The sequence below is a fragment of the Papio anubis genome, chromosome 20 (assembly GCF_008728515.1).
Source record: "Papio anubis isolate 15944 chromosome 20, Panubis1.0, whole genome shotgun sequence".
NCBI classification, from domain to species: domain Eukaryota; kingdom Metazoa; phylum Chordata; class Mammalia; order Primates; family Cercopithecidae; genus Papio; species Papio anubis.
Window position 1 is genome coordinate 12,485,222 of NC_044995.1, and position 143,334 is coordinate 12,628,555.

General features: G+C 47.8%; 3 protein-coding genes and 1 long non-coding RNA gene across 21 annotated transcripts; 1 reads left to right on the plus strand and 3 right to left on the minus strand.

Annotated features, from left to right (window-relative positions):
* Positions 1-3,163: 3,163 nt before the first annotated feature.
* Positions 3,164-16,396, minus strand: ZSCAN18 (zinc finger and SCAN domain containing 18). Its single transcript, XM_031659346.1, is given in 10 exon segments — positions 3,164-4,405; positions 4,652-4,691; positions 4,738-4,830; positions 4,833-4,925; positions 5,719-5,811; positions 6,444-6,546; positions 6,858-6,946; positions 8,231-8,380; positions 9,084-9,599; positions 15,792-16,396. Coding segments are annotated over 10 exon segments (1,695 nt in total). The 5' UTR covers positions 15,889-16,396; the 3' UTR covers positions 3,164-3,984.
* Positions 16,397-26,347: 9,951 nt separating this feature from the next.
* Positions 26,348-40,217, minus strand: LOC110740406. The gene is made up of 2 exons (XR_641131.3): positions 38,751-40,217; positions 26,348-28,028 (listed from the first exon to the last, which is right to left on the minus strand). It is a non-coding gene; the product is annotated as an uncharacterized LOC110740406 (long non-coding RNA).
* A 213-nt stretch (positions 40,218-40,430) lies between these two features.
* Positions 40,431-77,220, minus strand: ZNF329 (zinc finger protein 329). 11 transcript variants are annotated; one of them, XM_009195511.4, is made up of 4 exons: positions 76,717-76,897; positions 75,639-75,731; positions 66,828-66,932; positions 48,637-50,758 (listed from the first exon to the last, which is right to left on the minus strand). In XM_009195511.4, the coding sequence occupies exon 4, from the start codon at positions 50,748-50,750 to the stop codon at positions 49,125-49,127; it is 1,626 nt and encodes a 541-aa protein (XP_009193775.2). In that variant the 5' UTR covers positions 50,751-50,758; positions 66,828-66,932; positions 75,639-75,731; positions 76,717-76,897; the 3' UTR covers positions 48,637-49,124. The 11 variants fall into 11 exon arrangements, 9 of the variants coding, with proteins under 9 accessions (XP_009193775.2, XP_009193776.2, XP_009193774.2 ...); XR_641127.3 differs by lacking the exons at positions 48,637-50,758; positions 75,639-75,731 and adding an exon at positions 40,431-40,873; XM_009195512.4 differs by lacking the exons at positions 75,639-75,731; positions 76,717-76,897 and adding an exon at positions 77,017-77,220.
* Positions 77,221-101,917: 24,697 nt separating this feature from the next.
* On the plus strand, positions 101,918-134,366 carry ZNF274 (zinc finger protein 274). Of its 8 annotated transcripts, XM_021931510.1 has the most exons (9): positions 102,334-102,364; positions 102,843-102,920; positions 104,307-104,433; positions 105,551-105,646; positions 117,812-117,918; positions 127,520-128,002; positions 130,757-130,872; positions 132,369-132,495; positions 132,968-134,366. In XM_021931510.1, the coding sequence occupies exons 6-9, from the start codon at positions 127,579-127,581 to the stop codon at positions 133,948-133,950; spliced, it is 1,650 nt and encodes a 549-aa protein (XP_021787202.1). In that variant the 5' UTR covers positions 102,334-102,364; positions 102,843-102,920; positions 104,307-104,433; positions 105,551-105,646; positions 117,812-117,918; positions 127,520-127,578; the 3' UTR covers positions 133,951-134,366. The 8 variants fall into 8 exon arrangements, with proteins under 8 accessions (XP_021787200.1, XP_003916297.1, XP_021787201.1 ...); XM_003916248.3 differs by lacking the exon at positions 117,812-117,918 and having other exon boundaries at positions 101,989-102,364; XM_003916249.5 differs by lacking the exons at positions 102,334-102,364; positions 117,812-117,918 and adding an exon at positions 102,389-102,518.
* Positions 134,367-143,334: the final 8,968 nt, after the last annotated feature.

Consider the following 143,334-nt stretch of genomic DNA (forward strand, 5'->3'; position numbering starts at 1 on the left):
ATGTATTCCCACCTTTCCAGGTTTCCATCTCTCATTTGCTTTTCCTACTTATTGAGAACACAGCTACCTTCCAACACCCTGTATAAACCCACCCTGAACTCTACCCCTCTTCACTGCCAGCCTGCCTGGGGCTTTCCCTTGCCCCCGAGAGTCTGTGTCCTTTTGCACACGTCCCATCCCTGCCAACTCCACTGGACAGACCTGAGCCACCCTCTCCTGCCTCACCCCACCTGTCTTTCTTGCTGGTCCATGTTGCTGCGCTTTTGTATGGGAGCTGAGACCCACTGCCCCAAATGCCTGAACCAGCCCAGTTGCCCCTGAGGTTAACAAGTGGAAATATCTAGCTTAATAAAACATCCATTTGTGCTCCTTACATCCTGGGCAGGGTGGTAGTGGTAGGGGAACAGCAAACAAACCCCAAAATCTCAATCGGTTCGCTTTTGGTAGTGGTTTGGGAAAAGAAATTCTGAAACTATATTAGAGTTATTTTAAGATTCATCGAATTAGTAAAATGCCAAATTTTGGGGTGTCAGGGTTCTCAATGTTAAAGAAAACACATACAAATATGGGCTGGAGGGAGTCACGGATTGAGTTGGAGGTCTTACTGGATACGTACGTGCATGTGCACAGACACACCTTTGTGTGGGACCTATGTGCAGTCATATATTTCATAGCTCAGCAGGAGACACCTCAACTGGCTCCCTATCCTGGTCTCTAATGCCGTTACCCACTAAAAGGAACCAGTTCTTCAAAGACATGGCCAATTTCAGGGCTGAGGAAGGGTAGAAAGGAGATGGGCTTAGAACATCCTACTACACCAAAAAGCAAATAAGCACTTAAAAAAAGGGGGGGGGAGGGGCATGTCACGAGGATACAGGAGTCAACTGAAGGGAGTCTCACTGGCCTCATCTAGGGCAACTTGAGCACCAAAATAAGATCAGCAGCTAGTTATAAACCACTGAATAAACAGAAATTCTCGAGTCCATTCCAATACTAAAGACAAATTCTTGGGAAGAAGAAGAGTGCTGGCTGGCAGTAGGATGCTGAGGGCCAGCTGGTCAGCATGGAGGGAGGGCTGGTGTTGGAAAATCACCACCCTGGTAATGATGGATTCAGGCAAGAATGAGAATGAAAGCCAAATTTAGGGGGAAGTTTTGATGAGGAGCAGGATATTTGCATCATCTTTAATCTTTTTGTGACAACTGAAGATCATCAATATTTGCATGATCTTAAAAGTCTCTTCCCACCGATTCTTATTCGTTGAAAGGAGAAAAAGTTAACTATATTCTTTTTTTTGAGACAGGGTCTTGCTCTGTCACCCAGGCTGGAGTGCAGTGGCTCGATCTCAGTTCACTGCAACCTCGACCTCCTAGGTTCAAGCCATCCTCCCACCTCAGCCTCCCAAGTAGCTGGGACTGCAGGTGTGCACAACTACGCCCAGCTTCAGCCTTGCAGGTGCTGAGATTACAGGTGTAAGCCTCTGCATCTGGCCCCAGTTAGCTATACAGTGGGAAAACTGCACTCTAACCAGGTGAGCAAAGAGAACATCACTGACAGGAGGAATGTGGACACCGTGCACCCTGGATGGGGTGGTGGAAGGTGCACACAAGCAGGCCATAGGTAAGCAGGGTCAAATGTTAATAGGTGGGTCTGGGTGAGGGTATGTGAATGATCTGTGCACTATTTTAATTATTGTGCCTTTTTAAAATATGTAATTATTTCCAAATAAAAAACTTAAAACAAAAAAAGGCATAGACATCTGGCTGTGCACTAAATGAGACAGGAGATGGGAAACTGAAGATGGAGGGTGAGGCCCTATAATAACAAATGACAATCACCCACAGCCTGAGAGCTCAGTGGGACACATCTCAGGGGATGCTCCCTGTGGCAGTGCAAGAAGGTTAGCTCACAGGTTCAGCTGAGAAATGAGAGGCTACATTTTAGCCTTTTTCTTTTTTTTCTTTTTTTTTTTTTTTAAATGAGATGGATTCTCGCTCTGTCCCCCAGGCAGGAGTGCAGTGGTGCGATCTTAGCTCACTGCAACCTCCGCCTCCCTGGTTCAAGCGATTCTCCTGCCTCAGCCTCCTGAGTAGCTGGGATTACAGGTGCCTGCCACCATGCCCAGCTCATTTTTTGTATTTTTAGTAGAGACGGAGTTTCACCATGTTGGCCAGGCTGCTTTTGAACTCCTGACCTCAGGTGATCCACCCGCCTCCGCCTCTCAAAGTGCTGGGATTAGAGGTGTTAGCCACCATGCCCGGCCCATTTTAGCCTTTTTCTTACCAGAGCCACACTCAGCTTGGAGTTTAGTTAGGATGGATAGGCTAAGAGGAAACTAAACTTAGTAACTGTTGCAGAGACAGGCACTCCAGGTGACAGTTCCCAGGCCCTTCCAAGTGACTGGGGCCATTTCTGTCTGGCCATTTCTCTGGAATCATTTCTCTCCAAGGATATGTGAGTAGAAGTGATGTGTGTCATCTCCCAGGTGAACAGGTGTGGGCTTTCCCACATGATCCAAGAGTACAGTGAAGAGTGGAGCTACAACAGAGATGGGGCCTGGATCCTTCAATCACTGTATGGAGCAGAGTGCAAACCAATACATAAGCAAAGCAACACCAACACAGGACAATCAACTGTGAGTAAATTTTTTTTTTTTTCTGAGAGAGTCTCACACTGTCACCTAGGCTAGAGTGCAGTGGCACGATCTCAGCTTACTGCAACCTCTGCCTCCCAGGTTCAAGCGATTCTCCTGCCTCAGCCTCCCGAGCAGCTGGGATTACAGGCATGCACCACCATGCCTGGCTAATTTTTTTGTATTTTTAGTAGAGACGGGGTTTCACCATGTTGGCCAGGCTGGTCTCAATCTCCTGACCTCATGATCCACCTGCCTCGGCCTCCCAAAGTGCTGGGATTACAGGTGTGAGCCACCACGCTCAGCCCATGAATAAATATTATGTTAAGCCTCTGTGATTTGGGGGTCATTACAACAGACTGCCTGCTCAAACACAGTGACAGAAAAAGAGGCACCAGTTTCTGTATCTACAGGGAGCAGTTAAGTTTATGAGCAGGGAGCAATTAAGTTTATGCGCAGGCAATGGGAATAATGCTGTAATCTGAGAATAAATGCAATCAATCAAAAGATCATCTTATGTAACCCAAGGAGTTTAGTCTTCTTTGCTCAGACAGACAGATCTTTATTGGCGTTTTCAACTTATTTTGATCACAACTTCCCAGCAAGAAATACATCTCTTACATTGCAACCAGTTCTCACATTTAGATGTATGGGTGAAAAGTTTCACAAAACAGTATTTGCCTTTACTACATGATGCATTCTGGCCTACTTTATTCTGATTCATTGCTGTGTAATGCTGGTGGCCACTTGCTAATTGATTTCCCATTTTAACTAATGGGCTGGGACCCACGGTCTGAAAACCCTGCCTTAGGCTGCAAGCATTTCTATGATCTCTGCGAGCTACTCCATACAGGTAAAGACACGTGAGGTAAACTAGGAAACAACTTCTGCTTTTGCAGATTAGAAGTGAAGTTGACATCACGCAAGTACGAAAAGGCTAAACAATTGACAAAATTTCCACTTGAGCAACCCTGGGGAGCACAAACAGGAGGAATCGGGGCAAGGGCGACTTGAAGAAAGCACTGGCAGATCACGCACTTTAAGGCAACTCTACACTGCACAATGTCAAATAACCTAGCGTGGGGCGGCACTAAATGGCTGCAGGAAAGCGGAGTCTTCTTCCACATCCGGCGGCTCCCCTCGGATGTGAGCGCTGGCCCAGGGTGTGTTTACAGAGGTGAGGGCTTCCCGTGGACCCTTCTCGTTGGGAGCGCTTAGCCTCGGGGGCGGATTCGGGGCACAGGCAGATGACGTCCAGACACCACAGGAAGCCGCCACCAGGGGCGTGGAAGGGCCCGATGCCTCTGGGATTCACGGCCGGCAGGGCGGCCCCTCCGGGACAGCACAGCGGCTCACCTCTGCGCCTCTGGGGGTGCGGGGAGAGCCTCGCCCTCCGCGCTCTCCGGGGGCCCGCCCGCCCTAGCCCCTGCCTGGGCTTCGCGGGTGGACGGTTGGGGGCCCCGGGCGATCCCCAGCGCGTAGCCTTTCTCCTTCTCGTGGGTCTTCTGGTGCTCGGCTAGGGCCAGGCTGAAGTGGAAGGTCTTCCAGCAGCCTTGACAGGCGTAGCGCTTCCGGCCGCCATGGCTGCTGTGGTGCTCCATGAGGTGCGAAAGCCACGCGAAGGCCTCCCCGCACTCGCCGCAGGCGTAGGGCTTCCCGCGGGACAAGCCCAGCTCGTCAGCCCCGGGGCCCTGCCCGGCCGCGAGCCCTGTGCTGTGGCCGGCGCCAGAGACACCCTCGAGGCTCTGCCCATCACCGGAGACACCCTCGAGGCTCTGCCCATCACCGGAGACACCCTCGAGGCTCTGCCCGTCGCCGGAGGCGCCCTCGAGGCTCTGCCCGTCGCCGGAGGCGCCCTCGAGGCTCTGCCCGTCGCCGGAGACGCCCTCGAGGCTCTGCCCGTCGCCGGAGACGCCCTCGAGGCTCTGCTCATCGCCATCCTCGAGACGCCTCGAGGCTCTGCCCGTCAGCCGAGACGCCCTCGAGAAGCCTCCTGCTCATCGCCATCCTCAGGTGCGCCTTCTGGTTCCCAGCCGCTACCAGGTTCTGTCCGGGCAGGCTGTTGATGACGCCTATGAAGCCTGGAGGCAGAGCCAGACCTGGGCAGTCCTGGGGGTCCTGGGGGTCCTGCGGGTCCTGCGGGTCCGGGGCCTTCCCAGGCTGCTCTTCCTCCCCCTCAGTGGTGCCCGACGGGGATCGGGTGGCATGCCCCTGGGCCTCCAAGAGGCAGCTCAGGCACCACCAAGGGCGGCCTCCTCGCAGGCGCACCCAGCGGTCTCCTGCCGCCTCCCGCCTTCTGGAACAAGGTCAGAGCCCTAGCGTGAGCGCCCCGCCCAGGGCCAGGGAGCGGAGGACCCAGCCGAGCCTCAGTTGCCGGAACAGGACACGGGGCTCCGGGCTCTGGATCCCCGCGGGGCTCACGGCTGTTTGGAAGCAGCGCTGTCCCTCCCAGGCTGCCCTACAGCACGCGCCCCACGCCTGCTGCGGCAGATGTGGGACCTGGAGGCCTCCAACAATGGAGGCCACCGACAGGACAGGAAGGACAGCCCCACTGAGCCCGGGCTCTGGAAACCGCGGCTTTGGAGGTCTCCACCCCTCCACTAGCTTGGCCAGGAGATGCACGATGCAAGCAGAGCCTGCTCAGAGCGCACCCTCCTGGAGGGAGGGGCCCAGCTGCCAGCGAAGAGAGCGGTGTCAATAGCTACGGCCAAACCCCCAGCGACAAGCTCCCTGGCGACAGGCACCCTGGGCCCACCACCCCAAGTCCGCCTGTAGGTGTTCTCGTTGGTGTGCTGGCACAGAACCTCCAATGTGGCAGAACGGCCACCCCCTGGGACCCATACACAGATCCTGGCAACTAACACCACTGCGTTTCCACTGACCAAGTCTTGGAGTGATCTGTCATGCAGCAAGAGACCATGGATGTAACTGGATTCCTGCCTCACTCCGACATGGTGGTGGGAAAATGGTGAAGCAGTCGATGCTGAGGTCTTTGCTGGGGCTGACGGCACTGGGAGGGGACCCCTCAGCCTCTGAAGAAAAAGCAAACCCCACCCGGTCCTAACACCAATTCAACCCAACCTCACCTGGGAGGCCGCTTCCTTGTGAATCTCTTTCCACCAGCCGGAGTTCCTCAGTGTCCAGCCTGGAGGCAGCGTCAGGCTGGGAAAGCTGATACCCTGAGTGGGAATAAAAACCAAAGAAATAAAAGAGGCATCAACACAGAGTAGCTGATGGGTGTCGTGTGTTGTGGACCAGCCAGGGCAGGCTGCAGCCCACCTCCTCTTCTCTGCACTGGGATCCCCACCAAGGCCACCTCCCTGTCAGGCCCCTGGACAGTGGAGCAAAGAAGAAGGAAACGCTGGAAGGGCGACAGGGCAGGCGGAGGCAGAACTCAGGGAAAGCAAAGTTAAAGACATTAAGACAAAAAATGCTCAGGAGTCTGAGTGGGGGGACCTCCCTAAAAGGAGGGTTTCTGGGGCAAGAATGTCTACAAAAGAGGAGACCCCTGACCAGGCCATGCAGGTGAGGCCCTGTCTCTGGGCAAGGAGGGTGGCAATTTGGGGCCAGGAGGCCTTTCCAAATTCCGAGACTTCAGTCCTACAGGCAGGGCCTGGGCAGAACTCAGATGTTTAGATCAGAAAGGGTGGGAGCTTTGGCAAATAAATTCAAGCTTAAACACGTGCAAGTTCAAATCCATGTAAGACATTACAGTGTCCCAGCCAAAGCCCCTGGGGTCTCAGTTTCCTGCACCAACCCCTGCGGGAGGGGTTGGGGAGTGAGGTGTGAGCCCGAGGCAGGTGAGTCTCACCCCACAGGAGCAGCTTCCGGTAGCTCTTCAGGTTCTCCTCGGCAGGGTCCAGGTGGCCCCACTCCTCCATGTGCTGAGGCTCCTCTGGAAAGGACTTCAGCTTCTGAAATAGCCGTACAGCTGTGGCTGCGATCTTTCACCTGCCCTAGAGAAGGGAGGACCCGCCGCAGCCCCACAGCCACAGGAGCCGGCTAGGAGTCAGCCCCGGTCAGGGGCTCCAACCCAGGTGCACTGCAGGAGGCAGCCCCCTTCACACCACAAAGATTCCGCCCTCACGCTCCCACCAGGTTGGGTTCTGGGCCTCCGCGCTGTGGACATTTGGGGCCACAGCCCTCTGCTGAGCACTGGTGATGGGGAGGGGAATGCCTCTAAGCTGAGGCCAAGCCCCTCACCCTGGGACTCATGCCCACCCACCTGCTCGGTGTTGGCAGGGCTGGCCTCTTCGGTCCTTGCTTCTCTGACCCTCCTCTGTTCCAGAAACAGGGAGTCTGGAGAAAGCCAGGCTGGGGAGAGGGGGAGGCAGAGCTGAGGTAACGAGCTCCCTGTGGCTAGGTTCCCCCAAGGGTCAAGGAGTCCCCACTGCCTCCCACACAGGCCCCAGTGTGCTTATATGACAGCAGCACCCAAGGCTCAATGGACACTACATCTGTCCCTGATTTACAAAGCAGGGCGGTGGCCACAGGGCTTGGGTGGCCCCAGAGATGCCCATTCAAGTCCAGTAGATTCGTGGAAATCTTTTTTTTTTTTTTTTGGTTTGTTTGTTTTTTAAAGACAGGGTCTTGCTCTGTCACCCAGGCTGGAGTGCAGTGGCACGATCTCGGCTCACTGCAACCTCCACCTCCTGGACTCAAGCGATCCTTGCACCTCAGCCTCCCAAGTAGGTGGGACTATAAGTGCACACCCGGCTAATTTTTGTATTTTTTGTAGAGATGGGGTCTCCCTATGTTGCCCAGACTGGTCTCGAATGCCTGGGCTCAAGTGATCTGCCTGCCTTGCCCTCCCAAAGTGCTGCGATTACAGGCATGAGGCACCGTGCCTGGCCTTCGTGGAAATCCTAAAAAGCAACACCACATAGTGCTGGGCTGTATCCAGGCCAGTGGGCGCCTCCCATGCTAGTAATGAACAGCCACAAAACTTCTGGAAAACCACATGGAAGTTTCTATTTTATGTGAAATGTCGAACTCACACACCATTTGCCCAGCGGTCCTGAGGAGCCCACCCACAGTGCCCAGAGCCTCACATATGGGGCACACAAGTCAGGAGGTGTCATGGCAGCTTCACTCCAAGGGGCAGAGAGTCCACCTCTAGGATGGAGATGGGCTAAGCACGTGATGCTGGGCAACTAAAGAACCAGACCCAACCACAGCCTGGAGGACCCACCCCATCTGAACAGCAAGCACTCAGACACAGCACACCATACACAGGGAGCCCGACCCCAGGCCCTGAATGTGCATGTGTGATGTGCAGGGAGACATGAGGGACGTGCATCAGGACACTTGAGACCCTTTATTTTCAGAGAGTGCATGGTGGGGGGTTGGGAGATTCTTTTCTTTATGTATTGATGCTTTTTCACTATTTGTGGCAAGTATGGATTATCTGCATAATCTCTGAAGACTAATTTAATAAACAATGTCTAACATCCAGAGGAACTACAGGAGGATGTCCCAATGATAGCGTGGACCATGGGGCCCCTGACTCCCTGGCTGCTCTCCTGCCCTCTCCCAACCACAGGCCTCTGCCCACCACCTAAGGCCCAGCAGAGGCTGCCAGGCTGGCTGGGCACTCACGTGTCTCAGAAGGTGCTGGGATCTCCCCAGCTCCGGGGGCCTGGCTGGGGCTCTCGAACTCGCCTGGTAGCAGCAGAGGGTCCATGTGCCTCTCGTACACTCCATCACTAAGAATTGAGGATGAGCCCGCAGGGGAGCCCAGCAGCATCCCTGTCAACAATAGAGGGACCTGTGACCCCAAGAGGTCAGGACACGCGCCAAGAACAATCACACAGTTAAACCACAGGGACCTGCAGGTTCCAGGGCCCCATCACGACCCATCCTGCACCCTCATCCTTGGACCAGGAGACCTCCGGCCTGCAAAGCACCCAGAATATTTACTGTGAAGAGGCTGGGCTGGGTGCGGTGGCTCACAACTGTAATCCCAGCACTTTGGGAGGCCGAGGTGGGCAGATCACAAGGTCAGGAGATCGATACCATCCTGGCCAACATGGTGAAACCCCATCTTTACTAAAAATACAAACATTAGCTGGGCATCGTGGTGGGCACCTGTAATCCCAGCTACTTGAGAGGCTGAGGCAGGAGAATTGCTTGAACCCAGGAGGTAGAGGTTGCAGTGAGCTGAGATTGCGCCACTGCACTCCAGCCTGGTGACAGAGCAAGACTCTGCCTCAAAAAAAAAAAAAAAAAAAAGAGGCTGGTCCCTTTCCCTCATTCTTCTGGCTTCCTTACATCCAGAAGGCAGATGTGAAGGCAGGAGCCCAAGCAACTGTCCTGGCCCCTGAGAACCAAGGAGCTGCCTCACCAGCGTGGGAAACTTAATTATCTCAGGCAAGCCACAGCTGGCACTAGGGCCTTCCAGGACCCCCTCCCCATCTCCTCTGAGCCATGCTTCTCCTCTGGGGCAGCCCACCTGGCTCGTCCAGGACATCAGCGAGGCCCTCCACCAGGGAGGCTGCCTTCTTGCAGCTCTCAGGGTACTGTGCCACCACCCAGGGCCGGACCTTATCAGGCAGAATGCCCAGGAACTGCTCCAGCACCAGCAGCTCCAGCATCTGCTCCTTAGAGCGCGCCTCAGGCATCAGCCACTGGCGGCACAGCTCATGCAGGCGGGCCAGGGTCTGGTGGGGCCCGGCAGCCTCCTGGTAGACAAATTCTCGGAAACGCAGGCGGGAGAACTCCAGGTCAGCAGGGGTCCTCTCAGGGATGGTCTCGGGTTCTTCCTGCTGGGCTCCGGCTGCTGACCCTGGCGTGGGCAGATCCAGGGGGGTTGGGGAGCTCCTGGGGGAGGCAAACGCCTTCTCCAAAGGCAGCATCTTTCCAAAACGGCACTGGAAAATGCGACACTGTCTAACCGGGGACAAGGTGGCTCCAAAGCAGAGGTGCCAGGGATTGCCAGGGGGCTCAGATGGTGCCAGAACCCACAGACCTGCAGAGGACACGGACAAGACAATGGCCTTGCATAAGGCCAGGGCACAGCCACCCCAGCTGCCAGAGAACAAAGACACCATACCCAGAGTTCATGCAGATTTCCAAGAAACTTGCTTGTTAGGCATCAGAACCTCAGTGTTGTACTTGTGTAGATAAAAAGTAGCATCTAAGTGGAGGGTAACTCATTCTGTGCATTACCAGAACTTTTTTTTTTCTTTGAGACTGAGTCTCCCTCTGTCACCCAAGCTGGAGTGCAGTGGTACAATCTCGGCTCAATGCAACCTCCACCTCCTGGGTTCAAGCGATTCTCCTGCCTCAGTCTCCCCAGTAGCTGGAATTACAAGCATGCACTACCACATCCAGCTACTTTTTGTATTTTTAGTAGAGATGGGGTGTCACCATGTTGGCCAGGCTGGTCTCAAACTCCTGACCTCAAATGATCCACCCGCCTCAGCCTCCCAAAGTGCTGGAATTACAGGTGTGAGCCACTGCACCCAGCATCATTACCACAAGTTTTAAAAAATCAGTCATGAATAGGATGAAAATGAAAAATTACTTGACAATCTCTATGTAAACCTACATGTAAAAACCTTGAAATAGGCCGGGCGCAGTGGCTCATGCCCATAATCCCAGCACTCTGGAAGGCCGAGACAGGTGAACAACCTGAGGTCGGAAGTTCAAGACCAGCCTGACCAACATGGAAAAACCCCATCTGTACTAAAAATACAAAATTAGCTGGGCGTGGTGGCGCATGCCTCTAATCCCAGGTACTTGGGAGGCTGAGGCAGGAGAATTGCTTGAACCCGGGAGGCGGAGGTTGCAGTGAGCCGAGATCGTGCCATTCCACTCCAGCCTGGGCAACAAGAGCGAAGCTCCATCTCAAAAAAAAAAAAAAAACCCTTAAAATATTAGTAAACCCATCCTAACCATGCATGCTTTATGCTTCATTCTAGATTTGTGTTTATACCAGAAATGCAAGGTCTGTTTACATTTAAAAGATATATTATGTGGGCCAGGTGCAGTGGCTCACACCAGTAATCCCAGCACTTTGGGAGGCCGAGGCAGGTGGATCACTTGAGGTCAGGAGTTTGAGACCAGCCTGACCAACCTGGCGAAACCCCATCTCTACTAAAAATACAAAAATGAGCTGGGCGTGGTGGTGGGCGCCTGTATTCCCAGCTACTTGGGAGGCTGCGGCAGGAGAACTGCTTGAACCCTGAGGCAGAGGTTGCATTGAGCAGAGATTGTGCCACTGCACTCCAGCCTGGGCGACCGTGAGACTCTGTCTCAAAATAAAAAAAAAAAAAAAAAAAAAGATTAGGGGGATGTCAATTTCTAATAACATGAAGGAGCTGTGTCAAGACTGTTCCTGCAGTTAAAACCACCACAAATCTGAAATGAAATTATTTAGAAAAAAGTGTAGGGAGTGGGGGGCCCCCTCTGGAGGCCACTGAACCCCCGTTTCTGGAAATGGTGCAGAATGTAGGCCTCCACCAAAGCATCCACAGAACCAGGTAGGAGGGGCAGGAAGTACCCAGGAGCAGTGACAACGGGGGTGGGGGGTGGGGGAGACCACAATGACTGGGAGAGTTTAGGTCCTGCCAACCCGTGCCCCAACCTCAGCTGAATCCCCGCATACAGGGCGGCCCCATCATTCAAGTGGAGCCAGTATTCAGGATGAGCTCCCTTGATTTTAATTGTGCACCAACAATGAGCTCACTAAACAGAACCCAGTGGGTCAGAGCTGCCCAGGCCTCCCGTCGGCCTCAGGCTCTCATGTCACTGGCTACGGACACACAAGGGTGTGAACTGCAGCTGTCCAGCTTCTCCCAGGACCCGCCTGGGTCTGAAGGTCCACAGAGCCAGCTGGGAGGGGACTTCCCACAGCTGCAGGAAGCCCAGTTTTACAGGGAAAACCAGAGTAAACCGCACCAGGCCAGGTGCTGTGAGCCCTTCTCAGGTTGTCAGGTTCTGCTCCAACAGGATATGGGGCGCAAAGACCTCGCCGCTGTGGGGTGGGACGGGGTGTGTGATGGGACGGGGTGTGTGATTCCACAGAAATGAAACATCTAGAACAGGCAAATCTATAGAGACAAAATGTAGACCAGCTGTTGCCAGGGCCTGGGATTTGGGGAAATGAGGAGGGACTGCTAATGGGTACAGGATTTCTTCTTTGAGGGGTGAAAATGCTCAACGGTGAGTACTGTATATTCAAAACCAATGAACTGTCCACTTTAAATAGGTAAACTTCATGGTATATAAATTAATAAGCTGTTTAAAAAACTAAACAAAACAAAGAAACAGGGCTGGGCACAGTGGCTCATGCCTGTAATCCCGGCACTTTGGGAAGCTGAGGCAGGCAGATCACCTGAGGTCAGGAGTTCAAGACCAGCCTGGTCAACATGGTAAAACTCCCTCTCTACTAAAAATAAAAAAAAATTAGCCAGGTGTGGTGGTGGGCACCTGTAATTCCAGCTTCTCAGGAGGCCTGAGGCAGGAGGATCTCTTGAACCTGGGAGGTGGAGGCTATAGTGAGCTGAGATCGTGTCACTGCACTCCAGCCTGGGTGACAGAGCAAGACTCTGTCACAAAAAAAGAAAAAACCAGAAGTTTGCAGAGAAACAACTGTCAACCTCTCTGTGGCTAGCAGAGTTTAAAGGGAACTGCAGAACTCTAAGTGCTGTTGGAAGACATTCTACACAAGCTTCCGCTTAACTCAAGCAAAACAGACCCATGACATGCCATCACCACCACCACCACGATACCTCTGCCTTTTCACCACCACCACCACGATACCTCTGCCTTTTCACCACCACCACCACGATACCTCTACCTTTTCACCACCACCACCACGATACCTCTGCCTTTTCTGTCGCCCAGGCTGGAGCGCAGTGGCGCGATCTCGGTTCACTGCAAGCTCCACCTCCCGGGTTCATGACATTCTCCTGCCTCAACCTCCCGAGTAGCTAGGACTACAGGCGCCCACCACCACGCCCGGCTAATTTTTTTTTTGTTTGTTTGTATTTTTTAGTAGAGATGGGGTTTCACCGTGTTAGCCAGGATGGTCTCGATCTCCTGACCTCATGATCCACCCGTCTTGGCCTCCCAAAGTGCTGGGATTACAGACGTGAGCTACCATGCCCGGCCCCCCCCCCTTTTTTTTTTAAACACAGGGTGGAGTGCAGTGGTATGATCATAGCTTACTGCAGCTTCAACCTCCTGAGCTCAAGCAGTCCCCCCACCGCAGCCTCCCGAGTAGCTGGGACTAAAGGTGCACATTACCCACACCTGGCTGATTTTTAATTTTTTTTTTTTTGGTAGAGACAGGGATCTCACTATGTTGCTCAGGCTGGTCTGTAACTTCCGGACTCAAGGGATATGCCTGCCTGGGCCTCCCAAAGTGCTGGGATTACAGACGTGAGCCACCGCGCCCAGCCCCACCCTTTTGTTACTTCATAGGTCTGAGCTCTCAACTGGCCCCTTTGGGAGACCTTTCCTCTGCACTCCCTGCACGCCCCCACCCGACACCTGCTCACTGCTCACTGCCTCCGCCTTTTACCTCCCTACTGACCACCTCCCCGACTGGAATGCGTACCCAGGAGAGCAAGGGTTCTTCACAGGCAGGTCCCTGGGCCTGGGCAGAGCTGGCTCAGTGTGTGTGGACTGCACAAACAGTGCAGTTCTGCTGAGGGGTATGCTGCCAGTGCCTCATTTTGTTTTTGGCTGTTGTGGACCCTCATGTCCATCTCTGTGGGGTCCTTTCTGATCTATTTAAAGGACATATGGAGAAGCAGGATAGCTAGGGCACGGGGGACAACCTACTTACGGCAGCCCCCGCCGGGGTGCCCTCTCCTCACACACTCCACCCCCTGCCAGAGGACCCTCAGACCCGAGCACCTGCCTGCTCTGTGACTGAGCGCTTTCTCATGATTTAATCTCTGAAGGTGGGTAAACTGCCCACTTTCCCGTGACTTTTTCTTTACAGCTCTATGAACTAGTTAACGAGTTCCCTGTCTGGCTCCATCTTGCCACTGTCCCCATCTGTGGCTTGTCTTTTCACTCCGAGCTGTCTTTTGGTCACAGGTAATGCTCTAATGTTTCTTACTATCTAACGAGCTCTCTTTTATTTTTGGAGACAGAGTCTCGCCCTGTTGCCCAGGCTGGAGCGCTGCGGCACAGTCAGCTCATCGCAACCTCTACCTCCTGGGTTCAAGCAATTCTCCTCCCTCAGCCTCCTGAGTCACGGGGGTTAGAGGCACTCGCCACCACGCCCAGCTACTTTTTGTATTTTTAGTACAGATGGGGTTTCACCATGTTGGCCAGGTTGGTCTCTAACTGCTGACCTCAAGTGATCCACCCGCCTCGGCCTCCCAAAGTGCCAGGTTTACAGGCATGAGCCACTGCACCCAGCCTTCAACCATTTTTTAAATTGGACTTCTGAGTTCAGAAACCCACTTAAAAACGGTTTCTTTCCCTTGGGATTAGAAATACATCCTCTCTTGGCCGGGCGCGGTGGCTCAAGCCTGTAATCCCAGCACTTTGGGAGGCCGAGACGGGCGGATCACGAGGTCAGGAGATCGAGACCATCCTGGCTAACACGGTGAAACTCCGTCTCTACTAAAAACATACAAAAAACTAGCCGGGCGAGGTGGCGGGCGCCTGTAGTCCCAGCTACTTGGGAGGCTGAGGCAGGAGAATGGCGTGAACCCGGGAGGTGGAGCTTGCAGTGAGCCGAGACTGCGCCACTGCACTCCAGCCTGGGCGACAGAGCGAGACATCATCCCAAAGAAAAAAAAAAAGAAAAATACAACCTCTTATTCATCTTCCAAGAACAGAGAGTAGCAGATATAAAGGGCCAGACAGTCTCAGTTTCAACTACTCAACTCTCCCTTGTGGCAAGTAAGCAGCCAGAGCCCTGTGTGTACCCACAGGTTTGGCATGTTCTTACACACCCTCATTTACAAAAACAGGTGGCCAGAGGTGGTGGCTCACACCTGTAATTCCAGTACTTTGGGAGGCCAAGGGGGGTGGATAGCTTGAGCCCAGGAGCTCGAGAACAGCCTGGGCAACATGCCAACACCTCGTTTCTACAACAAACAGAAAAATTAGCTGGGCACGGTGGTGCATGCCTGTGGTCCCGGCTACTCTGGAGACTGAGGTTGGAGGATTACCTCAACTCAGGAGGTGAAGGCTGCAGTGAGCTGTGATCACAACACTGCACTGCAGCCTGGGTGACAGAGTGAGACCCTGTCGCAAAAAAAAAAAAAAACTAGCCAGGCGTGATGGCTCACACCTGTGGTCCCAGCTGTGTGGGAGGCTAAAGTGGGAGGACCCCTTAATCCCAGGAGTTGGAGGCTGCAGTAAGCCATAGTTTGTGCCACTGTACTCCAGTGTGAGCAACACAGCAAGACCCTGTCTCTAATAAATACAAAGAAAACAGGTCACTGCTGGCCTGCAGGTGGGTATGCTAACCCCTGTTCTGGAGCCTCTCCTGATGGGAAGCGTGATGCCAGCTTTACCCCCTGGCAATGGAGGCACAGAGCTCTACTTGGTGTATGGACAGAGGTGTGGTCCTGCGGGCATGTGATTTTGGCTTTCTTAGGACGCCAGAGGCACATTCACCTTGCAGAGAACCTGTCTCCACAAAACAAATTGTGAGCTCCATAATGTGTGTGCACAGAACCTTCCCTCATCAGGACCTCACAATCCCAGAGGGGTAGGAACCAGCAGCAGCCCCAAGGTGCAGGTGGGGAAACAGAGGCATGAGGCAGGCAAGCACTAAGGCTGGGACCCCACCTGCAAAGTGATGCTGCCACTCGTCATTCCCCCTCCAGGCCCATAAGCCCACCCTTTAAGAGGCTTCCTGCCAGCCCTCCCCTCTAGCCCTCATGGCATCCACAGTGGGCAGGTCCCAGCCAGCTCCCCCCAGTCCCTCTCCTCCTGCTCCAGCTTCCCAGCTCTGAGCATGGTGGAGGCATCAGGGTCTAGGTAGAATGAGCAAGGGTCCTTGGCCATTGGCAGGGGTGGGATGAGGTGGGGAGGATGGGACACCCTCCGGCTGGGTCACTGGCCAAGACAGCGGGGGACACACATCAGCCGCTGGGGACAGGCACGGGAGCTCCTCTCCTCTGTGCCCTTCCCCCGTGAGCCTCTCTGGGAAGCCACCTCTGCCTCCCCTCCCTCCATTCACCTGCAAAGCAGAGGCTTCCATGGAACCAGGGGTCTCCTAAAATGCCCAACTGCAAGGAAGCTGCTGCGTCCTGTGAAAACAGCCTCTCCATGTTCATCTCCCTTCCTACTGGGACCCTGATGCTCACAGCCAGGAGGATGAGGCCATCTGAGGAGCCTCCAGAAATCTCTGGCCTTGTGTCTTCTTGCCTCCTTCAGCCCCATCCCTGGTCACACTGTCAGAAGGACTCTCCTCTTAGAGATCTCACTGGGGCAGGTGCGGCAGCGAACATCTATAATCCCACAGCCTGGGGAGTCTTAGGCAGGAGGATTGCTTGAGCCCAGGAGTTGGAGGCTGCAGTGATATATGATTGGCCAGTGCACTCCAGCCTGGGCAACAGAATGAGCCCGTGTCTCAAAAACAAACAAAAAAGAGACACCACTGGGACCCTTTCCTGCCACAGCCTGCTGGAATGAGGCCACACCTTTCTGGGGTCTGGCTTGGTCACTGGGCAAACCTCCATCCCCCAAATCTTGGGACCGTCCAGGATTTGCCTCAGATAGGATTTTCCTGGAGCCCAGCCCCCCAGCCTCAGCAAATGAAGCAGTCTGCACAAATTTTTTTTTTTTTTTTGTCTCGCTCTGTCACCCTGGCTGGAGTGCAGTGGTTCGATCTCGGCTCACTGCAAGCTCTGCCTCTGGGTTCACGCCATTCTCCTGCCTCAGCCTCCTGAGTAGGTGGGACCACAGGCGCCCACCACACGGCCGGCTAATTTTTTTGTATTTTTAGTAGAGACGGGGTTTCACTGTGTTAGACAGGATAGCCTCTATCTCCTGACCTCGTGATCCGCCCGCCTCAGCCTCCCAAAGTGCTGGGATTACAGGCGCAAGCCACCGCGCCCAGCCAGTCTGCACAAGTCTTGAGCCAGTCCTGTAGGCTTTCCCGCACCCGGAGGCCTGGAATACAGAAGCTGAGGCAGAGGGAGCCATGGTGGGTGAGGGGTGCCTGAGCTGAGGGGCCCCAAGCCTGGTGGGTCTCCAGAGTCCTGTGGCAAATCCCCTTCATCCCAGGCTGAGCAGAGCTCAAGCCTGGTCTGGCCCTCCGTGGGCCCAGCCCTGGCCACCTGAGGAATATTTGTCACAGCTCTCCATCCCACCCCACTCATCGGCAGGGTCTAGCAAACCACCCCACAGCCACAGGCCTGAGGATCAGCCAGGGAAGCTCAATGCATGGGGCATGGTTCTCAATGGGTCGCCGGATACTCCCAGGGTCTGCCCTGGCTTCATCCACAGATCACTTACTCATTATAAAAGGGGGTAAAGGTGCTTTCAAAAGAATGAAAAACATGGAGTGAGGGTCGTCGTTCACATCTCAGCTGCCTTTTGTGGTCCCTGATCCACTCACCAGGACACACAGAACCAGAGGGAGGTCCTGCGCAACTGGCCCAGGATCCCCAAAAGCCCAAGGCCAGAAATACCCAGGAAGTCACAGATTCAAGCATCAGGCAGAGAAAACAGCAACTCGATTAGACGCGTGGCCCTGCTGTGACTCCAGGGCAGGAAACAATCTGCAGGACACGATGGGATGGAAGAGGTGACATGGAACCGAGGAGGTGACATGGAACCAAGTGACTGTGCCACTCAGCCTCCCCCAGGAATCAGCAAGGACACAGGTGCATACATGCGAAAGTGGAAGGAGGGCAGACAAAAATGAGGGAAGCGGGGAGGGAAGGAAGCAGGGTGAGAGGAGAAAGGAGAGGAAGGAACAGGAGCAGGGAAAGCCGGACAGTATGGAAGGGGGTGGGGGGACTGGGAAAAGGAAGGAGGAACCGGGGAGGGTGAGAGAAAGGAAATGGGGAAGGAGTGATGGGAGGGTGAGTCAGGCCCCCACCCCGACCCCCCGCGTCAGGCCTGAAGCCAGTAACCCCACTCTTGCCTCTTCCACGAGAGGGGTCTCCGAGGTGGGCGCAGACACCTAACTCAAACAGAACCCACCCCCAGGTCACTGAGGAGAGGCAAGATATCCCAAGGGTGGGGGCGACAGAGACAATGCCCATCCTAGGCTCCCCTTTGGTCCCCGCGCCCTCCACCCCTTCCCTGCTCCAGCCCCTGGGGACACAGCCTGCCCAGCTTCCCCCAACCAGGGACACCCTCACACCCTCAGCCCCCACTTCCTCCCCTCCTCTTCCCTTCAGGAGCCTCCCCCTCCCTCCTCTTCCCCACTCAGAAGCCTCCCAGTCCCCCTTTTCTCCCCCCTCAAGAGCCTTCCCCTCCCCGCTTTCTTCCCCCTCAACAGCTTCCCCCTCCCCTCTTTCTCCCCCATCAGGAGCCTCCCCTTCCCCCATCTCTCCCCCATCAGGAGCCGCCCCTTCCTAGTCTCCCACCCACAGGGTCCCCTAAGCCCCTCCCCTCCCAGAGCCTACACTGGGTGGGGGTTGCACTAGCTCCCTACCTGCCTGCAGGGCCCCTCACCGATCCCGATCTCAGCCCCACCCCCGAGGGGACCCGGTCCCTGCCGCGCACTCCACGCGAGGGCTGCCAGACCCTCGGCCTGCTGGACGCACAGCGGGGGCTCGCACCCCAACCCTGGGAACACCCTGGTCCCTTCCTCCAACGCTGCCCCCAGAGGCGTCCTCACCGTCTGCCCCGACGGGGTCGTTCCCTGACCCCCGCGCTGCGGCCCCGGGACCGACCCACCTGCTGCGCAGCTACCCCAGGCCGGTCCCAGCCGCCCGGAGCCCCAGTGCGCGATGGCGGCCGGCAAACTGCGCCTGCGCACTGGGCCTCACCGCGGACTACGATTCCCACAATGCCGCGAGACAATGAGGCGAAGGGGGGGGAGCAAGGGAGCCGTGACAGGGCTCGCGGCCAATCAGACGCGAGCGTGGTCTCCCGGCGTCCCGCCCACTCCGGCGCCTGCGTCATTTTGGGCACCATGGCAACGAGGTAAACAAGGGGGTAAATAATAGGCCCCTGACAACCAGAGACCCGAGAAACAAAGACGGTGAGAAACAGAGAAACAGAGACAAAAAGACGCGCAGACCGGGAGGGAGAGAAGCATGAAGACCCACAGACGCTCGGGGGCAGACCAAGACGCTCTGGGGTCCCAGAAGCAGAGATGTACAGAGACGGACACGGAAAGGGACAGACCAGCTCAGGCTCAGGAAAAGAGAGACCCAGAGAAGAGGAGCACTCGAGGCTTAGACAGATCTGGACAGAGATACAGAGACAGGGACTGGCAGACCCAGTACTGCGGAGACAAGAGGTGGAGACCCAGAGACACTGATGCGCTAAAATGGGTTCTGCAGTTTCAGGGAGTGGATAGAACTCAAAGATTACCCACCCCAGGATTTCAGGAGCTGCTGAAATGAGGGAAACGTGAGCGGCAGCCGGGGAGAGGGCTTTGGCAAAGTCCTATATAAATGTAGCCAACCTGGAAGGCAGGACAGGGCCAGGAGCTGCTTCCTATTTCAGTTTTCCAGATAGAGGCGCTTATGAAGATGCCATTTTGGTCGTTTTTGTATGAACTGATTTTTAAAATGTGTATCTGAACAGTTTATATATTTTATTTTAAATTTACATGCACCGTACATTTTGGTATTCAGTTCTATGAATTTTAACTCATATCCACCAACAAACTCGGGACAAAGAATAGCTCCACTTCCCCAAAATCCTCCTGCTGCCTCCTGGTAGTCACTCTCTCCCCACCCACACCCCCAGGAAATAGCCAATCTAAGTAGTCCACTGCTACATTTTTGCCTTCACAGTGTCATATAAGTGGGATCACACAGTATGTGGGCTCTTCAGATTAGCTTTTTCACTGAACGTAATTTCTCTGAGATGCACTGAAGCAGTATGTATCAACAGTTCATTCCATTTTATTGATAAGTAGTATTCTATGGTATACGGCAGTTTAAACATTCTCCCACTGAAAGATATTAGGATCGTTTTCAGTATTTTGCTATTAAAAATAATGCTGTTATGAACATTCGTGTACAGATTTTTCTGTGAACGTAGGTTTTCACTTTTCTGAGATAAAAGCCCAAGAGTGCAATTGCTAGGTCACAAAGTGAACACGTGCTTATGAGCGTTGTAAGAAGCTGCCATACTCTCGTCCAGAGTAGCTGGACCATTTTACACTCCCACCCCCAATGAATGTGCGAATCCACTTCACATTTTTATCAGCATTTGTGTTTTGCTATTTTTTATTTTGGCCATTCTGATAGGTGTGTACTGATGGATCATTGTGGTTTCAATTTGCATTTCCTTTAATTGCTAACAAGGTTGAGCACACTCTCATGATTTTTTTGGCATTTGTATACCCTCTTCATTAAAGTATCTGTTCATATCTTTTGCCTGTTTTCTAATTTATAAAAAAAAATTGTTCAGTTTTGAAAGCTTTTGTTTTTGAGACAAGGTCTCACTCTGTCACTGAGGCTAGAGTGCAGTGGTGCCATCATGAATCACTGCAGCCTTGACGTTCCAGGCTCAGGTGATCCTCACCTCAGCCTGCTAAGTAGCTGGAACTACAGGTGTGCGCTACCATGCTCAGGTAATTTTTTTTTTTTTAAGAGATGGGGTCTCACTATATTGCTAAGGCTGGTCTCAGACTCCTGGGCTCAAACAAGCCTCCCACCTTGGCCTTCCAAAGTGCTGGGATTACAGGCATGAGCCCCCATGGCCCATCTTCCCAGTTTATTTTAATGGATATAACTCAAGAACTGCCAAATGGAAGAGATGCATAGGTAAGGTCTGGGCGGGGGCACTGAAGGTGCAGTGCGTCCATGCGCCCTCTGGGTGAGCCAGCCTCCCAGCACTCGGATGTGTTCACCAAACCAGCTCTCTCCATCGTGGGGCAGAGGGTCCACACCCTTAAGGTGACTATCCCCATCCTGAAGATACGTATGGGTCCCACTGGAGTCACCTCATTAGCATAAACTCAGGTGTGGTTGAAAGGGGCTCCTTATGAATTACAAACCCTATTCCTATTACTCACAAAATTCCAAGGCTTTCGGCTCTGTGCCAGGAACCAGGGATACAGATCAAATGTAAGGGCCAGGTGCAGTGGCTCACGCCTGTAATCCCAGCACTCTGGGAGGCCGGCGGGCAGATCACGAGGTCAGGAGTTCAAGACCAGCCTGCCCAACATGGTTAAACCCTGTCTCTACTAAAAATACAAAAATTAGTCAGGCATGGTTGCGGGAGCCTGTAATTCCAGCTACTCAGGAGGCTGAGGCAGGAGAATCGCTGGAACCTGGAAGGCAGAGGTTGCAGTGAGCTGAGATCACGCCACTGCACTCCAGCCTGGGCAAAAGAGCAAAACTCCATCTAAAAAAGAAAAGAGATCAAATGTAGGTTTTATTACACCACAGATGGCCAACTGCTCTTGCACCATCTGGAAAAGGCTATCTTTCCTGCATTGAATAACTTTTGCTCCTTAAAAAATCAGTCAGGAATATCTTTGTTGGTCTATTTCTGGGTTCTCGATTCTGTTCCACTGATCTATGTGTCAGCCAACACCACACTGGGTTACCATGGCTACAGAGTAACAACATCAGGTGCAGTTATTCCTCCCACTTTTTTTGTGTTTCAAAATTATTTTAGCTATTCTGAGTCTTGTGCTTTCCCATAAACACTTCTTTTTTCTTTTTCTTTTTCTTTTTTTTTTCTTTGAGACAGAGTCTTGCTCTGTTGCCAAGGTTGGAGTGCAGTGATGCAATTTCAGCTCATTGCAAACTCTGCCTCCTGAATTCAAGCAATTCTCCTGTCTCAGACTCCTGAGTAGCTGGGATTACAGGCATGGGCTGCCACACCCAGCTAATTTTTGCATTTTTAGTAGAGACGGGGTTTCACCATGTCGGCCAGGCTGGTCTGAAACTCCTGACCTCAGGTGATTCGCCCACCTTGGCCTCCCAAAGTGCTAGGATTACAGGTGTGAGCCACCGCGCCCGGCCTTTTTTTTTTTCTCTCTTGTTTTTTGAGAGGGAGTCTCACTCCTAACCAGGCTGCATGGCCCTGCACCAATGTGTTCATGTCATTTCACATACTTTTTTTCTTTAATTAGGGTTGAGTTTCCTATATAGGCCTTCCGAGCAGCCAGAGATCACACACTTAAATGAGCACCTATTAGCTACCAGGCATATTATATTTTGTTTTATAAATAAAAGGCTCAAAATGCACACATGCATACACATAGATAGTGACCAAAAGGTATTTCAGTTTAAAAGCTACAGTAGAAGCTCCATAAGGATGGTGACTTTTCCCTGTTTAGGCAGCTTATTTAACAGGCATGGTGGCAGGCGCCTGTAATTCCAGCTACTTGGGAGGCTGAGGCAGGAGAATCGCTGGAAACTGGAAGGCGGAGCTTGCAGTGAGCTGAGATCCGGCCACTGCACTGCAGCCTGGGCAAAAGAGCAAAACTCCATCTAAAAAAGAAAAAAAGAGCGGTGGCTCAAGCCTGAAATCCCAGCACTTTGGGAGGCCGAGATGGGTGGATCACGAGGTCAGGAGATCGAGACTATCCTGGCTAACACAGTGAAACCCCGTCTCTACTAAAAAATACAAAAAAATTAGCCAGGCATGGTGGCGGGAGCCTGTAGTCCCAGCTACTCGGGAGGCTGAGCCAGGAGAATAGCGTAAACCCGGGAGGCGGAGCTTGCAGTGAGCTGAGATCCGGCCACTGCACTCCAGCCTGGGTGACAGAGCGAGACTCCGTCTCAAAAAAAACAAAACAACATATACTCTTCTGTGCTGCTTGGCTTCCCTCCACATTATGAACTTTAAAAATCTTGCAATAAAATAACAATCATGGCTGACACAGGCTGTAAGAAAGAAGGGGGATAACAATGATTATTCAGCAAGGTAGGAGAGACTACAATGGCACACAGACTCGCCATTTTGTACTGTATTGGGTATGTCAATGTTAATTGTCATCTCAGCCACAGATTTTTTCCTTGAGAGTTCTATTTCTCCTCAAATGGACTAATCTCACTAATCATTCAATTCCTCCTTCTGATATTACTCTTATTTCATTGATTCCAAGACAACAGATGGTAACATGTACATTTTATGTGCCAGTAAAAGGCTGCCTGAGGCACGGTGCCTCACACCTGTAATCCCAGCACTTTGGGAGACCGAGGTGGCCTGAGGTCAGGAGTTCAAGACCAGCCTGGCAAAACCCCGTCTCTACTAAAATACCTTAATTAGCTGGGTGTGGTGGCGTGCACCTCTAATCTCAGCTACTTGAGAGGCTGAGGCAGCAGAATTGCTTGAACCTGGCAGGCGGAGGCTACAGTGAGCCAAGATTGCACCACCGTACTCCAGCCTGGATGACACAGTGAGACTCTTAAAAAAAAAAAAAAGGCTGCCAATTAAACCACGTCACTGATTAACCTGATTTGATTTCAGATGTTAAAATATGGCAAGATATGTATCACAGAATAAAGGAAATACAGTAAGTCTTTAGGGTTCTGTGTCAGGACTAACTTCCAGGTATAGGCCTTACCTTATTTTCTTGCACTTTGCTTAATTATCCTATGCAGATGCTGCATTTTTTACAAGTTGAAGGTTTGTGGCAACCTGTGTCAATTAAGTCTATTGTCACCATTTATCAAATAGCATATGCTCTCTTTGTGTCTCTGTGTCACATTTTGGTAATTCTCAAAATACTTCAAACTATTGCATTATTATTATCTGTTATGGTGATCTGTGGTAATTTTTGTTGTAACTATTGTAATTGTCCTGGAGTGAAAGGAACCACACGTATATAAGACAATGAACTTAGCAGATAATTGTGTGTCCTGACTCCTCTACCAACGTGCTATTGCTCACTCATACACACTCTCTGTCTCTTTCTCTTTCCTCAGGCCTCCCTATTCCTTGAGACTAAACAATATTGAAATTAGGCCAGTTAATAACCCTACAATGGCCACTAAGTGTTCAAGTGAAAGGAAGAGCCAAACCTCTAACTTCAAATCAAAAGCTAGAAATGATTAAACTTAGTGAGGAAGGTGTGTCAAATGAAAGACAGGCCCAAACTTAGCCCTCTTGTGCCAAACAGCCAAATCATGATGGCAAGAGAAAAACTTGAGGGAAATGAAAAGTGTGACTCCAGTGAATATATGAATGACAAGAAACTGAAACAGCCTTGTTGCCAATAGGGAGAAAGCTTTAATAGTCTGGATAGGAGATCAAACTACTCAAAGAGAGCTAACATTCTCTTAAGCCAAAGCCTAATCCAGAGCAAGGTCCTGACTCTCTTCATTTCTGTGAAGGCTGAGAGAGGCGAGGAAGATGCAGAAGAAAAGTCTGGGCCAGCCAGGCGCGGTGGCTCATACCTGTAATCCCAACACTTTGGGAGGCAGGCGGGTGGATCACCTGAGGTCAGGAGTTCGAGACCAGCTTAGCCAACATGGTGAAACCCTGCCTATACTAAAAATACAAAAATTAGCTGGGCATGGTGGCGGATGCCTGTAGTCCCAGCTACTCAGGAGACTGAGGCAGGAGAATTGCTTCAACCTGGGAGGCGAGATGAAGGTTGCTGTGAGCTGAGATTGTGCCACTGCACTCAAGCATGGGCGACAGAGCAAGACTCTCTCAAAAAAAAAAAAAAAAAAAGTCTGGGCCGGGTGTGGTGGCTCACGCCTGTAATACCAGCACTTTGGGAGACAGAGGTCAGGAGTTCGAGAACAGCTTGGTCAACATGGCGAAACCCCATCTCTACTAAAAATACAAAAAAATTAGCCAGGCGTGGTGACGAGTGCCTGTAATCCCAGCTACTCAGGAGGCTGAGGCATGAAAATCGCTTGAACCCAGGTGGCAGAGGTTGCAGTGAGCTGAGATCACACCACTGCACTCTAGCCGGGGCAACAGAGTGAGACTCCTTATCAAAAAAAAAAGTATGTATTTTGTAAGGCTATAGCTGCCACAGATAGTAGTGATTCCTTGGACGGATCCAGGGAAAGTAAATTAAAAACCTTCTGGAAATGATTCACTATGCTAGATGCCATTAAGAACATTCTAGGCCAGGCACAATGGCTCACACCTGTAATACCAGCACTTTGTGAGGATGAGGCAAGAGGATCACTTCAGCCCGGGAGTATAAGATCAACTTGAGCAACATGGTGAGACGCTGACTCTACAAAACATAAAAAAAATTAGCCAGGCGAGGTGGTGCATGCTGGTAGCTCCAGCTATGTAGGAGGTTGAAGTGAGAGGACATCTTGGGCCTAGAGGTCGAGGCTGCAGCAAGCCATGGTTGCAGCACTGCACTCCAACCTGGGAGACAGAAAGAGATCATGTCTCCCTCTGTCGCCCAAGCTGGAGTGCAGTGGCTTGATCTCTGCTCACTGCAACCTCTGCCTCCCGGGTTCAGGCAATTCTCCTGCCTCAGCCTCCTGAGTAGCTGGGATTACAGGTGTGCGCCATCATGCCCAGCTGATTTTTTTTGTATTTTTAGTAGAGATGGAGTTTCAGCATGTTGGTCAGGCTGGTCTCGAACTCCTGACCTCGTGATCTGCCCACCTTGGCCTCCCAAGGTGCTGTGATTACAGTCATGAGCCACCGTGCCTGGCCAAGACATCTGTTCTTAAATAATAAGACTGAAAAGTCAAAATTAGTGGATCACGAGGTCAGGAGATCGCGACCATCCTGGCTAACACGGTGAAACCCCGTCTCTACTAAAAACACAAAAAAATTGGCCGGGCGCGGTGGCTCAAGCCTGTAATCCTAGCACTTTGGGAGGCCGAGACGGGCGGATCACGAGGTCAGGAGATCGAGACCATCCTGGCTAACACAGTGAAACCCCGTCTCTACTAAAAAGTACAAAAAACTAGCCGGGCGAGGTGGCGAGCGCCTGTAGTCCCAGCTACTCGGGAGGCTGAGCCAGGAGAATGGCATAAACCTGGGAGGCGGAGCTTGCAGTGAGCAGAGATCCGGCCACTGCACTCCAGCCTGGGTGACAGAGCGAGACTCCGTCTCAAAAAAAAAAAAAAAAAAAAAAAACACACACACACAAAAATTAGCCGGGTGTGGTGGCGGGCACCTGTAGTTGCAGCTACTCAGGAGGCTGAGGCAGGAGAATGGCGTGAACCTGGGAGGCGGAGCTTGCAGTGAGCCAAGATTGTGCCACTGCACTCCAGCTAGGGTGACAGAGTGAGATTCCGTCCCCCTACAAAAAAAGAAAGGAATCTTTATTCTGAGGAAGTCTCAACAGTGGGTTTAAAATATTCAGTACAGGCCGGGCACAGTGGCTCATACCTGTAATCCCATCACTTTGGGAGATCAAGGTGGGCAGATCACTTCAGGTCAGGAGTTCAAGACCAGCCTGACCAACATGGTAAAACTCTGTCTCTACTTAAAAAAATACAAAAAAATTAGTGTGATGGTGGGTACCTGTAATCCCAGCTACTTGCTCAGGAGTCTGAGGCAGGAGAATCACTTGAACCCAAGAGGCAGAGGCTGCAGGGAGCTGAGATCGCACCATTGCACTGCAGTCTGGGTGACAAGGGTGAAACTCCATCTCAAAAATAAATAAAATAAAATATTTAGTGCACCATGCTGTAAACACGTGCTGTCATCCAGGCTTTGTTCTTCCATTTATACAGGGAAAAACAGATTCGTTATTTTCAAACAACATAAACTCTTCAACATGAAGTCTCTGACAACGCGTAAGTAAAGAGAATCAGATCAGTCACTGCCACACATGCTCACTGAATCCCCATAGGTGTCAGTCCAGTGTGTCAACTCTGGTGTCCAGCAAGAGCACAGATACTTGGGAACTTTCCCACACTAGACACACTGGTACAAGGTTGCCTGAGCACATACCTTCCTGTACTCGGTCAGACAGGAGCTGTCCCTGAAGGCTTTGCCACACTGATTACACTTGTAGGGCTTCTCACCAGTATGAGTTCTCCGGTGCCAGATGAGGCCCACGATGTTCCTGAAAAGTTTGACACTGGTTACAGCCACAGACCTTCTCACCAGTATGAATCCTCTTGTGCCTTATGAGGTACATAATCCTGATGAAAGTTTTTTCACATTAACTCACGAGATTTCTTTCCAGAATGATTTTTTTATTGCAAAAGAGGTGACTGCTGTGGTTGGAGAACTTTCCACACTCCATACACATAGAGGGTTTCTTTCCAATGTGAATTCTCCCATGTTTAATAAGTTATGTGTGATCAGTGAAGGCCTTTCTCCACCCAGTGCATACACAGGGATCTCCTCACGTGTGAATTCTCAGATGGACAATAAGGTGGGAGACAACAGAAAAGGATTTTTCACATTCATTACATTCGAATAGTTTTTCCCCAGTATGACTTCTGAGATGCAAAACAAGGGAAGAGTGGCAGCTGAAGGCCTTCCCACAGCTGGGATTCCTTTCACAGGGCTTCTCTCCTATGTGGGTCTTCTCATGCTTGGTAAAGGTGGACCAGCATTGAAGGCTTTCCCACTGATTGCATTTATAGGATTTCTCTCCTGTGTGGATTTTTTGATGTACAATCAGGTTGTAATTCTTAGAGAGGGATTTTCTGCAGTCATTACAGGTATAAGGGCTCTCTTCAGTATGAGTCCTCTGGTGACTGATGAAATCAGATTTCTAACGGATAGTCCACATTCACTGCAGTCATCGTATTCATTTTCAGAGATACTTCCATTGTGTTCATAAGGACATGTGTCCTTATCAAACACCACCTCATGTCCTTCTCCTTTGTGTTGTTCCTTTCTCTGGCAATTACATGTTGTTCACTAAGGTGCCCAGAAAGGCTGAAGGAGTTACCTCCTTCGTTACATTTTGAAGGCTCATCTCCTTGTTAGATCTTCATCCAGGTGCCTAGGTTGTCCACCCTGGCTGATGGCTGCTCTACAGTCATCATTTTCCTCAAGAATTTGACCTTTAGAGCCTTTCTGACAATTATGTATGTAACTAATATGTTTAACCTTTGAATCATGTTCACCGAAACCTGTTGTTCAAGGACCTCTTTGACAAGCAGCTAGGACTGAGCAGATGACCACAATGGTCACGGTGACCACAGCCCCTCATAGATGCTCTGGGTCCTTGTGTGTGGATGCCGTTTGCCTCAAATGCACCTCTGGATTTCTATGGAGCATTTCTACCTGGTCCTCACATTCCCAGACTTCTCCTAATGCAGATAAACACGAATCATCCCCGAAGAACCTTTTCATGTTCACAAAATGGGATGGTTCTTTCCCAACAACATCCCGAGTTAATGCTTCCATTTGACTTTTGTTTCCCAGGCTGAAGAGGAAAAGGGGAAAATTTGTGAATCCTTAGAGAAGAAGCTGCTAGAGTTAGAATCGTAGTGTGTAGGCCGGGCGCGGTGGCTCAAGCCTGTAATCCCAGCACTTTGGGAGGCCGAGACGGGTGGATCACGAGGTCAGGAGATCGAGACCATCCTGGCTAACACGGTGAAACCCCGTCTCTACTAAAAAAACACACACACACAAAAACTAGCCGGGCGAGGTGGCGGGCGCCTGTAGTCCCAGCTACTCGGGAGGCTGAGGCAGGAGAATGGCGTAAACCCGGGAGGCAGAGCTTGCAGTGAGCTGAGATCTGGCCACTGCACTCCGGCCTGGGAGACAGAGTGAGACTCTGTCTCAAAAAAAAAAAAAAAAAAAAAAGAATGGTAGTGTGTAAATATCAACATCAGCCAGGCCAGTATCTACTATATCTGATGCTGTGCCCATTCTGTGACACAGCAATTCCACTTGCAAGTATACAACAAAGAGAATGTGTATGTATGCTCATAGAAACCCTTTTCATAATAGCCTGAGACTAGACACTATCCAAATGTCACCAACTGGGGAATGGTAAAATACCACACATTTGCAAAAGTGAATAAACTAAGAGTACACAAAAATATGTGCACATGTCTTAGGCATATGAAAGAGGAAGTATATTTACTGAAAGTGCACAGTATATTTACTTTGTGAAAACTTTTAGTTTTACGTTTATGTATTTTTTTAGCATGTATATCGTATTTCCACAGAAAGCTTTTACAAAATCGTATGTGCACACACACACATCCTACCAAAATAAATTAACCAGGAATATACAGATTTTCAGTTATACACTTGCATGGTAGGAAGAGAGTATGAAGATGGATGAAGGATAGTGAATAAATATCACTTTAGATATTATGATTTTTAAAAAGGGACAGGGTCTAGCTATGTTGCCCAGCCTGAACTCAATCTCCTAGGCTCCTCCCACCTCAGCCTCCTAAGTAGCTGAGACCACAGGTGCATGTTAGCACTCCCAGCTAATTTTTTTTTTTTTGAGACGGAGTCTCGCTCTGTCATCCAGGCTGTAGTGCAGTGGTGCAGTCTCGGCTCACTGGAAGCTCCACCTCCCGGGTTCATGCCATTCTCCTGCCTCAGCCTCCCGAGTAGCTGGGACTACAGGCACCTGCCACCACGCCCGGCTAATTTTTTTCTATTTTTAGTAGAGACAGGGTTTCACCATGCTAGCCAGGATGGTCTCAATCTCCTGACCTCGTGATCCGCCCGCCTTGGCCTCTCAAAGTGCTGGGACTACAGGCATGAGCCACCGCGCCCGGCCACTCCCAGCTAATTTTTTAAAAATTATTTTTTGTAGAGATAAGTCTCACTATTTTGCCCAGGTTGGTCTCAAACTCCTGGTCTCAAGTGATCCTCTGGCTTCAGCCTTCCAGAGTTCTGCGAGTATAGGCGTGAGCCACCATGCCCATCCTCTAGCTGTATTTCTGAAGTCCCTTCACTGAAGAGAACTTGATCTCCAACTGTCCCCAAGATGCTTCTTCAGTGTCTCCTGATGCTTTGCTTTTCTGTCTATCCAAACACAAATCATCTTCCACTCTCCTCTCCACTCCCATTACCATTCTCACTTCACCTGTCCCATCCACTTGCCTCCTCTGAATACAGATATGCATACTGGACTGTCTAGGCCTCCCAACCCTTAGAACTCTGCCCGTCATTACACCCTGAAGAGACCAAAGGCTGTGGCATGGCCCATGCTGCTTCTCCCTGAGTCTTCTCAATCCCAGTACACAGCCACCCCATTTTCTCAGTGGAAGGGACCAGAAACCTGCTCCATTGGGATGGACATCCTCCATTCTCCCTCTTCTCAAAAGTCACACCTATGCTGTCAGCTCTGACTTTCAAATACGCCCAGTATCCTACCAATTTACACTTCCTCTACCACTGTGGTCCAAGCTGTAACCACCTTTTTATTATAAACTGAAGCATAATTTAAACAGAATAAATTCAAAGTGGATGACTCACTGAGTCTTTAGATGCATTTTCATGAGTTTTCATATGTGTACGCAGCTGGGCAACCAGGACAATCCATGATATAAAACATTCCCATTTTTAGGCCAGGTGCGGTGGCTCACACCTGCAATCCCAGCACTTTGGGAGGCCAAGGCGGGTGGATCACAAGGTTAGGAGATTGAGACCATCCTCGTCCACACTGTGAAACCCTGTCTCTACTAAAAATACAAAATATTAGCCGGGCGTGGTGGCAAGCACCTGTAGTCCCGGTTACTCGGGAGGCTGAGGCAGAAGAGTGGTGTGAACCTGGAAGGTGGAGCTTGCAGTGAGCCAAGATCGCGCCACTGCACTCCAGCCTGGGGGACAGAGAGAGATTCCGTCCCAAAAAAAACAAAAAAAACAAAAAGAAAACCAACACAGAAAAATCTGTTGCATTTCTATACACTAACAACAAACAATCCAAAAAGAAAATTAAGAAAAAATTGCAATTATAATAGTATCTTAAGAGACAAAAAACTTATACACTGGAAACTACAAAACACTGCTCAATGAAGTTAAAGATGATACAAATAAATGAAAAGACGTCACACGTTCATAGAAGACTTACAAAGGCTCACACAAACACCTGTCCACTAAAGTTATGGTCACTTTATTCACAATGGCCAGTAACTAGAAACTATCCTGATGTCTTCCAATGAATGAATGGTTAAACAAACCTTGGTACACTCATACCATGTGCAATGATTTGAATGCATGCCCTCCAAAGTTGGGAAAAATATATACATATGTGTGTATGTATATATAAATATAGATAGATACGTAGATGTTTTGTTGTTACTGTTAGAGACTAAGTCTCCCTATGTTGCCCAGTCTGGTTTCAACTCCTGGGCTTAAGTGATGCTCCTACCTCGACCTCCCAAAGTGCTGGGATTGTGGGCATGAGCCACCACACCTGGCTCCATGTGTTGGAAAATTAAATTCCCAATGCAACAGTGTTGGGAGGTGTAGCCTTCTGGGAAGTGTTTAGGTCATGAGGGGTGTCAGAGGTCTGCTCTCATGAATGGATTAATGCAATTACAAAAAGGGCTTGCAGGAGGAGTTTGCTGTCTTTCTTCCTTCTGCCATGTGAGGACACAGCAAGCAGACCTTCACCAGACCAAATACCTGTGCCTTGATCTTGCACTTTCAGCCTCCAGAACTACAAAAAACAAATTTCTGTTCTTTGTAAATTACTCAGTCTCAGGTATTGTTATAGCAGTAAAAAATAAACTAAGATACCATAGAATACTTGTCAGTAAAAAGGAACCACTGATACAGTAACTTGGATGGACCTCAAGAAAATTCTACTGAGTAAAAAGAAGCCGATCTCAAAAATAAATATACTTCATGATTCCACTTTCCTAACATTTACCAAATAACGTAATTACAGAGATGGAGCATAGACTAATAGTCGACAGGGCCAGGCGCTTATGCCTGTAATCCCAGCACTTTGGGAGGCCAAGGTGGGTAGATCATTTGAAGACAGGAGTTCGAGACCAGCCTGGCCAACAGGTGAAACCCTGTCTCCAGTAAAAATAGAAAAAAATTAGCTGGCTGTGGTGGCACATGCCTGTAATCCCAGCTATTCGGGAGGCTGAGGCAGGAGAATCGCTTGAGGCCAGGAAGTGGAGGTTGCAGTGAGCCAAGATCACACCACTGTACTCCAGCCTGGGCGACAGAGCGAGATTCTGTCTCAAAAACAAAAACAAAAAAAACAAAAACAAAAAAGAAGCTGACAGAGTTTAGGGGCTGGGGATGGGAGTGTGAGGATGGCTACCCAAGATGAGCACAAGGGGGTCCTGTAGTGAGCTACTGTCAAGAATCTTGATTATGGTGGTTACACAAAGCTTCACAGCATAAAATTTCACACAACGACAACATACACAAACGAGTGCATATATAATTAGTGAAATCTGATAAGCTCTGTAGGTTGTTCCAATGTCAATTTCCTGGTTTTGATACAACAAATCACTGCATCCCGTATGCAAAATGTTAACACTGGGAAAGGCTAGTTGAAAGGTGTACAGTACCTCTCTCTCTGTTTCTTTGTACCCTCCTGTGAATCCTAATTATTTCAAAATAAAAAGTAAAAAACCACAACAGTGCAAAAACCTTGTCAACAGAGGAAAATGGGGAGACAAGTCTCAATCATCTTAGGAAATTTATTTGCTAAAGTTAAGGACGTGCCCAGTAGACAGGTCTATGGCTTTCTCCAAAAGTGATTTTGAGGGCTCCAAATTATTTAATTAATTTATCTATTTATTTTTTGACATGGAGTCCCGCTCTGTTGCCAGGCTGGAGGGCAGTGGTGCAATCTCGGCTCACTGCAATCTTCGTCTCCCGGGTTCAAGCAATTCTCCTGCTTCAGCCTCCGGAGTAGCTGGGATTACAGGCACCCACCACCACGCCCGGCTAATTTTTGTATTTTTAGTAGACAGGGTTTCACCATGTTGACCAGGATGGTCTCCATCTCCTGACCTCGTGATCTGCCCGCCTTGGCCTCCTGAAGTGCTGGGGTTATAGGCATGAGGTGCTGTGCCCAGTCAAGGGCTCCAAATTTAAAGGGGGGCTGGGTTATCCAAGGCAGGTGGATAACTTGACGTCAGGAATTTGAGATCAGCCTGGCCAACATGGTGAAACTCCGTCTCCACTAAGAATACAAAAAAATTAGCTGGGCATGGTGGCACATGCCTGTAATCCCAGTTACTGGGGAGGCTGAGGTAGAAATGCTTGAACCCAGGAGAGGGAGGTTGCAGTGAGCAAAGAACCAGGCCCCGGCACTCCAGCCAGCGTGCCAGGGTGATCCTCCTATAGTAAAAAAAAAAAAAAAAAAAAAGTTTAGGCCAGGCACGGTAGTTCACACCTGTAATCCCAGCACTTGAGGAGGCCGAGGGGGGCAGATCACCTGAGGTCTGGAGTTTGAGACCAGCCTGGCCAACATGGTGAAATCCCGTCTCTACTAAAAACACAAAAATTAGCCAGGCATGGTGGTGGGCACCTGTAATTCCAGCTACTTGGGAGGCTGAGGCAGGGGAATCACTTGAACCCAGGAGGCAGAGGTGTTGCAGTGAGCCGAGATCGTACCACTGCACTCCAGCCTGGGCGATGATGTGAGGCTCCGTCTCAAAAAAAAAAAAAAAAAGAATTTAAAGGGGACCAGGCTGGATATTGAGAAACACAATTTTCACTTAAGAAAAGGGTCAGGGGCCGGGTATGGTGGCTCACGCGTGTAATCCCAGCACTTTGGGAGGCCGAGGCAGGTGGATCACGAGTTTAGATCGAGACCATCCTTACTAACACGGTGAAACCCCGTCTCTACTAAAAATACAAAGAATTAGCCAGGCGTGGTGGCGGGCACCTGTAGTCCCAGCTATTCGGGAGGCTGAGGCAGGAGAATGGTGTGAACCCAGGAGGTGGAGCTTGCATGAGCAGAAATCATGCCACCGCACTCCAGCCTGGGTGACATTCTGTCTCAAAAAAAAAAAAAAAAAGAGCAGGGGAAAAATGTGGGGAATGTACATTACGGTAACATAGACAAAATGGGGTAGGGGAACAATCAGATACGTATTTCTGTCTGGCAGGCCAGGGTGACTGCACTTGTAAAGATAAGCTATCAATGTGCATTGCCATGGTTAAGTTTTAACAACAGCTCACCGGGAATTTCCTTGTGGGCAAAATATGGGGGAGGCGTGTAGCATTTCATCTTGTAGCCATCTTATTTAGGAACAGGGGAGGCAGGTTTGTTTGACCCAGTTCCCAACTTGACTTTTCTCTTTGGCTAAATGAGTTTGGAGTCCCAACATTTAATTTCTTTTCACAACTGTGGCAAGACTTGGCTCAAAAATAATACCATAATGGCTGGGTGCACTGGCTCATGACTATAATCCCAGGATTTTGGGAGACTGAGGTGGGCGGATCACTCAAGGTCAGGAGTTCGAGATCAGCCTAGGGAACACAGTGAAACCCTGTCTCTACTAAAAATACAAAATTAGCCAGGCATGGTGGCATGCACTTGTAATCCCAGCTACTCGGGAGGCTAAGGCAGAAGAATCACTTGAATCCGGGAGACAGAGTTTGCACTGAGCTAAGATCATGCCATTGCACTCCAGCCTGGGCAACAGGCTGAGACTCTGTCTCAAAAAAAAGATGATAATAATAATGCTATAATATAATTAGGAATTGGCCGGGCGCGGTGGCTCAAGCCTGTAATCCCAGCACTTTGGGAGGCCGAGACGGGCGGATCACGAGGTCGGGAGATCGAGACCATCCTGGCTAACACGGTGAAACCCCGTCTCTACTAAAAAATACAAAAAACTAGCCGGGTGAAGTGGCGGGTGCCTGTAGTCCCAGCTACTCGGGAGGCTGAGGCAGGAGAATGGCGTGAACCCAAGAGGAGGAGCTTGCAGTGAGCTGAGATCCGGCCACTGCACTCCAGCCTGGGTGACAGAGCAAGACTCCGTCTCAAAAAAAAAAAAAAAAATATATATATATATATATAATTAGGAATTGGGAAATTTTGAAAAGGATGGGTTATCACATGATAACAGGAAATTATTGCTCATTGTCTTAGATGTGATATGGTATTATGGTTATGCAAAAGAATGTCTTTATTATTAGAATATATGACCCAACATATTTATGAGTAAAGTGTCATACTTGTAATAAATATATATACATGTAGACATACACATACATAAACATATGCACACACAAAAATACATATATGCACAGATATATATACAAATATATATACTCATATATACACACAATATACACATATATAGCATACAAAAATACATATACATATATGCCCCCACACAAATATATACATAAATATGTATACACATATGCACAAATATACATTATTAATACATAATATATAATTGTGTTATATATTACAGGCATATAAAACAAATATGGCAAAATATTAATTGGTGAATCTTGGAGTGGGTGATGGGCATTCACTATACTCTTTTTTTTCAACTTTTCTGTTAGAGTATTTTAGAAACTTGTCAAAATATAAAGTAGGCAAGGGAAATATAAATGCCTCCTGGAGAGATATTCCAGGATCATCATTCATTAACACCTTGGTGAGGTGAACTTATAACAGGTTTCTCAAAAGGCATTCAAGAGATGGTTAAGTGTTCAAGAGGGGAAAATATGATGCTAGCCAGAAGCTGTTAAAAAACAACTATGGAGTTACCACCTGGGAAAATGCTAGCTTGTAAGGCCCTTTCCAGGCAATAGGTTTTGTTGCAGGATAGTAAAGGAAGGCCAGAAGTGTCAGCCTCTAAGAACTGGAGTCAGGGCAAGGCAGAGCTGTCCAAAGCACTCACAGGTTCCTGTGGCAAACCCTGGAATCAACTGGCCCTCTAGCTGCTCCCAGTGGTTGGCAGCTGATACAAATTCAATCTCGTTTAATCTCTTTGCAAGCTAAGTATGTTTCTGAGAAGACAAGTTAAGTGAAAATACGGCAAATATAATTCTATTCTGGATCCAGCAGGGAGCTTACTATTTAAATAAAACTTCAAATTCCGTTTAAATATTTTATGTTAAAGATATCACTGCAAAATTAATGCATGTTCATTGCAGAAAATCTGGAAAACATAAATAAATAAGTACAATGATAATAATCTATAATCCCACTGTTGAGCCTTGGGTGCATTTACTTCCTCTTTTCTTCACAGAGAATCATTTTGAAACAGGTGGAGTCAACCTGTATATATAACTTGGATCCTTTTTTGTTTTTCCTAGTTAACATTATATTATGGGTAGTTCCCACAACGTTAACATGTCTTTATTAGTGTAAGACATACCACAGCCTCTCTGAACAACAATTCAGAAGAACTAGGTTGAAATAAAAAATCCTAAATGCTAAGAGATGTGGTGGATCAACACTGGCATCCTTTTTACAATGACATAAATCAAAATTCAAAAGTAGTATCAGAGGATCTCACATTTAGTAAGCATGGTTTCATCAAACTTTTGTTCCAGTTAGATATGTATGCAAGTCATCATGTACATGTGTTTCTCTCAAGGCTTGTGTGAAAATTTTGAAAACCTCCAGGCTAGAGAAACCTGTACAAGGATACACATTCAACATGTCCCCTAAAGCACTGGTGGAAACGCTGAAAACCTGGAAATTTCCAAGATGTTCATCAACAGGAAAGGCAAAAAAAAAAAAAAAAAAAAAAAAACCTGTGGCATTTTCACAAGGTAGGATACTACAGAGCAATGAAAGCCGGTGTGCTGAAAGCTTCACCTAGTACAAGGTTGGGGAGAGAAGCAGGTTGCAAAGTTTCATAGCACGGAAAGCATGCCAATTTCAAACACATGCACGCAAGCACACACAAACACCCCATACTCCATATTGCCTGAGGCACTGGTATTACAAAGGAAAATGCTCTAAAAAACCAAAAAAACGGCCTGGGCACACTAGACAGATGTGCAGTGGATGCATCACACACCTCCTCTGTGATCTTAAGTCTGTGGGAAAAGGGCCAGCTTCCTGTAGTCACAGGGATGGCCCTTTTTCTTTCATTCTGCAAATGTTTACTGAACACGTCCTGTATGCCAGGCCCTGTTCTAGGCACCAATAATTCAGCAGTGGATCAGACAGATGAAGACCTCAACCTCAGAGTAGGCATTCTAATATGGGAATAGGCAAAGAACTGCAGAATCTTGTCACTATCAAATGCTCACTCTCTGCAAACTGAGGAAGCACACAGACCAGCAATCCAGTTTCTGAGTTAGAGCTCCTTTCCCAGACCGTACCAATCTCTATCCACTGCCTACAACCCAAAAACCAAGCAACCTCAGAGAATGAACTGCCCAAGGAAGAAGCTAGGGCACGGAATTTCACTCTGATGCAAGCTCTATCATCACCTACAACCCAGCAGCAAACAGTTCTTAGCCCGGCTGCCCCAGTCCTAGGGCATGTAAGGATTCTGCCTGTTACTGAGTAAGGAGAGTGTTTAGAGGACAGATATGACCTGACAGGCTTCCACTGAATCGTGAGGAGGCCAGAGGCAGGGGAGCAAGAAGATACCTGTACCAGGGAGAAGAGGTGTGGTGATGTGGCTGAATTCTGGAATTATGTTATGTTATTTATTTATTTTATTTTGAGACAGAGTCTCGCTCTGTCAGTGCTGGAGTACAGTGGCACGATCTTGGCTCACTGCAACCTCCACCTCCCAGGTTCAAGCGATCCTCCTGCCTCAGCCTCCCGAGCAGCTGGGATTATAAGTGCGTGCTTTAGGAGACATGTTGAATGTGTATCCTTGTACGGGTTTCTCTAGCCTGGAGGTTTTCAAAATTTTCACACAAGCGTTGAGAGAAACACATGTACATGATGACCTGCATACATATCTAACTGGAACAAAAGTTTGATGAAACTATGCTTACTAAATGTGAGATCCTCTGATACTACTTTTGAATTTTTATTTATGTCATTGTAAAATGCCCAGCTAACTGAATTCTGGAATTATCTTAAAGGTTAAGGCATGGCATTTTGGACAGAGACGATGTGGGGACTGGGGAAAAGAGCAATACCCAGGTGGACGAAGAGGATTGTGGGTGGAAGGAGACTAGAAAGACTGAGTTTGAGGGAGAGCAGATGCTCAGCTGAGGATACCAAAGTCTGAGAGGCCTGTCCCTGGGGGTCAGCATTCGGGCATCAGAGGTTTGTGGAGAGGCCAGCCCAGTATACAACCGCAGGGAAGCGAGGAAGGGCAAGTCAGTGGAGTCAGAACCCAGCAGGGAAGGGAGGAAGCCTGGCAGGGAATGTTCACAGTGGGTAGAAAGGGGAAGGAAGCATCCGCACCAACCCTAAAGGGGCAGAGGAGGAAGCCATCTCTTGGGGGAAGGAAAAGGAGGAAGAACAGGGTTGTCAGGGACAGTAGGATGAAAAATGGGGAAAACGTCCTAGGGAGTAAGACACGGGAAGCAGAATAGGTTGTTCAAGTCCAAATCTTGTGAGGAGAGGAGAGGGAGAAGGGAGGGGCCTGTGCAGGAAGAGACGAGGGGTCCACACCCTGGGAAGGTTAGAAAAGGCCATCTGTGCCTGCAGGGGAAAAAAAAAAAGAATACTGGGGAGTCTAGGGTTAAGGGAAGGGAGAAAAAAAAAGGGATCCGCTCCAGTGGGAGGGCAGAGGAAGATAAATGAGTCCCCGCCCCAAACGGAGAGAACCGGCGGTCTGCGCCCACCAGGAGAGGGAATTAGAGGGTCCGCGCTCCACGCGGAGAGAGGAGGAGATTCGGGGTTTGCATCCCACTGGGGAGAAGGGGATAGGGGGCCCACGCCCCATGAAGAGGAGGGAGTAGGGGGCTCGCGCCCTGCGGGGAGAGGCGTTTAGGGGTTCGCGCCCGGCGAGGAGATGCGCGTAGAACGCCCGAGCCCCAAGGGGAGAAGACACGCGGGAGGGTCCGCGCCTGACGGAGACAGTTCCTCACACCCGCCCCGCCCGGAACCACAAGCCAGCGCCCCTAACAAGTCCCTGCCCAGAGCAGGGCTGCCGCGTACCCTCCCAGACAGAAAGAGCAGCCACGCAGCCACGGCCCAGCCCCAGCCGCTCTGGAGTCCTTGACGCCACCCTCACTAGGTCTCGGCTCCGCGACCGGTGGGCGGGAATGGAGGAAACTGAGGCCCGAGAGGCCGCGAGAGAACAGAACTCACTTCCCGCGGCCGCAGCGTCCACCTCGGCGCGCTCTCGGGCTCTGCGCATGAGCGCGCAGAGTTCCCGGATGCGACACCGGACGCTGGGGGCGAAGCCTAGTGTGTCGGGGGCAGGGCCGTGTCCGCAGCTGCCTGGCAGCCAGAACCTGGGAGCGCGCGCACTGTTACCTTTCAGGGTCCTTTGCCCTTCGCCTCTGCTTGTAGGTGAGGTTTAACAGACGAAAAAACGCCCGGAGCGCCCGTGGGCTGTCCTTGAGCCGCCGCGGACGAGCACCTTGTCTCTCAGATTGACCAGCCCTACATCCCCTTGCGAGCCTGCACCACCCTGGTCGCGCGTGGTCGCAGCAGAATCTCGTTTACACGGGTCCCATTCGTAGGCTGCTGTGTCTCCTTCCTCTCACGGCGTAGGGGACTGGGGCCTGGAGTCACTTCTCTACTGGGGTGTGGAACGACCCAATGGACATTGACACCTTCATGCGGTCGTTTAACGCTCCGTGCACAATAACCATTTTACTCGGTTGTGTGATGCTGCATCGAAAATAACCCACTTACACGTTGTATAAGACTCCACGACACAATAGCCCCTCTACGCGGTTATGTAAGACTCCATGGCACAATAACCTCTTCATGCGGTTGTGTAACTCTCCATGGCACAATAACCCATTGCCATGCATAACGTTCCGTGCCAGAACAACCACTTTACGCCATTGCGTAACACTCTATGGCACAATATCCACTTTACAAGGCTGTGTAATAATCCATGGCACAATAACCCTTTCATGTGGTTGTGTAATCTTCCATGGTGCAATAACCACTTCACTTGGTTGTGTAATCCTCCAGGGCACAATAATCATTTTATGTGATCGTATAAAATGTTCCACTGTGAATACACCATTTGCTCATTTTCCTTCCTGTCAATGGATATTTGGGCTGTTTCCAGTTGGGAGTTACTACAAAGGAAACTGCTATGAACATTGTGTGTGTATCTTTTGATAAGCAGGTTTGTATTTCTGTTGGGTGAATGCCTAGGACTGCAGCTGTCTCTTCATGGGTGCACATGTTCAGGTTAGGAGATAACACTAGTTTACAGTGCCCCCTACAGTGGTGTATAAGATTCCCAGTTGCTGCACATTCTTGTCAACACTTGGTACTGTTATTTTCATTTTAGCCATTAGTGTGGTTTCTCTGATGAGTGGTAAAGTTGGGCACATTTGCATGCACTTATTGGCCATTTGGACTTTTCCTTGTTTATGAGGGGGCTGGTTCAAGTCATTTGCCAACTTTTCTATTAAGTTTCATTCTTATTGAGATGCTGAGTTCTTTATATATTTGGAGACCAGTCCTTTGTTGGCTCTACAACGGTCTTCTCCCACTCTGTCACTTGCCCTTCTTTCACTTGCATAATATTGCTTTCTGATGAACACAAGTTTTTGTTTTGTTTTGTTTTGTGTGTGTGTGTGTGGTTTTTTTTTTTTTTTTTTTTTTTTTGAGACAGAGTCTTGCTCTGTTTGCCCAGGCTGGAGTGCAGTGGTACGATCTTGGCTCACTGCAACCTCTGCCTCCCAGGTTCAAGCAATTCTCCTGCCTCAGCCTCCCAAGCAATTGGGATTATAGGTGCATGACATCATGCCCAGTTAATTTTTATATTTTTAGTAGAAATGGGTTTTGCCATGTTGGCCAGGCTGGTCTCAAACTCCTGACCTCACATGATCCATCCACCTCGGCCTCCCAAAGTGCTGGGATTACAGTTGTGAGCCACTGTGCCCGGCCCCTTTCCAGTTTTAAAGCCAGGAACAGGGAGTAGAGTCCTCACACTTCAGCTCTCTACTTGCTCCTTCCTCAGCATCTGACTCCAGCCTGTAATCTCTGCTTTTAAGGGCATGTGTGCTAGATTGGGACCATCCACATAAATCCAGGATACCTTCTTCTCTATCCTGTGTCCCACTCATTTCAGCCACACTTGCAATGGCCCAGGCTACCCCAGAATCCATCTGGAACTCACCTAGTCCACATCTCATATCCTCTTTGGTCAGGAGTTTCTATCCTCTGTGATTGAATTACAGTAGCCTCTCCTGATTGGCAGTTTCACTTCTCCACCTTTGTTACCCGAGGTCAACTGTGGTCTGAAAATTTTAAATGGAAAATCCAGGAATAAACAATTCATAAGTTTCACATTGCACAGTGTTCTGAGTAACATGATGAAATTCCAGGCTGTACCACACCATCCCGCCCAGGATGGGAACCAGGCATTTGTCCAGTGTGTCCACACTGTTTACCCGCCATCAGTCACTTTTAAGAGCCACCTTGGTTATTAGATCAACCATCATGGTATCATAGTACTTGTGTTCAAGTAACCCTTACTTTAAAAATTATTTTATAAATTAAACCTCATCATAGGTAAGTATAAGAAAAAACAGTGGCCGGGCGCGGTGGCTCAAGCCTGTAATCCCAGCACTTTGGGAGGCGAGGCGGGCGGATCGCAGTCAGGAGTCGAGACCATCCTAGCTAACCACAGTGAAACCCGGCTCTACTAAAATACAAAAACTAGCGGGGTGAGGTGGCAGAGCCTGTAGTCCCAGCTACTGGGAGGGCTGAGGCAGGAGAATAGAAGTAAACCTGGGGAGGCGGAGCTTGCAGTGAGCTGAGATCTGGCCACTGCACTCCAGCCTGGGCAACAAATGAACTCCGTCTCAAAAAAAAAAAAAAAAAAAAAAAGAAAAAACAGTATACAGTTAGCCCTCCATATGCATGGGTTTCACATTTGTATATTCAACCAACTTTGGATTGAAAGTATTTGAAAAAACACTGCATCTGTACTGAGCGTGTGCAGACTTTTTCCCTCATCATCTCCTCCTAAACAATACAGTATAAAAATTACAAAGTATTTACATTGTATTAGGGAACACAAGTAATCTAGACTATTTTTTTTTTTTTTTTTTTGGAGATGGAGTCTTACTCTGTCTCCCAGAATGGAGTGCAGTGGCGTGATCTTGGCTCACTGCAACCTCCACCTCTCGTGTTCAAGTGATTCTCCTCCCTCAGCCTCTCTAGTAGCTGGGATTACAGGTGCACGCTACCACACCCAGCTAATTTTTGTATTTTTAGTAGAGACGGGGTTTTGCCATGTTGGCCAGGCTAGTCTCGAATTCCTGACCTCAGGTGATCTGCCTGCCTTGGCCTCCCAAAGTGTTGGGATTACAGGCATGAGCCACTGTGCCTGGCCTAGACATTACTTAAAGTACACTGGAAGATGTATGTAGGTTATATGCAAATGCACACCATCTTATATCAGGGACTTGAGCATCATCTGATTTGGTGTCTGAGGGCAGTTTTGGAATCAATCTCCCACAAATATGGAGGGACAACTGTATATACGGTTTGGTGTCATACGAGGTTTTAGGCATCCACCATGGTACTGGAATGTATCCCCCTTGGATTTGGTGGGGAGGACTACTATATGTTCATTATAGCAGTGATTCCTGCTAATTTAAGAAATTTTTGTTTTTTATTATTTCATTTCATTTTGTAGAGTTAGGGTCTCTGTCTGTTGCCCAGGCTGGTCCCGAACTCCTGGACTCAAGTGATCCTCCCACCTCAGCCTTCTGAAGTGCTGGGCCACAGTGTGAGCCACAGTGCCCAGTCTAGGAATTTTTTTTCAATAAAGATCAAGAGGAATACAATTCACACAAAACCATGAGGCTCATACCAATATCATAGTTGACACCACTTCTTCAGGATGCTTACTCTCTGACCACAACTGGTCAGGGGATGAGTCCATCCCAGAATCTGAAAGGTGGAACCAAGAGGTGGAGATGCTGCTGACACTAACATTGCAATCCCTGCATATTTTACTTGAGAGCTGCAGACACCAAAGTGAAGTGCCCACCCCGGGTGTTCCTGACAGTCCACTAGGAACTTGTGTCTTATGATACACACATTTCTACAGACACACAAATCTGTAACTTATAACTATACATATGCTGGGAATGTGAGACTTCCCCCCCCAGTAATGGGGTTCATTCTTTTGAAAGTATGAACAAGGCCGGGCGCGGTGGCTCACGCCTGTAATCCCAGCACTTTGGGAGGCCAAGGCAGGCGGATCACAAGGTCAGGAGATCGAGACCATGGTGAAACCCCGTCTCTACTAAAAATAGAAAAAATTAGCCGGGCGCAGCGGCGGGCACCTGTAGCCCCAGCTACTCGGGAGGCTGAGGCAAGAGAATGGCGTGAACCCGGGAGGCGGAGCTTGCAGTGAGCCGAGATTGTGCCACTGCACTCCAGCCTGGGCGACAGAGCAAGACTCCGTCTCAAAAAAAAAAAAAAAAAAAAAAAAAAAAAAAAAAGAAAGTATGAACAAGAAACATACACACTTTAGCCTTGGCACAGCTCACACCTGGGCTGGATAACTCTGCTGTGGGGGCCATTGTGAGCCTTGCAGCCCAGCCTCCACCTGCCAGACACCACCCTTCATTATGACCACTCAGATGTCTCCATATGTCCCCTGGGGGCAAAATTGCCCCTGGATGAGAACCACTGCTCACAGTGAATAGATCCATATGTTCAAGTCTGCCCACACCATGGAATATTACACAGCACAGAGAAGGATCCACAGCTGCCTGCAGCAACATGGATGAGTCTAACCTACACAATGTTGTGCAACAGGCAGGCATCTAATTCCATTCATACAAACACATGGTGAGGCAGGCTTTATTCCGTAAGCTACTACAGAGGGGCTTGGGAGGCCAGACTCAACTCCAGCTTGGACAAGAACAAGTGAAGGCTTAAAGCCGAGAAGCAGCAGGGTGTCTGGAGGATGAAAAATTATCAAGTGCAAACCCTCAGAGATAAGGGGTGAATTCTTGCCAGACCAACTCAAGAGAAGTTTTCCTGAAGGCAGGCCAAGGGAAGAAGACATTGAAGGTGGGGGACAAGGAATTTGATCAGATATCAAGAGGAAGGGGAAGATTTTTTGCTAACATGACTTAGTAGGATTATGTATTAGTCCATTCTCACACTGCTATAAAGGACTACCTGAGACTGGGTAATTCATGAAGAAAAGAGGTTTCATTGACTCACAGTTCCACAGGCTGTACAGGAAGCATGGCAGGAAGGCCTCAAGAAACTTACAATCATGACAGAGGGTGGGGAAGGAAGCACGCCTTACTGCGGCAGAGCGAGTGGAGTGGGGAGTGCTACACACTTTTAAACAACCAGGTTTCATGAAGACTCACTCACTATCATGAGAACAGCAAAAGGGGAAATCCGCCCCCATGATCCAATCACCTCCCACCAGGTCTGTCCCCCAACACTGGAAATTACAATTTGACATGAGATTTTGGCAGAAACACAGAGCTAACCCATATCATTCTATCCCTGTCCCACCCCCAAATCTCATATTCTTCTCTTACTGCAAAATGCAATCATGCCTTCCCAAGAGTCCCCCAAAGTTTTAACTCATGCCAGCATTAACTCAAAAGTGCAAGTCCAAAGATTCATCTGAGACAAGGCAAGTCCCTTTCACCTATGAGCCTGTAAAATTAAAAGCAACTGAGTTACTTCTGAGGTACAATGGAGAGTACAGGCATTGGGTAAATTCCCCCATTCCAAAAGGGAGAAATTGGTCAAAACAAAGGGGCTACAGGTCCTATGCAAGTCTGAATACCAGCAGGGCAGTCATTAAATCTTAAAGCTCCAAAATAATCTTCTTTGACTCCATGTCTCACATCCAGGTCACACTGATGCAAGGGGTGGGCTCCCAAGGCCTTGGGCACTCCACTCCTGTGGCAATGCAGGGTACAGCCCCTGTGGCTGGTTTCACAGGCTGGCATTGAGTGCCTGTGGCTTTTCCAGGCACACGGTGCAAACTAACGGCGGACCTACCATTCTGGAGTCTGGAGGATGATGACCCTCTTCTCACAGCTCCACTAGGTAGTGCCCCAGTGGGGACTCTGTGTAGGGGTTCCAACCCCACATTTCCCCATCACACTGCCTTAAGTAGAGGTTCTCCACGAGGGCTCTACCCATGCAGCAGGCTTTTGCCTGGACGTCCAGGTGTTTCCATACATCCTCTGAAATCTAGGCAGAGGCTCCCAAACTTCAACTCTTGCCTTCTGTGCACCCACAGATCCAACACCACGTGGAAGCTGCCAAGGCTTGGGACTTGCACCCTCTGAAGCCATGAACCAAGCTGTACATTGGCCCCTTTTAGCCACAGTTAGAACTGAAGCAGCTGAGATGCAGGGTGCCAAGTCTTGAGGATGCACAGAACAGTGGGGCCCTGGACCCTGGTCCACAAAACCATTTTTCTCTCCTAGGTCTCTAGGCTTGTGATGGGAGGGGCTGCTGTGAAAGTCTCTGAAATGCCCTGCAGGCATTTTCCTCATTGTCTTGGCTATTAACATTCAGCTCTTCTTTACTTATGTACATTTCTGCAGCCTTTGATTCCTGCCGGAAAATGGGCAGCAAATTTTCAAACGTTCATGCTCTGCTTCCAGTTAATATAAGTTATAGTTTTAGGTCATTTCTTTGATTATGCAATTGAACGCAGACTTTTAGAAGCAGCCAGGTGACCTCTCCAACACTGTGCTGCTTAGAAATTTATTCTGCCAGACACTAAATAATCTCTCTAGCTCAAGTTCTGTCTCTTACAGATCTCTAGAGCAGGAGCACAATGCTGCCAGTCTTTTTGCTAAAGCACAGTGAGAGTGACCTTTACTCCAGTTACCAATAAGTTCCTCATCTCCATCCGAGACTACTGCAGCCCAGACTTCCCTGTCCACATTATTAGCATTTTGGTCACAACCATTTAAGTCTCTAGGAGGTTCCACACTTTCCCTCAACTTCCTGTCTTCTTCTGATTCCTTCAAACTGTTCCAACCTCTGCCCATTACCCAACTCCAAAGTAGCTTCAGGTATCTTTATAGCAGTGCCCCACTCCCATTACCAACTTTCTGTATTAGTCCATTCTCACACTGCTGTAAGGAACTACCTAAGACTGGGTAATTTATGAAGAAAATAGGTTTTATTGACTCACAATTCCACAGGCTGTACATGAAGCATGGCTGGGAGGCCTCAGGAAACTTACAACCAGGGCAGAAGGTGAAGAAGTAAGCATGTCTTACCATGGCAGAGCAGGAAAGAGGGTGAATGAAGAAGGAAGTGCTACACACGTTTAAACAAGCAGGTCTCATGGGAACTCACTATCATGAGAACAGCAAGGAGGAAATCTGCCCCCATGATCCATTCATCTCCTACTAGGTCCCTCCCCTAACAGTGGGAATTACAATTCGACATGAGATTTGGGTGAGGACACAGAGCCAAACCATATCAGATTCTTTTTTGAGACAGGGTCTTATTCCATTATCCAGTCCACAGTACCGCGGTGTGATCACAGCTCACTGTAGCCTCCAACTCCCAGGCTTAAGAGATTCTTCTGCCTTCTTCCTGACTCTCCCTCCTGAGAAGCTGTAACTTAAGGCACATGCCATCACACCTGGCTAATTTTTACATTATTATTTGCAGAGATGAGGGTCTTGCTATGTTGCCCAGGCTGGTCTTGAACTCCTAGGCTCAAGCAATCCTCCTGCGTCAGCCTCCCGAAGTGGTGAAATTACAAGTGTGAGCCACTGTGCCCATTCAAACATCTTCCCTGGATCCTACAAGGAAAGGGAGAAGCCCAAGGTCAGAGGGCTCAGGGGATCCTGATTTAAGTTGGGTCAAGGAGAGTCTGCAGTGCACTTTTCTGTATGTGGGCTATACTCAAATGCAACTCTCTGGAGAACACAAGTCAGCCTGGTCCCCTTTCATCCATCAGCACACCCTGGGACACAGCACCACCCCATCCTGACTCCAGAGGGTTCAACCAGGGTCCCTGCTGGTCCTCCGTGCTCACGCACGTCTCACCATGAGATCACCATATCCGAATGTGTGTGGGGGCCTTTATTTCTCCAAATGCTCTTTCAGGGCCACTCTTCCCTTCTCCACTCTATGCCTCCATTACCTGCCTACTCATTCCTCTCTCAGGACTGGCTGCCCACCCTCCCCATGACACAGCTAACAGAGGCCTACCAAGGTTGGCTGCCTCATAGGAGAGAGCAAGTGCCATGGAGGCCACAGCTGATATCGGACAAAAGAGAAGACACACGTGGAAGGAGGCATGGGTGCTTGAAGCACTGACTGGCCTGAGGGTCCAGACCTCAGAATACCAGCACCATGGAGACACCACGTCACACACACATGAACCTTGATCCAGCTAATACAATGGGCCTGGCAGACACCAGTCCTGGACTGACTCATCACTAATCTTCACTATCATCACACCTGTCCCTTCCCCCAGGAGAGGAAATTGTCTAGAGGCAAAATCCCAAGGGGATCCCCTCATGGGGCTTCAAGGCTGTGTCAGCCACACTGACTGGCTTTTACTCGGCCAGCACTGCACTGCCTCAGAAGGGCCACTCCAAAGTCATCCCAAATTTTCCTACAGGCTTCCTGTTCTCCATTCTCTGAGACTCACTCTCTCTTCTACACTGACACCCCCTTATAACCCAAGTCCCAAAGAAGGAAGTTATTCTCATGCCCTGGGCTTTGGGATGCCGATTCCAGAGACACTACTGCCCAATGCCCCTCCATCCACACTTACAGCTTCCCTATTGCCCTGATCCAGTCCTTACTACTAAAGGTCCAGAGAAACCCCAAATTAACCTCCTTTTGGCTTCACTTTTTAATTTATTACCAAATTATTATGCCAACAAGTACAACAAGTATCTGTAACAAAGAAAAAACATGATACAAAATTCCAGTCCCCAAAGAAAACCACATTTTATTTCTCATCATCCACTTTCAACCCACATCCATATGTGCACATATCTTTACATGGCTGTAATAATAGTAACTCTTTTATGTTATGCCCCTTTTTGCCATATTATAAACATTTTCAACATGGCAATAAAACCTTTATAATGGTTTACAGTGGCTGAATCAGAAGCATCCTAAATGAACAACCATGGAGGTAGTGGTGGGGTGATAACAAAAACATGACAAGTCAGTATTTTTGCTTCAACAACTAAAGCAACAAACCACATCTGTTGGAAGCAGTGCTTTCCATCTTAGCAAAAGCTTGTTTCAGTCTTTTTTTTTCTCTCTTGAGATGGAGTCTCGCTCTGTCACCCAGGCTGGAGTGTAGTGGTGCGCTTAGCTCACTGCAACCCCCGCCTCCCAGGTTCAAGCAATTCTCCTGCCTCAGCTTCCCAAGTAGCTGGGATTACAGGCACACACCACTATGCCCAGCTAATTTTCTATATTTTTGGTAGAGATGGGGTTTCACTATGCTGGCCAGGCTGGTCTTCAACTCCTAACCTCGTGATCCAGCCGCCTCCGCCTCCCAAAGTGCTGGGATCACAGGCATGAGCCACCACACCCGGCCTGCTTGTTTCAGTCTTAAGAGGAACGACTTCATTGTTCATTCACAGGTAATTTATTCACCTAGTTTACCCTCCTGCAACAAGTCCTCAGCATTATTGCAGAAGTATAATGCAGACATACATTTAAACAGGAAAATCTCACACATTCTGTGGCAGTGTACGGTACAGCACTGTGTGGACTCTCTCATTGTACACCTTTGTTGATACAGAAAACAGAGTAAGAGCCCCTGCCAAAGCCTCTCTTTCTGATTACACTTAAAAAGGTTGATTCAGGCCGGGCACTGTGTCTCACGCCTGTAATCCCAGTGCTTTGGGAGGCTGAGGTGGGCGGATCATGAGGTCAGGAGTTCAAGACCAGCCTGGCCAACGTAGTGAAACCCTGTCTCTACTAAATATACAAAAAATTAGCCAGGCATAGTGGCAGGCACCTGTAATCCTAGCCACTTGGGAGGCTGAGGCAGAACTGCTTGAACCTGGGAGGCAGAGGTTGCTGTGAGTGGAGATCATGCCACTGCACTTCATCCTGGGTGACACAGCTAGACTCCGTCTGGAAAAAAAAAAAAAAGTTGATTCAGTGTTTGCTTATGTACAAGGTGGAAACTCCCTACTACAGGGCTCTTCATTCCAATCATGTTCTGAATGCACTCACAGGCTCTCTCTGTAGGAAGTGTCACCCCCATGTTTGCACGTTTCATTCCAGTGTGTGTGCTGTCATGTCTGGTACAGACTGAATCATCCCCAAAGACTTTTCTGCATTTACTACCATCCTAAGTTGTCTCCTGAGTTCCCCAATGAGCAGACTTAACAGTGTGGCTCAGCAATGTCTCACATTCATCAATTCACTGGTTAAGCTTAAAGGATTCTTTTCTACTGACCAGAGAGGAGTCAGATGTAAGACACGCCTCCTAAACACAGGCATGAGAGCTAACTGGAAGACTCATGTGGCCCCAAACTATTATGTTTCCATGGGTTGCTCTCCCAGGTGTGCTCTTTGATGTCGAACAAGGGATGAGCTCTTTCGGAACGTTTTTCCACACTGAGGACACTGGCTGGGACCCTCCCTGCTATGGAGTCTCTGATGTACTGCCAGGTGAGAGTTCTGCTTGAAGGACTTCCCACATTCTGGACACTGATACGGGGTTTCCTTAGTGTGAATTCTCTGGTGCTTGGTCAGACAGGAGCTGTCCCTGAAGGCTTTGCCACACTGATTACACTCATAGGGCTTCTCACCAGTATGAGTCCTCTGGTGCCTAATGAGGCCAGCGATATTCCTGAAAAGTTTCTGACACTGGTTGCAGCCATAGGGCTTCTCACCAGTATGAATCCTCTGGTGCCGGATGAGGTATGCACTCTCGATGAAAGTCTTGCCACATTCTTTACATTCATAGGGCTTCTCCCCAGAATGGATCTTTTGATGCACAATGAGGTGAGAGTTTCTGTTGAAGGATTTCCCACACTCTGCACACTCAAAGGGCTTTTCTCCAGTGTGAGTCCTCTCGTGCTGGGTGAGGTACGAGCCGTCCCGGAAAGCCTTTCCACATTTGCTACACTCATAGGGCTTCTCACCGGTGTGGATTCTGAGATGCACTGTAAGGTGGGAGATGTCCGTGAAGGGTTTTCCGCACTCGTTACATCTGTATGGTTTTTCCCCTGTATGAGTTCTTTGGTGCAAAATTAAGGATGAATTTCGGTTGAAGGTTTTTCCACATTCCAGGCATTCGTAAGGTTTCTCGCCTGTGTGAATTCTCTGGTGCTGCGTCAGAGCTGACCCATCACTGAAAGCTTTCCCACACTTACTACATTTATAGGGCTTCTCTCCTGTGTGGATCCTTTGATGCACAATCAGGTTGTAGTTCTTGGAGAAGGACTTTCCACACTCATTACAAGTATAAGGCTTCTCTCCGGTGTGAGTTCGGTGATGCAAAACAAGAGAAGAGTTCCGTTTGAAGCATTTGCCACACTCAGTACATCTATACTGTTTCTCTCCAGGGAGATTTCTCTGGTTTTCATTACGTGATGAGCTAAGGGTCAAGATGTCCTCAAAATTCTTACCTTCATACAGTTTCTTGCCTCTTTTCGTTATTTTTTGATGACCAAGAGAGGTAAAATGATTAAAAGACTTAACACTTTCAGGATATTTGTAGGGCTTCTCTCTCACTGGATTTCTTCCATGAATAACTTCCATGGAATGGTTGAAGGTTTTTCCACAGGCATCACTGTCACCAGTTCTCTTAGCTGCATAACTTTTAGGACAGCTGGGTAAGGCAAGGTCACAATCCAGACCACTAACATTTGAGTCATGTGCATGGAAACCATTGGTTGCCAGAACTCTCTGAGATGGTGGAAGGTCTGAGCTTGCAATCAAATGCTCCCCAAAACCAGGATATTCACAAATTGCTTCCTGAGTCCCTGGTTTCTCCAGAGTTAAAGCTGATTGACTCAAGTGTCCCTCCTGGTTCTCACAGTCCCAACCATCACCTAAAATGGACAAGCAGGGAGCTTCCCTTGTGAATCCTTCCATTTCTACATCACAGGGTACTTCTCTCTCAGGAATATTCCGAGTTGTCATTTTCAATCTCATATCCCAAACTGCAAAAAGAAAAATGCAGACTTAGGTACATGAAGCTCTATCTGTAAGAGAAACAGACAATGATGATGGGCTAGGTGTGAAGATTTTTTACTTGTTTTCTCTTTTAAATTCAAATGTATACATGGAAGAGGTAAAATGATAGCTAAGGAATGGAAGCAAGAACACATTTCAAAAGAGCCATGTAGCATTTTCATCTTCCTAGAGAGCGGGCAGGAGGAAGGGTCCTGGGGATAAATCATCACCAAAAGGATTAGTTTGAGATGTGGGAGACCAGAGGCCAAGCATCCCTGCTCCCCCTAGAATTCCATCCCAGCAACTGCATTCTTGTCCCTGTCATACACTGCCCATCAGTACACATTTCCAAAGCTCTGACTTCACAATGAGCTTACAACAGCACTGAAGCAGCAGTTCTCACCCCAGCTCTGTGATCAGAGTTCTGCATTCATGGATAGGACAAAGCACAGGCTTGGTGACCTAAAAGTTCTGGGTCTAAGTCTTAGAACTGTCAATGACCTAGTGGGGCACAGTGGTTCACGCCTGTAATCCCAGCATTTTGGGAAGCCGAGGCAGGTGGATCATTTGAGGTCAGGAGTTCGAGACCAGCCTGACCAACATGGTGAAACACCGTCTCTACTAAAAATACAAAAAAATTAGCCAGGCATGGAGGCACATGCTTGTAGTTCCAGCTACTCTGCAGGCTGAGGCAGAAGAATTGCTTCAACCTGGTAGGCGGAGGTTGCAGTGAGCTGAGGTCGCACCACTACACTCTAGCCTGGGCGACAGAGTGAGACTCCATCTCAAAAAACAAAACAAAACAAAACAAAACAAAACAAAAACTGTCAATGACTGCCCTGCAGGGTTGTTATAAAAAATGGATCATGTCAGCCAGGTGCGGTGACTCACGCCTGTAATCCCAGCACTCTGGGAGGCTGAGGGAGGTGGATCACAAGTGAGGTGAGGTGACAGAGTGAGACTCCATCTCAAAAACAAACAAACACACAAAAACAAAAAACAACTGGATCATGTATGAAGCAGCCTCCAAGGCTAGGGGATGAAGGGCATTCTGTAAATGGCTGCATGTGTCTTCATGCATATCAATCTTCCTGTCACCATCCCTTGTCCACTCAGACTTCACAATATATATATATATTTTTTTGAGACGGAGTCTCACTCTGTCGCCCAGGCTGGAGTGCAGTGGCCGGATCTCAGCTCACTGCAAGCTCCACCTCCCGGGTTCCCGCCATTCTCCTGCCTCAGCCTCCCGAGTAGCTGGGACTACAGGCACCCGCCACCTCGCCCGGCTAGTTTTTTGTATTTTTTAGTAGAGACGGGGTTTCACCGTGTTAGCCAGGATGGTCTCGATCTCCTGACCTCGTGATCCGCCCGTCTCGGCCTCTCAAAGTGCTGGGATTACAGGCTCGAGCCACCGCGCCCGGCCCAGACTTCACAATATTAAGACAAGTGGTTGTCCATTCATTCATTCGTTCATTCATTCGGTGGGATGGGGTCTTGCTCTGTCATCCAGGCTGAAGTGTAGTGGTGTAATCTTGGTTCACTGAAGCCTCAATCACAAAAACTTCAAGCAATTATCCCACCTCGGCCTCCCAAAATGCTGCAAATACAGGCATAAGCCACTGTGCCCAGCCTTCTTTCTAAAGGTAAAATGAAAATAGACCCTTGCCTCAGAATACACACATACATATATATCTACATTCTAGGCAATTTAAATATATATACTTGTATATGTGTATATATATGTGTGTGCATGTATTTAAATTTCAGAATGATACCAGCTGCAACAGAAAGTCAAAGTTTAAATGATGCAGTATGCTGCCATAAGTGTGACAGACTTTGATCAACAATGCTTAACCAAAAAAACCATATGGTCAAGCATTGGGGGTTACGCCTGTAATCCTAGCACTCTGGGATGCTGAGGTGGGAGTTATCACTTGAGCCCACACAGAAGGCTGAGGTTGCAGTGAGCTGTAATTGTGCCACTGCATTCCAGATTGGGCAAAAGAGACCGTGTCTTAAAAACGAAAAACAAAAACCAAAAAATAAAAAACAGACAAGGAATAACAAGTCTGATATCAGCATTCAAATTTTCCGTCCAATAAAAGACACAATAAGGCTGGGCACGGTGGCTCACGCCTGTAATCCCAGCACTCTGGGAGGCCGAGGCGGGTGGATCACAAGATCAGGAGATCCAGACCATCCTGGCTAACAAGGTGAACCCCGTCTCTACTAAAAAATACAAAAAACTAGCCGGGCGTGGTGGTGGGCGCCTGTGGCCCCAGCTACTCAGGAGGCTGAGGCAGGAGAATGGCGTGAACCCAGGAGGTGGATCTTGCAATGAGCCGAGACTGCGCCACTGCACTCCAGCCTGGGCGACAGAGCAAGACTCTGTCTCAAAAAAAAAAAAAAAAAGACACAATAAGAGACAAAATGCAAGTGGCAGATAGAGAGAAAATAAGATTTAAATGCAGAAAAAATTACTGCCGAAGAGCTATAGAGGATTCTTAGAGAACAGTACAAAAAAAGAAAAAAATGGGCAAAGTAATCAAAGATGTACTACATGAAGGGAAAATAGAAATGTCGTGAAAACACTGGCGAGGCGTGGTGGCTCACACCTGTAATCCTAGCACTTTGGGAGGCCGAGGCGGGTGTATCACGAGGTCAGGAGATTGAGACCATCCTGGCTAACAAGGTGAAACCCCATCTTTACTAAAAATACAAAAATTAGCTGCTAATTTTTTGTACTTTTAGTAGAGACGGGGTTTCACCATGTTAGTAGCCAGGATGGTCTCGGATCTCCTGATCTTGTGATCTGCCCGTCTTGACCTCCCAAAGTGCTGGGATTACAGGTGTGCGCTACCACGTCCAGCCGATAGGTGGTTTTAAAGGCAAGCAGGGAGAAGACAAACCACCAGTGAATGACAAAAATTATTACAACAGATCACTTAGCAGAAAAACTGGAAAACCAAAGGTAATAGAAGGCTACTTTCAAAGTGCTGAAGGAAAAATCTATCAATCACACTATCATTCAAGAGTAAGGGTGAGATAAAGACTGTTTCAGAGGCTGGGTGTGGTGGCTCATGCCTGTAATCTCAACACTTTGGTAGGCCAAAGTGGATGGGTCACTTGAGCCCAAGAGTCTGAACCAGCCTGGGCAACATGGTGACACCCCATCTCTACAAAAGATACAAAAATTAGCCAGGTATAGTAGCATGTGCCTGTTAGTCCCAGCTACTTGGGAGGTTGAGGCAGGAGAACTGCTTGAGCTCTGGGGATTGAGGCTGCAGTAAGCTATGATTCACTCCAGCCTGGACAACAGAGTGAGACTCTGTCTCAAAAAAAAAAAAAAAAATTCAGAAAAGCAAAAGCAGAGTTCATTTCCAAGGATACTAGTCAGAGGAATTAGAAAATGTTGGTCTTCAAAAAAATCCCAAGAACAAAGGAAGGAAAAACAAAGGAATTGATGAATATGATGAATGTGGGCTGGGTGTGGTGACTCACACACCTGTAATCCCAGCACTTCAGGAGGTCAAGGTGGGGGATCACTTGAGCCCAGGCATTTACGACTAGTCTGGGCAACATAGTGAGATGTCATCTCCTTAAAAAAAAAAAAAGTTGATGAATGTATATTTAAATCAAATCCAATGCTGACCATATGAAATGCAGAAATCATGACTTAGAATTAATGGAATAGACTAATTACTGGACAACAGCGGCCAATGAGGTGGGAATGGGGCAACAAAATCAAGTGTTCCAAAGTCCTCAGGTTTTTCATGATTCATGTTGGACTTGCTCATGTCAGAAATAAAAGAATAAATGTAGTATAAAACTTCTAAGCCCACAGAGCAGTGGTTTTGAACCAGGGATGATTCTATTTCCAGAAGATACTTGGCAATGTTTGGAGATGATTTTGGTTTTCAGTCTGACTAGGGTGCAGATGTTCCCAGGGGCCAGGGATGCTACTAAATATCCTATAATGCACAGGATGGCCTTCCACAACACAAAATGATCCAGCCCCAAATGTCCACAGTACTGAAGTTGAAAAACATTGTAGAGGTCAGAATTAAAAACAAAAACAGGCCGGGCGCGGTGGCTCAAGCCTGTAATCCCAGCACTTTGGGAGGCCGAGACGGGCGGATCACGAGGTCAGGAGATCGAGACCATCCTGGCTGACACGGTGAAACCCCGTCTCTACTAAAAAAATACAAAAAACTAGCCGGGCGAGGTGGCGGGCGCCTGTAGTCCCAGCTACTCGGGAGGCTGAGGCAGGAGAATGGCATGAACCTGGGAGGCGGAGCTTGCAGTGAGCTGAGATCCGGCCACTGCACTCCAGCCTGGGCGACAGAGCGAGACTCCGTCTCAAAACAAACAAACAAACAAACAAACAAACAAACAAAAAACCCGATCAATCCAGAAAGCTGGCACGGGGTAAAAAACAGCACAAAAAGGACAGGCTAAATAGAAAGTATAAAGTAAGGTATCAGCAATTACGATAAACATAAATGGCCTTGATAGGTCAGATAAAGACTGCATTAGACTGTATTAAAAAACATGTTTGTAACAGGCATCCCTAAAGCAAAAAAACATAAAAGCCAAAAGCGAAAGGATGGAACAGGTCAATGCCAACCAAAGAAGGGTTTTATGGCTCTTTACAAATCAAAGAAAAATTTGAAGTAAGGATCACAGGGCAATGTACCAGTAACAATGTGCCTCAAAACACAGAGCAGGCCAGGTGCGGTGGCTCACGCCTGTAATCCCAGCACTTCGGTAGGCTGAGGCAGGCGGATGATCACTTGAGGTCAGAGTTCAAGATCAGCCCGGCCAACATGGTGAAACCCTGTCTCTACAAAAACACAAAAATTAGCCAGGCAAGGTGGCACATGCCTGTGATCCCAGCTACTCAGGATGTTGAGGCAAGATAATTGCTTGAACCTGGGAGGCAGAGGTTGCAGTGAGCCAAGATCGAGCCACTGAACTCCAGCCTGGGCAGCGGAGCGAGACTCCAACTCAAAACACAAACAAAAACAAACAACAACAACAAAAAATGCAGCAAAGCCAGATAGGTTTGTAGGAAGAAAATAGCAAATCAAAGCACAGTGGGAAATTTTATTTATCTGTTTTTTGAGTTTTTTTCCTGATCAAATACTTCAGATTATATTTAAATTTTTAAAAATGTTTTAATGTAATTGTTTAATTTTTATAATGGGGGTCTCAGTATGTTGCCCAGGCTAGCCTCAAACACCAGAGCACAAGTGATCCTCTTGTCTCAGCTTCATGAGTAGCTGGGACTACAGGCACATGCCACTGCAACCAGCCGTAGTGGGAGGTTTTATTTTATTTATTTAATTTTTTTTTTTTTTTGAGATGGAGTCTGGCTCTGTTGCCCAGGCTGGAGTGCAGTGGCGCGATCTCGGCTCACTACAAGCTCCGTCTCCCAGGTTCACGCCATTCTCCTGCCTCAGCCTCCCGAGTAGCTGGGACTATAGGCACCCGCCACCATGCCCAGCTAATTTTTTGTATTTTTAGTGGAGATGGGGTTTCACCGTGTTAGCCAGGATGGTCTCGATCTCCTGACCTCGTGATCCGCCCACCTCGGCCTCCCAAAGTGCTAGGATTACAGGCATAAGCCTCTGTGCCTGGCCTAATTTTTTTTTTTTTTTTTTGAGACGGAGTCTCACTCTTATCACCGAGGCTAGAGTGCAGTGGCGTGAGCTCGGCTCATTGCAACCTCTACCTTACCTCCCGGGTTCAATCAATTCTCCTGCCTCAGCCTCCCGAGGGGCTGGGATTACAGGTGCCCACCACCATGCCTGGCTAATTTTTGTATTTTTAGTAGAGATGGGTTAACATCATGTTGACCAGGCTGGTCTCAAACTCCTGGCCTCACGTGATCCACCTGCCTCGGCCCCCCAAAGTGCTGGGATTATAGGAATGAGCCACTGCACCTGGCAGGTGGGAGATTTTAATGAACCTCTTTTAGAAATGAAAACTCAGAAGAACAGAAAAGAGTTATGCAGGCCAGAATGTAGTTAGCCAATCTGATCACACAGCTGGATGAAAATCTACGTACCAATTAGAATAAAATGCTTTCTAAGCACAAGTGGAACATCTGCGAACACTGACCAGGTCAGAGAAAAAGTTCAGCAAAGTCCAGACTACAGCCTCTTGACTTCGAGGCAGCAAGTTAAAAGCCAGTAACAGAAAGAAAACCAAATACAAGAAAACAACAAGTAAAGCAAACCCCTATTTATTTGGAAAAATAAAAACTTGTTTCGCAGTAATTGACAGATCAAAGAAAAAACCTGACAGAAATCAGAAAACACCTGCAACAGGGCAGGCGCGGTGGCTCACGCCTTGTAATCTCAGCACTTTGCTGGGCAGAGGCAGGCGGATCACGAGGTCAGGAGTTCAAGATCAGCCTGGCCAATATAGTGAAACCCCATCTCTACTAAAAATACAAAAATTAGCCAGGCGTGGTGGCATGCACCTGTAGTCCCAGCTACTCGCGAGGCTGAGGCTGGAGAATCGCTTGAACCTGGGAGGCAGAGGTTGCAGTGAGCCGAGATTATGCCACTGACTCTAGTCTGGGTGACAGAGCAAGACTCCATCTCAAAAAAAAAAAAAAAAGAAAAAGAAAAAGAAAACACTTACAACTATACAATGATGAAAACAGCACATCTCAAAACATGTGGCAAATGAGAATGCAGAATGCAGCTAACAGTTCCTAGACTGAAAATGCTGGTCTTTAATGCCTGTATTTTAAAAAGAAGGCTCGGTCAGGCATGGTGGCTCACACCTATAATCCCAGAACTTTTAGAGGCTGAGGTAGGAAGATCACTTGAGGCCAGGAGTTTGAAACCAGCCTGATTATCATAGTAAGACTGTGTCTCTATGAAAGAAAAAAAAAATTAGCTGGGTGTGGTGGTGTCACTCGCCTTTAGTCCCAGGTAGTGGGGAAGCTGAGGCAGGAATATCACTTGGGTCCAGAAGTTCAGGAGTTCAAGGCTGCAGTGAGTTCGGATCGCATCAGTGCACTCCAGCCTGGGTGACAGAGTAAGATCTCTCTCCAAAAAAAAAAAAACAAAAAAACAAAAAAAGGACTAAAGATGAAGTACTGTGGGTCCTGAAGCTTCAGGTGGCAGCAAGTCAACAGTCATGGTGTTGAAATGAATGGCAATAACTCATTCTGGGATGTGGGTAACGCATGGTGCCCTCAGAATGGTCTTGTTGGCTTCACTGTATGACTGATGATCCCCCAAAAATAAACAATCTACTGCTTGTAAACTCATTGGACAAGCCATAAAGTCAAACTGAGAGACACTCCAGAACAATATGTACCTTATTCCACCACTAGAAAGATGATTCAGGAGTAAGTCCCACCTTCAACATCTTGTGAGTACAGATAATAAAAAACAGTTTAAACATGTAAAAAATGGGACTTTTTATGTATTTGTACTTTTAGGGCTCATCATTAACTTGATTATAATTGACTAAAAGAAAAGAAGACCAAAGACTAGTGACCTCACTGTTCAATTTACAACTTATGGGACAGAACTATGGACTAAACCAATGGGAGGTAGAAAGAAAGTGTTAACAAAAATCACAGCAGAGGCTGCGAGCGGCAGCTCACGCCTACAATCCCAGCACTCTGGGAGGCCGAGGCGGGTGGATCACCTGAGGTCAGGCATTCGAGACCAGCCTGATCAACAAGATGATACCCCGTCTCTACAAAAAACATAAAAATTAGCCGGGTGTGGTGGTGGGCGCCTGTAGTCCCAGCTACTCAGGAGGCTGAGACAGGAGAACCACTTGAACCCAGGAGGCGGAGGTTGCAGTGAGCCGAGATCCTAGCACTGCACTCCAGTCTGGCTGACAGAGCAAGACTCTGTCTCGGGGAGAAAAAAAAAAATTGCAGCAGAAATTATGGAAACTAAAAACAAGAAACCAGTTGAGAAAATGAAGAAAACCAAGTCTGTCATTTGAAAAGACTAATGAAAGAGGCCATTAAAAAACAGCAAGAAAAAGGCCAGACATGGTAGCTCATACCTGTAATCCCAACACTTTGGGAGGCTGAGGCAGGTGGACTGCTTGAGGTCAGGAGTTTGAGACCACCCTGGGCAACATAGCGAGACCCCATCTCTGCAAAAAATACAAAAAAAAAAAAAAAAAAAAAAAAAAGCTGGGTGTGCTGGTATGTGCTGCGGTCCCGGCTACTTGGGAAGCTACTTGGGAAGACATACAAATGGCCAATGAGCACATGAAATGATCAACATCATTAGGTATTAGGGAAATACTGATCAAAACCATAGTGAGACATCACTTTACACTCACTAGTATGTTCAATATTTAAAAACAAAAACAGTAGCAAGTATTGGCAAGGATATGAAAAAACTGGAATCTTTATTCACTGCTGGTGCAAATGTAAAACAGTGTAGCTACTTTGGAAACCAGTCTGATGATTCTCAAAAAGGAAAATATGGAGTTATCACATGATGCAGCTATTCCGCCTGCTATGGGTTCGATATGGTTTGTTTGTCCACACCAAATCTCATGCTGAAATTTAATCCCTACCGTGGTGGTGTGGGGACACGCAGCCTACCGGGAAGGGTTTGGGTCATGGAGGTGGAACCCTCATGAATGGCTTGGTGCTGTTCTCACAGTAGTGAGTTCTTGCTCCCATGAGACTGGATTGGTTCTGGGGGGAATGAATTAGTGCCCCCAACAATAGGCTGTTATAAGGCCAGGACACCCCTTGGGTTTGGCTCCCGTTAGTATGTGCCCACTTCCCCTCTGACCTTCTCTGCCATATTTTGATGTAACATAAAAGCCCTCACCAGAAACCAAGCAGAACTATGAGCTGAATAAACCTCTTTTCTTTGTAAATTACCCAGCCTCAGGTATTCCTTTATAGCAACACAAAATGGACTAAGTTTTAGTACCTACACTCTCACGTATCTACTCAAGAAAAATGCAAAAATATGTCCACAGATAAACTTGTAGATGGATGTTCATGGCAGTACTATTCATAAAAAACAAAAGAGAGGAAACAATCCAAATAAATGCCCAACAACGGATGAATGGATGAACATATAAACAAAATGTGATATATCCACACAATGGAATACAACAGCCATAAAAAAAGAATAAAGTACTAATCCCTGCTCTAACACAGATGAATCTTGAAAACATTATGCTCCATGAAAGAAGCCAGACACAAAAGACCATATATTGTAGGATCTCATTTACATGAATTGTCAAGAACAGGCAAATCTACATAGACAGAAAGTAGGCCAGTTGTTGTCAGGGGCTGGGGGAGATGTGGGGAGAACAGGGATTAACTGCCAATGGGTACAGGTTTCTTTTTGGACTGATTAAAATGTTCTGAAATTAGATGGTGGTTATGGTTGCACAACTCTATGAACACACTAAAAACCACGGAATTGTGCACTTTGAATGGGTGAATCATATGGTATATGAGTATCTCCACAAATCTGTAGTAAGTGCATAGAAGCGTTCAAGAATAGTGCTAGGAATGCTACGCACATGTGCCCTGTAGGCGGGAAAGTCTCCTTCAGCCTGACTTGCAACTCTTTCTCACCTTGGCAGTATTACCCAGAAGGGCATATGGTTGGTTATCTCCGGAGGTGTTAGGTTGTCACAAAGACTGAGGCAGGGGGAGCTGCTAGGATCTGAGGAGCCTGGGCTGAGGATACCAGACAGCATACCATGCTCAGGACCAGCCCACATGATGCCTGACCATCCTGTGGACCAAGGTTCCTGCAGGCAGCCACCTGGGGTACTTGAGAACAGAACATCACATGGGCTGTACAAGACATTAGGGGGAAGGTGCCTTCCTTTTTAGAAGGAAGCATATAGCAAATCCAGATGCTGCCCTGAATTCATGGACTCATATCCCACTCTAAATTCTCTCTTCTTGTTGAAACTTGGCTATTCCAACTACATCCCTTGCTATAGTCTGAATGTCTGTGTCCCTCCCCAGAATTCATATTGAAATCCTGACTCCCGAACGCATGGCATTAGGAGGTGGGTCTTGGGTGGTGATCATATCATGGAGGTAGGGCCCTCACTATTGGGATCAGTGCACTTAGGAGGCCCCAGAGAGCTCCCTTGCTCCTTCCATCCCATGAGGACGGTTAGAAGGCATCATCTATGAAGCAGAAAGTGAGCAAGGGCACTCACTAGACACTGAATCTTCTAGTGCCTTGATCTTAAGACTTCCCAGCTTCCAGATATGTAAAAAATAAATTTTTGTAGTGCATAAGCTACCCAGTTTATTGTATTTTGTTACAGCAGCCTGAATAGATTAAGACATTGTCAATCGATGAGGGCCTGAGTGCCATCGTGAAGTAACAGATGATCACACGTATACAGAACATCAGGACAGGCTTAAGGAAAACAGTGTAAATTAGGACATTTAATATAAAAATCTCAATTTAATTAGGATTGTTTTAAAAATATCTCTTATTATTTTTAGCCATACAATGGTAAAAAAAAAAATTATGATTGTGAATATTATTATTTGAGACAGGGTCTTGCTCTGTCACCCAGACTGGAGTGCAGCGGCACGATCACAGCTCACTGCGGCCTCACCCTCCTCAGCCCAAGCGACCCTCCCACCTCAGCCTGTCAAGCGGCTGGGACTATAAGTGTGTGCCACCATGCTCAGCTAATTTTTTATTTTTTCTTCTGTAGAAAGAGGGTCTCACTATGTTGCCCAGGCTAGTCTGGAACTGCTGGCTTCAAGCAGTTCTTCCGCTTAGGCCTCCCAAAGTACTGGGATTACAGGTGTGAGCCACCAACCACACTTGGCCAGTACAAAAATTATGTTGTAAAAAATTCATCTTGATGGTAGCTCACATATTTTGGGGGTTTCCTATTTTCTCCCTCTTCCTCTGACACTCTCCATCACACACACTCTCTGAAGCCCCCAGTATTACCGATTCTCTCCCCAATTTGTCCTCTTCCCTATTGTCATTAGTGGAAGTGATCTCCAAGGCTCCCCCGCCCCACCCCACGGCCCCCTGCCCTGCCCTTCCCTTCCCTTCCTTTTTTTTCTGAGACAGAGTTGCACTCTGTTGCAACTGCAGTGGTGTGATCACCGCTCACTACAGCCTCGACCTCTCAGACTCAGACGATCCTTCCACCTCAGCCTCCCAAGTAGCTGGGACTACAGGCATGCACAACCACACCCAGCTAATGTTTTGTTATGTTTTGTAGAGACGGGGCTTTGCCATGTTGTCCAGGCTGATCTCAAACTCCTGGTCTCAACTTAGACACCTGCCTCGGCCTCCCAAAGTGCTGGGATTACAGGCGTGAGCCGCTGTGACCGGCTATCTCCAAGAATTTCTACACATCGAATACTGTCCCAGCACACGCAGACTTCAGGAGAGAACTGTTTTGTGTGATAAGTTGCCCCAGTGCTGTTGCAGGTCAGAACACAAGGAGCGACTGACTCATTGCCTGTTGAAAAGACAGCCTGTTTGTCTTGCTGCAACCTGCTTAGTACTTAGAACCTGTTTTCACCGAGGTACTCTCTCTCTTCCTTTCCTACTTAATCCACCTGGTCTGCGTCCATTTCCCTAACATTCACTGTTTTAGCAGCATCTACTTATTCTTCACTCACTTCATCCAGTTCCACTGAAGACAGTGAATTCTGACTGTTCTATTTCTCTTATTCCAAACATAGTCTCCAACAACTAAATGCTTCCTATCTCTTCTAGGGTAGCTATGCCCAAGCATTTAAAAACAGAAACATGAATTTTTAATACAAATGTCTTTTTTTTTTTTATTGATTCTTTACACAGACTTAGGGCTTTAGAATTTTAAAAATTATATGGATATTTAATAATACCAGTAAATTCAGAGTGCACTGCAAAACAGATTATAAACAGTGCACATTACATAAAAATTAACTCAAAATGGATCAGCCTAAACATAAAAGCTAAAACTATAAAACTCTTTTTTTCTTTTCTTTTTTGTTTTTTTTGAGACAGAGTCTCACTCTGTCGCCCAGGCTGGAGTGCAGTGGTGTGATCTCGGCTCACTGCAAGCTCTGCCTCCCGGGTTCACGCCATTCTCCTGCCTCAGCCTCCCGAGTAGCTGGGACTACAGGCACCTGCCACCATGCCTGGCTAATTTTTTGTACTTTTTTTTTTAGTAGAGACAGGGTTTCACTGTGTTAGCCAGGATGGTCTCGATCTCCTGACCTCATGATCTGCCTGCCTCGGCCTCCCAAAGTGCTGGGATTACAGGCATAAGCCACCACGCCTGGCCCTTTTTTTCTTTCTTAAGAGACAGGGTCTCACTCTTTTGTCCAGCCTAGACTGCAAGGTGCAATCACGGCTCAACACAGCCTCAATCTCATGGGCTCAAGTGATCCTCCCACCTCAGCCTCCCGAGTAGCTGGGACCACAGGTGCATACCACCACACCTAATTTTGTTTTTTTTTTTTTTTGAGACAGAGTCTCACTCTGTCTCAGGTTGGAGTACAGTGTCATGATCTCAGCTCACTGCAACCTCCACCTCCTGGGCTCAAGCGATTCTCTTGCCTCAGCCTCCTAAGTGGCACACATCACCACGCCCAGCTAATTTTTGTATTTTTAGTAGACAGGGTTTCACCATGTTGGCCAGGTTGGTCCCAAACTCCTAACTTCAAGTGATCTACATGCCTCAGCCTCCCAAAGTGCTGGGATTACAGACATGAGCCACCACACCCAGCCTAAATTTTTTTTTTTTTTTGGTAGAGATGAGGTCTCACTCTATGGGCCAGGCTGGTCTTGAACTCCTAGGCTCAAGCAATCCTCCCACCTCAGCCTTCCAAAGTGCTGGGATTACAGTTGTGAGCCACCACACCTGGCTTAACACTTTTTTTTTTCTTTCTGAGAGATAGTCTCGCTGTGTTGCCCAGACTGAAGTGCAGTGGAGTGATCTCAGTTCACTGCAACCTCCTTCTCCCAGGTTCAAGCGATTCTCCTGACTCAGCCTCCCGAGTAGCTGGGATTACAGGCATGCACCACCACGCCCAGCGAATTTTTATATTTTCAGTAGAGATGGGGTTTCTGCATGTTGGTGAGGCTAGTCTTGAACTCCTGACCTAAGGTGATCAGCCTGCCTTGGCCTCCCAAAGTGCTGCGATTGTAGGCACGAGCCACCGTGCCCAGCCTGGCCTAACGCTCTTGGACGGGAGCAGTGGCTCATGCCTGTAATCCCAGTACTTTGGGTGGCTGAGACAGGTGGATCACTTGAGCTCAGGAATTCGAGACCAGCCTGGGTAACACAGTGAAACCCCATCTCTACTAAAAATACAAAAACTAGCCAGACATGGTGGCATGCACCTGTCGTCCCAGCTACTTGGAAGGCTGAGGCAGGAAGATCACTTGAGCCCAGAAGGCAGAGGCTGCAGTAAGCTGAGATCCGGCCACTGCACTCCAGCCTGGGCGACACAGCGAGACTCTGTCTCAAAAAAAAAAAAAAAAAAAAAAAAAAAGAAAAAAGAAAAAAAATTAAATTTAAATTAAAAAAAAAACAAAACAACTTTGTAGTTCAAAGAATATCACCAAGAAAGTTAAAGGCAACCCACAGAATGGGAGAAAATATTTGCAAATCACATATAGGACAAGGGACTAGTATTCAGAATATAAGTGTCACAATTCAACAATTTAAAAAAACTCAGGCCAGGCGTGGTGGCTCCCGCCTATAATCCTAGCACTTTGGGAGGCCAAGGCGGGCGGATCACGAGGTCAGATCAAGACCATCCTGACTAACACGGTGAAACCCATCTCTACTAAAAATACAAAAAATTAGCCAGGCATGGTGGCATGCACCTGTAGTCCCAGCTACTCAGGAGGCTGAGGCAGGAAAATCGCTTGAACCCGAGAGGAGGAGGTTTCAGTGAGCCGAGATTGCACCACTGCTCTCCAGCCTGGGCAACAGGGGGAGACTCTGTCTCAAAAAACAAAAACAAAAAAACCACAAAACTCATTTAATAAATGGACAAAAGGTCTGAATAGACAATATTCAATAAATAAAAATGCTCAATATCACTAACCATCAGAGAAATTAAAATCTTTTTTTTTTTTTTTTTTTTGACAGGGCCTTGCCCTGTCTCCTAGGCTGGAGTGCAGTGGCACGATCTCGGCTCACTGCAACCTCCACCTCCAGGGCTCAAGCGAGCCTCCTGTCACAGCCTCCTGAGTAGCTAGGACTACAGGTTGTGCCACCACACTTGGCTAATTTTTGTATTTTTTGATAGAGATGGGGTTTTACCATGTTGCCCAGGCTGATCTTGAACTCCTGGGCTCAAGCCAGTCCCCTGCCTTGGCCTCCCAAAGTGCTGGGATTACAGGCATGAGCCACTACATCTGGCCAAAATCTAAACCACAATAAGATACAACTTCACACCCAGTAAGATAGCTGTAATCAGTTCTACTCCTAGGTAGCTATCCCAAAAGAAATTAAAACATGTATTCTTGGCTGGGTGCAGTGGCGCATGCTTGTAATCCCAGAACTTCGGGAGGCCAAGGCGGGCAGATTGCTTGAGCCCAGGAGTTGGAGACTAGCCTGGGCAACATGGCGAACCCTCTTCCATACAAAAAATATAAAAATTAGCCAGGCATGGTGATGCACACCTGTAGTCCCAGCTACTCAGGAGGCTGAGGTGGGAGGATCGCTTGAGCCAGAAGCAAAGGCTGCAGCGAGCTGTGGTCATGCCACTGCACTCTAGCCTGTGTGACAAAGTGAGACTCCATTTCAAAAAAAAAAAAAAAAGTGGAAACAATTAAATGTCCATCAACAGATGAATGGATAAGCAAAATATGTTCTGTCTACACAATGGAATATTCTTTTTTTTTTTTTTGAGACAAAGTCTCACTCTCTCACATAGGCTGGAGTGCAGCGTGAGCTACCACGCCTGGCAACAATGGAATATTCTTCACATGCTGGCCAGGCATGGTGGCTCACTCCTGCAATCCCAGAAGTTTGGGAAGCCGAGGTGGGTGGATCATTTGAGGTCAGGAGTTCAAGACCAGCCTGACCAACATGGTGAAACTCTGTCTCTATTAAAAAAATACAAAAAAATTAGCCGGGCATAGGTTGAACAAGGTGGCTCACACCTGTAATTCCAGCACTTTGGGAGGCCGAGAAGGGTGGATCACCTGAGGTTGGGAGTTCGAGACCAGCCTGACCAACATGGAGAAACCCCATCTCTACTAAAAATACAAAATTAGCCGGGTATGGTGGCACATGCTTATAATCCCAGCTACTCAGGAGGCTGAGGCAGGAGAATCACTTGAACCAGGAGGCGGAGGTTGCAATGAGCCGAGATTGTACCACTGGACTCCAGCCTGGGCAACAAGAACAAACTTCCATCTCAAAAAAAAAAAAAAAAAAATTAGCCAGGTGTGATGGCCCTTGCCTGTAATCCCAGCTACTGGGGAGGCTGAGGCAGGAGAATTGCTTGAACCTGGGAAGCAGAGTTTGCAGTGAGCCCAGATAGCTCTATTGCACTCCAGCCCGAGTGACAGAGCAAGACTCCATCTCAAAAAAAAAGATCCATGCTACAACATGAAACATTTTCCTAAGAGTAAGAAGTCACATACAAAAGACCACATATTGTAGGCTATTTACATGAAATGTCCATAATAGGCAAATCTATCAGACAGAAAGTAGATTAGTGATTAGCTAAGGCTGGAAGGGATGGGAAAGATGGGGGAGTAACTGCTAATGGTATGGGTTTTCTTTTTCAGGGGTGATGAAAACACTCGAAGACTGACTGTGGCAATGGATATACAAGTTAGTTAATATAATAAAAAAACCACTGAATTGTACACTTAAAAGTGTAAATTGTACGCTATGTGAATTATATTTCAATAAAGCTGTTTAAAACAGTAACTATGTGTCGAGTCTGTAAGGGTCAGAATCCCTGGTCTAGACCCCATCTGCCATATTTCCGGTATTTTAGGACTTTATGAGGGAAATAACAGTCCTTGCAGGGCTGTGCTGAGTTCATGTAGACTTCCATTCCCTGGCACTCACCTCTGAAAGGCAGAGGGATCCACTCAGGCCAGGTGCGTGGATACTTGACATCGATGGCCGCTGGACATTAGCCATTTACGCCCATCCACACGGCTCCAGCCATCTCTGTGGAACACCCAGAATAATGTTTACTTTACTTGTTCACAACTTTTTAACAAAAATAAATCATTTACCAACTTGACTCCCATCCTGATAAAGTCAGTCACGTGATTACAAGTGCGATAGTCTGATTCCATTTTGGATGGTTGTTGACAGCTTTCAAGCCCCCACCCCTTTCTCTTTCTCTCTCTCATCTGGGCATGCTAACAAGAAAGTATGAATGTTTCCTCTTTGGTGCCAGCAGGAAGTTCAAACTATGCAAGCCCCAACCCCAACCCCAATATCTAATCACAAAGAAAGCCCAGCCAAGGCCGGGTGCACTGGCTTACACCTGTAATCCCAGCACTTTGGGAGGTCAAGGCAGGAGAATCACTTGAGCCTAGGAGTTCAAGGCCAGCTTGGACAATGTAGTGAAACGCCTTTAGCCAGGCGTGATGGTGCATACCTGAAGTCCCAGTTACTTGGGAGTCCAGGAGCTCAAGGCTGCAGTGAGCTGTGATTGTGCCACTGCACTCCAGCCTGAGTGAGACAGCAAGACCTTGTCTCAAAAAAGAGAAAACAAAAACTAACAAAAATTATATAGTATCGGCCGGGCGCAGGGGCTCACGCCTGTAATCCCAGCACTATGGGAGGCCGAGGCGGGTGAATCACGAGATCGGGAGATCGAGACCGTCCTGGCTAACACGGTGAAACCCTGTCTCTACTGAAAACTTCAAAAAATTAGCCGGGCGCGGTAGTGGGCGCCTGTAGTCCCAGCTGCTCGGGAGGCTGAGGCAGGAGAATGGCGTGAACCTGGGCATTGGAGCTTGCAGTGAGCTGAGATCGTGCCACTGCACTCCAGCCTGGGCGACAGAGCGAGACTCCGTCTCAAAAAAAAAAAAAAAAAAAAAAATTATGTAGTATCAACTTGAAAAAGTTTACTCAAGACCTCAAAGGGCATTTGAGTAAGTGAGGAGCTAGACCAGGTACACAGATGAAAGGGCCAGGTACTGAAACCACGACAACTCTCACTAGACCCGTCAAAGCAATGCCTTCCAAGCAAATCTCTGGAATAATTTCACTGAAGCATGACAAAATCCACATTGAAGAAGACAGCTCCTGAATATCCATGACAACTCCTTAAAAAACAAAAGGAAGAGAAGAAGAAGAGCTGCGAGTAGTTGTTTTGCCAAAAGTCAAGGCTTCTCCTTAAAGTTCCAGTAAGCAAGCAACCCAGTGAAGGGACAGGAAGGACAGAGCCCCAAACAGACTTGGAGGCATATACTAATTTAGAAGGTGGGAAAGGTGGCCTCACACATTAGCACAAGTAAGTATATCTCTTGCTGTCTTTTCGGACGGAAAAATAATTACAATTCCGAATTCACTCACACTCGCCCACATGCTTATAAGACCTACATAGTATGTGAGAAAAAATTTTTTTTGAATGATTAGAAATATAGAACTAGGCTAGGCGCAGTGGCTCACGCTTATAATCCCAGGACCTTGGGATGCCGAGGCAGGTGGATCACCTGAGGTCAGGAGTTCGAGATCAGCCTGGCCAACACAGCGAAACCCTGCCTCTACTAAAAATACAAAAATTAGCTGGGCATGGGGGCAGGTGCCTGTAATCTCAGCTACTCGGGAGGCTGAGGCAGGAGAATTGCTGGAACCCGGGAGGTGAAGCTTGCAGTGAGCCGAGATTGTGCCACTGCACTCCAGCCCGGGCAACAACAGTGAAACTCCGTCTCAAAAAAAAAAAAAAAAGAAAAAGAAAAAGAAATATAGAACTACAAGAATATCTTTGAGTTATCAGAGTAGAAAAATGTTGTTGTTGTTGTTTTGTTTGTTTTTTATCAGATGGAGTCTCGCTGTGGCCCAGGCTGGAGTGCAGCGGTGTGATGACGACTCACTGCAACCTCCGCCTCCTGGGTTCAAGTGATTCTCTTGCCTCAGCCTCCTGAGTAGCCAGGACTACATGTACCTGCCACCACATGCAGCTAATTTTATATCTATATCTGTATCTATCTACCTATCTATTTTTTTTGAGACAGAGTCTCGTTCTGTAGCTGGGCTGGAGTGCAGTGGCACGATCTCGGCTCACTGCGACCTCCGCCTCCTGGTTTCAAGCGACTCTCGTGCCTCAGCCTCCCAAGTAGTTGGGATTACAGGCATGCGCCACCACACTCAGGTAATTGTTTATTTATTTATTTATTTTTTTGAGACGGAGTCTCTCTCTGTCACCCAGGCTGCAGTGCAGTGGCCGGATCTCAGCTCACTGCAAGCTCCGCCTCCCGGGTTCACGCCATTCTCCTGCCTCAGCCTCCCGAGTAGCTGGGACTACAGGCGCCCACTACCTCGCCCGGCTAGTTTTTTGTATTTTTTAGTAGAGACAGGGTTTCACCGTATTAGCCAGGATGGTCTCGATCTCCTGACCTTATGATCCGCCCATCTCGGCCTCCCAAAGTGCTGGGATTACAGGCTTGAGGCACCGCGCCCGGCAATCGTTTATATTTTTAATAGAGATGGGGCTTCACCAAATTGGCCAGGCTGATCTCGAACTCCTGACCTCAGGAGCCATAGCGCACAGCCAAGAATTTGTTTTGTTGTTTTTTTTTAAAGAAAGAGACAGAGTCTTGCTTTGATGCCCAGGCTTCAATGCAGTAGCATGATCATGGCTCACTGCAATCTTGAACTCCTGGACTCAGCAGCTATGACCATAGGAGTATGCCATCACACCTGGCTGTATTTTACTTTTACCTTACCTTACCTTACTTTACTTTAACTTTTTACTTTATTTTAATTTTTTTGAGACTGAGTCTTGCTCTGTCGCCCAGGCTGGAGTGTTGTGGCATGATCTTGGCTCATTGCAAACCCCGCCTCCTGGAGTTTGCAGTGAGCTGATATCTGGCCACTCGCCTCCAGCCTCCGCGACATAGCTTGGATTGCATGTGCCTGCCACCACACTCGCCTAATTTTTATATTTTTAGTAGACAAGGGGTTTCACCATGTTGGCCAGGCTGGTGTTGAACTCATGACCTCAAGTCATCTGCCTGCCTCAGCTTTGCAAGGTGCTAGGATTATAGGCGTGAGCCACCGCGCCAAGCCAAAGAATTTCTTAAACAACTCATAAAAGGAACAAAACATAAAGAAAAAGATTTGAAACATCTTACTATATCAAAATGAGTAATACATCATGAACATAAAAGAACATTCAAAGTACCATCTCTAGAATGGCTTGTCAATTACAGAAGGGAAAAAGTGGAGGATCCCGGCGAGAGCACTTTAACCACATGACAGAAGTCTGATCACCACCAGCCTCACATGCTTCCTGACATGACACACCAAGAAGAACATGATGTCACTCAGATAATGCCCTGCCGAAGATGAGAGTCTGAATTTAATATTGGGAACATCAACTGAACATCAAGTGACAATCTACACAACCACCAGCTGGGTCTTTTAAAAATATATTAATTTCATGAAAAAAAAAAAGAAAGGGGAGTGCCATTCAAGGTTGAGGGAGACTAAAATAACATGACAAGTAAATGTAACACAGGATCCTGGATCAAAAGAAATACACAAAAAATCATACAAACTATATCAGCTACATACAAACTATATCAGACAAGAGTTCTCTATCGATAATAAAGTACCTGGGGCCAGGCGCAGTGGCTCATTCCTGTAATCCCAGCACTGTGGGAGGCCGAGGTAGGCAGATCATTTGAGGTCAGGAGTTGAAGACCAACCTGGCCAACGTGGCAGAACCCCATGTCTACTAAAAAGACAAATATTAGCTGGGCGTAGTGGCACAACGCCTGTAATTCCAGCTACTCGGGAGGCTGAGGCAGGAAAATCACTTGAGCCTGGGAGGTGGAGGTTGCAGTGAGCCAAGATTGCACCACCGGACTCTACCCTGGATGACGGGGTAAGATTCTATCTTTGGCCGGGCGTGGTGGTTCACGCCTGTAATCCCAGCACTTTGGAAGGCTGAGGTGGGCGGATCACGAGGTCAGGAGATCGAGACCATCCTGGCTAACACAGTGAAATCCCGTCTCTACTAAAAATAGAAAAAATTAGCTGGGCATGATGGCGGGCGCCTGTAGTTCCGGCTACTCAGGAGGCTGAGGCAGGAGAATGGTGTGAACCCAGGAGACGGGGTTTGCAATGAGCGGAGATCGTGCCATTACACTCCAGCCTGGGCGAGACTCCATCTCAAAAAAAAAAAAAAAAAAAAAGAGAACCCTATGTCAGAGGTGTTTGAACCAGAGCAAACCTCCATCTTAAATGGGGACTGGGTAAAATAAGGCTGAGACCTACTGGGCTGCATTTCCAGACAGTTAAGGCATTCTAGGACACAGGATGAGACAGGAGATTGGCAAAAGATACAGGTCATAATGACCTTGTTGATAAAACAGCTTGCAGTAAAGAAGGCGGCTAAAACCCACCAAAACCAAGACGGCGACGAGAGTGACCTCTAGTCCTGCTCCCACTAGCACCATGACAGTTTACAAATGTCATAGTAACATCAGAAGTTACCCTACATGGCCTAAAAATGGTAGGCATGAATAATCCACCCCTTGTTTAGCACAGAATCAAGAAATAACCATAAAAATGGGCAACCAGCAGTTCTTGGGGCTGCTCTATCTATAGAGTAGCCATTCTTTTATTCCTTTACTTTCTTAATAAACTTGCTTTCACTTTACTCTGTGGACTCGCCCTGAATTTTCTTTCCCAAGATATAAGAACCCTTTCTTGGGGTATAGCTCCAGTCCCCCTTTCTGGTAACACCTATGCATGTGTTTGAGGCAGGGAGAAGAGAAAGATAAAGCTGATGTGGCAAAAAGTGTTAATAATTTGAGAATCTGGATGGTTTTACAAGTGTTAAACTATTCCTGCAACTTTTATGCAACTGTGGAACTTTTCAAAATGAAAAGCTGGGTGAAGAGAGAGGGACACAAGCAGTAGAATGGAGGAAAGTCACTTGCTGTGGGAAAAGAAAAACAGACAAAAGCTGGGTATTCAAAACGTACTTTAACAAGCCCAAGTTCCAACAGCCAAATTTTTTTACTTGGCAAAAAATAAGGGACCTTTTCGGGCTGATGGTAATTTTAATAAAGGTTTAGGTTGCATTTGTCAAAACTCATCAATGGTACAGTGAAGATCTGTGCATTTCACTGAAAGTCAATTTTGGCTCAAAAAATTTTAAAAAGCACTATTGAACTCTAATTCATGGTAAGCATAGTGAGCTGTCTGAGGGAGAAGTGTTGTGATATATGCGGCTTACTTTGACATGTTTCCAAAAATAGGTGGATTAATGGATGGCTGAAAGGATGGACAGAAGGAAAGGTAAGGGATACAGTAAATTCAGCAGATATTAACGGGGTCTTTCACTGCACAAGTCTTTCAGCTTCTCTATCTAAACCAACATTTTCTGTCATAAAATATTGAGACTGGGAGAGTGCACAAAGGAAATAAGCCACTAAACCAAGGAAAAAGACAGCGAAATGGTCACTAAACAGGTGCAAAAATGCGGCCCTCACTGAGAACTGCGGTAAAACATGATTTTGCAATATCAAATGGAAAAAACACACAGGTGATCTAACACCTGCGAGACTGAAAGGGGAAGCAGCTCAGCCCCCTGGCTCACGGCCACCAATTCAGCCGGAGGCCGACCCAAGCCCACACTGCCCCTCCCACCAGCCAGTAGAAAAGCGGTAGACTCGGGGGTTACCCCAGGGACCGACCCGGACCCCAGCAGGCGCGGCAAAACTGTCTCTATGGGAGGGCGGGCTAGAGATGCGAGCACGGAACTCACGGGTGACTCTAAGGAAAGAGCGGGGGCGTCCAGACCAGCCCGGGAGCGACCTCGCCCTCAGAGGAGTGACCCCAATCGCCACAGAGCGTCCCCACCCGCCAGGACAACTACGCCCCCGGCCAGACCCTCGCCCTAGCGAGCCCGACATGCCCACTACCCACGTGAAACCCACCCGCGGACGCGCCCCTCGCCTCCCGACAAGGACCCAGCGGGCCTCCACCCGTCAAGCCGTCCCCCCGGGGGAAACGAAGGCAGCGCAGGGCTGAGATGTGTCGGCACTTACAGTTGGCGGCCGGCGGCAGCCATGTTCCGGGCGACGGCGATTGCGCTTGCGCGGCTGCCGGGACACGGATGTGCGCGTGCGCGGAGTCCCCGAGCTTCCCCAGCCCAACGCTGGAGCTGCCGCGGGTACTGGGTTATTAGCCCCGTGGACTTGCCTGGGGGCGGACGCGCAGGAGTTTACTGTCTCCTATGGCCTCCGCTGATTTTTTAACCCGATGCTATCATTATTTTGTTATAGAGCCTTCCTTTTACTTACTGCATAATTTCCTAAAATATTTCCATATCTATAACCTTTTTTTTGAGATAATGTTAAAATTCAGAATAAGTACACTCATTATTCATTGGCAATATAATTATTTACTGGGTGCGTGGCTCACGCCTGTAATCCCAGCATTTAATTTGTTAAAATGACTAGATCTAAGAAATGTAAACAAAGCCAGTAACTTTCCTCTGTAGTAACAGCCGGTTGAAAATGAAAACTACACATTGTTTTCATTCTTTCAGTGATTCTCTTAAACTTTAGCATGGGAAAATTGTAAGCCTAAATATTTAGTGGCAGGGAAGAGAGAAATTGTGGTATGAGAAAAGGAGCAATAGGGGGTGGTTAAAACAAACGGACTGGGCTCACCTAAGGTCTGGAGTTCCAGACCAGCCTGGCCAACATGGGGAAACCCCGTCTCCACCAAAAATACAAAAATTATCCAGGCGTGGTGGCAGGCGCCTGTAATCTCAGCTCCTCGCGAGGCTGAGGTAAGAGAATCGCTTGAACCCGGGAGGCAGAGGTTGCAGTGAGCGGAGATCGCACCATCACACTCCAGCCTGGGGGACAAGAGAGAGACTTCATCTCAAAAGAAAAAAAAAAGACTAACATATATACAAGATGGACAGTTCTCCAAAAACTGAGTGCAAAAAGTAAACTGTGCACTTATCGACATGATACAATTTACGTGGAAATAAAAGACACAAAATCTCTATGTTATACAGAGATTCATACATAAGTAGTAAAGTAACAATAACATGGACTAGATAGATTGCCCAACCTCAAGAAAGTAGCACCTGAGGGGAGAGAGGGGAAAGAGTTGGGGAAGAAGGAGACCTCAGTTACACCTGTGATGCTTGATATGAAAAAACAAATCAAAATCTGAAAATCTGACTATATGTTAACACAGGTAAAATCTCGATGATACATGGGTGTCATCTTTATTATTTATATATTATTCTATTACTCTCCAAACCTCTCCGCAGGTTGAAATACTTCACAATTTTGAAATGAAAATTGGAAAAAAAATTGTAATCCAGAATAGTGATTAAATTGTCACTCACAATAGTGATGCTGGGAGCAACTTGGAAATCAATTAGCAAAAGCAATAAAGGATTTTCATGAAGAAAATACAAAAACCTCATTAACAGACCTAAAGTTAAGTTCAGAACACACTGACATATTATTCCTGAATGGAAAGTATTTTTTTAAAATTTCTCCATGAAGGCCTACATATTTTTTTAAAGTATTAAAATATCAGACCGGGCACAGTGGCTCACGCCTGTAATCCTAACACTTTGGGAGGCCAGGCTGGGGGAATCACCTGAGGTCAGGAGTTCAAGATGAGCCTGGCCAACATGGTAAAACCCCATCTCTAAAAATATAAAAATTGGCTGGGCATGGTGGCTCACGCCTGCATTCCTAGCACTCGGTCTCAAAAAAAAAAAAAAGATCTTCACAAAACTACTAAACAAAATTATAGCAATTCCAATTCAAAGACTCCCCCCACCGCCCCTGCCAGCTCACAGAACAAAACAACTTAAAGATCATATGAAAAGTCCAACAGTATCTGGTTAAAAGAATAGTCAGAGGCCGGATACGGTGGCTCACGACTATAATCCCAGCACTTTGGGAGGCCGAGGTGGGTAGATCACTTAAGGTCTGGAATTCAAAACCAGCCTGGCGAACATGGTGAAACCCACCTGTACTAAAAATACAAAAATTAGCCGGGTGTGGTGACGGGCACCTGTAATCCTAGCTACTCAAGAGGCTGAGGCAGGAGAATTGCCTGAACCTGGGAGGCGGAGGTTGCAGTGAGCTGAGATCGCACCACTGCACTCCAGCCTGGGTGACAACGTGATCCTCTGTCTCCAAAAAAAAAAAAAGTCAGGCACCCTTTATTAGATACTAAAATGTACCATATTAAGCAGATGGGCTAAAACAGGCACTAAAACACACAAATATCAGAAGAATAGAAGAGTATGAAAGAAGAGATGAGTAAAAGTAATCATCTAGTAATAAAGTTAACAATAAAGCATAACATCATTAATAACAACAAGGGTGTTTTTTCTGTTCAGTGGCAAAGAGAAATCCTTAGTGCTAAGTATTGTGCTGGCACGAGTGTATATTCTTTTTTGTAGTTTTTGAGACTGGGTCTCACTCTGTCCTCCAGGCTGGAGTGCAGTGACAAGATCTCAGCTCACTGCAACCTCCACCTCCCACGTTCAAGTGATTCTCCTGCCTCAGCCTCCAGAGTAGCTGGGATTACAGGCGCACACCAACACACCCAGCTAATTTTGCTATTTTTAGTAGAGACGGGGTTTCACCTTGTTGGCCAGGCTGGTCTCGAACTCCTGACCTCAGGTGATCCACCCACCTCAGCCTCCCAAAGTGTTGGGATGACAGGCGTGAGACACTGCGCCCGGCCACAAGTGTATATTCTTCTAGGTCACAGGTAGGGTATCTTTTTCTGTAAAAAGCACAGTAATAAATATTTTCAGCTTTGCAGACCATAAGGTCTCTGCCATGACTACCCAACTCTGCCAGATAGCAGCCTAGATAATACTAAACAAACGAGTGTGACTGCATTCCAATAAAACTTTACAGAAACAGAAGGCCCACTGAGGCCATTGTTTGCCAATCCTTGTTCAGGAATTATCTGTTTGTTCTTGGGGTAGGAGATTTTCTACATCAAGATAAGCATCCCAGAAGTCATTTACAAAATGACTTTTTTTTTTTTTTTCTTAGGGATGGAGTCTTTGTTGTCTAGGATGTAGTCCAGTGACATGATCATAGCTCACTGCAGCCTTGACCTCATGGGCTCAAGCAATCCTCCCATCTCAACCTCCCCAGTTGCTGGGACTACAGGTGTACACCACCATGCCTCTAATTTTTTTAGTAGAGATGGGGTCTCACTATTTTACCCAGGCTGCTCTCAAACTCCAGGGCTCAAGTAATCCTCAGCCTCCCAAAGTGCTGGGGTTACAGGCATGAGCCACCTTGTCTGGCCAACATATGTGATCTTTTTCCGTTTTTGGTTTTTTTTTTTTTGATAGTCTAGCTCTAGAGCCCAGGCTGCAGTGCAGTGGCGTGATCTCGGCTCACTGCAGCCTCCAACCTCTGCATCCCCGGTTCAAGCGATTCTCCTGTCTCGGCCTTCCCAGTAGCAGGGATTATAGGCCCGTGCCACCACGCGTGGCTAATTTTTGTATTTTTAGTAGAGACGGAGTTTCACCATGTTGGCCAGGCTGGTCTTGAACCCCTGAGCTCAGGCAACCCGCCCGCTTGGGCCACCCAAAGTGCTGGGATTACAGGCGTGAGCCATAGTTGTTGCTTCTTTAATGGTGCACTCAAGGCATTTTGTTGCTGGCTCAACACCCCTTTCAGGCCTTCATTGACCTATGCCACACGGCACTTGCGCCCAGGAATAAAGAGCCGGATCAGCTTCTGCTCACCCCAGTCCTCTTGCCAGAAAGGCCCTCTGGCCTTTGTCCAGTTGCTGGACGCTGCCTCTTCTTTCTGGTTGGTCTCCTCCTCCAGGAGGCATTCGCGAACGCCCCAGTGGAGCCACACGGTCCATGCCTCTTCCACTTATTTCCCCAGGGCTCACATTCCACAACTACTAAATCAACACCGACAGACTCATAAGCAGCCCCTTCCTCGTCCTTTTTTCCCTCCGGAGCTCGGGAACGTCTGCCGGGGATGAGGGGGACTCGCAGACCACCCCCCGCCAGGCGGAGGTTGGGGGCCGTCACCTGGCCAGGTGTCCGGGGACCGGCTCGGGCGGCTGACACCGCAGTCCACGAGAAGCGAGGAGGATCCTTGGACTGTGGGCAGGATCGCTGGCAGGGGAGGCCCTGCCCGGAAGGCGGGATCTGGGGACGATCCCCATTCCTACCAGCCGCAGACGCGGAGCGCACAGGAGTCGCCGCAGCCCCAGCCCGTGCACCCACAGCGGAGCCGAGGCCGCGACGCCGGGCCTGTTGGCCGGAACCCGCAGCTGTGTCCCGGGCCGTCCAGGTTGCGGCTACCCCTTAGAGCCCCCGGCCCCGCACTACTCTGCGGTGGCTTGGAGACTCCGAGTCATCACGCCCCTCCGCTGCACATGCGCGCCCACTGCGGCGCAGTCGCTGCGCATGCGTATGCTTCCACCGCCTCCATCTCCCAGAAAACCCCGCGATGTGGTGCTCCACCGCTTCCTTCCTCAGGTTGCGTTAGCCGCGACGATGGCGCCCTCTAGCGGCAGCAGGTAGGCAGTGGGGGTCCTGGGCGTGGCTGTGTGCCCGTGTTCTGGGAGGATACCTGGCGCCGACCTTGAAGGGACCTGAACGTGAGAGGGAAAAACGCCCGTGATGCCAAGGCTTGGGCAGCGGACAGCCAAAATCCTGAAACCCCGAGATGCTCCCTGTGATTCACTTTCCAGAGGCCCCTCAAGGCCCCGACGCTGGCCCGGAGGGCGGTCGCTGACTATCTTGAGACTGAAGCTCACTTTAGGATCCTGGGCGTTCCTGTCAGTTTTTTTATGAATACAGGGAAAACCAGTGGCTTCCTGACAGTTTAGAAACTCCCTGAGGAGGGCCGGGCGCGGTGGCTCGCGCCTGTAATCCCAGCACTTTGGGAGGCCGAGGCGGGCGGATCGCCTGAGGTCAGGAGTTCAAGAGTAGCCTGGCCAACATGGTGAAACTACTAAAAATACAAAAAATAGTCTCTACCAAAAATACAAAAAATTAGCCGGGCGTGGTGGCGGGCAGCTGTAGTCCCAGCTACTCAGGAAGGCTGAGACAAGAGAATCGCTTGAACTCGGGAGGCGGAGGTTGCGGTGAGCCGAAATCGTGCCATTGCGCTCCAGCCTGGGCAACAAGAGTGAAACTCAGTCGCGAAAGAAAGGGAGAAAGGGAGAAAGAGAGGGAGGAAGGAAGGAAAGAAGAAAAGAGAAAGAAAGAGTCTCTGAGGAGCAAGCAATTCCCTCAGCCAAAGAGGTAAGAACTGCAAAATAAATACTGCATTTACCTTACCCCAACATTGTATTAAGAACATTTTCAAACAGGCAGAAAATTTGAAACAATTGTGTGGGCCCGGCCCAGTGGCTCACACCTGTGCTTTCTGCACTTTGGGAGGCTGGGAAGGGAGGGTCGCTTGAGCTCAGGAGTTCGAGAACAGTCTGGGCAACATAGTGAGACCTCATTTCTAAAAAAAAAAAATTTTTAAATTAACCGGGCTTTGTGGCACGCACCTGTAGTCCCAGCTACTCAGGAGACTGAGGCAGGAGAATCCCCTGAGCCCTGGGATGTTGAGGCATGATTGTACCACTGCACTCTAGCCTGGATGACAGAGTGAGACTCTGTCTCACAAGAAAAAAAAAAAAAGGAATTGTGTGAACACCCCGTATCCAGCCCCTGGGTTAGATAATTAATATTCAACAATATATGCTTGAGCCAAGTATACATTATTGCATTTATTTCGATAGTAATTAAACAGGGGATTGAGCGACTATGGGCCAGCCGTGGAGGCTCATGCTTGTAATCCCACACTTTGAGAGGGTGAGGCAGGAGAATCACTGGAGCACAGGAGATCAAGACTGCAGTGAGCTGTGATTGCACTTCAGCCTGAGTGACAGAGTGAGACCCTGTCTCACAAGAGAAAACAAACAAACAAAAAAAGAGTGACTAATGGATTCAAGCCAATTAGCATCTGCTTATTAGCACATATGCTTTCTAGTTGCATAAACTGAGTCAAAAGATTTCATTTCTCTAAAACTTTGTCATTTAACCATCAGAGCAGAGTATAACATACATTGCTGTATGAGGACTGCATTAGCTAATACCTGTGCGCTCTGCATGGTAAACCTTCAATGCAAATCCGCTGTTTAATTACTGAAGCACATTTTGGAAGAACTGCTACAAGTACAATTCCTAGAAGCTAGAAAGAATGGCATAAACATTTAAAATAGTTTTAGTCATATACTATGAAATTTCCTTTCATACGTCTTCTACCATCAGTGTGAGAAGGTCACTGCCACCCACGTTCACCTAGCAGAGACTCATGTTCTCTAAGCTTTGCATGTCTCTATTGTTTTCTGGTTTTTTGTTTTGTTTTTTTGAGATGGAGTCTTGCTCTGTCACCCAGGCTGGAATGTAGTGGCACGATCTCGGCTCACTGAAACCTTCACCTCCTGGGTTCAAGCGATTCTCCTGCCTCAGCCTCCTGAGTAGCTGGGACTACAGGCATGCACCACCACACCCAGCTATTTTTTGTATTTTTAGTGGATACAGAGTTTCGCCATATTGGCCAGGTTGGTCTCGAACTCCTGACCTCGTGATCCACCCGCCTCAGCCTCCCAAAGTGCTAGGATTACAGGCGTGCCACCATGCCTGGCCTGTTTTCTGTTTTTGTGTAACATCTTACCACAAAATTAACAGCTTAAAAACCACATTTTTTTCTGCTCTTTTTTGGAAACAGAGTCTCGCTGTGTTGCCCAGGCTGGAGTGCAGTGGCACCATCTCGGTTCACTGCAAGCTCCACCTCCCGGGAAAAACCACATGTATTTATTATCTCACCGTTCTTGTGAGTCAAGAGTCTGGGCATAGCTTAACTGGTCCCTCTGTTTAGGATCTCCAGAAGTAGCAATCTAGCTATCAGCTGGCTACATTCACATCTGTAGACTTGATTGTAGAAGAATCTACTTTCACGTTCATTCAGTTGGCTGAATCCATTTCTTTGCAGCTGTAGAGCTCACAGTAGGTTCCTTTTTTTCAGGCCACCAGCAAGAGTCGGTAACTAAGCCTTCTCATTTATTTATTTAGACAGAACCTCACCATACTTTGTCATCCAGGCTGGACTGCAGTGGCACAATCATACTTTATTACAGCCTCAACTTCCTGGGCTCAAGCATTCCTCCTGCCTCAGCATCTCAAATAGCTGGGATTACAGGCATACACACCACCATGCCTGGCTAATTTAAAAAAATTTTTTTGTTTAGCCGGGCATGGTAGTATGCACCTATAGTCCCAGTTACTCGGGAGGCTGAGGCAGGAGAATCACTTGAACCCAGGAGGTGGAGGTTGCAGTGAGCCAAGATTGCACCATTACACTCCAGCCTGGGTGACAGAATGAGATTCTGTCTCAAAAAAAAAAAAAAAAAAAAAAAGTGGAGACCAGTCCTCACTATGTTGCCCGGGCTGGTCTCAAACTTCTGGCCTTAAGTGATCCACTGGCCTCAGCCTACCAAAGTATTGGGATTACAGGTGTGAGCCACTACCATCGGCCCAGCCCTGTTTCAAAGACTTTCACCTGTTTTGGAACATCTGCAAAATCCCTCAGCTTTGCCAGATAACCTAAACTAATCATAGTGTCACAATAGGAAGTGCCACAGGTACCATCATAGAATTTTTTCTGTCACAGTATACAACCCAGAAATTGAAATGTATTGTTCATTTAAATTGCATGGTTTGTTTGTTTGTTTGAGATGGAGGCTTGCTGTGTCGCCCAGGCTGGAGTGCAGTGGCACAATCTTGGCTCACTGCAACCTCCGCCTCCCAGGTTCAAGTGATTCTCCTGTCTCAGCCTCCCTAGTAGTTGGGATTACAGGTTCACGCCACCATGCCTGGCTAATTTTTTTTTTTTTTTAAGTAGAGACAGAGTTTCTCCATACTGGCCAGGCTGGTCTCAAACTCCTGACCTCAGGTGATCTGTCTGCCTCAGCCTTGCAAAGTGCTGGAATTACAGGCTTGAGCCACCACGCCTGGCCTAACTTGCATGTTCTTCTTCTTCTTCTTTTTCTTTTTTTTTGAGACAGCGTCTCGCTCTGTCGCCCAGGCTGGAGTGCAGTGGCCGGATCTCACCTCACTGCAAGCTCCTCCTGCCAGGTTTACGCCATTCTCCTGCCTCAGCCTCCCGAGTAGCTGGGACTACAGGCGCCTGCCACCTCGCCCGGCTAGTTTTATTGTATTTTTTAGTAGAGATGGGGCTTCACCGTGTTAGCCAGGGTGGTCTCAATCTCCTGACCTCGTGATCCGCCCGTCTCGGCCTCCTAAAGTGCTGGGATTACAGGCTTGAGCTACCGCGCCCGGCCTGCATGTTCTTAATAACCAGCAAATTGGCACATGTCCTGTAAGTCTGTTCATTAGCTACCCAATTGTTGAGGAGACTGGCCATTTCATATAGTTCACCCATGTCTGTGCTGGAGTCTGTCTCACAGCTGCGCATTAAGTTTTATGTAACAGCTCCCTGGCTTCCTTTTCCTCTGGTTTTTTTCTGTCTGGCTTCTCCAGGCGTCACAGTTAAGGATAAGTAGATACTGAGATGGAGTTGGAACTGCAAAAGGTTTATTGGGGGGCATACCTCACACCTCTATTCATACCACATGAGCTAACATCCTGTTTGTTAAAGCTAGTCTCATGTGTTTCAGTCCCAAGGCAAGGAACAGGGAGAGGTTCTGTGTTAATTATCCACTGCTTTGTAAGAAATTACCCCAAAACATAGCAGCTTAGGCCGGGTGCGGTGGCTCAAGACCAGCCTGGCCAACATGATAAAACCCCATCTCTACTAAAACAAATTAGCAAAGCATGGTGGTGCTCTCCTGTAATTCCAGCTACTCGGGAGGCTAAGGCAGGAGAATCATTTGAACCCTGGAAGCAGAGGTTGCAGTGACCAAGACTGTGTCATTGCACTCCAGCCTGGGCAACAGAGTGAGACCCTGTCACAAAAACAAAACCAAAAACAGGGGCCGGGTGCGGTGGCTCACACCTGTAATCCCAGCACTTTGGGAGGCCGAGGTGGGGTGCATCACGAGGTCGTGGTGATTGAGACCACCCGCCAACACAGTGAAGCCCTGTCTCTACTTAAAAATACAAAAAATTAGCCAGGCGGGCAGTGGCGGCTTCTGTAGTTCCAGCTTACCCTGCAGACTGAGGCAGGAGAAGGGCGAACCCGGGAGGCTGGAGCTTGCAGCGAGCCAGATCATGCCCACTCCAGCCTGGGCTGGCGAGCCAGACTCCATCCCGGCAAAAGGCCGGGCGCCAGGTGGCCTGGTTTTCCAATCCCACTCCTGGGAGCCAAGGTGATTCACGAGGTCAGTGGATCGAGACCAACCCTGCCAGCCAGCGTGAAACCCTGGCCTCTACTACAAAAAATCAGGCCGGGCGGGGTGGCGGGCGCTCGTGTAGTCCCAGCTACTCGAGGCTGAGGCAGGAATGAACCTGGGAGGTGGAGCCGCAGTGGTTTCTGCATCGCCACTGCACTCCTGCTCAGTGACATAGCGTAGACTGGCCTCAAAAAAAAAAAAAAAAAAAAGATAAGCATGTGCCATAAGAAAAGAGAGTGAGGAGGACTAGTAGCATATTAACTGTTTTCCCACTCAGCCACCTGGGAGAGGACTGGGCTTTATTCTCCCCATTTTGCTCAATCACCCCTGGCATGACAGGATGGAACCAATCCATGCTGCTGACCGCCTGAATCCCAGTTACTTCCAGCTCTGAAAAATTAAGGCTTTTTAAATAGACTGAAATAAATAATTCTATTTTGTTCAATAAACAATTGTAGAAGGTAAAATTTATCTATCTCTTTTCCAGATTGTGAAACTATCATCAAAAAGTAAAGAGATAAACCAGGAAGGAAGATATTTATCTTAAAACCATATGCTTAAAGATGAAATTATGTTCTTAATCCCAGTGCTAATTTCGGGAGGGGTGAGGTGGGTAATTAATGGTTGTCAGGAGAGCTCTGAGACCAGCCTTTTAAGCCAACATAGTGAAACCCTGTTCTTTAAAAAAAAAAAAAAAATATATATATATATATATATACACACATACACACATTATATATATGTAACTTGAGCTGGCATGGTGGTGGTAAAGATAATCCCAGTTGTTGAGGGCTTGAGGCAGGAGATCCCAGGAGGCAGAGGTTGCAGGAGTTTCCTGCACTGGTGATTAGATAGCACTGCCCCAAAAACAAAACAAACAAACCAACAAATAACAACAACAACAACAACAAAAATGCCATCCTGAAAATGGAAAGATTCACAAAGAATGAACTTCATTTCTTCACATTTGGAAGAAACCAGGACTGTAAGGTCCACTTAGAGAAGCAGAAGGAAGACTAGGAGGGATGGGTGGAACAAATGATGCTTGAGCAACACTGATTCGGGAGGGAGGCTGCAAGAATAAGAAATGCGCAGCTAATGTCAAGTAGAATTCAAGCCTTCTTCCACTAAACAATATTCTGTTTTGTTTTGTTTCATTTTGTTTTGTTTTGTTTTTGAGATGGAGTCTCACTCTGTCACCCAGGCTGGAGTGCAGTGGCGCAATCTCAGCTAACTGCAAGCTCCGCCTCCTGGGTTCACGCCATTCTCCTGCCTCAGCCTCCTGAGTAGCTGGGACTACAGGCGCCCGCCACCAAGCCCGACTAATTTTTTGTATTTTTAGTAGAGACAGGGTTTCACCATGTTAGCCAGGATGGTCTCCATCTCCTGACCTCGTGATCCGCCCGCCTCGGCCTCTCAAAGTGCTGGAATTACAGGCGTGAGCCACTGCACCCAGTTTTGTTGTTTTTTGAGACAGACTCTTACTCTGTCACCCAAGCTGGAGTGCAGTGGCATGTTCTTGGCTCACTGCAACCTCCACCTCCTGGGTTCAAGCAATTCTCTGCCTCAGCCTCTCAAGTAGCTGGGATTACAGGCACCTGCCACCACGCCTGGCTAATTTTTGTATTTTTAGGAGAGATGGAAGTGTCACCATCTTGGCCAGGCTGGTCTTGAACTCCTGACCTCGTGATCCACCCGCCTTGGCCTCCCAAAGTGTTGGGATTACAGGTGTGAGCGACCGTGCCAAGCCCACTAATCAATATTCTTATCAGAAAACACCACTACATACATGATTCATTGTAAAACAAAGTTCAGATTTAATAAACCACAAATGCACAGGGAAAAACCCCTGAAAATCATGATTTTGGGAATGCTTTTGGTCAAAACACTCAACTTCTTAGACTTGCAAATAGTTCAGTGCAGAAAAGCCTTATATATGAAATATACATAGTAAATTTTTTAAGTGTAGCACAAGCCTCAGTCAATGTAAGAGAATTCAGGTTAGAGAGAGTTCAGTTGAATGTCAGGAATGTGGGAAAGTCTATTCAGAGCTCCTCTCATCTTTGGTTTGAGAGCACTCACAGAGGTGACAAGCCCTACAGATGTTCTGAATTGTGAGAAATCCCTGTTTATGGTAAATACTTTCTGACATCAGAGAAGTCATACTGGAGAGAGACCATATAAATGTAATATGTGTAGAGAAGTCTTTAAACAGAGCTCAACCCCAGTGGCGTATGAGTAAACTCTCTCAGGAAATAGACCTTACAAAGGTGTTGAGTGTTGGAGAGTCTTTATGGAGTATGTTTCAGAACTTATACAGGAGAACAATACTATAAATGTAATCGCTGTAGCAAAGGCTGTAGACACAAATTATACCTTATTCAATATGAGACAATTTATACTTGTGGGAAATTATATATTTGCCGTGAATTTAGGAAATTCTTCTAAAGAAGTGAACAGTTTTACCCTATAGGTAAGAATCTATAGAGACACCTTATGAAGGTGATCATTCAGGGAAAGGTTTTACACTTTGCTCCTCCACTACTCAAAAATCACAGAAGACACACTGGAGAGCAAAGCGATGGATATAGTCATCATGGGAAAGGCTTCAGATGCAGCCTAGCCCTTATGATGTGACATCAGAGGACTCATACTGAGGAAAACCCCATACGTGTAATTTGCGTGAAGAGCATTTGGGAGTTTTTCTCCTATTATTGAACGTAAGAGGACTCATACTGGAGAACACTATGAATGTAGTCAGTGTTGGCAAGCTTTCAACCGTGGCTTTTACCTTATTTGACACCAGGAAATTCATACAAATTAGAAAAACTCATTGAAAAAAAATCAATGTGGAAAAGCTATTGGTTGGAATTCCATTTTATTTGACATCAGGGATAAATTATAAAGGAGGCAAAAGCCGCCATCTGTTTTTTAACTCTTAAGTACCTGAATGTAACAAGACTGCAAACTTGTGGCTCCCTGCAGCCACAGATCAGCAGGGATAAGTTCTACTCTACATATGTCCCTAATTTGCCATAGAAACACCCATTTGATGGGGACTCAGGGTCTAGGACTGATAAACAATGTCTCATAGAAATGTCTGTCATATACACGGCTGGGCTCAGTGGTTCACGCCTGTAATCCCAGCATTTGGAAGGCCGAGGCGGGTGGATCACAAGGTCAGGAGATCAAGACCATCCTGGCTAACAAGGTGAAACCCCTCTCTACTAAAAATACAAAAAAAATTAGCCAGGTGTGGTGGCAGGCGCCTGTAGTCCCAGCTACTTGGGAGGCTGAGGCAGGAGAATGGTGTGAACTTGGGAGGCGTAGCCTGCAGTGAGCCAAGATCGCGCCACTGCACTCCAGCCTGGGGGACAGAACGAGACTCCATTTCAAAAGAAAAAGAAAAAGAAAAAGAAATGTCTGCCATATGCCTGTAATCCCAGCTACTTAGGAGGCTAAGGCAGAATAGCTGAACCCAGGATGTGGAGGTTGCAGTGAACCGAGATCACACCACTGCACTCCAGCCTGGGCAACAGAGCAAGACTCCATCTCAAAAAAAAAAAAAAAAAAAAAAAAAGGTTGCCATAGATAATCACGGCTGGGCACGGTGACTCACACCTGTAATCCCAGCACTTTCGGAGGGCAAGGCAGGTGGATCACTTGAGCTCAGGAGTCCAAGACTAGCCTGTGCAACATGGAGAAACCCCATCTCTAATAAAAATACAAAAATTAGCTGTGCGTGGTGGTGCATTCCTGTAGTCCCAGCTACTTGGGAAGTCATGATTGCTTGAGGAGGTCAAGGCTACAGTGAGCTGAGATGGTACCACTGCACTCCAGCCTGGCTGACTAAATGAGACCCTGTCTAAAAAATGAAAAAACCCTGTTTGAGTAGGGCATCACGAACCATCCTGCTTCAAGGGAGCCTGCGGGTCTGGCTGCAGCTTCGGCTCTGGCCTGGAGTTCCGGGCCTTCTGCTCTGCGGGGTACCAGTCTGTATGTTCCTTTTTACATAATAAAAATTGGTGTATTCTGGGGTGGCAGGATCCAGGGTTCACCTGCAGATGAGCAGGGCAGGAAAAGCTTGATGGGTTGTCGGGAATCTGGTTGTTGGCCTTAAAGGGGGAATTAATTTGGGGCCCTGTTCCTGGATTTGGTAGGCAGCCTGTGGATGTAAGGCTGAAGTGCGTTTGGCCAGAGCATGGGCTGGAGTGCTTTCACCCTGCTATACGGACAATGCCAGTCTCACTTTTCCTAACTTTTAAGAATAAAATGAATAAACTTTTATGAATAAACTTAATAAACTTTTAAGAAAAAAAAAAAAATGAAAAAAGAAGAGAAATGGTTGTCATAGGTAATCACATGTAAATGTTATCAATGGCAACAGCTTTTCTATTTTTCTACATCACATATGAATAGAAGAACCACCAACCTTGAAGAGTGGTGCAGAAATCATACACCTTTTAGCGTCATGGGTGTCATTATGTGTATGATTTTATGATAGTCCTAGATGAGGGCTAAAGGATATGCTATCAGTTTTTTTCCTGCATAATCCAAATATTATCACTCCAAACAAATCAGAGAGCTTTATACTAACTTGCCAATACTTTGCCAATGGCATTCTGCTACTTACTTAAATAGAGGCATCATAAAGAGTTGTATGTTGGCCGGGCATGGTGGCTCACACCTGTAATCCCAGCACTTTGGGAGACCGAGGCAGGAGGATCACCTGAGGTCAGGAGTTTGAGACAAACCTGGCCAACATGGTGAAACCCTGTCTCTACTAAAAATACAAAAATTAGGTGGGTGTGGTGGCACATGCCTGTAATCCTAGCTACTCTGGAGGCTGAGGCAGGAGAATCCGTTGATCCCGGGAGGCAAAGGTTGCAGTGAGCCGAGATTGTGCCATTGCACTCCAGCCTGGGTGACAAGAGCAAAACTCCGTCTAAAAAAAAAAGAAAAAGTTGTATGTATGTTCACATTTCTAAGGGCATGTCCAGTGTCTTGGCAGGGTTAAAAAGACATCGTAGCCTGGTGAAGTACCCATACTCCAAAACTAGTGCAAACTTCCCAACTTTCATTGAAAATCTCTTACAAAGGGCACAGGAGATAAGCAGCATTGGTTTCTCTTCTGAAACCCTGGACATCAGAAGATAAGTGAAGATTCCAGAAACAAGAAGACTCTGATTTCAGGATTTGATGCTCAGCAAATATGTCATTCACATATATGAGGAGAGAGTAAGCACTACAGACCTGTTAGCATTCAAAATTTGTATTCTTTCTGGAAAAATTGCCCAAGAGAACATAATAGTAATTTCTCACAATGGAAGTATGAGCCATGTCCCCAAAAGACATCTAAAAGGACATTCGTAGAAGCATTAGTCATAAGCGGCCAAAACTGGATACAGCCCAGCAGTCCATCAATAATAAAATGGACAAAGTGTGGTCCATCCATAGTGGAATTCTACTCAGCAATTTACCAAACATGAACTGCTGATACATGCAGCAACTTAGATGACTCTCAAACACATTGTGCTGACTGGAAGAAGCCAGACACAGAAAACCATAGACTATATGATTCCATTGATAGGAAGTTTGAGGCCAGAAACAAACTTATGATGATAATCAGGATAGTAGTTAACTCTGGGAGATATTAACCAGGAAGTGGTACAGGGTTTTGGAAAGATATTTTCTGTTGACCTGTATGATGGATTTTTATATATGGGTATTAAATATTTATATATTTAGACATACATAAAAAATCTCATCAAGCTGTGACAATTTGGACTTTATGCCTATATATATATGTATATATATGTTTGAAGTTTATATAGTTTACGTATATAAAGTTTATATATAAACTTTAATTTAATTAATGTTTTGAGACACAGTCTCACTCAGTTGCCCAGGCTGGAGTGCAGTCATGTGATCTCTGCTCACTCCAGCCTCTGCCTCCTGGGTTTAAGTGATTCTCCTGCCTCAACCACCTGAGGAGCTGGGATTACAGGCAAGTACCACCACACCTGGCTAGTTTTTGTATTTTTAGTGGACAGCGTTTCACCATGTTGGCCAGGCTGGTCTGGAACTCTTGACCTCAAGTGATCCTAATGCCTTGACCTCCCAAAGTGCTGGGATTACAGGTGTGAGTCGCCATGCCTGGACTAAACTTTAATTTTAAAAGTTTTAAAACAGCCGGGCGTGGTTACTCGTGCCTATAATCTCAGCACTTTGGGAGGCTGAGATGGGCGGATCACGAGGTCAGGAGATCAAGACCATCCTGGCCAACACGGTGAAACCCCGTCTCTACTAAAATATACACAAATTAACCAGGCGAGACGGCCATGCCTGTAGTCCCAGCTACTCGGAGGCTGAGGCAGGAGAATCGCTTGAATCCAGGAGGTGGAGGTTACAGTGAGCTGAGATCGTGCCACTGCACTCCAGCCTGGGAGACAGAGCGAGACTCTGTCTCAAAAATAAATAAATAAATAACAGTTTTAAAACTATATGCAAGCTGGCCGGGCGCGGTGGCTCACGCCTGTAATCCCAGCACTTTGGGAGGCCGTGGTGGGTGGATCATGAGATCAAGAGCTGGAGACCATCCTGGCCAACATGGTGAAACCTTATCTCTACTAAAACTACAAAAATGAGCTGGGCATGGTGGCAAGCGCCTGAAGTCCCAGGTACTTGGGAGGCTGAGGCAGGAGAATCACCTGAACCCAGGAGGCGGAGGTTGCAGTGAACCGATATTGCGCCACTGCACTCCAGCCTGGTGACAGAGCGAGAGTCCGTCTGGAAAGAAAGAGAGAGAGAGAGAGAGAGAGAGAGGGAGAGAGAGACCTATATCAAGCTGATGGGATGATGGGATCCAAAGGACTTATGCTGCCATTTTAAACAGTCTCAAAAAAAAAGATAAAGCAAATGAATCTGCCGCTGCTGTGCTATGAGTCAGGATGCTTGCTGGGCTGGTAGCAACTAGCCCACCTCATCAGATAATTTTTATTCACATGCCTGGAGAGTTAGACAGCCAGAATAGCTTCAGGATCAGTATGATCCAGCAGTTCAACAATGTCTTCAAATACTTAGTGTCCTTCCACCTTTCCCATCAGCGGTCTGCAATATTGATTATTCTTAAATTGGCTCCCATTGACAGCAATATGGCTCAGCTGCTGCTGCTTTTTTTTTGGAACGAAGTTTCACTCTTGTTACCCAGGCTGGAGCGCAATGGCATGATCTCGGCTCACTGCAACCTCTGCCTCCCGGGTTCAAGTGATTCTCCTGTCTCAGCCTCCTGAGTAGCTGGGATTACAGGCACCCACCACCACGCCTGGCTAATTTTTGTATTTAGTGGAGACAGGGTTTCACCACGTTGACCAGGCTGGTCTTGAACTTCTGACCTCAGGTGATCCACCCGGCTTGGCTGCCCAAAGTGCTGGGATTACAGGCGTAAGCCACTGCGCCCGGCCAATGTGGCTTGGCTTCTTTCAAGAGACTGGGCTTTGTTTTCTGTATTAGTTTCCTATCACCACTGTAACAAATCACTACAAACTCAGTGTCTTAAAACAAGAGATAAAATAAATATTAAAATAAGACAAATAGATTCTCTCATTTCTGAAGGCCAGAAGCATGAAATCCATACCTGGGCCAAAATCAAGCTGTTGGACAGGTTGCACTTCTCTTGGAGGCTCCAGGAGATAATTCATTCCTTGCTTCTTCCAGCTTATGGTGGCTGCTGGCTTTTTCCTTTTTTTTTTTTTTTTTTCTGAGACAGAGTCTTACTCTGTTGCCCAGGGTGGAGTGCAGTGGCGTGATCTTGGCTCACGGCAATCTCCACCTCCCAGGTTCAAGCAATTCTCCTGCCTCAGCCTCCCAAGTAGCTGGCATGACATGCACATGCCACCAAACCCAGGTAATTTTTGCATTTGTATTTTTAATTTAATTTTATTATTTATTTATTTTTTGAGACAGAGTCTTGCTCCATCACCCAGGCTGGAGTGCAGTAGCACAATCTCGGCTCACTGCAACCTCTGCCTCCGGGGTTCAAGCCATTCTCCTGCCTCAGCCTCCCCAGTGACTGGGGTTACAGGCGCACAACACCATGCCCAGCTAATTTTTAAATTTTTAGCAGAGACCGGGTTTCACCATATTGGCCAGGCTGGTCTCGAACTCCAGACCTCGTGATCCACCCGCCTTGGACTCCCAAAATGCTGGGATTACAAGTGTGAGGTACCACGCCTGGCCTATTTTTATTTTATTTTTATTTTTTTGAGAGGGAGTCTCACTCTGTCACCCAGGCTGGAGTGCAGTGGCATGATATCGGCTCACTGCAACCTCTGTCTCCCAGCTTCAAGCAATTCTCTGCCTCAGCCTCCCGAGTAGCTGGGATTACAGGCACCTGCCACCATGCCTGGCTAATTTTTGTATTTTTAGTAGAGATGGGGTTTCACCATGTTGGCCAGGCTGGTCTTGAACTCCTGACCTTGTGATTCACCCACCTCAGCCTCCCAAAGTGCTGGGATTACAGGCGTGGGCCACTGTGCCCAGCCAGCTTTTGTATTTTTAGTAGAGATGGGGTTTCATCATGTTGGCCAGGCTGGTCTCAGACTCCTGACTTCAGGTGATCCTCCTGCCTCGGCCACCCAAAGTGCTGGGATTACAAGCGTGAGTCACCACACCCGGCCTGCTGGCATGTTTTGACTTGTGGCTGCACAACTCTGGTGTCCGCCTCCACAGTCCCATCACCTTCTCCTTTTCTGCGTATGTGTGGTCTCATCTGTCTCTGCCTCCCTCTTGTAAAGATACATGTGATTACATGCACAATCCAGGATCATCTCCCCTCTCAAGATCTTTAAATACATATGCAGCCCCTGTCCCTATATAAGGCAACATTCATAGGTTCCCAGAATTCGGGCCTGACATCTTTGGGGGCCATTTTTCAGCCTAACACACTCTCCTAACTTTTAATCAAAGTCCTGGGCTTCACTCTCCGTTCATGTTCATTGCTTTGACACTTGTCATGGACAGGAGGGTGCCTTGCACTGACTGGCTTGGACCAGTGCTTCGATGCCCGTGGATTAATCACTGCAGCAACAGAGACAGAATGAGGTCAGTGGGCCATCCCCTGGAGCTGAGATTGACGGGCAACTTCACCCATAGCTGCCCAAAAGGGTATCTGGGGTGTTCTGAGGATGCTCTGGGGTGTATTTGAGGAAAGGGATGAGTGGAAAGGTCTCATAAATGAATCTTTTTTTTTTTTTTCTTTTTTTGAGATGGCATTTCACTCTTGTTGCCCAGGCTAAAGTGCAGTGGCACGATCTCAGCTCACCACAACCTCTGTTTCCTGGGTTCAAGCGATTCTCCTGCTCAGCCTCCCAAGGAGCTGGGATTACAGGCATGTGCCACCACGCCCGGCTAATTTTGTATTTTTAGTAGAGACGGGGTTTCTCCATGTTGGTCAGGCTGATCTCAAACTCCCGACCTCAGGTGATTCGCCTGCCTTGGCCTCCCAAAGTGCTGGGATTACAGACGTGAGCCACCGCACAGCCTCACATGAAGACTTTTCTCTCAATTTCTCAGTCTCTTTCTGTCTCTGTCTGTCTCTGTCTCTTCTCTCTCTCTCATGTTTTGAAATTCTGGATTCCCTCCTATACCCAAGGGAGAGCTCACACTTCTCCCTTACCTCAGTGGAATGCCATCTTTCCCTTCCAGCACCCCATTCAATCCTACACCAGGGTCCCCATGTCCTGGTAGCTAGCTGCTCCCTGGATATTGGGACTTCACTCAGTTCCAGATTTTTTGTTTTGTTTTGTTTTTTGTTTTTTAGACAGGGTCTCACTCTGTTGCCCAGGCTGGAGTGCAGTGGCCTGATCATAACTCACTGCAGCCTTAATCTCCCGGGTTCGAGAAATCATCCCACCTAAGCCTCCTGAGTAGCTGGGATTACAGGCACATGTCACCATGCCCAGCTAAGTTTTTAATTTTTTTGGTAGAGATGGAGTCTCACTATGTTGCCCAGGCTGGTCTTTAACTCCTGGTCTCATGTGATCCTCCTGCCTCAGCCTCCTAAAGTGCTGGGATGGCAGGCATGAGCTGTCGACCCTCAGTTCCAGATCTTTGCTGGCAGCAAGTCCAGAAACTTCCGCCCAGATCTGGTTTGTGGCCTTATAACTTAATGTGAGGAGAGGTCTCTGGGGTAGATGGGCTCCACCCAAGCTGACTTTTGTGCCAGCTACTGTGGCTGTGCCACCCACCTTCATTGCAGCACAGTCCGGCGCCTTCTATGGATGACAAAAAAACCAGCTACACTCTTTTCCAGCTTTTCTCACAGCCAGGACATGGATGCATGTGTTAATCCTGGCTAACAGGGTCAGAGCAAGTCAACAACAGAGAAGTCTTCTGAAAATTTTGTATTACTTCTTTTTTTTTTTTTTTTTTGAGAATAAGTCTAGCTCTGTTGCCCAGGCTGGAGTGCAGTGGTGTGATCTCGGCTCACTGAAACCTCCACCTCCCGGTTCAAGCGATTCTCCTGCCTCAGCCTCCCGAGTAGCTGGGACTACAGGCGCCCGCCACCACGCCCGGCTAATTTTTTGTATTTTTAGTAGAGACGGGGTTTCACCGTGTTGACCGGGCTGGTCTTGAATGCCTGACCTTGTGATCCACCTGTCTCGGCCTCCCAAAGTGCTGGGATTACAGGCATGAGCTGCTGCGCGCAGCCAAAATGTTGTATTACTTCTTTGTGGTAGGGAGAGTAATGCCCCCTTTCCTTCAGAGATGTCCACATTCCAAACCCTGGAACCTATACATATGTTACCTTCACATGGCAAAGGGGACATTGAAGATGCCACTAAGGATCTGTTTTTGTTTGTTTTAGGGACAGGGTCTCACTCTGTCATCCAGGCTGGAGTGCAGTGGTGTGATCATGGCTCACTGTAGCCTGGAACTCCTGGGCTCAAGCGATATTCCTGCCTCAGCTTCCTGAGTAGCTGGGTCCACAGGTGCATGCCACCACACCCAGCTATTTTTGTTGTTGTTGTTAAGACAGGGGTCTTGCTCTGTTGCCCAGACCAGTCTCGAACTCCTTGGCCCAAGCGGTCTTCCTGCCTCAGCCTCCCAAATTGTTGGGATTACAGGTATGAGCCACCATGCCTGGCCAGATTCTTGAGATGGGTAGATTATTTTGGATTACTTGGGGTGGGCCCTATTTAATCAAATGTCTTTGTATAACTTGAAGCAGGAATCAGAGTAGATGATGTGATAATGGAATGAGAGATTTGAAGAAGCTACACTGCTGCCTTTAAAAATGCAGGAAGCGGGCTGGGCGCGGTGGCGCAAGCCTGTAATCCCAGCACTTTGGGAGGCTGAGACAGGCGGATCACGAGGTCAGGAGATCGAGACCATCCTGGCTAACATGGTGAAACCCTGTCTCTACTAAAAAATACAAAAAACTAGCCGGGCGAGGTGGCGGCGCCTGTAGTCCCAGCTACTGGGGAGGCTGAGGCAGGAGAATGGCGTGAACCCGGGGGGCGGAGCTTGCAGTGAGCCGAGATCGTGCCACTGCACTCCAGCCTGGGCGACAGAGCGAGACTCCGTCTCAAAAAAAAAAAAAAAAAAAAAAAGCAGGAAGGGGCCATAAGCCAAGGAGTGCAGGTAGTCTCTAGAAGCTGGAAAAAGCCAAGAAATGGATTCTCTCCTAGACCCCCCAGAAGGACCACAGTCCTGCTGACATTTTAGCCTAGTAAGACCAATTTTGGACTTCTGACTTCCAGAGCTGTGAGCCAACAAATTTGTTGTTGTTTTAAGACACAAAGTTTTGGTAATTTGTTACAGTGGCAATAGAAAACAAATACACTTCCTGATGCCACCTTCTTTAGCCAAATGTTGCATGGCTACATGCTAGACTTGGAACTGCAATCACCATCTTAAGACTGCAAAGATGTGTGCCTCTGGAAAAACCAAGGCCATACACTGGGGAGGGCTGAGTTAAAGGATGGACAGTGCCTGGCTACAGCTCATACTTGAGCCCAGGGGTCAGCCCTAGAAGCCCTTACATCTGGATTTAATTACATTTTTTGTTTTGTGACTTTTATTTTTGTTTGTGCTGAGACAGGGTCTCTTGCTCTGTTGCCCAGGCTGGAGTGCAGTGGTGCGATTACAGCCTCGACTTCCTAGGCTCAGGCGAGCCTCCCACCTCAGCCTCCTGAGTACCTGGGATTACAGGTATACACCACCATGCGCAACTCGTGTTTTTGTTTGTTTTCGTAGAGATGGAATCTCACACAAACAACTGGGCAAGTATGTTGCTCAGGCTGGTCTTGAACTCCTGGGCTCAAGCGATCCTCCCATCTTGGGCTCACAGTGTTGGGCTTACAGGCATGAGCCACTGCGCCCAGCCTGGACTTAATGAAAAAAAGAACAACTTTTTTTTTGAGTCAGAGTCTTGCTTTGTCATCCAGGCTGCAGTGCAGTCGTATGATCTCAGCTCACTACAACCTCTGCCTCCTGGGTTCAATTAATTCTTATGCCTCAGCCTCCCAAGAAGCTGGGATTACAGGCATACATCACCACACCTGGCTAATTTTTGTATTTTTAGTAGAGACAGGTTTTTGCCATATCAGCCAGGCTGGTCTCAAACTCTTGACCTCAAGCAGTCCACCCACCTCAGCCTCCCAAAGTACTGGGATTACAGATGTGAGCCACTGTGTCCAGTCAGTGAAATTTAAGATAATGGTGGTGTAGTGTCACTTCTGCCAAAACTACACCTTACATGATAACCCTTTCTTGCTCTCCACCAGCTTCTGCTCTCAATTCTCGTTTGGTCATGCTGAGCCACGGTTTGGGGTCTCCTAGAAGCAGCCATCACAGGTAACCAGTTCTGCCGGCTCAGGATGGCCCCTGCTGCCCTGACTTAGAGACACTTCCTGTAAGGCAGACATCTCATGCAGAGCAGAGGCCACTACAGTCAGAAGGAAGGGCCTGGTAGCCTCAGAGGCACAGCCAAGGGGCTGCAACAATGGAAAGAAGATATTCCACAGGTCCAAGGATGTGACATGGAAGCACCCTCTGGGATGTGGTGGACTCAAGAGATCCATGCAGATGTGGGTGCTGTCTCTCTCTCTCTCTCTCTCTGTTCTTCATAGAGTGTGGCATGGGTCCTCGCTGGGTGAAAACAGGTGCCCAGAATCACACACTTCCATTCAAAATAAATTGTGTCAACCTGCTGAACCACAAAATGATTCCCTCGCCATGGCCCCTAAAGAGCTCTGTGATAAGAACTGTATGTTGGCCGGGCGCGGTGGCTCAAGCCTGTAATCCCAGCACTTTGGGAGGCCGAGACGGGCGGATCACGAGGTCAGGAGATCGAGACCGTCCTGGCGAACACGGTGAAACCCTGTCTCTACTAAAAAATACAAAACACTAGCCGGGCGAGGTGGCGGGCGCCTGTGGTCCCAGCTACTCGGGAGGCTGAGGCAGGAGAATGGCGTGAACCCGGGAGGCGGAGCTTGCAGTGAGCCGAGATCGCGCCACTGCACTCCAGCCCGGGCGACAGAGCGAGACTCCGTCTCAAAAAAAAAAAAAAAAAAAAAAAAAAGAACTGTATGCTATTGATGGATCTGAAGTCTAAATTTATTGGCAAAAGCAAAGAACACGCCTGAACCAGTCATTTCTGCAGGTGTTTCTCCTTAAGATGAGTTTGAAGCCAATTGGTTATGTGAAGAATAGCAATCAGTTCTTTCTCTCACACTGGAGGAGGAAGAAGCAGAAACGAAAGTTCAAGGGTCAAGCCTCCCAAAAGGCTCTGTTGTAATCCTATGCGCTCTTTCATCGTATCTAGTGATGAATTTGGGTAACTGACACTTTACTCTTTGGCCATCCATCCTCGAACTTGATAAGCATTTTCATTTATGTAAGTTTACTTGTAATTCTTCCAAAACTTATCTTCACATTTCCCAGCAAACTAATTTCAGACATTTTATGTTTTTATGATTCTATTGTGAAAGGAACCTCCATTTCAATATACCCGTTGCAGGTATAGATTTTGTTCATTGCTTTATGGTGTTGATTTGTCCATCTTTTTTATTCTGCCTGGCTTATTGTAATCTTGATTTTTTAATTTTTCAATTGGGTTTTTAAAGTATGTTAATGTTAATAAATGCATTTTTAGGTTTCCTTTCCCAATTATTACAGCACTTAGGTCTATTTCATATCAAATTGATTTATTTATTAAGACAAGTTCAAGCTCTGTCACCCAGGCTGGAGTGCAGTGGCATAATCAGGGCTCACTGCAGCTTCAACTTCCTTAGCTCAATATCCTCCTACTTCAGCCTCCTGTGTAGCTAAGACTATAGGAGTGTGCCAACACACCCAGCTAAGTTTTTTGCTTTTTTAATACAGACGAGGTTTTGCTATGTTGCTCAGGTTGGTCTTGAACTTCTGAGCTCAGGTGATCCTCCTGCCTTGGCATCCCAAAGTGCTGGGATTGTAAGTATGAGCCTGGTCTCATACTTTATTTGTAGTAACAAGAATATCTGGAAAATGTTCAATACTGCTGAGAGCAGATTTCTTTCATTTTCGATGTGTGTATCCTCCATGGTTGTTGAACAGAGGAGTAAATAAGAAAAAGACTCGAGAGATGGGAGCCAGTTCTCATCAGAGAAAAAAAGGTCTATTCCCAAGGCAGAGAAATATTGAGATGGGTTGTGTTCAGGACTAGCAGGAGGTGTGTGGCTGGCTTGTTCCTTGTCTACATCCTACTGGCCTAAAGAAAAGATGCCCCACACTAAGGACAGCAAGAGGGAAAGAGTGAGCCTCCTCCTCTGTGACTTCAGTGGGCAGCTTAACTAGCACCAGGAAAGACCTATACTTGCAGATTTTCTTTGTGAGAAAACGGTGTTGGTTATTTGGGTTTTTATTTATTTCCAACCAAACATGCCTTAACAGATACAGGGTGCAAAGGTGTGTACTAGATTATTCCAAACCTGCCTCACTGGTTTGTCTGGCATTCTGTGGACTTCCTGCATTCCTCTTTGAGGCAGGTCATTTTCTGGAGGTTGTTTGTGATCAGCCTCTGCTCAGAGCCCAAAGTCTTAGCCTTTCCCCCATGTGCTATGTCCAGTGTGGATTATCCTGATGGTGAGCTTACCTTTGATGTTGGGGAAAACAAGCAAAGAATGAATGAGCAGCAGTAACCAAAGAGCCTCTCTTCTGGGAGCAAAGCTATGATACTAATAATTTATAGTTCAAATGCACATTAATTTTTATAATACGTTCCCAAGCTCTCAGAAGTTCACAGAGGTGTCCTCAATGCTCACACTTCAAAGACGGAAAGACACATCTTTCTTCTTTTTAAAAACGATTTTAAAATGTGTCCCCCTTTACATGGAACGATTTGAGATGCTGTGTGTGATGAAAGAGAGACAGAGAATGATGAGTGGAAATCAAATCCTGGGTCCAGGATTCAGCTGCACAGCTGGTTTAGGACTCAGTTGACCACCACCAGCTGCCATAATGGTCCAGCTGTCATAATTGTTTGGGCCAACTTATAGCTTTACATATTTTATTCTTAGTCATATGTTGCTTAATTTGAACCAATAGAAGACCATTGATTTAAAAAAGCATATGGGGCCGGGCCAGTGGCTCATTCCTGTAATGCCAGCACTTTGGGAGGCTGAAATGGGCGGATCACCTGAGGTCAGAAGTTCGAAACCAGCCTGACCAACATGGTGAAACCCCGTCTCTACTAAAAATACAAAAATTAGCTGGACGTCATGGCATTTGCCTGTAATCCCAGCTATTATGGAGAATGACGCAGGAGAATCGCTAGAACCTGGGAGGCGGAGGCCGAGGTTGCAGTGCCATTGCACTCCAGCCTCGGCAACAAGAGCAAAACTCCATCTCAAAAAAAAAGCATATAGAAGAATATTAATATATTTAAATAACTCGGTATCTCAATAAACCTATGTCTGACTATGTGGAATATATATATATTTATTTGAGATGGAGCCCCCTGTAGTAGAGACAGGGTTTCACCATGTTGGCCAGGTCGGTCTCGAACTCCTGACCTCAGGTGATCCACCCACCTCAGCCTCCCAAAGTGATGGGATTACAGGTGTGAGCCACCGCACCTGGCCCTATGTGGACTATATTAAGAGAGAAAAAGTAAAAATTAAACTTTGCAATTGAATGAAATAACTACTATTTCTTTTTTTTTTTTTTTTTTTTTTTTTTTTTGAGGCGGAGTCTCGCTCTGTCGCCCAGGCTGGAGTGCAGTGGCGCGATCTCGGCTCACTGCAAGCTCCGCCTCCCGGGTTTACGCCATTCTCCTGCCTCAGCCTCCCGAGTAGCTGGGACTACAGGCGCCGCCACCACGCCCGGCTAATTTTTTGTATTTTTAGTAGAGACGGGGTTTCACTGTGTTAGCCAGGATGGTCTCGATCTCCTGACCTCGTGATCCGCCCGTCTCGGCCTCCCAAAGTGCTGGGATTACAGGCTTGAGCCACCGCGCCCGGCCAATAACTACTATTTCTAAAACACACATTTTCACTTATGATCCATAATGCCTTCTATGCAATTCAAAATTCGATATTTTCTAACAGAAAATTTCTCCCTGTTATGAGTCTGCAAAATTTATATGAACAAGGCTATTTATATTTTGTCTCTCTGCTACCTAGTGTAAATATTCTTGTATTTTGCTACAGATATACTCATGTGTTTGATGGTCAGATGCTACCCCAAACCTCTTAGGGATTTATATACTGTATGGTGTAAATACATTACCATCCTACTAAAATCCAAATGATTGTGAATTACAAAATACATCTGGCCCAGAAGGTTCTGAACAAGCAATCAAGGCACTGTCTAAATCCAACAATGATGAATAACATTTTTTCAACATTTTACATGTTTAATAGTTAACATTTCTTCAGAAGTCTTTTTTTTTTTTTTACAAATTACAATAAATTAAACAGCATATTTAATTTGCTGAACAGGAAAAGAGTATGCAATTATTAAAAGTTGAATTAAAATGGCTCTCATAAATCAATCTTCAATAATATACTTATTTAAAACCGTCTTTAGGTTGGGTGCGGTGGCTCATGCCTGTAATCCCAGCACTTTGGGGGGCCGAGATAGGCGAATCACCTGAGGTCAAGAGTTTGAGACCAGCCTGGCCAACATGGCAAATCCCCATCTCTACTAAAAATACAAAAATTAGCCAGGCATGGTGGCACGCCCTGTAATCCCAGCTACTCAGGAGGCTGAGGCAGGGAGAATCACTTGAACCCGGGAGGCAGAGGTTGCAGTTGAGCCAAAATCGCACCACTGCTCTCCAGCCTGAGTGAAAGAGCAAGACTCTGTCTCAAAACAAACAAAACATCTTTGGCCAGTCATGGTGGCTCACACCTGCAATCCCAGCACTTTGGGAGCCCAGGAATTCAAGACCAGCCCTGGCAACACACTGAGATCTCATCTCTACACAAATATTTGTTAAAAATTAGCCAGGTGTGGTGATGCACACCAGTAGTCAGTCCTAGCTACTTGGAAAGCTGATATGGGAAGAACACTTGAGCCCAGGAGGTTGGGCCAGCAGTAAGCCATGACTGCTTTCCAGCCTGGGTGACAGAACAAGACCCTGTATCAAAAACAAATTCTTTTAATCAAAAATCAGGTTTTATCCTATACCACATAAATAGAAAGAAATCATTAGAAGAATTTCCACCAGCCTGGGCAACATGGTGAGGTTTCTGTCTCTACAGAAAAATACAAAAAAGGCCGGGCAGGGTGGCTCATGCCTATAATCTTGGCACTTTGGGAGGCTGAGGCGAGCGGACTGCCTGAGGTCAGGAGTTCGAGACCAGGCTGGCTAACACGGTGAAACCCTGTCTCTACTAAAAATACAAAAATTAGCCAGGCATAGTGGTGCACGCCTGTGGTCCAAGCTACTTGGGCAGCTGAGGCAGGATAATCACTTGAACCCAGGAGGCAGAGGTTGCAGTGAGCCGAGATTGTGCCACCTCACTCCAGCCTGGGCGACAGAGCAAGACTCTGTCTCAAAAAAAAAAAAAAAAAAAAAAAAAGTCAGCCAGGTGTGGTGGCGTGCACCTGTCCTGTAGTCCCAGCTGTTTGAGAGACTAAGGTGGGAGGATCACTTGGGCTCAGGAGGCGGAGGCTGCGGTGAGTTGTGATCACACCAATGCATTCCAGCCGGGGTGACAGAGCAAGACCCTGTCTCAAGGAAAAAAAAAAAAGAATTTCTAAGGGGGTTTGCTTCCTTGCGATTAAGGGCCTCCATCAAACTTGAATATGAAGGGTTAGACATATCCCTATTCAAATCCGGAACAAAACAAGACTGACTATTAGTAAACATGACTACTTGACATAGCTCTGTCATACTAGCTAGGACTATACAATGTTACTTTTTTAAAGTTGAAGTACGGAAAAGGAAGATATCAAATTACTTATTAATTGGGGATAGTGTTATATCTATAATAGACAAGAAAAATCCGAGGAAATATTATTAGACTGTAAGATATCTGCAGTCTCTGAGTAAATACTCCTATGCCAAAATCAACACACTAACAGCAACAACAATTAAACAACGTGTAGCCTGAGGTTGGATCCTCCACAGTGACCAAAAAAACTAACAACCCGTGGAACAAGTTTAGCAGGCAATGTACAGGACCACCAGAGGGAGGCAGAGGACTGCTGAGACCTGCCAGGAAATATTAAGAAAGAGTGCACAGTGCCCTGAGCACCGAGAGAGATCATCAAGGCCCTCAGATCCCAAGAAGACAAGACCATACCAGGACCTGGGACCTAAGGAAGATACGAAAACACCAGATGTCGGTCCTTGAGGAAGCCAAGAGAAACCTCCTTGTCCTGAGCTTCCAAGGAAGATGAGAGCACCCTGGGCCCAACGATGGTGGCACACACCAGGTCCTGGACAGTTAGAGACTTCAGTTTCCTCTCCCTAGACATAAGAACCTCAGCTTCCAGGAGCAAACTGGACCACAGGGGGACACTGGGCAGAGAATACTGCTCCTCCTCCCCAATGCCTGGGGTACAGTTAGCCCTAATCATCTCTCCAGAACTAGGGTGGACGTTTGGCCTCATTCCCATCACACTTACGGTCCACCTAGTCTTCCCTCCTTCCCCATGCACACCCCTGACCTTCCTACTCCCTTCCTCTAATCCCCAGAACTAGGGTGGACATTTGGCCACATTCCCATCACTCTTCCGGTCCTCCGAGTTTCCCTCCCCTCCCTGACCTTGAGCGGACACTTGGCCCTATCCACCCTCACTTCTAGGCAGGACCCATCTCCCAGAAACATAGGTGCCGTCAGTCCCAACTCCTGCACACTTCCTGCTCTCCCAGTCCTCGCCTTCTTTCTCGCCTTTGAAACTGGTGGAACTACAGTACCTCCCCACTCCCCCCCGCGACTTCCGTCCTCCAGTCGCGCCCCCTTCCCCAAAAGTTGCGTGGACCCTAGCCCCGCCTCCTTCTCCCCGCCCTCCCTGTCCCCGCCCCTCCACCGAGATGGACGGCCAGTTAGGCCCGCCCCCTGCACTTCCGGCCCTACCCGCCCTTCCTTTTCCCAAGGGACGTCATAATTAATCCCGCCCCCACCGCCACCAACTAAGCATCACCTACTCCGCACTTCCGGCCTGACCCCTGTCCAGCTCCTTTCCTATCTCCAGCTTCTGCTCTGCCCCAAGAGTGGTCGCCTTCGTGGCAGGGCACGACTCTCTTCCAGCTCGGGTCGCCGCCCACATTAGTGTGGGGCCCTGCGGCCTAGCGTCCCTCATCAGAGGCTTCCCCTTGCCTAGCTGGACCGCCGAGGGACATCGACGACTGCCCTCCTCCTGCCCTCCCTGGCTTCGCCTGCCGCCCCTAACCGGCCGGTCAAGATGGCCGCCGCTGGGTGAGGCGAGCTGGCACGCCGCGGGGGCATCTGGGAGTTGTAGTCCGGGACGGCGGGCTGACGCACTTCGCCGCCGGCCGACGGGCGCCATTGTGCGGCGCGCGCCGGGTGAGTGCCGCGCGAAACATGCGTCCGTCGGGGGCTGCGCTGGGCGGGTCCGGAACCGTTAGTTGGGGGCGAGCGCGTCCTCTGCATTTCCCGCCGAGCTCGGGTACCCGGAGCTGGCCGTGCCTGCAGTCCTCCCGCCGCTCTGTGGGATGGGGTCGGTGACCCGGAACCCCGAGGGGAGACAGTGCTTTCGGGGCGCCGGGGTGGAGAGAACAGATCGCCTCCAGGAGCGTGGGGTCTGGGCCAGGGAGGCGATCCCCTCCGATGCGCGGGACAGAGGAGGCTCGGTGTCCTCTCGGGGAGGGGAAAACTGGTGCTATCCAGTACTGTGGGAGTCCTGTGACTCACTCTGGGCGTTTTCCAGTTTGGCTGGACTTGTCATTTCCCGCTGAGGGAGCCGTTCCTGGGCGGAGGCTGGGGTAGCTCCCTAGCGGAGCTCTTACGCCTCTCCCTCCCCTCCCAACTTCGGTTTCCTCAGGACTCTGCCCACTTCCACCAGAGACACATTGAGAAGGAGGAAACTATGGCCTCAAGGCTTCCGACGGCCTGGTCCTGTGTGAGTAGAGGCTTCCTTCGGCTTTTGTGTCCGCTGCTGCACCTGGGGGGATGCGGATGGTGGTGAGATACCACCTTCCCTGAGATACCCCCGTCCCCCAGAGCACCTCGGGGAGGGGTAGATTGGTTGGGCATGAGAGATCCTGCGTGATAGTGGAACCGCAGGTGGTTTGGTTTTCCAAGGGTGTAGTTAGAATATTTCTGAGACCAGATTGTAGGGGCTTCTGAAGGCCAGGTCAAGGCTCTTCCTTGTATCCTTTATACTGGGAAGAGTAATTGACAGGACTTTTGTTTGTTTTTTTGGTTTTTGAGATGGAGTCTCCCTCTGTCGCCCAGGCTGGAGTGCACTGGTGCTATCTTGCAACCTCCGCCTCCTGGGTTCAAATGATTCTCCTGCCTCAGCCTCCTCGAGTAGCTGGGACTACAGGCGTGTGCCACCATGCCCAGCTACTTTTTTTTTTTGTATTTTTAGTAGAGACGGGGTTTCACCATGTTGGCCAGGCTGGTCTCGAACTCTTGACCTAAGGTGATCCGCCCACCTCAGCCTCCCAAAGAGTAATTGACAGGTCTATGCAGGAATCAGGCTTATGTTTAGATTTCAGCAGATAAATTGGCATCGAGCAAGAGGTGACAGCAGCAGAATTCAATAACAAATAGAAAAGACAGGTGAGGATGGATCCCTGACAGGTGAAGGACATAGAAAGAAGCATCAGGGCCCTGGGTAGGGGCTGACAGCTTGGGTGTGATGGTGCAGCTCAGAGAATTCCCTAGGAGGCATACGCACCACTCTCAAAGTCAGAATTTTCAAATGAATAAGAAATAGGGCCGGGTGCCGTGGCTCACGTCTGTAATCCCAGCACTTTGGGAGGCTGAGGCAGACGGATCACGAGGTCAGGAGTTCGAGACCAGCCTGACCAACATGGTGAAACCTCATCTCTACTAAAAATACAAAAATTAGCCGGGTGTGGTGGTGTGCACCTGTCATCCCAGCTACTCAGGAGGCTGAGGTGGGAGAATCGCTTGAACTCGGGAGGCGGAGGCTGCAGTGAGCTGAGATTGCACCACTGCACTCCAGCCTAGGAGACAGAGTGAGACTCTGTCTCAAAAACAAACAAATAAATAAATAAATAAAATAAAATAAATGGACAGGTTTTCATATGCTACAGAGGACTCATGTGTTGCTCTCCTTATTGTAACCTGAACAGAGTCAAGCTTGGGTTTGCTTGGGGTTTCAGACAAAGACAGGAACTCAGGATGAGACTGCCAGAATGCCCTTGGGTCATCTTGTAGACCATTCTGTGCTTTCACTGGCCTGGTCAGCCTCCCCTGTCTTTCTTTTGTCATGGATGCGGATGGCCCATGGCTGAACAAGAATCTGGATTTTTAGGAACCAGTGACCTTTGAAGATGTAACACTGGGTTTTACCCCGGAAGAGTGGGGACTGCTGGACCTCAAACAGAAGTCCCTGTACAGGGAAGTGATGCTGGAGAACTACAGGAACCTGGTCTCAGTGGGTAAGGCTGGCCTCCAGGTCAATAAGGATCTGTGTAGCACCTCTGAAGTATGTGTCTGCTTGGGTTCAGACTGCAGGGGCACCAGTAGGAAAAGGGCAGCTTTTCAGGATGACTTCTGAAGCCTTGCCTAGTCCATCCCTCCCTGAATACCAGGGAGATGGGTCTGTGGGGGATGTTTTCAGCTGCAGTAGTGGATGCGTATTGTTTTTGTAACAAGAGCTCCAGCCAAGCATGGTGGCTCAGTTTAGGAGACTGAGGCAGGAGGATTGTTTGAGCCCAGGAGTTTGAGACCAGTATGGGCAACATAGACCCTGTCTCTATTTAAAAAAACAAAACAAACAAACAAACAACTCCACAGAAATTCCAGACAATGTGATGCCAGTGTCCCAACGGTTTAGGAGTAGCACCAAAGAGCCTGTCCCTGCCAAGCACGGTAGCTCACGCCTGTAATCCTGGCACTTTGGGAGGCTGAGGCAGGCAGATCAGTTGAGGTCAGGAGTTCTAGACCAGCCTGACCAACATGATGAAACCCTGTCTTTACTAAAAATACAAAAATTAGCCCGGCGCCCCAGCTACTTAGGAGGCTGAGTCAGGAGAATTGCTTGAACCTGGGAGGTGGAGGAGGTTACAGTGAGCTGAGATTGGATCACAGCACTCCAGCTTGGGCAACCAAGCAAGACTCTGTCTCAAAAAAAAAAAAAAAAAAAGCCTGTCCCTTCAGACTCTGGTTATTGTGAACCTTTCCATGTTCCCCCTAGTCATTGCACAGCTGTGGCTCCAAGCATTGCATCTGTGCTCAAGGCAGAAACAAGGAGAAGGGGTAGCCCCAGCCAAGTCTCTTTCATAGCTGTCATGTTGAACCAGAAAGCAAAGCTTTCCCAGCTGACCGCTCTGTCTTTGTGTCTGGCTGACCAGAATTGGGCTCCGTAGCTGCTTGGCAAAGGAGTCTTAGAAAGCCAACAACGGATGGATGGAGTTGTGTTCACCGCTCTAGGCCAGAAGTCATGTATGTCATGCCTTAGCAGGGGAGAAGCTGGAGATGGCTTGTGCTGCAGTAGGATAGCATTTTCTCCCGAACACAGACCCCCACAAGCCCTGTCTCTTTTCCTTTGAGCAGAACATCAGCTTTCCAAACCAGATGTGGTATCTCAGTTAGAGGAGGCAGAAGATTTCTGGCCAGTGGAGAGAGGAATTCCTCAAGACACCATTCCAGGTGAGAACCAGACATGGGAAGCCCCCACAGGGAAGGGGCCAACTGATTAGTCAGGGACCCATATCTTGGAAAAGCAGTAGGCATTGGGATACCCCAGATGGGGTGCTGTGATGAGCAGTTGCAGAACCAAACTCTTAAGTTTTTCTCTGGCCCCAGAATCAGCAGTGTCCTGCTTGGTTGAAAGTGAACCTGTTGCTGGTGGCAGGTGATACTTGTGTTGACAGTAGGGGCTCCCTTAGTCTGTTACATGCATTGTCTACTCTGCCTTCCCCTCATAACCACCAGTAACCCTGGTGTGTATTTCCAGCCAAACTTTCTTACATAGGCTTATGTGAATGTATGCGAATATATATACACATTTTGAGGGTGTTGTAATACAGACAGTTCAGCTTCTTTTTGATTTGGAGACTGGCTCTCACTCTGTCACCGAGGCTGGAGTGCAGTGGCATGATCTCAGCTCACTGCACCCTCTGCATCCTGGACTCAAGCTGTCCTCCTACCTCAGCCTTCCAAGTAGCTGGAACTATAGGCAAGTACCACCATGCCCATTTAATTTTTTTTTTGTAGAGACAGTGTTTCACCATGTTGCCCAGGCTGGTCTTGAACTCCTGAGCTCAAGTGATCCACCCACCTCAGCCTCCCAGAGTGCTGGGATTTCAGGCATGAGTCACCGCGTCTGTCTGGTCTGCTTTATTTTATTTATTTTTTGAGAGATGGCGCCTCACTCTGTTGCTCAGGCTGGAGTGCAGTGGTATGATCTCAGCTCACTGCAACCTCCGCCTCCCGGGTTCAAGTGATTCTCCAGCCTCAGCCTCTGCAGTAGCTGGGATTACAGTGTGCACCATGACTCCAGGCTAATTTGTGTATTTTTAGTAAAGGACAGTTTCACCATGTTGGCCATGCTGTTCTTGAACTCCTGTCCTCAAGTGATTCACGCACCTTGGCCTCCCAAAGCGCTGGGATTATACGCATGAGCCATTGTGCCCGACCTCCACTTTATTAACAGCTTCGGTGTGGTCCACATTTGATTTTTCTTCTTTTGATGGACATTAAGTTTACTACAGAAAACCTCCTTGCATACTTTTTTTTTGCATGAATGAGTTGGTTTTTCTGTAGGTTGGATTTCTAAAAATGGAACTACAGGATCAACCAATGTTGTAGACTAAAAATCTGGTAGTGACAGATTACCATCTCAGATCCGTTAAGGCCAGGCACAGTGGCTCACGCCTGTAATCCCAGCACTTTGGGAGGCTGAGGTGGGGGAATGTTTGAGACCCTGTCTCTCTAAAAAAAATAGGCCGGGCACAGTGGCTCGTGGCTGTAATCCCAGCACTTTGGGGGGCCAAGGCAGGCAGACTATTTGAAGTCGGGAGTTTGAGACCAGCCTGGCCAACATGGTAAAACCTCATCTCTACTAAAAATACAAAAATTAGCTGGGCATGGGCCAAGTGCAGTGGCTCACGCCTGTAATCCCAGCACTTTGAGAGGCCGAGGTGGGCAGATCACGAGGTCAGGAGATCGAGACCATCCTGGCTAACACAGTGAAACCCCATCTCTACTAAAAATACAAAAAATTAGCTGGGTGTGGTGGCAGGTGCCTGTAGTCCCAGCTACTCGGGAGGCTGAGGCAGGAGGATGGCGTGAACCCGGGAAGTGGAGCTTGCAGTGAACTGAGATCGTGCCACTGTACTCCAGCCTGGGCGACAGAGCAACACTCCTTCTCAAAAAAAAAAAAAGAAAAAAAAAATTAGCTGGGTGTGGTGGTTTGTGCCTGTAATCCCAGCTACTTGGGAGGCTGAGGCAGGAGAATCGCTTGAACCCAGGAGACGGAGGTTGCAGTGAGCAGAGATCATGCCACTACGTGACAGAGCAAGACTCCATCCCCCCCCAGAAAAAAGTACAAATATATATGTATATATATAAATATAAATCTTTTTTTTTTTTTTTTTTTTGAGGCGGAGTCTCCCTCTGTCACCCAGACTGGAGTGCAGTGGCCTGATCTCAGCTCACTGCAAGCTCTGCCTCCCGGGTTTACGCCATTCTCCTGCCTCAGCCTCCCGAGTAGCTGGGACCACAGGCGCCCGCCACCTCGCCCGGCTAGTTTTTTGTATTTTTTAGTAGAGATGGGGTTTCACCGGGTTAGCCAGGATGGTCTCGATCTCCTGACCTCGTGATCCACCCGTCTCGGCCTCCCAAAGTGCTGGGATTACAGGCTTGAGCCACCGTGCCCGGCCAAACATAAATCTTTTAAAATAGGCAAGGCACAGGGCTTATTCCTGTAATCCCAGCAATTTGGGAGCCCAAGGCAGGAGGATTGCTTGAGGCTAGGAGTTTGAGGTTATAGTAAGCTATGATCGTGCCACTGCACTCTAACCAGGTTGACAGTGAGACCCAGTCTCAAAAAAAAAAATTTAAAATCCTTCAGAATACATAGAGTTGCTGAAGTAAATGACAGCTCTTTTTCTTCTTTATCAACAGCAATTTGTAATGGTCTTTTGGAGGTTTGCAGATCTGATGGGATAAATACAATGTGTTCAATGTAGTTCACATTTTCCTCACAATGGACCAAGTTGGACATATTTTATAAATCTATGGCCTGTTTGTATTTTTTCTTTTGTGAGTTCATGTATTTTCCCATTTTTTTCTTTTTTATTTGTAGGAATTCTATATGTTCTGGATGTGAATATTGAAATATCATATCCCAGACCATGTATTGTCTACCTTTCTGTAGTCTCTATACAGAAGTTTTATAATTTCTTTTTTTTTTCAAATATGTCTTTATTTCTATTCTAGATTCTGTATCATATATAGGTAGATTATCCAAACACTTTAGTGTGTTGTAGTATTTGTTATATACCTCAAACTGCTGCATTCAAGCAGTTCTCCTGCCTCAGACTCCCAAAGTGCTGGGATTACATCACTTAAATTTTTTTCTTTTTAGTTCAGTTTATCTGGAATGTCCTTTTATATATGGATGGGGTTCATCCTCTGCTTACTGGAAATACCATATTTGTTATGGACTAAGTAGCTGTCTTTATATACAGGCCTCTATGGACTCTCCCTTCATCTTTTCTGTCTGAGTAAAAGCCATGTTACTGTGCTTTGATATATAATAGTTCCCCTTGTTATTAAAAAAAAAGTGTTAGCTGGCTTTAGCCATCTATTTCTCCAGATAAACACTTATTCTCAGCTTGTCAGTGTTCATTGAGAAAATCCTCTTGGGATGTGTATTACATTTAATTAGGTTTTCATTATTACTGTTACCTGGTCAAGTTAATCCTGCCTCATGGTCTTGCATAGTTGTTCCAGATGAACCTGTCATGCTCGTAAATTCTTTGATCTTTTTTGGCCCGGCACGGTGGCTCACACCTGTAATCCCGTCACTTTGGGAGGCCGAGGTGGGCAGATCACGAGGTCAGGAGTTCGAGACCAGCCTGACCAACATGGTGAAACCCCGTCTCTACTAAAAATACAAAAATTAGCTGGGCGTGGTGGCGGGCACCTATAACCCCAGCTGCTTGGGAGGCTGAGGCAGGAGAATCACTTGGACCCAGGAGGCAGAGGTTGCAGTGAACTGAGATCATGCCACTGCACTCCAGCCTGGGCGACAGAGCGAGACTCCATCTCAAAAAAAGAAAAAAAATTCTTTTATCTCTCTCTTTTTTTTTTTTTTTTGAGACGGAGTCTCCCTCTGTCACCCAGGCTGGAGGGCAGTGTGATCTCGGCTCATGCAACCTCCACCCCCTGGGTTCAAGTAATTCTGGTGCCTCAGCCTCCTGAGTAGCTGGGACTACAGCCATGTGCCACCATGCCTGGCCAGTGTTTTTATCATCTGTAACAGTTGTGTTACATCATGCAGTTGTGTTCATTGTGGGTAGTATGTCCAAAATCGTGTGAAGCTCAGAGTGTGAAGAGTTGGTATCTAGTCTCTGACTTAAATGGAAAAGTTAGGTTTTGATGAGCTTGATGCTGGATTCTGCTTTGATTCAAATCAGTTTTATCTGGATTAACAAATAATCATCTTGTCTTTTCTAATGAATGAAAATCGGTAATATCTCCTATTTCCCTTCTAGAGCTTACTAAAGTGGTCACACGATTCTCCTTTGAGCAGTTAACATAGGAGTATAATATTTATAGAAGTGCTTTTGTAACGTGCTGCTGGAGTCCTGAATTTCTAAAGGATTTTTGTGTCAGTATTCATAAGTTACGTTGGGGAGGTGGTTTTCTTTGTGTGTTTGCTTGGTCAGCTTTTCTATCAGTGTGCTGAATGCAGAGCACACTGGATGCTTTCCCTTCTCTTTGTTGTCTGTGCTGTGATGCAAGCGGCATCAGAACTACCCACTTCTGGCAGTACTGAGCTGTGACATCCTCACCTAACTCCCATCCTTGGTGATGACCTGTTTGCCACAGAATAGAGGGCTAGAGTCTGTGACTCTCCCCGACCCCCAGCCTTTCTCTGGGCCCTGTTTCTGGTTTCTTTGTATTTCAGCTTCCTGGCTCAGCATTAATATTTTGTTTTTCGTTTCCACATTCAAAGTTTTTCCTTCCGTTCCCTTCACTGAAAATCTTTGTTAGCAAAAGAGGTCACTAAACTATTTCACCTGCAAGGTCTCCAGCAATACAAGTGCTTTGTATCTGCCTGCAGTGGTTTCTGTGCCCCTTGGTTTTGAGAAGGAGTCTCGCTCTATCACCAGCCTGGAGTGCAGCGGCGCCATCTCGGCTCACTGCTACCTCCGCCTCCCAGGTTCAAGTGATTCACCTGCCTCAGCCTCCTGAGTAGCTGGGACTACAGGTGTGCACCACCACATCCAGCTAATTTTTTGTATTTTTAGTAGAGACAGGGTTTCACCATGTTGGCCAGGATGATCTTGATCTTTTGACCTTGTGATCTGCCCACCTCGGCCTCCCAAAGTGCTGGGATTACAGGCGTTAGCCCCCGCGCCCAGCCCAGCCTCCTGATCTTCCTTTTGGTCTTTATGTCTCTGGATTACTCAGGCTGTGACAGGTCTGCATTTCATCCTTCTTGGAGCTCAGGACCCATGTTCTGAATGGGCAAACCTCCAGGCCATACGCTTCTGGATGATCTGGTAGTATCCTAAATCTGGCTGGTGTCTGGGGCACTGTGGGTGCCACACATCTTGGGAGAGCTGGCTCCACAGGTGACAGATTCAGGTTGGTGTGCCAGAGTCAGAGGCCACATGAGGGGAGGCTCATCAGGAGGTACTGTTGCAGCCTAGGCCTGAGGTGATGGGTGTCCAACTCATCTCTGCTCTGTCACAGAAAGAGTCCTTAACTAGATGCTATCCTTCCTCTTCTCCTTCTCTCACCTCACAGATCTTATGGAGGGCCTTTTCTGTCCCGTGCAATATACTCACTAAAAACTTTGGTGATAAACCAAAGCACTTACATAATCCCTACCATCTTAGATGTCATGGTCTAAGCAGTCATGGCCTTTTACAAACATGTTACACAGATACAGTGATAAATGTACTGAGAAGGAAAAGAACCTGGTATAAAGAGGGGGAGCAGTGGGGAATTACTTTGGAAGACCTAGTCAGGAGACACTGCAGGGGTGAGATTTAAGCCAATTCCTGAAGGAAAATAAGTCCGTGGACATACAGGATTAGTGGTGAAGAGAGCTTCTAGGCATGGAGGCACCATCCTGTCAGATGGGAAAGAACTTGGCATTTTGAGGGGCCCTTCGAGCCTAGTGGACTAGGAGCAAGTAAAATGAAGGGATGTGACGCTGCTTTTCACAGCACAGCTCACTCGGGGTGGCTTGTGAAGCAAGAATTGTGGTATGTCACAGATTGGAGGCAGGCAGGGCCCGCAATTACACCTGGTAATACCTGCTAACGTGGTAATAAGTGGCCTGAGAGTAACAGCACATTGGGGGAGTCAGGTGTGTGTGATTCATAGGTGAACTCAGTGGGACTAGGCGAATAATTGAGAGGCATGAAAGAACAGGCCACCAAGAATTTCTCATAGGTGACTGTGTCTAACATATTTCGCATGTAAAGTTGGACCTCCTGCACATAACAAAATCCACAGATGCTCAGGTCCCCAGTATAAAATGGTGTGCATATGACCTACTCACATCCTCCCATATAGTTGAAGTCATCTCTAGGTTACTTATAATACCGAATATGATGTAAATGCTGCGTAAGTAGTTGTTATACTGTTTAGGGAATGGTGACAAGGAACAAAAGTTTGCACATGTTCAGTACATTTGCAGCCATCCTTTATATATATTTTCGAGTTGAGGTCTCACTCTGTGTATCACCCAGGCTGACGGGTAGTGGCATGATCATGCTCACTGCAGCCTTGAACTCCTGGGCTCAAGTCATCCTCCTGCCTCAGCTTCCCGAGTAGCTTTGTTACATGTGTGTGCCATTACACCTGGCTAATTTTTATATTTTTTTGTCACCATGTTGCCCAGGCTGGATTGAGCTCCTGGCCTTAAGCAGTCCTCCCCGTGTCAGTTTCCCAAAGTGTGGAGATTACCGTCTTTAGCCACCATGTTTGGCACATCGTTCTTTTTTTTTTTTTTCTCAAATATTTTCAATCCAGAGTTTGTTGAATTCACAGATGTGGAACCCACAGAAGATACAGGTCCAACTGAACATTCTTTTTGTCAATATCTTTTTTCTTGTTTTTTTTTTCTTTTTTTTTTAGAGACAGAGTCTCGCTCTGTTGCCCAGGCTGGAGTGCAGTGGCGCGATCTCGGCTCACTGCAAGCTCCACCTCCTGGGTTCACGCCATTCTCCTGCCTCAGCCTCCTGAGTAGCTGGGACTACAGGCGGCCACCACCACACCCGGCTAATTTTTTGTAATTTTAGTAGGGACGGGGTTTCACCATGTTAGCCACGATGGTTTCGATCTCCTGACCTCGTGATCCGCCTGCCTTGGCCTCCCAAAGTGCTGGGATTACAGGCGTGAGCCACTGCCACCTGGCCTTTTTTTTTTTGGAGAGTCTTGCTCTGTCACCCAGGCTTCTGGCAGGCATTGGTGCAATCTTGGCTCATTGCAACCTCTTGCCTCCTAGGTTCAAGTGATTCTCCTGCCCCAGCCTGCTGAGTAGCTGAGACTACAGGACTGTGCCTGTATGTGTCCATCGCTTCTTTTAAAAATATGATAAAGGGACCAGGTGTGATGGCTTATGACTGGAATTCCAGCACTTAGGGAGGCTAAAGTGGGAGGATCACTTGAGCTAAGGAGTTCAAGACTACCTGACTAACAAAGCAAAACATCTTCTCTACTAAAAATAAAAATAATAAGCCAGATGTGGTGCTGCATCCCTGTAGTCCCAGCTCCTTGGGAGGCTGAGGCAGGAGGAGTGCTTGAGCTTGGGAGTTTGAGGCTGCATTGATCTGTGATTGTTCCCCTGCACTTCAGCCTGGGCAACACAGCAAGATACCATCTCAAAAAAAAAAAAAAAAAAAATATATATATATATATATATATGTATATAAAACATGAGATAAAAGGGCCAGGTGGGTGCATGCCTGTAACCCCAACACTTTGGGACGCCAAAGCAGGAGGATTGCTTGAGGCCCGAAGTTTGAGACCAGCCTGGGAAACATGGTGAATACAAGTCTCTGCAAAAAAATAAAAATTAGCCGGGTGTGGAGGCAGGAGGATCACTTCAGCCTGGGAGGTTGAGATTGTAGTAAGCTATGTTAGCACCACTGCACTCCAGCCTTTGTTTCAAAAATTGTGTGTGTGTGTGTGTGTGTGTGTGAGAGAGAGAGAGAGAGAGAGTGTGTGTGAGATAAGGGAGAAAAATAATTTCTGAGTTTTTGGCATTAGCCAAGGATGTGGGGATGTCTGGTAAAGACCTAGACTTTGCTGAGGAGAGGAAATAAGGGGTTTCTGTTTTCTGTGCTTTTTGTGTTTTGTTTTTTACCTTTTTTTTTTTTTTTTTTTGAGGCAGGGTCTCACTCTGTCACGCAGGCAAAAGTGCAGTGGCCCCATCTCACGTCACTGCAACCTCCACCTCCCAGGTTCAAGCAATTCTCCTGCCTCAGCCTCCTGTGTAGCTGGGACTACAGGCACCTGCCACCACACCTGATATTTTGGATTTTTTAGTAGAGACAGGGTTTCACCATGTTGGCCAGGCTGGTCTTGAATCCCTGACCTCAAGTGATCCTCCCACCTGGGCCTCCCAAAGTGCTGGGATTACAGGTGTGAGCCACCACAGCTGGCCTGTTTTTTACTTTTTATGTTGAAATAATTTTTAATCTTTTTTTTCTTTTTTGAGATGGAGTCTTACTCTGTCACCCAGGCTGGAGTGCACTGGTGCGATCTTAGCTTACTGCAACCTCCGCCTCCCAGGTAAAGCAATTCTCCTGCCTCAGCCTGCTTAGTAGCTGGGATTACAGGCATGCACCACCATGCTCAGCTGATTTTTGTATTTTTAGTAGAGACGGGGTTTCACCGTGTTGGGCCAGGCTGGTCTCGAACTCCTCAGGTGATCCACTTGCCTTGGCCTCCCAGAGTGCTGGCATTATAGGCGTTAGCCACCACACCCGGCCCCTATGTTGAAATAATTTTAAACAAACATTTACAATAGGCTGGGCACAGTTGCTCAGGCCTGTAATCCCAGCACTTTGGGAGGCCCCAGGTGGGAGGATTACTTGAGAAAAGTGTCAGCAACAAAGTAAGACTCTCTCTGTACCACAAAAAAACAAAACAAAACAAGTGTCGGGGCACATGCCTGCAGTCCCAGCTACTTGGGAGACTGAGATGAGAGGATTACTTGAGCCCACGAGGTTGAAGGTACAGTGAGCCAAGGTCATGCTACTGTATCGCAACCTAGGCAACAAAGAGAGATTCTGTCTTAAAAAAAAAAAAGGTCAGGTGCGGTAGCTCAGGCCTGTAGTCCCAGCACTTTGGGAGGCCGAGGCAGGCAGATCCCAAGGTCAAGAGATTGAGACCATCCTGGCCAACATGGTGAAACCTGTCTCTACTAAAAATACAAAACTTGGCCGGGCACGGTGACTCACACCTGTAATCCTAGCACTTTGGGAGGCCGAGGCAGGCAGATCATGAGTTCAGGAGATTGAAACCATCCTGGCTAACACGGTGAAACTATCTCTACTAAAAATACAAAAAATAGCCGGGTGTGGTTGTGGGCACCTGTAGTCCCAGCTACTCGGGAGGCTGAGACAGGAGAATGGCATGAACCCGGGAGGTGGAGCTTGCAGTGAGCCGAGGTAGCATCACTGCACTCCAGCCTGGGCGACAGAGCAAGACTCTGTCTCAAAAAAATAAATAAAAATAATAAATAAATAAATAAATAAATAAATAAATAAATAAATAAAAATACAAAAATTAGCTGGGCGTGGTGGTGCTCGCTTGTAGTCCCAGCTACTCAGGAGGCTGAGGCAGGAGAATCGCTTGAACCCAGGAGGCGGAGGTTACAATGAGCCGAGATGGCACCACTGCACTCCAGCCTGGTGACAGAGTGAGACTCTGTCTCAAAACAAACAAACAAACAAAATATATATACATATATACACACACACACACTAATAGTATGGATAACTCAGTAGCTTTCACATTGATTGAAGTTTTTGAACTGTCCCATGTCTTAACTGATTCTTGGAATGACAAATGAATGAGAAGGCACCATGGAGACACTCAAAGGTTTCCAAAGTCAGTCGAATACACCTATTTATACTTAAGAAGGATAATCCGCCATAGCACACATAAAAATATCCTGCTTTTGGTCACAGTGGCTCACTGCAATCCTACCTGGGAGGGCCGAGGTGGGCGGATCACTCCAGGTCAGGAGATCACCAGCCCAGAAACCCCATCTCTACTTCAAAACACAAAAATTAGCCGTGCCGTGGTGGTGGGCCGCAGTCCCCAGCTACTTGGGAGGGCTGAGGGCAGGAGAATGGCGGCTGACCTCGAGGTGGAGCTTGCAGGAGCCGCAGATCGCTACCACTGCACTCCAGTCTGGGCTGGCTAGAGTGAAGACTCCTACCCCTCAAAAAAAAAAAAAAAAAACATCCGCTTGGAAGTCACAGGCTCAGACGGGAAATGCCACGTGTGAAAGAGTGAGATGAGAGAACTGTCTTCTAAAGTGGTCGGTTTCTCCCAACACGTATACGCCCCTAATTAATGCCAGAATTGCATTTGAGCCACTGGACCATTTTGACAACTCACCCTGTGTGCTTCTCCAGCTTCCCATGATAGCAAGAACGGCAGTTAAGTCAGCAGTTCCCAACCTTTTTGACACTAGGGACCAGTTTTGTGGAAGACAGTTTTTCCATGGACCTTGGGGTGGGGAGGGATGGTTTTGAGATGAAACTGTTCCACCCCAGATCATGAGGCATTAGATTCTCATAAGGAGCATGCAGCCTAGATCCCTCACATGCACAGTTTACAATAGGGTTCATGCTCCTGTGAGAGTCCAGTGTCACTGCTGATCTGACAGGAGGCGGAGCTCAGGTGGTAATGCTCACTTGCCTGCTGCTCACCTCCTGCTGTGCAGCTTGGTACCAGTTCATGGCCTGGCAGTTGGGGACCCTTGGTTTAAGTAGAAGGGAAACAAATGCTAGGACAAATTGCATTCATCCTCAGGAAAGCACTGAATGAGGAATGATGCTGTGACAATAAGCAATGTAGGGAAATAAATTAGGCGGCACTCAAATCTTCAGCTCTCTAATTTCCCTTCAAGAACCATTGCCATATATGTGGCTGTTGGGTGGAACACTTGAGATGTAAACTGTTAAGAGTTTAGTCATTAGGAAAGGAATGCAGGGAAGAGACTATTATGAAGGTCATGATTTAGGAAACCCTGCAGGGCATTTTACAGTTTTTACTTCTCAAGAAGTTAAGTAGGGGCCAGGCACAGCGGCTCATGCCTATAATCCCAGCACTTTGAGAGGCCAAAGTGGGCAGATCATTTGAGCTCAGGAGTTTGAAACCAACCTGGGCAACATGGTGAAATCCTATTGCTACATAAAATACAAAAATTAGCCAGGCATGGTGGTGTGTGTCTATAGTTCCAGCTACTTGGGAGGCTGAGGTGGGAGAATGGCTTGAGCCTGGAAGGTGGAGGTTGCAGTGAGCTGGGATCCTGCCACTGCAGAAAAGAAAACAAAGTTAAGTAGGAAATGAGTCCTACAAATAAGAACTTGGCAGCTTTTTGAAACATAGACCAAACGTGAGTCTGAAAAAATAAGTTTGATGAGGAGAGTGTTTTATTGGGAGGAAGAAAGCCAAATTCTTCTTGAGATTCCATCCTTTGTATAGCTTGAGAAGGTCACACAGGCCATGGAGTGATCAACGGCATACCATTATTTTATCCAAGAACAAGATGGAATAAATGTGTTTAGTTTGAAAAAATTCACTTTCGGCCTGTCTTTGCCCTCTTTAATATTTTTGCCCTCTTTAATGTCTTTGCCATCTTTCATGGGACATTAACCAGCAAACACCCCAAATGAAGTAAGTCTTTTTCACGAACTTTTCATCATCTGAGAACTCACACAGGGAAGAAACCTCAGAAATATGATCATGTGAGGCAAGATTTCTGGCCTAACTCAGTCTTATCTTGAGAGAATTCATACTGGAAAAGTTCTTACATTGAGTATTACATCGAAGAGCTTCTGAAACCATGAGAATATAATTGCTGTGGGAAAGATTTCATGCATAGCTCTCTTATTCAGCATCACAGAAGTTGTACTAGAGATTACCTAAGAACATAGGGTTGGAAAGGCTTCGGGTGTCCCAGAACTCACTGGCAAGGATCCCTCTCTGAACACAGCATTTTGGGAACCCCCTTCAGTAGGAGTCCTCATTGTTTTCAGCATCAGAGGACTCATATGGGCAAACATCCTGTGAATGTAATCTGTGCAGACAAATAACCAGCCTTAACTCTCAACTTATGTGACAGAACGAAAAAAATGCACACTAGAAAGAACCCCATTGAATAATAAAAATGAAATGTCTCATCCTATTTTTATATCATGTTTTAGAGAAGGCAAATCCTACATAAAACACTGATAAGTATGTAAATGTAGTTAGTCTTGTCTCTTCTAATTTGCTTATTCTCTGACCTGAACATTTAGAACAAATATTTAAAATATGGATGAGAGCAGGTGTTCTTTTCCTTCTATATGTCCCCATTTGCTAACACAATGACTGAATTACTAGGAGCTCAGTACATGCTGTTGAGCGAATAGATGTCTGAAGAAGTTGCAGGAGACAAGAATATGTCTTCAAAGAAGACTGAATATAAGGCAAGGCTTTGAAACAAAAGGGTAGGTAAGAGAGGGTAAAAGAAAATCTTTTTCTTTTCCCCCCCAAGACGGAGTCTCGCTCTGTCGCCCAGGCTGGAGTGCAGTGGCGCAATCTCGGCTCACTGCAAGCTCCGCCTCCCGGGTTCACGCCATTCTCCTGCCTCAGCCGCCCGTGTAGCTGGGACTACAGGCGCCCGCCACCACGCCCAGCTAATTTTTTTTTTGTATTTTTAGTGGAGACGGGGTTTCACCATGTTAGCCAGGATGGTCTCGACCTCGTGATCCACCCGTCTCGGCTTCCCAAAGTGCTGGGGTTACAGGCGTGAGCCACTGCGCCCAGCCAGGAAAATCTTCACTTTGAGTGCTACAAAGAACTTTTCAGGGCCCACATTCTTGGCAACTAGGTTGAGTCTGGAATGTTGGGTGGCTGTCAAACATGTTTTGGCTGGAATTCAGTGAAGCAGAATGATCTCATGCTTTGTGATCTTTTATTGAAGAACACTTTACATTCTGTGCCACCTCCCATATATCTGATCTCTAAGACTAAATTGTGACCCTCTTATCTGGGTACCACTCTCCCTGTGTTTCAGGGCATGTACTCAGGGATAACTTCAAAGCCTGAAATGTCTTAACTAGTAATTAAGAAGGAAAACAAACGAACCAAGTGTTTGAAGCAGACATTTTTTGGGGGAAAGAAAAATACCATCAGCAGTCCTATAGAAAGAGGAACAATGGCTTTAAGGGAATAAAAAAAGAATAATAATAAATCAGAAATAGAGAAGAAAATAATATTCCAATAACTCATTTTGTGGGTAGACAAAATGCCAAAATGACTTTGAGTAAGTAAAGAATAAATAACCAAACAGTAAACCTATATAGGGGAAAAGAGCCTGTACGGATATTTTACATGTAGTTTTTAGTTACAGTACTTTGCACAGTTGTTACAAAGAATGAGAAACCTCTTTATGACTGATTTGAAACCGTATGTGTGTACTTAAAGTATATGACATTTTAATATATAAATATATATAAACTATTAAAATTACATTCACGTGTGCTTGCTTTGGCTTATACTAAAATTGGAACAGTACAGAGAGGATTAGGATAAAAATTTTAAATTTAAATTTAAAAATTTAAAAATAAAATACACAGTCAAGTGTGAAGACACAAATATGGCTGTGTGTCAGTTGATCATCAGTGGAAAAACCTGGAGACTTCTTTGGAATTTTATATTGATTTTTGGAGGTGCTGCCCATAGCCGTGCTCAGAGAATGGAAATGGTAGCTCCCTCCTGTTGTGTCACTGCTTCCTGGTCCAGTTCCTGACACAGTGTAGGTGCTCAGTAATTATTTGCTGAGTGTAGGAATGAACAAACAGAACATGGAAAGATTTTTGGAAAAGTATAGAGTTGCCAAAATTAGTCCTAGGAGAAACATTAAAATTAACTTTCTTTTTTGTTTTTGTTTTTTGTTTTTTTTTAAGAACAAATTGACCACTTGCATCTGAGTACTGCCCTGAGCAGTGGAGATTTTTTAACTTCCCATTAAAGACAGGGCTGGGTGCAGTGGCTCACACCTATAATCTCAACACCTTGGGAGGCTGAAGTGGGAGAATTGCTGGAGCCAGGAATTGGAGACCATCCTGGGCAGCATAGCAATTCCTGGGCTCTACAAAACATTTAAAAATTAGCCGTGCATGCCAGGGTGCACACCTCTGAAATACTATTAAAATGATACTATTTGGCCGGGCACGATGGCTCAGGCCTGTAATCTCAGCACTTTGGGGGGCCGAGGCAGGTGGATCACCTGAGGTCAGGAGTTTGAGACCAGCCTGGCAAACATGTCGAAAGCCTGTCTCTACTAAAACTACAAAAAATAGCCAGGTGTGGTGGAGGGCGCCTGTAATCCCAGCTACTTGGGAAGTTGAGGCAGGAGAATTGCTTGAACCCAGGAGGCAGAGGTTGCAGTGAACCGAGATTGCACCATTACACTTCAGCCTGGGTGACAGAGCAAGACTCTGTCTCAAAAAAAAAAAAAGAAAGATTCAGCAAAATGACATTACAAAATAAATTTATAATAATAGCTTGGCTTGGCCAGGTATGGTGCCTCACACGTGTACTGGGGTGGCTCAATCCCAGTACTTTGGGAGGCCAAGATGAATGGATCACTTGAGGCCAGCAGTTCAAGACCAGCTTGGCCAACATGGTGAAACCCCGTCTCTACTAAAAATACAAAAAATTAGCTGGGCGTGGTGGCATGCACCTGTAATTCAGGAGGCTGAGGCATGAGAATGGCGTGAACCCGGGAGTCGGATGTTGCAGTGAGCAGAGATCGCACCACTGCACTCCAGCCTGGGCTAAGGAGTGAGATTCCATCTCAAAAAGAACAAGCTTTGGTTTACACCAGGAATATCAAATTTGACCTGGATATACAAAAGATACTAAAACCTTTAAAAAGTTACACCAAAGAATAAATTATTAAGGATGAGCAGGACCTATTTGAAGAAAGTCATAAGTGCTGGAGTGTGGAATACTTGATAAATAGAAGTATTAACTTACTTTGAGGGCTTAAAAAGGCTAGAAATACTGATGTGTTTCAGCAGTAGTGTCCTGAAGTCATTCTAGCCATCAACCTCTGGAGAAATGCTGCTGGAGCCATTTTACCATGGGACCAGAAGTACAAGTCCCTGACATGGGCTTGGCTGAAAAGAAGCAAGTGGGGTGCAAACTATGTGTGCTCTCATGTTACAAAGAACCTATGTTGAATCAACAAATATTACTTGAGCACTTGCCAGGATTCCAGGTACTGTTCCAGGACTGGATCACAGTGACGAGTGGGGCAGGTCTTACACCTGCTTTCATTGGGCCTACATCCATTCCATGGCTGACTGAATCAACAGAAATGAGCTTGCCCATTCATTACCTCAGTCGCACTGGGCACCTTTCAACTGCTCATTGGCCCTGCAGCTAATGCTACTATGTTGGACAGTACAGATTAGAACATCTCATTTATAGAAAGTTCCATTGGATAGCACTGCTCTAGATAGGGTGACAGACATGATAAATTAATCAGATATTTGGGATGGTAATCTGTTGGAAAGAGAAGGAAACAATGGGATATGTTGCTGGGGGACAAGCGAGATATGGGTGGACAGCGGTAGTTTAGAACTAAGCAGGAAGATGGTTCTGAGGAGGTGACATTTGAGCTCAGAGCTGAATGGGAAAGGTGAACCAGGTGAAGATGTTGGGGAAGACTATACCAGGCAGGAGGGTGGTGCACATGTGGATCTCTGGATGAAAGGCCTTATTCTAGGAAAAGTAAGATGCTGGCTGTGGGAGACCCCTGTAGTGTCAAGGGCATGAAATAACAGGGTTTGGAACCCAACTCCTTTGTTGCCCACTATGTTAGGCCGTTCTTACATTGCTATAATTACTTGAGACTGGGTTATTTATGAAGATGAGAGGTTTAATTGACCCACAGTTCTGCAGGCTGTACAAGGGTGGCACTGGCATCTGGTTGGCTTCTGGGGAGGTCTCAGGGAGCTTTTTACTTATGGTGGAAGGCAGGGAACAGGCACATCATGGCAAAAGCAGGAGCCAGAGAGAGGAAGAAGGTGCCACACACTTTTTTTTTTTTTAGACAGGGTCTCACTTTCACCTAGGCAGTGGTACGATCATGACCCACTGCAGCCTCGACTTCCTGGGCTCAAGCGATTCTCTCACCTCAGCCTCCTGAGTAGCCAGGACTACAGGAGCATGCTGCTACACCTGGCTAATTTTTTGTAGAGATGGGGTTTTTCCATGTTGCCCAGGCTGGTCTAGAATTCCTGGGCTCAAGCAATCCACCTACCTCAGCCTCCCAAGGTGCTGAGATTACAGGCGTTAGCCACTCTGCCCAGCCACACATTTTTAAACAACCAGATCTCGTGTGAATTAACTTATCACCAGAAGGATGGTGCTAAGCCATTCTTGATGGTTCATCAGGCCCCACCTCCAACACGGCATCACTTTTCAACCTGAGATTTGGTAGGGACACAGAATCAAACCATATCATCCACTCTGCAACCCTGGGCAGGGTTCCTAGCCTATCCCAACATGAATTTCTTTATTATTATTATTATTATTTTTTTTTGCTTTCTGAGATGGAGTCTTGCACTGTCACCCAGGCTGGAGTGCAGTGGCACAATCTTGGCTCACTGCAACCTCAGCCTCCCAGGTTCAAGCGATTCTCCCGCCTCAGCCTCCCGAGTAGCTAGGACTACAGGCGCACACCACCACGCCTGGCTAATTTTTGTGTTTTTAGTAGAGATGGGGTTTCACCATGTTGGCTAGGCTGGTCTCAAACTCCTGACCTTGTGGTCTGTCGGCCTCGGCCTCCCAAAGTGCTGGGATTACAGGCGTGAGCCACCGTGCCAGGCGTATTTCTTTTGTGTATGGGTTGTACATTTGCTTCCTGTGACTGTGGGCAGCCTTCGTGAAATGGTGGTACTGTCATTGATTCGAAAATTGAGTGATGCCAAGATCATCAGCAGCCTTTGGCACATCCTCCTCTAGGCTCTACTTTGGGGTGTGAGATCCACAAGTCCCAGTTGGCAGCCTCAGTGGTCCACTGGAGGAGACAGACGCAGAAGGTAATCCAACAGGGAGCTTAGTGGCACTGAGGGAATGATGAGAGAGAACACGAAAGCTGAGAGCTTTCCGGACAAGGAGAAAAAGTGATGGAGTACTGTGCCCAGGGATTAGGGGAGCTGAGGGTAAGTACTCTTCTGACTCTTCCCCCACAACAAGCTGCTGAAAAGATCATTGCTTTTTGTTGTCTTTTGGACTAGTATACCTGGCTAATCAGCATTCACTGGGAAACAGCACTGTGAGGAAGACAGCTGCCTAAGGCCTGTTTGTCACCGTGGAAGGGAAGCAGCAGAGAGGTAGAAATATCCTGAGAGAAGAAAATAGTGTCAAGAGAGAGAAAGTAGCAGGTCCCCTCAGCCCTTACCACATGCTGTGCCTGGACAGTATCTAATCACTTCGGCTGAAGAAACTCAGGCTCAAGAAGTTAATCTCTTGATTAAACCCCTTGCTCTGAGCCTCAGTGAATTTGTTTCATAACCCATTAGACAGTTGTAGGTGAGGGGACTGCGTTGCTACGGGCTCATTCAGCTGCCGCGCTCAAAGCCATTTGGAGTTCCAGCTGATAGGGATCATGCAGCTCCACATGAGTGGGTTGGGTCAGTCATGTCTGTGGAATGAGATGGGTGGAATGAGAATCCAGTTCCACCTCTGCCTGCTGGTGAACTTAAGAGCTTCCATTTTCTTCTCCATGAAGTGGAGCAGCTAATTTCCTGGAATAGACAGTGGTAAGGATTGTCCTAAAGGTCTTGGGATAGTCTGTGGGTTGAGATGTGGAGGACTGAGGTGCACAGAATGAGTCCATCACTTCCCCACCAGTTTCTGGGTTCGTGGCCTGTCTTGTTCACTGTGGTGTCCTTGGTTCCATAGCACGCAAAAGGTGCTTTATGATAACTGTGTACAGAACAGAGTGTGGCGCCTCATGGGTTGATGATCAAGATTAAAGCAGAAGTAAGTACATTAGAAGCGGGGGAGCGGGTGGAGTAGAAGAATCCAAGTTTTCCTAGGGGCTAAGGCACTAAAATCCCTCAATTAAGGAATACAGAAAGAAAATTTTAGAAATTTATGAAGTAACATGTTAAGATTTTTTAAGTGTCATGCATGATTACCTAAAATAGTGCTGGCGGCCCAGTGCTGATCTGCCACTGACCCCCCCAGGAAGTAAAGATTCAGTTGGTGCACGTCCCATGTCCTAGGCATTTAGTCCAGTGCTGCTGGGCCGCCAGTAAATCTTATCCCCAGCTGCTTCTCAGGAAAAAGTCAAGCTTTAAGAGCTGTAATTGGGGCGTGCGGTGGCTCACACCTGTAATCCCAGCACTTTGGCAGGCCGAGATGGGCGGATCACCTAAGGTCAGGAGTTCGAGACCAGTCTGGCCAACATGGCGAAACCCCGTCTCTACTAAAAATACAAAAATTAGCTGGGTATGGCGGCGGGCACCTGTAATCCCAGCTGCTCGGGAGGCTGACAGAATTGCTTGAATCAGGGAGGCGGAGGTTGCAGTGAGCCGAGATCGCGCCACTGCACTCCAGCCTGGGTGATTAGGAGCGAAGCTCCATCTCAAAAAACAAAACAAAACAAAAAAACGCTGTAATTGAGAGAAAATAAATGAAGTATGCCCTCAAATGAAAAGTTATTTGGGGTGAAATAAGTCCCCAGAAGTCCTAAGAAACAGAAAGGGAATTCAATATAGATCACAGCAGTTATAAATAAGCTGGAGAGGGCAAGCCCCCAAAATGAAAATACCTCAAAAGCTTATTTGGGGGAAGAGGTTGGAAATAGGTGCTCAAGTGTGTCTGATTAATCTTATCAAGAAGAAAAATCACTTCAAGCGTAGACTAGGAATGGTCAAGAATTAAAAGCGTGGCTCAGGTCCTGCTCTACAACTGCGCCACCTCGCTGGAAGGACGGCGTGGGCTGCAAGGAGGCGGCGCGGCCGCTGGCTCTGGGCGGATCCCAGCGCGGAGCTGACTACCTGGGCCCGTGCCAGCAGTGGGCACCTCCACTCAAACCTGTGCAGCGCGCAAACAGGAAGCCCAGACAGACTAGGGCTTGTACTCGAGGACCGGGAGAGGGAAGGGGTTGGGAGCCGCCTGCTGTGGCCTCAGCGGAAGGTCTCCTCCAGCCCGCGAAGTCCGGCGAAATACTTGCAGGTGAGGCAGGCGTGGAAGCTCCTGCCGCGCTGCCCCGTTGCCCCATGTAGGCCCAGGACGTGTACCTGTCAGCGGGTAGTGGGGAGAACGGTACCGGAAGCCCGTGTCTCAGAGGCTGCTGGGAGGTGTAGTGCCTGCGGGTGACGTAGTTCTGGGCGCTTTTCCGGGTCCGGGAGGCGGGGTTAGAGGCGTGGCCTAGAGGCGTCGACCCATTTCGCTGGCAGAGCGCGCGAGTCTTGTGTGGACGGTGATCTGGGCGAAAGGGTCAGCTTATGGTTGTGGCTTCGAAATCCTGAGTGCGCGATGACGGAGACCAGGGCCGAGGAGGGTCTTGTGCAGGCGGCCGCCGGGCTCTGAAAGATGCTTCCGCTGGAGCTTTTTTATTTTTAACGTAGCTGCAGCTGTTGCACACTAGTAATTTTATGCCCTGCGACCGCTTTTCTGCGTTGTAGTAATCCCGCTAAAACTAGTGCAGGTTTTACTGCTTACAAGGGAGTTTTTAACAATGTTCTTAAACTGTGTTACAACACTACCTGTTCTTCCAGCTTTGTCCTAACACACACCGCGCGGGGCAGGAATTGTATGTTGTGGAAATAAAGACCTAGGCCGTCCAGATGAGCACACGCAGAGGTTGACTCAGAGCCAGGTATAGTAGGGAGCCAGCCATGGTCCCTTGTGTTCTGTAGAGAGGGTCAAAGGCAGGTAGGGAGTGAGAAGACGTGCATTTATAAGGGAGGGTTCTGAGTGGAGAACCCTATTGGCTTGGCGGGGAGCAATAAAAGGGTATACTGGCAGTCATCTAAGTCCTGACCTGTGCTTGTTGCCAGAGGTTGTGGGTCAGTGCTGTGTTAGCTATATTTGGTTTGGCTGTGGTGGTTTTATTCATTCCCTTGGTGCCTCTATACCTATCTTCATCTCCGAATAGCTCCAGTAGATTCATCCAGTGAAAGTATTTGTGGTTCCTTGCTGTGGCTTTGCTAGTTCATGCTGAGCTACTTCCTGGTGGAATTGTACTAACCATTTATACTCACAACAGCAAGGGTGAAATTGCAGGTTTGTTCTTGTCGTTGCCACTAAACACTACAAATATCAGAAGTAAGTCATAATCTGTAGTTATTTATGCTTTTATATTTGTTTTTAAGGCTTCATTTGTTAGGGACAATGTCAGGCTTGGTAACCAAGGCTGGAGTGCAGTGGTGCAATCATAGATAACTGTAAAATCAAATTCTTGGGCCCAAGCAGCCCTCCTGCCTCGGGCTCCCAAGTAGCTAAGACCACAGGTGTATGCCATCACACCCGACTAATTTAAACTTTTTTAGAGACAGGGTCTTACTATGTTGGCCAGGCTGGTCTCAAGCTCCTGGCGTGAAGCGAATCTCCTACCTCGGCCTCCCAAAGTGCAGGGATCATAGGTGTGAGCCACTCTGCTGGCCAGATTATTTAGAATTAGCATTTTGGAGGGGAGTTTAGTGGGCTTTCTTGTTTCCTGTTGTTTTGTGCTGCCGCCTCAGCATTTCAGGACCGTCCTGGAGTTCAGTTTAGCAGTGTGCTCTTGTGGACTCTGTGCCAGGACCCAGAGCCCCTGCCTTTCCCAGATACCCTCGTTCTTGTCCCCAGTGGAGGTTGGAGAAGGTTATTTTTCCTGTGACTGTGGATACATGTACAGTGTCACAGATCCCTTCTCAACCCTCATTGCCTTTTGTTCTTTTCCCTATAACAGCTATATGGAGATATAATTCACACATTGTAAAGTTCATTCTTGTAAAGTGTACAGTTCAATGTTTTTAAATATATTCACAAGGTTGTACAGCTTTCACTACTATCTAATTCCAGAACATTTTCTTCACCCAGGAAAGAAACCCCATACCCATTAGCAGTCTCCCACCAATCCTCTCAATTTCTCCATTTCCTAACAATTACTAATCTACTTATCTGTCTTTGGATCTGTATATTCTGGACATTTCATATTATATGTCGCCTTTTGTGTCTGGCTTATTTTACTTAGCATGATGTTTTCAAGGTTCACCTGTGTTGTAGCATATATTAGTAGTACTTCATTCCTTTTGATTGCCAATATTTCATTGTATGAATAGATCACAATTTGTTTATACATTCCTCAGTTGATAGACAATGGATTATTTGTACTTTTTGGCTATTATGGATAACACTTCAGTGAACATTCTTATAGAAGTTTTTGGGGGCATATGCTTTCAATTTTCTTAGCTATATATACTTGGGGGGAATCTGTGGGTCATGGATAACTATGTGTTTAACTTCTGAGGATTTGCTAACCTGTTTCGCAGAGTGGTACAGCATTTTATATTCCCACCAACAGTGTATGAGTATTCCAGTTTTTTTTTTTGTTTTTTTTTTTTTTTTGAGACGGAGTCTCCTCTGTCGCCCAGGCTGGAGTGCAGTGGCCAGATCTCAGCTCACTGCAAGCTCCGCCTCCCGGGTTTACGCCACTCTCCTGGCTCAGCCTCCCGAGTAGCTGGGACTACAGGCGCCCGCCACCTCGTCCGGCTAGTTTTTTGTATTTTTTTTTTTTTTTAGTAGAGACGGGGTTTCACCGTGTTAGCCAGGATGGTCTCGATCTCCTGACCTCGTGATCCACCCGTCTCGGCCTCCCAAAGTGCTGGGATTACAGGCTTGAGCCACCGCGCCCGGCCGAGTATTCCAGTTTTTCCACATCCTCTCCTGTTACCATCATCTTTGGTAACAGCCATCCCAGTGGGTGTGAAGTATATTCCACTGTGGTTTTGACTTGTATTTCCCTAGTGAATAATGATGTTGAGCATCTTTTCATGTGCTTATTCTCATTTATCTTGCTCTGCTTTTGACTTACAGAGTATTCTGAGCTCCAGCTGGACCCTAAATTGGATCCTCTTCCTGCTGAGAGTCCCCTGATGAACATTGAGGTTGTCGAGGTCCTCACACTGAACCAGGAGGTGGCTGGTCCCCGGAATGCCCAGATCCAGGCCCTATATGCTGAAGATGGAAGCCTGAGCCCAGATGCCCCCAGTGAGCAGGTCCAACAGCAGGGCAAGCATCCAGGTGACCCTGAGGCCGCTCGCCAGAGGTTCCGGCAGTTCCGTTATAAGGACATGACAGGTCCCCGGGAGGCCCTGGACCAGCTCCGACAGCTGTGTCACCAGTGGCTACAGCCTGAGGCACGCTCCAAGGAGCAGATCCTGGAGCTGCTGGTGCTAGAGCAGTTCCTAGGTGCACTGCCTGTGAAGCTCCGGACATGGGTGGAATCGCAGCACCCAGAGAACTGCCAAGAGGTGGTGGCCCTCGTAGAGGGTGTGACCTGGATATCTGAGGAGGAAGGTAAGTGGAAGGGTGGGTAGAGGGACAGCTTAATGAGGGTGTCTTGGAGGACCCTGTAGGGGAGATAAGAACTCCAGGCTTCCTGGGAAGGTCATGGGAAGGATTGTGCCCACTCCATACAGACTGAGGACATCCACGTTCCCCACGTGTTCCTGAGTCAGAGCCACTGAAACCCCTGCATTCTTTAGCCCTTCGTGGGCTTCTGATGGATGCACACAGTTGAAGTGCTTCATTTTCATCCCTCTGGCATCCCTGCTGCACCATAAACCCTATAGCACTTGATAAGATAGATGGGACTACTGAGCTCACGGAGCCTGCAGTAGCAGGAGAGACAGGGATTTGACAAATGAGAATGCATAGAAAAATGCTAGGGCTGCGAGGAGCTCGAGGTGATGGTAAGGTTCATGAAGGTCTGCAGCTGACACCTGGTGTGGAGTGGAACTTGGCCAGGGTAAAGAAAGGGGGTAGGAAAGATGTGCCATGTAGAGGGAAGCACTGCCTGTAAGGACCAAGATGGAAGGGATCACAGTAAATGCAAAACTCAGAAAAATCGGGTATGTCTGTGATGGAAGCGAGCAGAGGGTGGAGCTGGCACAGCCAGTGGGGACTTTAGTCCTAAAGCAAAGCAAAATGTTCTTCTAAAACAGTAGGGTTCGATCCCTGCGTTCCAGAAACTGGTGGCACCACTGGATTTGACCTTTAGAGATCCACCAGGCTGCGTGTGTGGTGGATGGTGGACAGAGGATGGGGGTGAGGCTGGACACACAGGCTACCCGCAGCTATTGCCATGCCCTTTGATGGGTGGTGTCTCGGATAGGAACAATGGTGATGGCCGACTGGGGAGAGAGTACACGTGTGGAGTGTGTATTTGGAAGTAAGACTCCAAGACTCGGTTTCTTCATCAGGCTGAGTTTCACAGAGTGTGCGTGCTTCTGCATTGCTCACCTCCATTTTCCACATTCACAGGTGCCCAGAAGAGGTTTCTGATGTGAGCGAATGATTGACTGGTTGATGTTTGTGATTGCGGGGAAGGGGAAGGTATCCTGCAGGGGGATGGTGGGATTCTAAGAGGCCAGGGCATCCTGGAGATGCAGGTATCCGAGGCAGCAGGGCAGGCACTTGCATGAGTTGTGTCAGATGCACCAAGTCTGGGGTGCTGTACTTGGCAGAATAATTGCCCCAAAGGTGTCCATGTCCTGCCTCCTGGACCCTGTGAATAAGTTGCCTCACATGACAAAGGGAACTTTGCAGAAACAATTAACTTAAGGATCTTGAGAGGGAGAGATGCACTGGATTATTTGAGTGGATCTAACATAACCACAGGGGCCCTTAGGAGAGGGAGGTTGGAGGGTCAGAGGAGATGTAATGATAGAAGCAGCTGATAGAGGAAGAAGCCATAAGCCAAGTGTTTGGGGCGGCCTCTAGAAGCTGGAAAAGGCAAGGAATGGATTCTCCCTTGGAGCCTCCAAAAGGAACACAGCCATGCTGACACCTTCATTTTAGCCCAGTGAGGCACAAACCAGACTTATCTCCAGAACCATAAGGTAATACATTTGCATTAATCTGAGCCGCTGGCATTGTGACAATTCACTATAGCAGCAATAGGAAACTAGTTAGTTAGGTGCCAAGGGGACAGTTGTAGGGTTAATGAGGTGAAAGTCAGTGAATTCACCCTTTGTTTAACCTCAGGGGTGAATGAAATAAATTAGTGCCACAGAAGACAGTGGGAAGAGGCTTTCCAGAGAACCCTGAGAATCTCACATTATGTGATCAGTGTGTTAGCTGGGACTCTTGGATGTGACTGCTGCAAAGCCTTGCACAGAATGGCTCATGGGAGAAGGAGAATTTATTGAAAAAGTTCCATGGTGCTCGAGCATCAGGCAGGGCTGGACCCAGGAGCTCCAGTAGTGTCCTCCAGACTTGTTCTGTGTCTCATTCTTACCTCTTCTGCTCTCCACTGGCTTCACTCATGGGCAGGCTGTCTGCCTGCATGGGATTTCTCTTTCCCAAATGTTCCAGCTAAAGCCTTGTTGGCTCCAACCATCTGGCTATAGGCTGTGTTCATCCCAGATCTAATCACTGTGGCCAAGAGAAAGGGATGGCCCAGTGGGCCAGCCTAAGTCATCTTGTTGCCCACCTTGATGGTGGGGGTGGATTAGCATTGTGGAAGCCTGTGGACCATGTGGGGTCATATGAGGAAGGTTAGAATGAAGGAGCCGTGGTTAGAGGTGCCCTCGGGCTGGGTGGAGCTGTTGTTTCCTTAGGTGGAGGAGCCTTGGTGACGTTCACTTCAAGATGGCTGCACGTTGTGGGTCCGGGGACAGTCTCACCTTCCACGAGGTGGGAGGAGAGAGGGAGGAAGGAAGAGGTGCCTGAATAGGCACGGTGGAGGGCTTGGAGCCCGGAAACAGGGGCTTTGACTGTAAGGAGGAGGTGTCAGTCAGCTGCCTCACAGGAGGGGCTGGGGCCCTCAGCCGCCCTCGGAAACGGAAGGAGTGGTCTCAGCAGTGAGGACACTGGTGCCCTGTGACCCTTGGAGGGTGAGCCATCCTGGGCCCATCCAGGTGCGGGCACTCAGGCACGTGCTGTGAGGGGAGCTGAGCTGGTGAGAAGGGAGGATAGGAATAGAGGCTGTCATGGAGTCACAGTACGATGCAGGTGTGCGGTGGCCCCATGGGTTGCAAAGAGGCCACCCTTGCCCTGCCCAAGGGTCCCCACACCTGCTGACCTCCTCTGGTTGGTGTCTCCTCCCAGTACTTCCTGCAGGACAACCTGCCGAGGGCACCACCTGCTGCCTTGAGGTCACTGCCCAGCAGGAGGAGAAGCAGAAGGAGGATGCAGCCATCTGCCCAGTGACAGTGCTCTCTGAGGTAAGCGGGGAGGTCACAGCATCTCCTGTGAGGCAGGCCCACCCCTGAGGCATCCACTCTGCCCTGGGCTTTCCTAAGACCTCCCACAGGCTGGGGCATTCTGAGATTGTGAGCTCTTAGGTCTGTGCTGAAGCAATCTGAGTATGAAGAGCAGCCCTGCCCTCCAGCCACCATGGCGTCATTGGGGACAAGGCATGGTGACTCAGGAGTTGAGAAAGCAGGAGGCAAAAGGGAAGGAACTAAGTGTTTACAGAGACTTGAGAGGTGGAACTACTACAGGCAGGCACATCTGTATGCAGGTCAGAACAAGAGAGCCCTCATTCAGAAATGCATACTTAGGTATTTATCTTTGGTATCTGGGGTTTGCTTCAGAATAACCCAGAGCTGGGGTGCGGGTGAAAAAGATTGGTTCTGATGTGCTGACCACTAGGGTAGTGCTATGTATGTGTCATTGGTCAGAGCTGTTTGCATTGCAAGTGGCTCATACTGGCTCAAGCGTAGAAGTAAATGTATTGGCTCTCATGTTTTCTCTAGTAGGCTTCAGGCAAGGAAGGCTGCATCCAGGTGCTCCCAGGTGATGGGAAGAATCTCTGGCCAACCTGTTTCATGGCTCTGCTTTCTCCCCTTTCTTCTTCTTCCTTCTTCTTCCTCCTCCTCCTTTTTTTTTTTTTGAGATGGAGTTTCACTCTTGTTGCCCAGGCTGGAGTGCAATGGCGCGATCTCAGCTCACTGCAACCCCTGCCTCCCAGATTCAAGTGATTCTCCTGTCTCAACCTCCTGAGTAGCTGGGATTACAGGCAGCCACCACTACACCTGGCTAATTTTTGGTATTTTTAATAGAGATGGGGTTTCACCATGTTGGCCAGGCTGGTCTCGAACTCCTGACCTCAAGTGATTCACCTGCCTCGGCCTCCCAAAGTGCTGGGATTACAGGTGTCAGCCACTGTGCCTGGCCACTCCCCTTTCTTCTTAGGCAGATTCTGCCCCATGTAAGCAAAATGCCTCAGATCCTGGTAAAGCAGGGTTGGGGGAACCTCTTCTTCCTAAAGTCCTGGTCAGTTCCCCACAAAGGACCAGTCATGGCTGTGCCAAGGTGGCTGCCCTCCCCCAGGTCAGCCCTGTCGACAAAGGCAGGGGCTTGGTTGTCATTTCCACCAAGTGGGAAGACAGTATTAATAGATGGAGAACCCTCTGCAGTGGGAAGATTTCAGCACTGGGCAAGCTGGATAGAGCCGTTAGGATGGAGTTGTTTGCTTGTTGCACTTGGAGCTCTTTATGAAGCAAGGGCTCTGCCTCCCAGCCTGAGACCCAGACCCTGGTTTGGACCCAGTAGAACTCTTGTGGGCCCTGGGTTGGTGTCTCTGAGCAAATCCCCAAAGCAAGAGAGTCCCTAGCACAGTGAGCTCTGTCAGAACCTCCCAGCTGGCCTTTCTTCTGCCCTCATTGACAACCCTCTGACACTCTTGCTGAGCATAGACACACGTGTGATGTTACAGGAGCCAGTTACCTTCCAGGATGTGGCTGTGGACTTCAGCCGGGAAGAGTGGGGGCTTCTGGGCCCGACACAGAGGACTGAGTACCGCGATGTGATGCTGGAGACCTTTGGGCACCTGGTCTCTGTGGGTAAGGCCGTGTCCCCTCTTCACCCACCTCAGGGCTGGTAGGCCACAGGAGCCCCAAGTCAGGGGTGTTTACCTTCTCTGGACTCCACACTGGGCATTCCCTCAAGGGGCCCTTGTTCCGTCTAGGGTCTGTTAAGTGGAACTGTAGACTTACAGGGGTGGGGGCATTGGTTGGCCAGAAGCAGCCTTAGGTCCAGTGAAGGAGTGATTTGCTGTCTATCTCCTGAGGGAGTATAAGAAAACAGGAACTCGAAGAGCTCAGAGGATACTCCCTACCCTTTCTGTCCCTTGTTCACCAAGGTCAGTACTCCCCTCCCTGCTGCTTCATTGCTTTTCAGTCTCTCTCCAGGTTGCATGACTCTACTTGGAAAAAAAAAAATCCTGACTTTTGAACTTAATTATGCATTTCATGCTCTGAGACCCATCCCAGCACATCTCCCTGTTGTATCCACATCTTTTGTTTATTTTTTCAGGGTGGGAGACTACATTGGAAAATAAAGAGTTAGCTCCAAATTCTGACATTCCTCAGGAAGAACCAGCCCCCAGCCTGAAAGTGCAAGAATCCTCAAGGGATTGTGCCTTGTCCTCTACATTAGAAGATACCTTGCAGGGTGGAGTCCAGGAAGTCCAAGAAACAGTGTTGAAGCAGGTGGAGTCTGCTCAGGAAAAAGACCTTCCTCAGAAGAAGCACTTTGACAACCATGAGTCCCAGGCAAACAGTGGTACTCTTGACACAAACCAAGTTTCGCTCCAGAAAATTGACAGCGTTGAGTCCCAGGTAAACAATGGTGCTCTTAACACAAACGAAGTTTTGCTCCAGAAAATTCCTTCTAGAAAACAATTGCGCAAATGTGACTCACAAGTTAAAAGCATGAAACATAATTCACGTGTAAAAATTCATCAGAAGAGCTATGAAAGGCAAAAGGCCAAGGAAGGCAATGGTTGCAGGAAAACCTTCAGTCGGAGTGCTAAACAGATTACATTTATAAGAATTCACAAGGGGAGCCAAGTTTGCCGATGCAGTGAATGTGGTAAAATATTCCGGAACCCAAGATACTTTTCTGTGCATAAGAAAATTCATACAGGAGAGAGGCCCTACGTGTGTCAAGCCTGTGGGAAAGGATTTGTTCAGAGCTCTTCCCTTACACAGCATCAGAGAGTTCATTCTGGAGAGAGACCATTTGAATGTCAGGAATGTGGGAGGACCTTCAATGATCGCTCAGCCATCTCCCAGCACCTGAGGACTCACACTGGAGCTAAGCCCTACAAGTGTCAGGACTGTGGAAAAGCCTTCCGCCAGAGCTCCCACCTCATCAGACATCAGAGGACTCACACCGGGGAGCGCCCATATGCATGCAACAAATGTGGAAAGGCCTTCACCCAGAGCTCACACCTTATCGGGCACCAGAGAACCCACAATAGGACAAAGCGAAAGAAGAAACAGCCTACCTCATAGCTCTCAATCCAGTTGAAGAAACTTTGTCTTTTCAGCTTGACCCTACAATATAACGTGCACAGGCCTGCTTGTGAATCAGAACTGAATGTGAAAGGGAAGCATTGAGTGAGGACATTCCCAAAACCAAAGGACAACTGAGGAGACTGCCCAGCACATAATGAATAAATAAAATGAGTGAAGAGTTATTAACATTAGTTGGAAAAAAGATTTCCCATTCACTTGATATTGTTTGTTCACTCATTTAGTCATTAAAAGTGAGATTAATAAAATCTGAAATGTTATATAATAACTTTTAAAAAGCCAGGTAATTAATAATCTGCACTGATATTATATCCACAGTACCACAGTATTTATGTATATGAATTAAGGATTAAAAGATAGTGTGGATAAATAAACTATTGATCTATTTCTGTGTAGAACCTGTGTATTTCCTGCCTACTTAAATATCTCTATAGTAATGATTAATATTTAAGGAACATTAAAACACAAGGAGGGAGATTATCAGATAGTTCTAGAAGATTCTGTGCAAGGCTGCAGCACCTTGGGCACAAGATACTATGTGAGTTGGGATGACTAGATCTTTCTATTCCTTAGGGGGTTGTCATGACATGGTTAGGTGGAGGTAAGGAAAACTTAAACCCAAAGGGCTGGAAACCCCAGGCAAGTGTGGGGCTTCCCAGGAATATTCATGTTTCTTTTGTTTTTTTGACACAGAATCTCGCTCTGTCACCCAGGCTAGAGTGCAGAGGTAGAATCATAGCTTACTGTAGCCTCAAACACCTGGGCTCAAAGGATCCTCCTGGCTCAGCCTTTCAAGCAGCTGGGACTACAGGCATGCACCACCATGCCTAGCTTCATTTGGTTTGTGTTTCCATTTTTCCTGAGAGACTATCACAAGGAAGGCAACTGCTCTGGCCAGGAGCCCATCACTTAAGCAAAAAGACACTGGCAGTACTAGAGCATGTATTTGCCCACAGTTCACATTCTTTTTCCAGGTCACATAGCCCATAGTATATGACCAGCTCCATTCCTTGTTCTAGGCTCCACCTTTGCTCTTGAGCTCTGTGTAACATTTAAAAACATAAAACTCTGGACCAAAAATACTTAGGTTCAAGACACTGGTTGAGTGCTACTCTGCATAGCTTCTTTAGAACCCTTGGGTCTTGCCGACAAGGGTGAGGTACAGTCATGCCATCTAGGGTGAGAGTACCTCCTTTCTCTGCAGAAATGAAAAACCCTTGGAGACAGGACCAGAGTAGATGCCTTGAGCCCATGTGCCTGGAGAATGACAGTGGTACACCAGCAACCCTATTGCCATTCACACATTGGGCATGGGCCTTGTGGCTGCTATGTTGCTTCTAGTCATTTCAGCACTTTAATATGGCACATGTTGCTTCTTTGAGAACATACACAGTTGAAGAACTTGCCCAGGGATGTTAGTTGGTAAAAACAGCTTCCTCAGCTGTTCAGAACTCTACAATATCACCTCTCAAGAATGAACCAAAGAATAGGACCCTTGAGATTAGAACCTGGTAAACTCAAAATTCCCAGATTCCAAATCCTAGACGGAGGTGTGACTCCAAAGCTTTAGTGATGGCTTCAGGAACTGAGGTGATGGTTTGAGCTGGGTCTGGGAAAATAAGGGACCCAGGAGTAGGAAAGAGGGGCAGAACATACTAGGGTATGGGAGAGCTAATTGGGACTACAAGGTACAAGGTCAGTGGGTCCATTCCAAGGTATGGAATGGCTCATCTCATGGCTGGCACCTGGGCTTGAGGTGGCTCTAAGGCTGAGTTCAGTTGTGTTGGGTTCTCTCATCCGAAGAGCCAGGGTTCCAACAGAATTAGGCAGAAACAGCATGGCTTTTTCTGACCCAGCCTAGGTCACATGGTGTCACCCTAGGACAGTCTATCCTTTACAAGCCAATCACTAAGGCCAGCCAGATTCAGTGGGAAGGGGGTTAAACTCCATCTCTTGAAGGGAGAGTAGCAAGGTTAGGAAAAGCAGGAGAGTGTAGTGGCCAACTCTGGATAAGAAGGTCTACAAGTATGCCAGCATTTACCTTTAAATACTGTGTATCCCCACCTGTACTTGCAAGACAGGAAGAGGAAGGCAGGGAGAGAGACTGCACGTGTGGGAGCTGACACACTAGACACAAGTATTAGATGTGGTTTAAATCCTGACTCTGCTCCTCACTGGGTCTGTGATTGTCAGAAAGAGGATTAATGCCTGGAGGGTCCACGTTCCATATATCCAGTACATCAGTGGAAAGGCACATGAGGGGCCGGGCCCCGTGGCTCAAGCCTGTAATCCCACCACCTTGGGAGGCCGAGGAGGGCGGATCACGAGGTCAGGTGATCAAGACCATCCTGGCTAATAGAGTGAACCCCCGTCTCTACTAAATAAAAAAAAATTAGCCAGGCATGGTGGCGGGCGCCTGTAGTCCCAGTTACTCGGGAGGCTGAGGCAGGAGAATGGCGTGAACCCGGGAGGCGGAAGTTGCAGTGAGTGGAGATCGCGCCACTGCACTCCAGCCTGGGCGACAGAGCAAGACTCCGTCTCAGAAAAAAAAAAAAAAAAGACAGATTCTTATTAGGCGGTGCTCCAAAGACATTCTCCGGTTTCTAATTGTGATGATGAAGCATGGTTACATTGGTAAATCTGACATCACTGATGATCACAGAACTGGGGAAATTGTTGTGAACCTCACAGGCAGGTTAAGCAAGTGTGGAATGATCAGCCCCAGATTTGATGTACTCAAAGTTCTAGAAAAACGGCAGAATAATCTGCTCTCATCCCGCCAATTTGGTTTCATTGTACTGACTTCAGCCGGCATCATGGACCACGAAGCATCAAGACAAAAATACACAAGAGGGAAAATCCTGGGATTCTTTTTCTAGGGGTGTAATGCTTACAAATAAAATGCCTCAGTGGACTACAGTGCATCCAAAAACATAAACAAAATCACTGACATTTGCACCACACAAAAGTTATCCTCCAATAGTGTGATCTTTCTTTCTTAGGGTGTAAAACCACACTCGGGGTTGTGGTAGTTGATGCTGTGCAAAATGATTTTGCCTTTCCCTCACAGCTCGCGATTCCCTGTCACTGCTGTGAGAATTTGTGGGGCTATTCAGCATGGCCAGCATGGGTCCGAGCGAGGAGGGTCCATCCTAGTTGCACAGGCTACGGAGTGGCTCCCCGGGTGCTTTCCAAGGCCAGGTCTCCGCCTCGAAGTGCGTCAAAGATTGCAGGCCCGGGGGAGGCTGACCAGGGCCCGAGGGAGGACGACAAGCGAGGGGGACGTTGGCGGAGGGGTTGTTGGCTGGGGGGTTAATGGCGGAGTCGCGACCCAGCCGAGCCCACAGCTCTAGGAGGCTGGTTCTGCCTCTCTCCCGAAGCGTCGCCCCGCTAAGCTTCAAGCACCAGTGCACACAACCGCCGACCTTCCAGAGCCTTACATAGCCGGCTTCACGCTGAGGCCGAAACGCATAAGTCCTCAGAGCCGATGGCGCCAGCCCCTAACTGACTTTAATGACCACCAAAGACCTCGCTTCACGCTTTGGAGGCCGAAACGGCTAAGTCTCAGCCTGCTGGCCGCGGCCTGGCCTAACTGGATTTTACCCATCACTGCACTGCTTCACGCTGGAGGCTGCAAACGCGTCTCAAAGTCATGCTGCTCGGCCTGCCCGGACTGATCGCATCGCATCACTGCACCGCTTGGCTGAGGCTGGAACGACAAGTTCCGCCTGCAAGGCTGCCTGCCTGGAATTGATCACTCATCACTGCAGACTGGCCACGCTGAGGCTGGAACGACAAGTCTCAGCCTGCCAAGGCTGGCCTGCCCGCAACCGACCTGCATCTAATCACTGCAGACTACATGCACCTAGCGGGCGACATATCGAGCGCCCAGGTGATTAAGTGCTTTACAATATAACTCTGGCTTCCCCATCCAGTCAGCCTCATTTCTGCCCAAGTTAGTCTTCCTTTGTCTCGGTCTAACCAGATTTCGGGCGGCTCTCCTCCAAACTGGGCTTCTTGCGTGTGCCTGTGCCTGGCCCTGGCCCAATCAGCGGCTTGCGCCTCTTCGCGCCCCGCCCCGGCCTGGTGGAAACAGACTCAGGGCCATTTTGGCTACACCTGGGAGCAGGGCTTCCCGCGGCTGGCTGCGGCCCTGCGAAGATGAATGGCCCCGGATCTGTGGAGGTCCGCCTGCCCCCTGGGGACCCCGTCTTCCGCCTGGAGGGTGGTGTCAGGTGTGTTTGAACCAGAGCAATTCCATCTTGAACAGGGGCTTGGTAAACTAAGGCTAAGACCGGTTGGGCTACATTCCCAGTAAGTTAAGGCATTCTTAGTCCCAGGATGAGATAGGAGGTCAGTACAAGATACAGGTCATACAAACCTTGCTGATAAAGCAGCTTGCAATAAAGAAGCCGCCCAAAACCCACCAAAACCAATATAGCGATGAGGGTGACCTCTGGTCGTCCTCACTGCTACCCTTCCACCAGCGCCATGACAGTTTACAAATGCCATGGCAACGTCAGGAAGTTACCCTAGATGATCTCAAAAGGGGAGGCGTGAATTATCCACCCGTTGTTTAGCATATCATCAAGAAATAGCCATAAAAATGGGCAACCAGCAGTCCTCAGGGCTGCTCTGTCTATGGAGTAGCCATTCTTTATTCCTTTACTTTCCTAATAAACTTGCTTTCACTTTATGGACTGGACTTGAATTCTTTCTTGCCTAAGAGCCACAAACCCTCTCTTGAAGTCTAGATCGGGACTCTCTTTCCAGTAACAGTGAGAGCCCAGACTGGAGCTGGGTGGTCGCAGGCTCCCAGGGGTTTGGGGCCCTAGGGAGGTTGGTCTGTGCAACCGCCAGGCCTGGCCGGGGTCTCCTCATCAGGCTCAGGCGCACAAGCGCTGTGCTGGCCTGCCCGTCAATCACAGGTGAGAAGCATCCCGTTCCCGCCTTGGGAATGGCCCAGCACCTTGCCATCCTAGATGCCCGGCCTGGCCTGGCCACGGACTCTTGGTGAAGGGTCAGGCGGCGCATCACTCAGCTGTGGTAGTGGTGATGATGGCAGGGGTGCTGGGGGACTCCAGCCGTGTCCTGAGCAGAAACTTGAAAGAAATGTGAGTAGCTCTGCCGAGACCACGCATCTTCAGGCACTCCCAGCAGGGGGAATATCGAGATGCTTACCACACCAGTTTGTGTTTTGCCATATCCAGGACCCTCAGTCTTATTTACTGACTAATAATTTTTATTATTTTTTATTTTTTTGGGAAGGAGTCTCGCTCTGTCGCCCAGGCTGGAGTGCAGTGGCCGGATCTCAGCTCACTGCAAGCTCCGCCTCCCGGGTTTATGCCATTCTCCTGCCTCAGCCTCCCAAGTAGCTGGGACTACAGGCGCCTGCCACCTCTCCCGGCTAGTTTTTTGTATTTTTTAGTAGAGACGGGATTTCACCGTGTTAGCCAGGATGGTCTCAATCTCCTGACCTCGTGATCCACCCGTCTCGGCCTCCCAAAGTGCTGGGATTACAGGCTTGAGCCACAGCGCCCGGCTCAAGTGATTCTCTTGGCTCAGCTTCCCAAAGTGCTGAGATTACAAGCATGAGCCACTGCATCTGGCCTAAAAAGAATTTTCTGTATGCTAAAATAGATACCACAGATTTTAAAAAGGAAATAAATTGTGTACTGAGAAAAATATTTGTTACACAAATGACAGACGACATTAACATTTATAAACTATCACGAGCTCCTATAAAGTGCTAAAAAAGAAAAAAATATATTAATTACACAAAACACAGAAAACAAAACCCAAATAACCAGTAAGAATATGTAAAGATCCTGAAAGCACAAGTAGCTAGGGAATACAAATTAAATGAAATGTGACTTTTACCCAAAATACTGGCAAAATACAAAGGATAATACCCAATGCTGGAAAGAATAGGGATCATTATTCTCACTTTGGAAAGCAATTTGGCAATACCTAAGAGAATTAAAAATACACTTATCCTTCAACTTGTGCAGTCCCACTGGAGAGGCTCTGACCTATAGAAATGAAGGCACTAATCCTGGGTGTTCAGGGGTGTTTACTACAGTATTGTTTATGAGTGTTTGGAGATAGAGAAGGGTGTGGGAGGTGAATGCTAGGATTTTACACTGGAAGAGGTGCAAATGAAGGGGGAAGAAGTAGGCTGGAGCAAATTGAAAGCTATGTCTGCTATAATTAGTTAAGAGAAAATATGAATGTAAGGTTCAATGTATGAAATTTTTATTTTTTCTTTCTTTTTGAGACAGTCTTGTCCCGTCGCCCAGGCTGGAGTGCAATGGCATGATCTTGGCTCACTGCAACCTCTGCCTCCCGGATTCAAGTAATTCTCCTGCCTCAGCCTCCCGAGTAGCTGGGATTACAGGCATCCACCACCATGCCTGGTTAATTCTTTTATTTTTAGTAGAGACAGGGTTTTACCACGTTGGTCAGGCTGGTCTTGAACTCCTGACCTTGCAATCTGGCCACTTCAGCCTCCCAAAATGCTGGGATTACAGGCGTGAGCCACCGAGCTCAGCCACAATGTATGAAGTTTTTCTAGACATGTAAAAGTGAGCATGCACTTGGGCAAAAATGAAATAGAGTCATCCAAAAATCAAAACATAGATTTGATTTCAGGATGGGAGTCTATGTCATCTTCTGTTTGAATTTTCTGTTATTTCCTGAGTTCCAACTTTTTTCCACTCCAGATAATTAATATTATAATATTTCCATAAACCTGGCTCACAGAATAAAAGTTTGAAAAGTTTATTTCAATAATCATTAGAAAAATTATGGCCAGGCATGGTGACTCATGCCTGTAATCCCAGCACTTTGGGAGGCCGAGGCGGGTGGATCACGAGGTCAGGGGTTCGAGACCAGCCTGATCAACATAGTGAAACCCCGTCTCTACTAAAAGTACAAAAATTAGCTGGGCGTGGTAGCACACGCCCATAATCCCAGCTACTCAGGAGGCTGCGGCATGAGAATCACTTGAACCTGGGAGGCAGAGGTTGCAGTGAGCTGAGATCACACCACTGCACTCCAGCCTGGGCAACAGAACGAGACTCCGTCTCAAAAAAAAAAAAAAAAAAAGTATGGAAGTGAAAATTGTGCAAAAATGAGTGTGCACCAACTTTCTGTCAGAGTTTCACCTTAATCAACTAATAAGAAAGCAAACAAAAGATAAACTGTACAAGCATGCCAACAATAATCTTTATTTCTGCCATGTTTTACCCTTTAATATTCACAAGAAAAGTCATACAGGAGGAAAATTTTATAACTATAGTAAATACAGACAACTTTAACAACACTAGATCTATTGGCCAAAATGAAAAAACAAAAAACAACCCCCAGTATATCCCTAACTGTACACCAGAGAGTCTTAAAAGATAAAATAATTTGGCCGGGCGCGGTGGCTCACGCCTGTAATCTCAGCACTTTGGGAGGCTGAAGTGGGCGGATCACGAGGTCAGGAGATTAAGACCATCCTGGCTAACACGGTGAAACTCTGTCTCTACTAAAAATACAAAAACAAAATTAGCCAGGCGTGGTAGCAGGCGTCTGTTTTCCCATCTACTCCGGAGGCTGAGGTGGGAGAATGGCATGAACCCTGGAGGCAGAGCTTGCAGTGAGCTGTGATCGTGCCACTGCACTGCAGGCTGGATGACACAGCGGGACGCCGCCGCCTCAAAAAAAAAAAAAAAAAGATAAAATAATTCATATGATTATAATAAATGTGAGAAAAACTTCTTTTACAGCTCTTGTCTTTCTCAAAGGGGGAGGACTCCTGGACAGAAACCCCATGGATGTATTCAACATGGTAAATCGTTTTGATGGAACTGTCACCTACTTGCACATCACAACTTATTAGATAGAAAATTTATTAATGTAATCAATGTGGAAAGTTTTTCAGCCTGGTGCTCCCACCTTGTTAGACATTGCATAACTCATACTGGAGACTCTGGGACCATCAGGAACATCAGAGAGCTTTCAGCAGGAGATCTTATCTAATTGGGCAATAGAAAACTCACACTGAAGAAAAACAATTCCATTGTAATCAATGTGAGAAATCTTTCAGTGATATCCTTGATTTTAATTTGCATCAAGGAAAGTGTAATGGAGAGAAGCCTTATGAATGTAGTCAAGGTAGCAAATCTTTCTATACAGCTCTGGGTTTGTTGCACATAAAATAACTCATACTGGAGAGAAGCTTCATGACTGTAATCAGTGTTGGTAATGCTTCAATTACAGTTCTCACTTGTTGGTCATCAGATAAATCATACCGCAGAGAAACTGGGAGTGTCCTGAGTGTGACAAATCAGCTGTAGCTGATTACTTATTTGGCATCAGAGATTTCACACTAGAGAGAAACCTCATGAATGTCACCAGTGTGGAAAATCCTGCGGCAAGAATTCTCACCTTACTGAACAGCAAAGAACTCATTCTGGAGAGAAGCCTATAATTGTAGTCAATGTGGAAAAACTTTCAGACAGAATTCTTACCTTCTTGTGTGTGCATCAAAAAATTCATATAGTCAAAAACCAACATGAATGTCTAAATGTGAAAAAGCCTTCAGGAGACTATCTGACCTATGGAACACCAGATAATTCATAATAGAGAGAAAGTGTATACATATAATCAGTGCAGAAAGGCCTTCCAGGCAGCATTCTAGTCATGTCAGGCACCAGATAACTCATTCTTGAATCAAACTGTTAATGAACTTTTTATTTTATTTTATTTTGTTTTTCAGATGGAGTCTTGCTCTGTTGCCCAGGCTGGAGTGCAGTGGCAGGATCTCGGCTCACTGCAAGCTCCGCTTCCCAGGTTCACACCATTCTCCTGCCTCAGCCTCCCGAGTAGCTGGGACTACAGGTGCCCGCCACCACGTCCGGTTAATTTTTTGTATTTTTAGTAGAGACGGGGTTTCACCATGTTAGCCAGGATGGTCTCGATCTCCTGACCTTGTGATCCGCCTGCCTCGGCCTCCCAAAGTGCTGGGATTACAGGCTTGAGTGACCACACCTGGCGAATGAACTTTTTTTTTTTTTTTTTTTTTTTTTTTTTGAGACGGAGTCTCAGCTTCTGTCACTTCAGGCTGAGTGGCCGATCTCAGCTCACTGCAAGCTCCTCCTCGGGCCCCTCCCAGGTTCACACTTATTCTCCTGCCTCTCAGCCTCCCCCTAGAGTAGCTGGGACTACAGGTGCCCACCACTGCCTCCGTTTTTTGTATTTTTTAGTAGAGACGGGTTTCACCTGTGGTTAGCCAGGATGGTCTCGATTCTGACCTTGTGATCCGCCTGGCTCCTGCCTCCCAAAGTGCTGGGATTACAGGCTTGAGCCACCGCGCCC

Bases quoted from the DNA above. Each gene is read 5' to 3' on its own strand.
- ZNF274 (XM_003916248.3), top strand. From the start codon at position 102,888: ATGGCCTCAAGGCTTCCGACGGCCTGGTCCTGT. The intron at 105,647-127,519 runs GTGAGAACCAGA...TTTGACTTACAG, and splicing joins TCCTCAAGACACCATTCCAG to AGTATTCTGAGCTCCAGCTG. The intron at 130,873-132,368 runs GTAAGCGGGGAG...GTGATGTTACAG, and splicing joins CAGTGACAGTGCTCTCTGAG to GAGCCAGTTACCTTCCAGGA.
- ZNF329 (XM_009195512.4), bottom strand. From the start codon at position 50,750: ATGAGATTGAAAATGACAACTCGGAATATTCCTGAGAGAGAAGTACCC.